This window comes from Hyperolius riggenbachi, chromosome 1 (genome assembly GCF_040937935.1).
Source record: "Hyperolius riggenbachi isolate aHypRig1 chromosome 1, aHypRig1.pri, whole genome shotgun sequence".
In the NCBI taxonomy this organism is placed as follows: Eukaryota; Metazoa; Chordata; class Amphibia; order Anura; family Hyperoliidae; genus Hyperolius; species Hyperolius riggenbachi.
In genome coordinates this window covers 348,826,035-348,970,213 of record NC_090646.1, presented here as the reverse complement: position 1 = coordinate 348,970,213, position 144,179 = coordinate 348,826,035, and the positions used below count along the sequence as shown (strand labels likewise).

At 44.8% G+C, this 144,179-nt stretch overlaps 1 protein-coding gene across 2 annotated transcripts; it reads right to left on the bottom strand.

Moving 5' to 3' along the window:
- Positions 1 to 50,361: 50,361 nt before the first annotated feature.
- On the bottom strand, positions 50,362 to 137,310 carry GNA11 (G protein subunit alpha 11). Of its 2 annotated transcripts, none has more exons than XM_068271255.1 (7): positions 136,934 to 137,310; positions 80,372 to 80,556; positions 77,590 to 77,744; positions 74,395 to 74,523; positions 60,638 to 60,767; positions 60,058 to 60,211; positions 50,362 to 50,750 (listed from the first exon to the last, which is right to left on the bottom strand). In XM_068271255.1, exons 1-7 carry the CDS (start codon positions 137,067 to 137,069, stop codon positions 50,560 to 50,562), a joined length of 1,080 nt encoding a protein of 359 aa, XP_068127356.1. In that variant the 5' UTR covers positions 137,070 to 137,310; the 3' UTR covers positions 50,362 to 50,559. The 2 variants fall into 2 exon arrangements, with proteins under 2 accessions (XP_068127356.1, XP_068127357.1); XM_068271256.1 differs by lacking the exon at positions 136,934 to 137,310 and adding an exon at positions 103,830 to 103,910.
- Positions 137,311 to 144,179: the final 6,869 nt, after the last annotated feature.

The following is a 144,179-nucleotide window of genomic DNA, read 5'->3' as shown; positions in this document are numbered from 1 at the left end:
CACATGATGGGGGTGTAGAGGCTGTGGAATAGTACTTAATGTTACACACGGATCTCTCTGAACCTCAGAGGAAATTTGTTGTTGCACTTTTGCAAATTATCTTGAGAGAGAATTATTTCTTGTTTGAGGGTCAATTCTATGTACAATACCGTGGAACGGCGATGGGGTCGAATGTGGCCCCGTCCTACGCAAATTTGTTTCTAGGCCAATATGAAGAGGCGTTTGTTTATAACAATGCCTTGTTTAACCACTTCAGGACTCAGCCTTTACCCCCCTTAAGGACCAGCGCTGATTTAGAAGATCTGTGCTGGGTGGGCTCTACAGCCCCCAGCACAGATAAAACAACAGGCAGAGCGACCAGATCGCCCCCCTTTTTCCCCACTAGGGGGATGATGTGCTGGGGGGGGTCTGATCACTCCTGCCTGCGTGTGGGTGGCGGTGGGGGCACCTCAAACCCCCCTCCACCGCAAGATTCCCCCTCTCCCTCTCCTCCCTCCCTGCCCCGGAGATCGGAGGCTGCACAGGAACAGATCTGTCCTGTGCAGCCTCTAACAGGCTCCTGCCTGTCATGTGACAGCGATCCCCGGCCGCTGATTGGCCGGGGATCACTGATCTAGTACTACTGTTAGCAGCATTGTAAAAATGTAAACAAAGCGGATTATTTCCGCTTGTGTTTACATTTAGCCTGCGAGCCGCGATCGGCGGCCCGCAGGCTATTCACGGAGCCCCCCGCCGTGAATTGACAGGAAGCAGCCGCTCGCGCGAGCGACTGTTTCCTGATTAATTAGCCTGCAGCCTGCAGCCGGCGACGCAGATGTGCATCGCTGGTCCTGCAGCTACCACTTTGCCGACGCGCGTTATGAGTGCGCGGTCGGCAAGTGGTTAAACGGTATGCGAAATGTTGGCTTAGATTTATCGATGACATTTTTTGCATGTGGGCGGGGCCGCGTTCGACCCTAGATGATTTTATAGCCGAGTTAAAGATAAAGTGTCCTTGCATTGGACTGACTGCACATGTGCCGATGGATAGCGTGTCCTTTTTGGATACTTAGGTGTACAGGTCTGGTGATAGGTTACTCACGGACCTGTACACCAAACCAACAGATCGTAATTCCATACTGGAGTATGGTAGTTTCCACCCTCCCCATGTAAAGGATAACATCCCCAAAGGGCAGATTATGAGGGTGGAGAGATTGGTGGCAGATCCAGATAAACGTTTAGTGAGAGTAGAACAGATGCAAAACAAATTTTTGCAAAGGGGTTATCCAAAAGAAGTGTGTACTAAAAGAAGAAAACAGAATAGGGGAGGTATTGGAGGACCAAGAATTCCCTTTGTTAGTACATATAATAGTCTGAGTGATAAAATAGGGATGGCCATTAAAAAACACTGGAAAATTTTGCAAACTGCATTTCCTCACATTGAAGAATTTAGACATCCACCCTTAATGTCATTCCGGCGACCACCATCTATCAAAGATAAGGTGGTACATACGTATGATCACACTAGAGTGGGAGGAGGTAGAAAGGGGACATTCCCCTGCTTAAATTGCCAAATGTGCAGTCATGTCACCAAGAGAGACTGCTTCACTCACCCTTCGACCGGAAGGAAATATTATATAGATGGTTACTATAATTGTGAATCAACCTACGTGGTCTATTTAATTAACTGCCCATGTGGGTTAGGACACGTGGGTAAGACCACTCAAGGTTTGAAAGATAAGATATCATCCCATAAAACAGCGATAAGAAATGGTGAGGAAGATCAAGCAGTCTCTTCTAATTTTAAACGATTTGGACACTCGGTGGCACAGTTAAGAGTTCAGATAATTGACCAAGTCCCCTTTAATATGAGGAGAGGGGATAGAAATAAGATGTTGTTGATTAAAGAAGCAAGGTGGATCCGCAGATTGGGTACTTTGGGGACAGGAGGGATGAATAGAGAATATGATCTGTTGCCTTGTTTATGATCAGTGGTGCTCACCGCCAGGTCGTGATCACGCTTACGCGTGGATTCACGACCATTTTGACGCATTCCGCCTCGGACACGAAAATCCGTGAATAGATTTTCAACCACGAAAATCTACTTCGGCTTCGCGTGAATGCGGACAGAAATCCGCATTCACGCTCGTGAAACCCGGGGCTGAAGTCGTGGTTTGCGGAAATGCGTCAAACTATGCGGAAGTGACACATTGCAGGCCAATCAGAGTGCCCCAGCCAGGCCCTAGCAACCAATCACAGGAGGGGAGCTATGCCCTCCCCTCCTGAATATAAAGCGGCGGCCATGATGGAAAAGCTCTGTCCTTGCTACTAGACTGTGGTGCTGAGAGGATTATCTCCAGGCCATTGTTGTTTGAGCAAGTGCATTTATTGTGTTAAAAACAAAGCGTTTTTTTTGCTAACACTGCTCTTATACTGTACACAGTTAGCTAGTCAGTGAGTGATTGCTGTAGTTAGTTGTAGTCAGTGTAGTGTAGTGGGAGTGTGGGAGTCTAGTGATTATTTAACTGTGTGTAGTGCTGTGCAGGCAGGTTCAGTGCTGCAGTGTAGTGGGAGTGGGGATTATCTGTGTGTAGAGTGCAGGCAGGCAGGTTAGTGCAGCTGCAGTGTTCACTTGTATATTCCAGTGACAGTTATACACTTGTACTATTTGCAGGCAGCCAGTCACACCGCCAGCGCCGCCACTCTCTGCCAGCGCTGTTCATTCATTCTGTCAGTGACCTTGTGCCGTGCCCAGTGCCCACTGCTCGCTCGCTCGCTGGCATATGAGCATCTCATTACACAGTGTGACATCCTTGTGTGCCCACTGCATCCTTCAGTGACCTAGTTGTATATCCAGTGCCCACTGCTGTGCCCACTGCATCCTTCAGTGACCTTGTACTGTGGCCACTGCATCCTTCAGTGACCTAGTTGTATATCCAGTGCCCACTGCTGTGCCCACTGCATCCTTCAGTGACCTTGTACTGTGCCCACTGCATCCTTCAGTGACCTAGTTGTATATCCAGTGCCCACTGCTGTGCCCACTGCATTCTTCAGTGACCTTGTACTGTGGCCACTGCATCCTTCAGTGACCTTGTACTGTGGCCACTGCATCCTTCAGTGACCTTGTACTGTGCCCACTGCATCCTTCAGTGACCTAGTTGTATATCCAGTGCCCACTGCTGTGCCCACTGCATCCTTCAGTGACCTTGTACTGTGGCCACTGCATCCTTCAGTGACCTTGTACTGTGCCCACTGCATCCTTCAGTGACCTAGTTGTATATCCAGTGCCCACTGCTGTGCCCACTGCATCCTTCAGTGACCTTGTACTGTGGCCACTGCATCCTTCAGTGACCTAGTTGTATATCCAGTGCCCACTGCTGTGCCCACTGCATCCTTCAGTGACCTTGTACTGTGGCCACTGCATCCTTCAGTGACCTTGTGCTGTGCCCACTGCATCCTTCAGTGACCTTGTACTGTGCCCACTGCATCCAGTGATTCATTACTAGCAACATGTCTGGCAGGGTTTCGCGGGGTGAGAGGAAAGGGAGTTCAATTGCCTCAGCCACTTCTGGGACTGCTCCACGTCCAGGGAGAGGACGCCCAGCTGTACGTGGTCGTGATGCAGCAGAAAAGGTGGCAGCAAAGCCTGGGCCGAGTCAGCGGACGCCATTGTCCAAATATTTTAAAGTTTCTGGTCCCCGTGTGGTGGTTGAGCAAATGGAACCTGACGTACTCATGGACATCATGACTTCCTCCCAGACCTCTACTGTGAGCACCACTCCAAGCAGTAGCAGCAGCAGCCAACATCCCACGCTTGTTGTGACATCCACCCCAGCACCCACTGGTCAGCAGCCCTCCCAGGATGAAAGCGTTCTGTCCCTCAGTCCGGCATCTGAAGAAGAGGGGTCTGTGTCTGGGGATGTAGGGACAGAAGAGGAGGCGGGGGAGTCAGAGGAAGAGCTGGATTATGATGATGCTGCTGATGATGACGTTGTGGACCCTAACTATGTGCAGCCTGCTGAGTCCGTGGAAGAATGGTCAGAGCAGGATGACGAGTCACCTCAGCCTAGGCAAGGATATCGCCATATGTCAGGCAGGGGCAGGGGCATCGGCAGCAGTGGGCGTGGAGGAAGTAGACAGGACACTGCTTCAGCCGGCACCACCACCATGCAACCCCCGGCAACTACTACCACACATTGCTCCGCTGCACCCTCTGCTAGTGGGGGCCGCAGTAAATTAAAGTCACCAGTGTGGGATTGCTTTGAGGAATGTACTGATGACAAAAGGTATGCGGTGTGCAGGTTATGCAGCAAAAGATTGAGCCGTGGGAAAAGTCTGAGCAAGATGGGTACCTCATCCCTCCAGGGCCACCTGAGAAGCCGCCACTGCCGCGAGTATGCGGACTTTAAGAGGAAGCAGGCACTGCTGGCAGGGGTTCCTGAGAGCAGAAGGCCCACCAGCGCAGCAGCATCCTCCCTCCCTCAGGGTCGTGAATCCCCCACAGCAGCAGCAGTAGTAGCACGCAAGCGCTCTTCCACCTCGGCTGCTCAGGACACAGACATTGAGGCTGGCAGCCAGTGTTCGTCTCTCTCCTCTGTCTCCCCTGCATCCCAGCGTCGTCAGACCCTGCTGAGCGACACCTTTCAGGGTCTGACCAAGCCTCTGCCTCCAAGCCACAGGCGGATCCGCAAACTAAATGGCTTGCTGGCCCGGGCCATGGCATCACAGCTGCTTCCCTACTCCCTGGTGCAGGAGGGGAGCGCCATGCGGACGCTGCTCCAATTTGGCATCCCCGAGTGGCAAGTCCCCAGTCGCCACTATTTCAGCAGGAGCGCGATCCCAGCACTCCACAAGTTTGCGGTGGAAAACGTGGCCCGTTCCTTGGACTACTCTGTGGGCAAGCGGGTCCACGTGATCATGGACTCGTGGAGTAGCAGATTTGGGACAGGTCGCTACCTGTCCTTTACGGCCCACTGGGTGACACTGATGGAAGGGAGGGAGGACAAGAGCGCATCAGCCCAGCTAGTGGTGCCACCACGCGGGATCAGGGGGGATGCAGAAGGGTCACGACACTCCCTCAGCACCCGGAAAGCAAGCCCGCCTCGGCAGCAGCAGCGCCAAGCCTCGGCACTGCCAAGCCCTTTTAAAATTGGTGACCCTGGGGAAGGAGAGGCTTACGGCCACCAACGTCCTGGCCGCCCTCAGGAAGCAGGAGCGGAGGTGGCTGACCCCCAGAGGCCTGGAAGTGGGGTATGTGGCAGCCGATAACGGGGCCAACCTGGTGGCAGCAGTGCAGCAGGGAAACCTCCAGCACATCCCCTGCTTGGCCCACGTGCTCAATCTTGTGGTGCAGCGCTTCTTGCGCACCTACCAGGGGATGAGCGAGCTGCTGCAGGATGCCCGGGCGGTGGTACGCTTTTTCCGCCTGTCAGCCACTGCCTCTGCACTCTTGTCCACCTTACAGCAGCAGTATGGAAGGCCACAACACCGGATGATCATCGACATGCCAGTTCGCTGGAATTCGACTCTGGCCATGTTGGAGCGGCTGTGTCAGCACAGGCTGGCTCTTAGGGCCTACATGCTAGACCCAAGTGTCCCCAGCAACCAGCAAGTCCCCATGATTACTGCCACTCAGTGGACACTGATGCAGCAAGTATGCCTGGTGCTGAGTCCCTTCCTGGAGGCAACCAAGATGGTCAGTGAGGAGCGGGCCTCTGTGTGCCAGTGGGTGCCCTTGGTTTGTCTACTGGAGCAGGCAATGGACAATTTAATTGAGCGTGGGGATGAAGCCCTGAGGCAGTTGGAAGAACAGGAGCAGATGGCAGCACAGTCCAGCTCAGAGGAGGGCTCACAGCAGGTAGTGGAAGAGTTGGAGGTCCCTAACCTGAATGAGGAGGAGGAGGAGGAGCAGAGTGCAGCAGGCGTTGTACGTGGATGGCGGTTTGAGGAGGACAACGACATGGCACAGGAAGAGGACAGGCATGCGTTATGGGACAATGGCGAGGACGAGGAAGATCTTGCTGGCAGGGCCCACTTGTTTCCCATGGCTGTGCACATGTTGCGCTGCCTTCGCAGGGACCCCCGGGTGATCCAGATGCGTTCAAGGGAGGACATCTGGATTACCTTGATGCTTGATCCCCGTCTGAAGGGGAAGCTGGGAGACTTAATGACGCCATCCACCACCGAGCAACGCACAAGGGAGTTGAAGGAGGCCCTTGTGCGCAGACTACTGGAAGCATTCCCCCAGCCTTCCACCCCCATTGTAACTGCTCTGCCAAGCCAGCAAGAGGTGCCTGCCATTGCCACTAGCAGCACAACAACAACCACCAGCAGCAGCAGCAGCAGCAACTGGCGCCCCGGAGACCTGAAGAGCCTAAGCAAGAGCCTGTATGCAGTGCAGCAGCCCAGAACAGAGGTGCCCGCCACAGCATCCACCACCAACCAGCACAAGCAACGACTGACCACCATGGTGTCTGACTATATGGGGTCATCCAGCGGGCTCAATGACACCGACAGCCCCGTGGACCCCTTGGAGTACTGGGTCAAGAGACTGGACATCTGGAGCGAGCTTTCCCAGTACGCCCTGGAACTCCTATCCTGCCCTCCTTCCAGTGTCCTCTCAGAGAGATGCTTTAGTGCGGCCGGTGGCGTGGTCACAGAGAAGCGCTCTCGGCTCTCCCACGCCTCTGTGGACAAACTCACCTTCCTGAAAATCAACCAGGCTTGGGTGGAAGGTGAGTTCCTGGCCCCTATTGTCGGACACAGGGGGACATGAAGTGGATGCTGCATGTGCTGTTGTTAACTATGCCTGCCTTTATAAAGACATTTACTACCTGCCTAGTGCCTACCTTGGTTAATTTTTTGGTGTTATGGTACTACTACCAGTAAGTTGCCATGGTCCTCCTTCTGAGCTGCTGAACTGACCGCCCGCTTTGTCCTCCTGACTCAGTCGCTACTACACTCTGCGTTCACACTGCCCGGGTCGCCGGGTGCATTTAATTTTTTGGCCAGCACTATGACGCTGTGCTACTTCTACTGTGCTGCTGCTGCTGAACTGACCGCCCGCTTTGTCCTCCTGACTCAGTCGCTACTACACTCTGCGTTCACACTGCCCGGGTCGCCGGGTGCATTTAATTTTTTGGCCAGCACTATGACGCTGTGCTACTACTACTGTGCTGCTGCTGCTGAACTGACCGCCCGCTTTGTCCTCCTGACTCAGTCGCTACTACACTCTGCGTTCACACTGCCCGGGTCGCCGGGTGCATTTAATTTTTTGGCCAGCACTATGACGCTGTGCTACTACTACTGTGCTGCTGCTGCTGAACTGACCGCCCGCTTTGTCCTCCTGACTCAGTCGCTACTACACTCTGCGTTCACACTGCCCGGGTCGCCGGGTGCATTAAATTTTTTGGCCAGCACTATGACGCTGTGCTGCTACTACTACCACCAGTATGTTGCCGTGGTCCTTCTGTGCTGCTGAACTGACCGCCCGCTTTGTCCTCCTGACTCAGTCGCTACTACACTCTGCGTTCACACTGCCCGGGTCGCCGGGTGCATTTAATTTTTTGGCCAGCACTATGACGCTGTGCTACTACTACTGTGCTGCTGCTGCTGAACTGACCGCCCGCTTTGTCCTCCTGACTCAGTCGCTACTACACTCTGCGTTCACACTGCCCGGGTCGCCGGGTGCATTTAATTTTTTGGCCAGCACTATGACGCTGTGCTACTACTACTGTGCTGCTGCTGCTGAACTGACCGCCCGCTTTGTCCTCCTGACTCAGTCGCTACTACACTCTGCGTTCACACTGCCCGGGTCGCCGGGTGCATTTAATTTTTTGGCCAGCACTATGACGCTGTGCTGCTACTACTACCACCAGTATGTTGCCGTGGTCCTTCTGTGCTGCTGAACTGACCGCCCGCATAGTCCTTCTCCTGACTCAGTCGCTACCACCACTGCACTCTGCGTTCACACTGCCTGTGTCCACTGACAACTCTGCTGCGATGTCATTGCTAATTGCTGCAAAAAAAAAAAAAAAAAATCACAAAAACCTCTCTGGAGCCTTTTTGCCGTCAGCCACTCATCCTCCTCCAGCGGTACCTTCGCCGCCAAGTGCCATTGGAACTCGCCTTCACCCCTTTGACTGCTTAACGCGTATATCCCTTTTTAAAACCACTTATTACCAATTAATAGCCCCATTTAAAGTGTTGATTTCACTTTAAAATCCATTTTCTCGAGAAAACTTTTTTGGGGGGAATTTTTTATGTTGAAGTTATGTTGCCCGTTATCACCTCGATAATTCATGCTATTTGGGGGACTGTAGCATGTATGGGGGCTTTGTTATTAACGTTAAAAGAAAATCCGCCTCCGGGCGTGAATCCGCGCGTGATTACGCCATTCACGGGAAAAAATCCGCGTGGTTGCGTGGACGCGGACGAAAATCCGCATGCGGCGGGGCCGAATGCAGATTTTTTTTTTGCAACCACGCGGATTTCCGAATTCGTGGATAAGGCACATCCGAGCTTCTCTGTTTATGATAATTGAATTATAGTGACTTGTATTCCTATGTTGCTGCTGTGTCTGCCAAAGAGTATTTAGAGGCTCTTATTCTAATATTGTATTTATTTGTTTAATTCTAGATGGAAGCTGGCAGCCATAAGGAGGCTTTGTGGACATCCTTTGATTTTACATTTTCCCTTGTAAGGTTGCATCTCCAGACAGCAGGTGGCGAGTGGTGAGTCTCTTCTTCCTTCAGCGGCGATATAAGTAGATTCCCTACTCTTAGCCACATTAAATTGATATGGACGCGTATATACCTTGTGGCTTGGTAGCCATGGTTACGCGTACAGCGTCGCTATGGGGATGTAGCGTATATATGCAAGCGTCATCCTAGTGACGCTTGCGGACATGCAACTTAGTTTATACGCATGATGGATAAGTGGTTGAGTCTGATTGGACGCATGGAAAGGGGAAGTGATGCATATGGATGTTGTCGACGTGAAGCTGCGGCGGGGGACGGAGACCATACACGAACCATCTGCTAAACGGAGGTTGGCAAGTAGGCAGTCTGTGAACATAGGTGGTTGCATAATACTCCCCATATTCTCTTAATGAGAGGGAGGGGATAATATAGGAGGAATAGGCTATGCTATGATGCACCAAAAGGGAGGGGTATAATTTAAATATTAGGTGAGGCTGTTCCCCATCAGGTCCACTGGATGTCCACTTCTTCCTGATTGGCTGTTGGTGTTTAAATCTGATTGGCTAGATATGGATAAAGGGGGTATATAAGTGTGTTGGTTTTAAACATGATGATATGTAATGCTGAACAGCTTGAGAAAGGTCGCATGAACGAAACAGCAGGGCTGTCGCTGCTACAGATTACTTTTACCCAATCTTTTATGGAATAAAACAGCTTTAAAGTGAACATCCGGACTAAAAATCGACTCAGCAGCACTGAAAAGGCTTTGTGTTTCTTTAACAGTTTCACAGCATCCGAACTTTGTTTCTCTTATACAAACCTCATTTTTAGCTGCACAGAAGAAAACTGCCCGGGCTTTTTTCCCCTGATGCTGTGCAAAGCATGATGGGATTTCTGATTTTGTTGTTCTCTTGCTGCTGTTTTGGTGCAATTTTTTTTTTTAGATTTTGAATTTGACATTTGAAGCCTATCGCATGCAGCTGGGAGGGGTTATCAGGACACAGGATAGTTGGAACTGTGTCTCCTGCTCCTTGTCACCTCCTTTCAACCAAAAAGATGGCTGCCCCCATGACAAAGATGGCAGCCCCCATGAATCACAAACATTTGCCTGTTCTTTTAAAACAGGGTGGGTAAGAGATTATATTACCTATTTATTCTAATTAACATAACTAATGTAACTTGATGACAGTATGTTTGTTTAGGCCGAAGTTCCCCTTTAAATACAATTTGGTGGTGCCGACTCTACTGTGGATTGTAGATAGATTAAGTAAGATGGCTCATTTTGTCCCTCTGAAAGGATTCCCCTCTGCCCAGGAGTTGGCTGATCTCTTCGTCCAGCACATTTTCCGGCTGCATGGCATTCCGGAGAATGTAGTGTCAGATCGGGGAGTCCAGTTCGTGTCAAAATTTTGGAGGGCCTTTTGCCATCAGCTGGAGGTGGACCTTTCATTTTCATCAGGCTACCACCCACAGACCAATGGCCAGACCGAGAGAATAAACCAGTCCCTTGAGCAGTTTCTCAGATGTTATGTGGCAGATGCACAGTCTGACTGGGTAAAATTTTTGCCGTTTGCAGAATTTGCACATAATCTGAAGAGTTCCTCTTCAGGATTCTCCCCGTTTCAGGTAGTCTCAGGAAGGTCTCCCAAGTTTGCCCCATTGCCTGTGTCATCTACCCCATTTCTGGCCCTGGAGGTTTGGCAAAGGGCATTGAGGGAGATTTGGGGAATGGTTAAGAGGAATCTGGGGAAAGCCTTCCAGGCTCAGAAGAAACAGGCGGATAAGAGACGGTTTGTAGAGTGGAAGTTTTCCCCAGGGGACATGGTGTGGGTATCCACTCGGCATTTGGCTTTAAAGCAACTGTCACCTAAATTGGGACCCAGATTTGTAGGACCATACCTGGTGTCCAGAAGGATTAATGACGTCACGTATGCAGTTGATCTCCCAGCTAGTATAAAAGGTGTGAGATCATTCCATGTGTCTCTGTTGAAGCCTGCAGTGCACGTGGATTCCTTCCCAACCCCCAACCCCCCCCCCCCCCCGTGATGGTAAACGACCAACCCGAGTATGAGATCGAGAAGATTTTGGATTCTCGATTGGTGCAAAATTCTGTGCAGTATCTGGTCCACTGGAAGGGGTTTGGTCTGGAGGACGGAAGTTGGGTGCCTGATTGTCGCATGCATGCTGAGGAATTGAAAAAAGAGTTTCATGACTTACAACCTGAGAAACCAGGTAGGAAGTGTCCGAGGTCCACTCCTCAGGGGGGGTACTGTAATGAATAGCGGAGATGCCGCCGCATGGGAGAGAGGCATGGCGGCAATCTCCGCGTCCCAGCCGGCGGCTGCTGCCTTGCCTAGTCCTTCTAGTGCACACTTAGAACTACGCCAGGCAACAGGTCCTTTATGCTGCTAGAAGAGGAGTCAGCTGATTATGCCGATCAGCTGACTCCAGCTATGCTCCGGATTGGCTGAGTGACTGGGGCGGCGCTGTGGAGCGCTTTTAGTATATATAGGACTCGCTTGTCACTTCCAAGTTGTCTGCTGTTGCGAACATATACGTGTGAGCGCTCAGACCTGAGTCAGATCCCACAGTGTGTTAGAACCAGCCGGAGCTGGGAATTCACACTGAGTCAGATTCCATTGATAGCTTTAAAGTACTATTGCTTGCTACTGTTTATGTATTAGACTAGTTCCCAGGTGTTGAGACCAAGGACCTCACACCTAAAACTAGGATTGATATATATACTGTTACCTGTTATGACCTCTGGCTTTCCTGACTACTCTCCTGTTCTCTGATTCGGTACTTCCACCTATCTGATTACCTGTTGCCAACATTGCCTGTACCTGGATACCAAATCAGTCTTCCGCTTCTGTACTTTGTCTGTCCGTGTGTTGCCGATCTGGCTTGTCTGACCTTTCTGGCTGTCACCTAGCCCCTGGGTGATCAGCCTTACTGTATACCTGTGACGCCTGCTCTTCAGGTGGTTATTAGCTGCTATATCAGACCTATGGTCACCAGCTCCACTGGAGACCATCGTGCAGCACAGTCAGTGGGTCTCTACCTATCCAAGGTCCAATGGCTGCAGTACAGTCTGATTCCCTGCCTCTCAGGGAATCCTTGGCTGCAGTACAGTCTGATTCCCTGCTCCTCAGGGAATCCCTAGCTGCAGAACAATCATCATCAATACTACTCCAGACAGTGATTCCTGCTCCTCCTGTATCCACTGGCTGCAGTACAGCCTGGTTTCCTGCCCCTCAGGGAATCTTTGGCTGCAGTAGTGTCTATATCTCCCGCCTCAGGGCCTCCAGGTCCGGCCTTAGGTTTCACAGCGCCCTGAGCGAAACCTGATTTTTTTGCCCCCCCCCCTTCATCCTCTTCCCACGTGCATATACACACACACACACACGCACACACACACACACCTGAGATATCTCCTAGGACAGTGGTTGTGACACATCGCGCCAAATGCTCAGATCTCCGTGACACATCACATATGTATAATAGAAAAAAAAAATACTATTAATAACCACGAATGGATGGAAAGAGTGCATTATCCTGAACACACTTAAAATGAACACTAGAACCTTTCAGGAATATTAATAAAAACTATCAGTGGGACAGTTAGCCGCCTCCCCCCCCCCATTTAGAATGATAGCACATAACTGACAATTTGCACCACGCGTTATAGCCGCAGTGCGCCCCCCCCCCCCAAAAAAAAAAATGTCCGCAGACTCAGTATAGGTAGGTAGCCTGGTATAGGTGCCCCCAGTATAGGATCTCATGTGTAGGTGCCCTCAATATAGGTTGCCAAGCATAGGTGCCCCCAATATAGGTTGCCAAGCATAGGTGCCCCCAATATAGGTTGCCAAGCATATGTGCCCCCAATATAGGTTGCCAAGCATAGGTGCCCCAAATATAGGTTGCCAAGCATAGGTGCCCCCAGTATAGGAAGTCAGTTGAAGGTCTCCATCCAGGCATAGGTGCCTCCAGCCTAGGTAGCCAGGTGTTGGAGCCCTCAGTAAAGGTAGCCAGCTACAGGTGCCCTCAGTATAGGAAATCAGGTGTAGGTGCCCTCAGTATAGGCAACCAGCTATAGGCGCCCCCTTGGAAGCTGGCGCCCTCTGCAACCGCTCCGGTCGCTCATATCAAAGGCCGCCTATGTCTATATCTCCCACCTCACGGGAGATAACTTCTCTGATTACTGTTGCACCAAACACTATATTACATTGGGTGTCCTGTGTCTAACTATACTAGCATTATTGGTGATTCTGCAGATCACACATAATCAGGTATAGCATCTGTATTATTGGTGATACTGCAGATCACCAATCAGAAAAAATCTGTGTTGCTGACACCAATTGTTACAAAAATATATTAAACCAGGTGTGTCCATGGTGCAGGGGCAGCTTGTGGAGCTTCTCCCCCTGTAAGCTCCTGAGTGCGGTAACATGTAGCAGAGATTACTGTGAGAGAGACCCATATCCCTGGCAGTCTAGTGGTCCATGGATTCCCTTCCTTCCGTCCCCCCTTGAATACTTATTCAGACCATAAGGTGCACTAACATGGTTTCCCTCTTTTTGAGGGGAAAAAAAAGTGCGCCTTAAAAGTCCCCAAAAATACAGTAATGCATTTTTACATGTTGAAAGACACAGAAAACCACATACATTGGAAATTAGCCCTTCAATCGAATCTGCTAGACTTTGGAAAATAAGTCCTTTTTAGTTCTGTTCCTCCAGGCAATGTGCCCCAAAGCTCCACATGCTGGTATCTGTTGCAATCCTTACTGGTGAGCTAGTTTAAGGCATTTGGTCTTCTTCCTTGATGCTGGGTACACACGATGCGTTTTTTCAGTCGATTTTCCGATTTGATTCTGATATTTTTTCTTATCTATTTCCATGCACTTCTATGAGAAATCGATCGAAAATAAGATCGGACATGTAGGAAATTATCTATTGAACCATGTTTCTAACACAACATTGTATGGAGTGTACCTAGCATAATAGTAAATCTTCTCTTGAAAGATCAGGGATTAAAGATCCTCTATTCCAGATCTGTCCACTTATTTTCACCAACTGATTTGCAGGACCAAAGACCAGGGACATTTTTTCATCTGTCCCAGTAACCACATTTAGATTTTATCCTAGAAAGATTTGGAAGGTTACTAAATAAGTATTTTAAGGTTTCAGGAGGCTTGGACCAGAGTCTGAATTTTCCAAGTCCCTCAGCTCCCTTTCTTGTAGGGCAGGGCTGAGGCTCTCACACATTTTTGGCACAGCCAAAATGAATTTACAAGGTTGAATCAACAGTAGTGTATAGTAGAGATGTAGCGAACGGTTCCAGGCGAACTTTGGGGGTTAAAGTTCGCCTGGATCAGGCGAACTTTTGCGGAAGTTCGATTTGCCCCATAATGCACTATGAGAGTAAACTTTGATCCTCTGCATCACAGTCAGCAGGCACATTGTAGCCATTCAGGCTACACTAAGCCCTGGAGCCCCCCCCCCCCCCTTATATAAGGCAGGCTCGCTGGCCATGACACTCACTCGTGTGCCTGCTGCAAATAGACAGACTAGGGAGAGCTGCTGCAGATTTTTTTCTCCTAGGGAAAGATTAGTTAGGCTCTTGGCTTGCTCCTGGATGATTGTTATTGCTAAAATAGCACCCCTCAGCTCTCTTTTGAGAGCTAATGTTTTCCTGATGTGTTTTTTATTTGTGTGTGTTGCTCACTGACATTATACAGCCCTATCTGTTGCAGCTGGACCTTGGTAGTTGTTATTACTGAGCCAGCCAAGCCCTGCCTAACTATCTATACTGGCACACCTACCTATGCCTACCTAACTACTGGGGCACCTACTTACTTATACGGGGACACCTACCTACCTACCTATACTAGGGGACCTACCTATGCCTAGCTAACTACTGAGGCACCTACCTACCTACCTATACTGGGACTCCTACCTATGCCTACCTACCTATGCTGGGTCTCCTACCTATGTCTAGCTAGCTACTGGGACACCTACCTATGCCTACCTACCTATACTGAGTCTCCTACCTATGCCTAGCTAACTACTGAGGCACCTACCTGTGCCTACCTACCTATACTGGGACTCCTACCTATGCCTACCTACCTATACTGGGTCTCCTACCTATGCCTAGCTAACTACTGGGACACCTACCTATGCCTACCTACCTATATTGGGTCTCCTACCTATGCCTAGCTAACTACTGCGACACCTACCTATGCCTACCTACCTATACTGGGTCTCCTACCTATGCCTAGCTACCTATACTGGGTCCCCTACCTATACCTAGCTAACTACTGAGGCACCTACCTATGCCTACCTACCTATACTGGGACTCCTACCTATGCCTACCTGCCTATACTGGGTCTCCTACCTATGCCTAGCTAACTACTGAGGCACCTACCTATACTGGGACTCCTACCTATGCCTACCTACCTATACTGGGTCTCCTTCCTATGCCTAGCTAACTACTGGGACACCTACCTACCTATACTGGGTCTCCTACCTATGCCTGCCTACCTATACTGGGACTCCTACCTATGCCTACCTACCTATACTGGGTCTCCTACTTATGCCTAGCTAACTACTGGGACACCTACCTATGCCTACCTACCTAATACTGGGTCTCCTACCTATGCCTAGCTAACTACTGGGACACCTACCTACCTATACTGGGTCTCCTACCTATGCTTACCTACCTATACTGGGTCTCCTACCTATGCCTACCTACCTATACTGGGTCTCCTACCTATGCCTACCTACCTATACTGGGTCTCCTACCTATGCCTAGCTAACTACTGGGACACCTACCTACCTATACTGGGTCTCCTACCTATGCCTAGTTAACTACTGGGGCACCTACCTACCTATACTGGGTCTCCTACCTATGCCTAGCTAACTACTGAGGCACCTACCTACCTACCTATACTGGGACTCCTACCTATGCCTACCTACCTATACTGGGTCTCCTACCTATGCCTAGCTAACTACTGGGACACCTACCTATGCCTACCTACCTATACTGGGTCTCCTACCTATGCCTAGCTAACTACTGGGACACCTACCTATGCCTACCTACCTATACTTGGTCCCCTACCTATGCCTAGCTAACTACTGAGGCACCTACCTATGCCTACCTACCTATACTGGGACTCCTACCTATGCCTAGCTAACTACTGAGGCACCTACCTATGCCTACCTACCTATACTGGGACTCCTACCTATGCCTAGCTAACTACTGAGGCACCTACCTATGCCTAACTACCTATACTGGGACTCCGACCTATGCCTACCTACCTATACTGGGACTCCTACCTATGCCTACCTACATACAAGAAGATAATAAGGTTGTTGCTTCATGGTGGACAGACCAAATTCGATCAGCTGGACAGTCACTGTTGTTCTATCAATGAGCTACCACAGCCCGGCGACCATATGGGCTGGAAAACTGCCACAGCCTGCACTCTGGCCATGGTGCGCACCAGTCCAGCACGGCCATCACTACGCAAACAGCTGTTTGCGGTGTGTTACACAGTGAGTTTGGTGTGCCAGTGTGAAGCAGAACTCTAATTACACTACCTGATTGATGTATACACATGCAAGATGTTTGAATGCACTTTAGGCCTGCAATTTAGCATTCAATGTGATTTCTGCCCTTAAAACGCTGCTTTGCGTCAAATCCAGATTTTTCCCCGGGGCTTTTGGGGTCTATCCCACTCATCCATGCCCCCCTCCAGGTGTTAGACCTCTTGAAACATGTTTTCCATCACTTTTCTGGCCAGCATAATTTTTTCTATTTTTCAAAGTTCGCATCCCCATTGAAGTCTATTGCGGTTCGCGAACTCTTCCGCGAAGGTTCGCGAACCGAAAATCGGAGGTTCGCGACATCTCTACTGTATAGTTCATCAAGCAGAAAGCGTCTCCATTTCCAATCCATCCCAAACATGGGCATGGATATGGCCCTCAAGGACGAGTTTGCCATCTGTGTTCTAGGGAATTACAGTGGGAGGAAGGATTTTGCTCATCCATTGACTTTTGGTCCCTAACCTGTACCAAGATCCTTATGATCTGCTGAAGTTAAAAACAGAAATCGCTATAGCTAATCAGAATACCTGAATGATATTAATATTCTCAACATCATGGATACCATTAAATCCATAACATAACAGGGCAGGCGTGGCATATATTTTTGGCAAAGCCATTGAGATTTTCATAAAGTAATTATCACATCTTCTAGATTTGGCAGCATGTTTAAGTGAAGAGCCTTTACTCTGGATTTTTGCCTCGATTGGAACATACCTGAAAAGACCAATTAAGGCAAGTAAAAGACCCTGGACCCAGTGACAAGAAATCATTAAGGTAAGAAAAATAAAAAAAATAAAAATGAATGAGCTTAAAGAGAATCTGTATTGTTAAAATCGCACAAAAGTAAACATACCAATGTGTTAGGGGACATCTCCTATTACCCTCTGTCACAATTTCGCCGCTCCTCGCCGCATTAAAAGTGGTTAAAAACAGTTTTAAAAAGTCTGTTTATAAACAAACAAAATGGCCACCAAAACAGGAAGTAGGTTGATGTACAGTATGTCCACACATAGAAAATACATCCATACACAAGCAGGCTGTATACAGCCTTCCTTTTGAATCTCAAGAGATCATTTGTGTGTTTCTTTCCCCCTGCAGCTATCTTCCACTGAAGTGTCAGGCTGTTTCTTCCTGCAGAGTGCAGACAGCTCTGCCTGTATGTAATTCATTAGTATGTGAAAGCCCAGCCAGCTCAGAGGAGGATTTATCCAGCTTGTAAAAGATAAGAGAGAAGCTGCCCTAATCTAAATAATAGACAGGTAGTGTGCATAGAGGGGCCTGTAGGGGGGAGATGCATCACAGAACCACAACACTGAAGAACTTGGCAGCCTTCCAGACACAGGCTGACAAGTCTGACAAGAGAGAGATAAGTTGATTTATTACAGAGATGGTGATAGTAGAACGTGCTGCAGTAAGCCAGAACACATTAGAATAGCTTTTGGAACTTGTAGGATAATAAAAAACAGGATGCAATTTTTGTTACGGAGTCTCTTTAATAGCCTGTCCAAGGCTATACGTACCTATCCTGTTGCTGCTGATGTGCTCTGTGTAAACAAGGACTTCTACAGTTCTGAATAAGATATATTAATTGTTCTATCTCATCTCGCACCAAAATAGAAACTGGCAATGGGAAACATCTACAAAGGCCTTTAATATCTGCACCAAGGCCTCTTCCATTTTAAAAATACTTCCAAAACGCTTCTTGTATTACTGTGCACCATAAACACATATGATCCACTCAGCCAGAAGTAGAAGTGAAACTTGTACCATACAAGTCCTTCCGTTAGCATTCACAGTGGTGTCTGTGTCTGAACATGTTGCTTGCACAAAGTGAAGGGGAGGTGATACTTAGAGGGGCCATAAAGGACAAAGTTCCCTGGAGTAGCAGCCAAAAGTGCCAAGCATAATACCATAACAGGTAAAATATCCTGCCCTTCTGGTATCCTTTCTGTGATTGGTTTCCTTGGGAGCAGAGCCAATGTTCTCATGTGCAAGCCGTCTTTGAAGGAAAACATGATTCATCAAACCAGGCCTCTTTTATTCCATTCCTTCATGCCACTATTCTGAAGCTCAGATGGCTATTGTAGGGGCTTTTGAGAGCTATGCTCAGGACAGGTTCAAGAATTCATGCTGCCTGAAGCAAACATTGTAAGGATACTACACTTCACTACTGCTGCTGACCCTAGTAGCCAGAGTTTGGCTATACAGTGGGCAAAATCCAGTGCCCAAATGCCCTCGTTGGCCCACATTTTTCACAGCAATCTATGGCAGCACCCTTATCAAATACCCCCAAAGCCCAATTTAACTGACATACACACATTACACACAGTGTACAGAGATACACTTATTGCACAGACACACACACAATGCATAGAGACAGAATGCATAGAGACAGAAGTTATGTACACATGCAATAACGATCGGCTGAAAATGACCGTTTCAGTTACCGATCGATATTGCTCGGGCATCTGGGGTTAAGGATCTGTCTGATTCTTAACAACCCCCAATGCCGGAGCAGTACCGATCACAATGCTATTTTCAACCCTAGGTGACTGATTTAAAGCGGATCAGAGATGAAAAACTACCTATAACAAGTAACTTGTCTATATATTTTATCTAAAGTTTGGATAGTTTACACAGCAAATCTGGCAGTTTCCAGGTTTATTTATTTCTGTGATACAATGAGAGTGGCCATGTTCTGTTTGTCATCATTACACAGGTAATCAGCAACTGCATCCCCACCCCTCAGCCTGTGAAAAAATTTACTCCCGCTTCTGAAATCTCTGGCTAGTAACCATCCTCCTCCTGCCCAGACTGAGCTCCCATAAGCCCTTGCTACATGGGTCTGAGTGCCTAGGCGTTTGAGAAGCTGTGGGCGAGGCTTGTTTAGTTTAGAGGGAATAGTTATTAAAACAAATTTTTGCCTTGAGGAATGCCCTATAAACTATATGTAAGGAACATAATTATGCAATGAATAAAAGTTCTTCTCGGATCCACTTTAAGCTGCAATATTATCCGCCAATCGTCATTCCCCCACCTCCTCCATAGAAACGGAACAGACTCAAGGCAATGGATGTGTCTGTACAGCTTCGTTCCCCCCATTGTCACCAGAGGGATAGTTTCCTGAACCAAGACAGGCTGACAATTCTCACGTGTGAACTTAGCTATACACACATTGCACACACTTCAGACGCACTCGGTGCAATTATCTCCAGCAACTTAATTAGGCCACTGTTTAAGTAACAGCCTCAACATTCAGCTCCTCTAGGTCATCGATATCCTGTCTTCATGGCAGAGGATCAGTGCGGCTCAGCTCCGCCCCCTCTCAACTGAGGCAACTCTTCTTTCAATTCCTCCCACACCCAGAACCGGATTTCTGGAGAGGCCACCAAGGCCGGGGGCCTGTATAGAACTGAAGGAAGCTACTGTACATGAACATGAATGTTAGACATGGAAGAGGAGGCTGCACAGCAAATAGGAGGGGATGCTGCACATGGAAGGGAAGCTGCAAGAAAGTTGGCCTAGGGACAGACAAAGTATAAATCCAGCCTTAACTCCACTGGCGGTATAAAAAATTCCGCCAAGAGGGAGCGCAGCAGTTTTAAAAAAAAAAAAAATTTCTAATATCATGTAGTGAGCCCAGGGCTCGCTACATGATAGCCGCTGCTCAGCGGCATCCGCCCGCTTCGATCGCCTTCGGCGATCTCCAATCAGAAAATCCCGTTCAAAGAACGGGATTTCCTGGAGGGTTTCCCCCGTTGCCATGGCGACGGGGCGGGATGACATCACCGATGTCAGGACATCATTGGGAGTTCCAAACCACCCCTCAGCGCTGCCTGGCACTGATTGGCCAGGCAGCGCACGGGGTCTGGGGGGGGGCGCACGGCGCGAGGGATAGCAGCGATCGAGCGTGGGGCGGCGGCGATCGGTGTGCTGGACGCAGCTAGCAAAGTGCTAGCTGCGTCCAGCAAAAAAAAAATTAAACAAATCGGCCCAGTAGGGCCGGAGAAAACCTCCTGCGCGGCTTACCAAGGAGGTTAACACCCAGATTGAGGCACTGTAAATTGCAAAACCATTATTTTTGCAAATACAGATGAAGTGCTCTGACTAATTCTGAAGCCAAGCACCTCATCTGCGCCCTTGTCCTGTGGATTAAAGCACTGGCAGCAGAGGATCACCAGGACAGCCAGGCAAGGTTTAAAAATAAACAAAATTTAGTTAGGACTGGTCAATGAGATGCAAATAACTCAAGTTGAAGCAGGGTTTTGTAAATTTAAGCAGCTTGAAAAACGGACCGATTAAGTCCTACCACATGGAATTTAATTGGCCCATGTTTAAAGCTGCATAATATATTTGCATAGACTTGCATCAGCCCAGAATTATTTGCATCTCCTTGACCATCAAGTTTCTCAGCAGCTTGTGCTATGGCAGGTCTTTTGTAATATAATGCTGGGGATACACGGTACGTTTCTGTACCGTGTATCGACCAGCTGATCGGGCCAGCTGATAATATTTAGCTGGCCCGATCAAGCCACTTGACTCCCGCCCGATCCCCGCCGGCGGACAATGGCAGGGGATAGAGCGCTGATTAGGAAGCGCCGGCGGGGACGAGCGGCAATCGATCCGCGCGGACATGCAGCAGGTGGTTGATCCGGCGGCTAATCGGCCGCCGAATCGACCCATGTATGCCCAGCATTAGACCAGACAGACCTTGGCTTCCCACGTGCATCACTGGGACTAATGCTGGATACAAACAGTGCGTTCCTGCACTCGATGCGCCAACCGATTCGCGTCGACTCGATTATTTCCGAGCGCATTTCGATGAGAGTTAGGTCGATTTGGCATAGTTTACATGTAAATGGACCTAACGATCCATCGAAACGCGAATCTGACATGTCGGAAATAATCGAGTCGACGTGAATCGACGGGCGCATCGAGTGCGGGAACGCACCGCGTGTATCCAGCATTAAACCTGTCAACTCATTATGCATCTATGAACCCCTGCATACCAGGAACAGTGTTATTCTCTTATCCGGTCAGTGGCTGATAAGTGAATATACATACTCATCAAGTCCCTTAGTAATTAACTGTTCTAAGAATGGAATTTTACATTTCAATCTGATGTACAACCATGACAGCACTAAACCATTATGTAATCAGCACATCCAAAATTAACCACTTAAGGACCACAGTCTTTTCGCCCCTTAAGGACCAGACCCTTTTTTTCCATTCAGACCACTGCAGCTTTCACAGTTTATTGCTCGGTCATACAACCTACCACCTAAATGAATTTTACCTCCTTTTCTTGTCACTAATACAGCTTTCTTTTGGTGCTATTTGATTGCTGCTGCGAGTTTTACTTATTATATTCATCAAAAAAGACATGAATTTTGTCAAAAAATGACTTTTTTAACTTTCTTTGCTGACATTTGTCAAATAAAGTAAAATTTCCTATACATTTGAGCGCGAAAGTTATTCTGCTACATGTCTTTGATAAAAAAAAAAAAAAAACATTCAGTGTATTGTACGGTTTAGGGCCCCTAAAATGCCAGGGCAGTATAGGAACCACACAAATGACCCCATTTTAGAAAGAAGACACCCCAAGGTATTCCGTTAGAAGTATGGTGAGTTCATAGAAGATTTTTATTTTTTTGTCACAAGTTAGCGGAAATTGATTTTAATTGTGTTTTTTCACAAAGTGTCATTTTCCGCTAACTTGTGACAAAAAATAAAATGGTCTATGAACTCACCATACTTCTAACGGAATACCTTGGGGTGTCTTCTTTCTAAAATGGGGTCATTTGTGGGGTTCCTATACTGCCCTGGCATTTTAGGGTCCCTAAACCGTGAGGAGTAGTCTTGAAACCAAATGTCGCAAAATGACCTGTGAAATCCTAAAGGTACTCATTGGACTTTGGGCCCCTTAGCGCACTTAGGGTGCAAAAAAATGCCACACATGTGGTACCGCCGTACTCAGGAGAAGTAGTATAATGTGTTTTGTGGTGTATTTTTACACATACAGATGCTGGGTGGGAGAAATAGTTCTGTAAATGGCAATTGTTTGATTTTTTTTTTTTTTTACACACAATTGTCCATTTACAGAGAGATTTCTCCCACCCAGCATGGGTATGTATAAAAATACACCCCAAAACACATTATACTACTTCTTCTGAGTACGGCGATACCACATGTGTGACACTTTTTTGCAACCTAGGTGCGCTAAGGGGCCTAATGTCCTATTCATAGGTCATTTTGAGGCATTTGGATTCTAGACTACTCCTCACGGTTTAGGGCCCCTAAAATGCCAGGGCAGTATAGGAACCCTACAAGTGACCCCATTTTAGAAAAGACACCCCAAGGTATTCTGTTAGGAGTATGGTGACTTCATAGAAGATTTTTTTTTGTCACAAGTTAGTGGAAAATGACACTTTGTGAAAAAAAAACAATACAAATCAATTTCCGCTAACTTGTGACAAAAAATAAAATCTTCTATGAACTCATCATACACCTAACAGAATACCTTGGGGTGTCTTTTCTAAAATGGGGTCACTTGTGGGGTTCCTATACTGCCCTGGCATTTTACGGGCCCAAAACCGTGAGTAGTCGGGAAACCAAATTTCTCAAAATGAGTGTTCAGGGGTATAAGCATCTGCAAATTTTGATGACAGGTGGTCTATGAGGGGGCAAATTTTGTGGAACCGGTCATAAGCAGGGTGGCCTCTTAGATGACAGGTTGTATTGGGCCTGATCTGATGGATAGGAGTGCTAGGGGGGGTGACAGGAGGTGATTGATGGGTGTCTCAGGGGGTGGTTAGAGGGGAAAATAGATACAATCAATGCACTGGGGAGGTGATTGGAAGGGGGTCTGAGGGTTTGGCCGAGTGATCAAGAGCCCACACGGGGCAAATTAGGGCCTGATCTGATGGATAGGTGTGGTGGGGGGTGACAGGTGGTGACAGGAGGTGATTGATGGGTGTCTCAAGGTGTGATTAGAGGGGGGAAATAGATGCAAGCAATGCACTGGCGAGGTGATCAGGGCTGGGGTCTAAGGGCGTTCTGAGGGTATGGGCGGGTGATTGGGTGCCCTAGGGGCAGATTAGGGTCTAATCTGATGGATATCAGTGACAGGGGCTGATTGATGGGTGATCAGTGGTTGATTAGATGGCAGAACAGATGTAAACAATGCACTTTGGAGGTGATCTGAGGGTAGGTCTGGGGCAATCTGATGGTGTAGGTGGGTGATCAGATTGCCCGCAAGGGGCAGGTTAGGGGCTGATTGATGGGTGGCAGTGACAGGGAATGATTGATGGGTGGCAGTGACAGGGGGAGATTGATGGGTGATTGACAAGTGATCATTGGGTTATTACAGGGAAGAACAGATGTAAATATTGCACTGGCGAATTGATAAGGGGGGGTCTGAGGGCAATCTGAGCGTGTAAGCGGGTGATTGGGTGCCCGCAAGGGGCAGATTAGGGTCTGATCTGATGGGTTACAGTGACAGGTGGTGATAGGGGGTGATTGATGGGTAATTAGTGGGTGTTTAGAGTAGAGAACAGATGTAAACACTGCACTTGGGAGGTGATCTGATGTCAGATCTGCGGGCGATCTATTGGTGTGGGTGGGTGATCAGATTGCCTGCAAGGGGCAGGTTAGGGGCTGATTGATGGGTGGCAGTGACAGGGGGTGATTGACAGGTGATCAGGGGGGATAGATGCATACAGTACACAGGGGGGGGGGGGGAGGTCTGGGGAGAATCTGAGGGGTGGAGGGGTGATCAGGAGGGAGCAGGGGGCAGTTTAGGGTTTAAAAAAAATAGCGTTGACAGAAAGTGACAGGGAGTGATTGATGGGTGATTAGGGGGGGTGATTGGGTGCAAACAGGGGTCTGGGGGGTGGGCAGGGGGGGTCTGAGGGGTGCTGTGGGCGATCAGAGGGAAGGGGGGGGGCAGGATCAGTGTGCTTGGTGCAGACTAGGGTGGCTGCAGCCTGCCATGGTGGTCCCTCGGACACTGGGACCACCAGGGCAGGAGGCAGCCAGTATAATAGGCTTTGTATACATTAGAAAGCCTATTATACTAAGTACATACGGAGATCCGGGTGCTAGTAGCCCGCCGGCGCTTCCGAACGGCCGGCGGGTTACAGCGCGAGGGGGGCAGAGCCAGTCACCGGCAGCTGATCGCGTCACGAATAACGTGATCACTACATAACCACGCCCGCAGCCGCCCCCGCCGATGGGCGTATTGCGGTCGTTTAGGCCCGGACTTTGCCGCCGCCCATCGGCTGGGGGCGGTCCTTAAGTGGTTAAATTTTCTGTGTCTAAACAGTTTATCTAGAAAACAGCTACTTACCACTTTCAGATCAGATGGTCAGTCAGCTACCTGAGTTTTTGTTTCCCACCACAAAAATTCAGAGGTCTTTTAAAAAAAACAAAAACTTTACTTTTGTTGAGGAAAACCGAAAAAAATGAATTCCCTTCAGCTTGGTCAAATTGAGAGAGAGTAGAGATTTCTTGGTGTACCAAGAATCACAGGACCCTTAAAAACATACACAGTATCTCTAGACATTAGTATATAATAATTCTTAAAGTCTTTTACTCACAAAGGTGAGTTGCAAGAACTTGCAACAACCATCAGGGCCTGCGAGGAGAAAAACCAACCATGCTCAGTGTTTCCAGGTACCGTAGAAGAGAAACTGGATGGTCGTACTCCTTATGGACCTCTTTATGGTTAGCTACAAAAAAAAAACTAATCTACTGAGGTGTGTATAGTGTAAACAAAGACCTAACGGAGGAGCCCATAGAAGAATTATTGTTTGTACACTAAATATAACATTTCATAGCATCCTACCCACTTTTTCAGGTCAATCTCACAGCAGTACCTCTCAGTTTTGGCCAAAAAAAAAAAAAAGGTATGAGCGCCTCAAGAAAAAATTGTCATAGTTAAGAGTCTGAACAATACATTTTCTTCTAGTAATCACTGGTGTAATTCTTCAGGAGAGTTAAGACTTATCTTTCCTTTTAGACTTATCCTACAGTTTAAAATACAATAGAGGCACCTCCGTTAGTTCTCTGTTTAAACCTTCAGCTTGGTAGTAGACATTGCAAGGACCACTGGCAAAAACTATATGCATTTCACAGTAATAAAATAAAAAAAAAAAAAAAAAATAAATATCAGCCCCGCACTGTTTTTAACCACCAAAAGCCGCAAGGTGACTCCCCCAGGACTGCCTAACGCCGAAAGCTGTCAAGTCCTGGGGGAGATTACCGGGGATTGCGCATTCCCACTTGAGTGGCAGAGCAGTGCTCAGTCAACAGTCTGCCAGCGGTGATCGCCGCTAGCAGACTGAAAAGAAACTTCTCTTTTTGTTGTACAGCGCTGCGATCTACTGCAGTGCTGTCACTTGGCTGTCCCCTGGCTGGGCTCAACATTCAATCCCTCTCATAAGCTGATGCCTATGAGAGGCGATCGCCCCGATTGGCTCTCGGGGGAGGGAATAAAAGTTTGTGGTTTTTTTTTTTTTTTTTTAAATAAAGACAAAATTGGTAAAAAAAAAAAAGCCTACAGCAGCGAACAGAGCCCACCAATAGAAATCTCTGTTGGTGGGCAGAAAAGGAGCCAAGATTCTTTTGGCTGGCTCTGCAGCAAGCTTTGTATGGCTCTGCAGAGCAATGCATTGTAAAAAATAGCCTGGTCACTAGGGGGGTGTAAGCCTGTGATCCTTAAAAGTCCAGTGAAAATAAAGTAATAAACAAAGTGCTTTATTTTTACTATAATTATGTATACATGATTTAGTCAGTGTTTGCCTATTGTAAAATATTTTAAATCCCCGATTTATATTCTGACATTTATCACATGGTGACATATTTACTGCTGGCAAGTGATGCAGCTGCTGCTTGCCGTTTTTGCAATTGGAAACAGCTATTTCCCACAATGCAACAAGGTTCAGACTGGAAACTGCCAAAAGTACGTACTCAGAATTTCTTTGTGGGAGGGGTTTCACCCCAATATCAGCCATACAGCGCCCCCTGATGGTCTGTTTGTGAAAAGGAATAGATTTCTCATGTAAAAGGGGGTATCAGCTACTGATTGGGATAAAGTTCAATTCTTGGTTGGAGCTTCTCTTAACCACTTCCCGACCGCCCACTACACAGGGGCGGCGGGGAAGTGGAGCCCTGCAGGACGGCCTCACCCACAGAGGCGGCGGTCCATTTAAGGGCATGGGCGGAGCGATCGCGTCATCCGTGACGCGATCCTCCGCCGGCGCCTGTCACCGCTCGCTCGCCGCAACATCCCGCCGGCTATACGGAAGCGCCGGCGGGATGTTAACCCCGCGATCGCCGCATACAAAGTGTATAATACACTTTGTAATGTTTACAAAGTGTATTATACATGCTGCCTCCTGCCCTGGTGGTCCCAGTGTCCGAGGGACCACCAGGGCAGGCTGCAGCCACCCTAGTCTGCACCCAAGCACACTGATTTCTCCCCCCCCTGCCCCAGATCGCCCACAGCACCCATCAGACCCCCCCCCTGCCCACCCCCCAGACCCCTGTTTGCACCCAATCACCCCCCTAATCACCCATCAATCACTCCCTGTCACTATCTGTCAACGCTATTTTTTTTTTATCCCCCCCCCCTGCTCCCTGCCCCCTCCTGATCACCCCCCACCCCTCAGATTCTCCCCAGACCCCCCCCCCCCAGACCACCCCCCCCTGTTTACTGTATGCATCTATCCCCCTGATCACCTGTCAATCACCTGTCAATCACCCGTCAATCACCCATCAATCACCCATCAATCACCCATCAATCACCCCCTGTCACTGCCACCCATCAATCAGCCCCTAACCTGCCCCTTGCGGGCAATCTGATCACCCCCCCACACCAATAGATCGCCCACAGATCCGACATCAGATCACCTCCCAAATCCATTGTTTACATCTATTCTCTCCTCTAAACACCCACTAATTACCCATCAATCACCCATCAATCACCCCCTATCACCACTTGTCACTTTTACCTATCAGATCAGACCCTAATCTGCCCCTTGCGGGCACCCAATCACCCGCCCACACGCTCAGATTGCCCTCTGACCCCCCCTTATCAATTCACCAGTGCATTAATTACATCTGTTCTTCCCTGTAATAACCCACTGATCACCTGTCAATCACCTGCCAATCACCTATCACCCATCAATCACCCCCTGTCACCCCCTGTCACTGCCACCCATCAATCAGCCCCTAACCTGCCCCTTGCGGGCAATCTGATCACCCACCCACACCATTAGATCGCCCGCAAACCCGCCGTCAGATTACCTCCCAAATGTATCGTTTACATCTGTTATCTTCTCTAAACACCCACTAATTACCCATCAATCACCCCCTATCACCACCTGTCACTGTTACCTATCAGATCAGACCCTAATCTGCCCCTTGCGGGCACCCAATCACCCGCCCACACGCTCAGATTGCCCTCAGACCCCCCCCCCCCCTTATCAATTCGCCAGTGCATTAATTACATCTGTCCTTCCCTGTAATAACCCACTGATCACCTGTCAATCACCTGCCAATCACCTATCACCCATCAATCACCCCCTGTCACTGCCACCCAACAATCAGCCCCTAACCTGCCCCTTGCGGGCAATCTGATCACCCACCCACACCAATAGATCGCCCGCAGATCCGACATCAGATCACCACCCAAGCGCAGTGTTTCCATCTATTCTCTCCTCTAAACACCCACTAATTACCCATCAATCACTCCCTATCACCACCTGTCACTGTTACCTATCAGATCAGACCCTAATCTGCCCCTTGCGGGCACCCAATCGCCCGCCTACACGCTCAGATTGCCCTCAGACCCCCCCTTATCAATTCGCCAGTGCAATATTTACATCTGTTCTCCCCTGTAATAACCCACTGATTACCTGTCAATCACCTATCAATCACCCATCAATCACCCCCTGTCACTGCCACCCATCAATCACCCCCTGTCACTGCCACCCATCAATCACCCCCTGTCACTGCCACCCATCAATCAGCCCCTAACCTGCCCCTTGCGGGCAAACTGATCACCCACCCACACCAATAGATCGCCCGCAGATCCGACATCAGATCACCACCCAAGCGCAGTGTTTCCATCTATTCTCTACCCTAAACACCCACTAATTACCCATCAATCACCCCCTGTCACTGCTACCTATCAGATTAGACCCCTATCTGCCCCTAGGGCACTCAATCACCCGCCCACACCCTCAGAATGCCCTCAGACCCCAGCCCTGATCACCTCGCCAGTGCATTGCTTGCATCCATTCCCCCCTCTAATCACACCTTGAGACACCCATCAATCACCTCCTGTCACCCCCCTAGCACACCTACCCATCAGATCAGGCCCCAATTTGCCCCGTGTGGGCTCCTGATCACTCGGCCAAACCCTCAGACCCCCTTCCGATCACCTCCCCAGTGCATGGATTGCATCTATTTTCCCCTCTAACCACCCCCTGAGACACCCATCAATCACCTCCTGTCACCCCCCTAGCACTCCTATCCATCAGATCAGGCCCAATACAACCTGTCATCTAAAAGGCCACCCTGCTTATGACCGGTTCCACAAAATTCGCCCCCTCATAGACCACCTGTCATCAAAATTTGCAGATGCTTATACCCCTGAACAGTCATTTTGAGACATTTGGTTTCCAGACTACTCACGGTTTTGGGCCTGTAAAATGCCAGGGCGGTATAGGAACCCCACAAGTGACCCCATTTTAGAAAAAAAAGACACCCCAAGGTATTATGTTAGGTGTATGACGAGTTCATAGAAGATTTAATTTTTTGTCAAAAGTTAGCGGAAATTAATTTTTATTGGTTTTTTTTCACAAAGTGTCATTTTTCACTAACTTGTGACAAAAAACAAAAAATCTTCTATGAACTCGCCATACACCTAACGGAATACCTTGGGGTGTCTTCTTTCTAAAATGGGGTCACTTGTGGGGTTCCTATACTGCCCTGGCATTTTAGGGGCCCTAAACCGCGAGGAGTAGTCTAGAAAACAAATGCTTCAAAATGACCTGTGAATAGGACGTTGGGCCCCTTAGCGCACCTAGGCTGCAAAAAAGTGTCACACATGTGGTACCGCCGTACTCAGGAAAAGTAGTATAATGTGTTTTGGGGTGTATTTTTACACATACCCATGCTGGGTGGGAGAAATTTCTATGTAAATGGACAATTGTGTGTAAAAAAAAATCAAACAATTGTCATTTACAGAGATATTTCTCCCACTTAGCATGGGTATGTGTAAAAATACACCCCAAAACGCATTATACTACTTCTCCTGAGTACAGCGGTACCACATGTGTGGCACTTTTTTACACCCTAAGTACGCTAAGGGGCCCAAAGTCCAATGAGTACCTTTAGGATTTCACAGGTCATTTTGCGACATTTGGTTTCAAGACTACTCCTCACGGTTTAGGGCCCCTAAAATGCCAGGGCAGTATAGGAACCCCACAAATGACCCCATTCTAGAAAGAAGACACCCAAAGGTATTCCGTACGGAGTATGGTGAGTTCATAGAAGATTTTATTTTTTGTCACAAGTTAGCGGAAAATGACACTTTGTGAAAAAAAACTATTAAAATCAATTTCCGCTAACTTGTGACAAAAAAATAAAAACTTCTATGAACTCACCATACTCCTAACGGAATACCTTGGGGTGTCTTCTTTCTAAAATGGGGTCATTAGTGGGGTTCCTATACTGCCCTGGCATTTTAGGGGCCCTAAACCGTGAGGAGTAGTCTTGAAACAAAAATGACCTGTGAAATCCTAAAGGTACTCATTGGACTTTGGGCCCCTTAGTGCAGTTAGGGTGCAAAAAAGTGCCACACATGTGGTATCGCCGTACTCGGGAGAAGTAGTACAATGTGTTTTGGGGTGTATTTTTACACATACCCATGCTGGGTGGGAGAAATACCTCTGTAAATGACAATCTTTTGATTTTTTTTTACACACAATTGTCCATTTACAGAGGTATTTCTCCCACCCAGCATGGGTATGTGTAAAAATACACCCCAAAACACATTGTACTACTTCTCCCGAGTATGGCGATACCACATGTGTGGCACTTTTTTGCACCCTAACTGCGCTAAAGGGCCCAAAGTCCAATGAGTACCTTTAGGATTTCACAGGTCATTTTGCGACATTTGGTTTCAAGACTACTCACGGTTTAGGGCCCCTAAAATGCCAGGGCAGTATAGGAACCCCACAAATGACCCCATTTTAGAAAGAAGACACCCCAAGGTATTCCGTTAGGAGTATGGTGAGTTCATAGAAGATTTTATTTTTTGTCAAAAGTTAGCGGAAATTGATTTTAATTGTGTTTTTTCACAAAGTGTCATTTTCCGCTAACTTGTGACAAAAAATAAAATCTTCTATGAACTCGCCATACTACTAACGGAATACCTTGGGGTGTCTTCTTTCTAAAATGGGGTCATTTGTGGGGTTCCTATACTGCCCTGGCATTTTAGGGGCCCTAAACCGTGAGGAGTAGTCTTGAAACGAAATTTCTCAAAATGACCTGTGAAATCCTAAAGGTACTCATTGGACTTTGGGCCCTTTAGCGCAGTTAGGGTGCAAAAAAGTGCCACACATGTGGTATCGCCGTACTCAGGAGAAGTAGTATAATGTGTTTTGTGGTGTATTTTTACACATACCCATGCTGAGTGGGAGAAATATCTCTGTAAATGGACAATTGTGTGTAAAAAAAATTAACAAATTGTCATTTACAGAGATATTTCTCCCACCCAGCATGGGTATGTGTAAAAATACACCCCAAAACACATTATACTACTTCTCCTGAGTACGGCAATACCACATGTGTGGCACTGTTTTTGCAGCCTAACTGCGCTAAGGGGTCCAAAGTCCAATGAGCACCTTTAGGCTTTACAGGGGTGCTTACAATTTAGCACCCCCCAAAATGTCAGGACAGTAAACACACCCCACAAATGATCCCATTTTGGAAAGTAGACCCTTCAAGGTATTCAGAGAGGGGGCATGGTGAGTCCGTGGCAGATTTCATTTTTTTTTGTCGCAAGTTAGAAGAAATGGAAACTTTTTTTTTTTTTTTTTTTCCTCACAAAGTGTCATTTTCCGCTTACTTGTGACAAAAAATAATATCTTCTATGAACTCACTATGCCTCTCAGTGAATACTTTGGGATGTCTTCTTTCCAAAATGGGGTCATTTGGGGGGTATTTATACTATCCTGGAATTCTAGCCCCTCATGAAACATGACAGGGGGTCAGAAAAGTCAGAGATGCTTGAAAATGGGAAAATTCACTTTTGGCACCATAGTTTGTAAACGCTATAACTTTTACCCAAACCAATAAATATACACTGAATGGTTTTTTTTTTATCAAAAACATGTTTGTCCACATTTTTCGCGCTGCATGTATACAGAAATTTTACTTTATTTGAAAACTGTCAGCACAGAAAGTTAAAAAAATCATTTTTTTGCCAAAATTCATGTCTTTTTTGATGAATATAATAAAAAGTAAAAATCGCAGGAGCAATCAAATAGCATCAAAAGAAAGCTTTATTAGTGACAAGAAAAGGAGCCAAAATTCATTTAGGTGGTAGGTTGTATGAGCGAGCAATAAACCGTGAAAGCTGCAGTGGTCTGAATGGAAAAAAAGTGGCCGGTCCTTAAGGGGGGTAAAGCCCTAGGTCCTCAAGTGGTTAAAGTGGTTAAAGCGCTGTACATCATTGGATCCCTGGAACAAGGTCCCATCTGTAAGTGATTTTATGCAGATTTTATACTTGTTTAGCAATAAGTCACTCTTAAAGTTACACTTAAAGGAGATTATTTCCATTTAATGTTATGAAAACCTTGGATTGGCTGTAATTCCACTTTGGAGGCGGACAAGCAGAGAGAGCAGCTGGTCCACTTGTGCCCTATAAAGACCCTGTAATTCAGGTCGAACAACATCTGGTAATATTGTTCATAGCTTTTGGTGTGGTGGTATTCCCAGAACCATGTCCTGTTGCCATTCAATTAGTTCAGTTGTGCAAGGAGTAACAATGGCTCCTACTCTGTACAGTAACTACTCTTACAATTTCTTGTAAGATGAAAAGAGCTAGGAGAGCCTATTTTCAGAGTTATAAATACATAGCTAATTGCAATGAAGAGTCTTTAATACAGGGGTGCCCAATAGGTCGATCGCGATCTACCGGTAGATCGCGACCGCCTGATCGGTAGATTGCGGCCTCTTGGCCGCGTCCCATTGAAGTTAGCAGCCAGCAGCTGTATAACACAGTTTCTGCTGCTGGCCGCTGGAGGAGAGAGCCTGGCCAATCAGCGGAGAGGAGGAGAGAGCCTGGCCAATCGGGGAGAGGAGGAGAGAGCCTGGCCAATCGGGGAGGGGAGGAGAGAGCCTGGCCAATCAGGGGAGGAGAGGCGCGCAGCCAATCAGGAAAGGAGAGGCGCGGCGCGCAGCCAATCAGGGGAGGAGAGGCGCGCAGCCAATCGGGAGGAGAGGCGCGCAGCCAATCGGGACTCGGAGAGGCGGAAAACTTCCGAGTTCCGACTCCACTCACGCTGCCCACCGGAGCCAGGCCTGAAGATCTGGACGCCACCGCGGGAAGACACCGGCCCTATACCCAGGTAACCTATACTGAAGGGACCTATACCCGGCTAACCTATACTGAAGGGGCCTATACCTGGCTAACCTATACTGAAGGGACCTATACCCAGGTAACCTATACTGAAGGGACCTATACCCGGCTAACCTATACTGAAGGGACCTATACCCAGGTAACCTATACTGAAGGCACATATACCCGGCTAACCTATACTGAAGGCACATATACCCGGCTAACCTATACTGAAGGCACATATACCCGGCTAACCTATACTGAAGGCACATATACCCGGCTAATCTATACTGAAGGCACATATACCCGGCTAATCTATACTGAAGGCACATATACCCGGCTAATCTATACTGAAGGCACATATACCCGGCTAATCTATACTGAAGGGACCTATACCCGGCTAACCTATACTGAAGGGACCTATACCTAACTACATTTCCGGGGGGGGGGGGGGGGGGGGGGGGGACCTTTGAAACATTGGTAGATCTCCTGGCCTCGGCGAATTTTAAAGTAGCTGGCGAGCCGAAAAAGTGTGGGCACCCCTGCTTTAATACAATTAAGTTACAAAGTATTGTGGAGCACCAGTCTAGGTATGTAGAAAATGAAAAGAAAGTGGAATTAACCTTTGTTGCTTAAAGCAGACCTGAACTCAGAACGTCTTCTCTGCTCTAAGGCTGGTTTCACACCAGGACGTTGCGTTTTAGGGGACGCTATGGTCGCACAACGTGCCCCTAACACAACGCCTGGTGCTCTCTGCTTTGGACGTCAGAGTGAGCCGCGTTGTGCAGCTCACTCTGGCGTCAGTGATGCCGTGATGCGTACTCTTGGACGCATGCGGCATCACGTGGTCCCGCCGGCCAATCGCCGCACAGAGCGGCCGCTCCAGGAAATAAACACTGCACGTCACTGAGTGCAGTGAATATTAATTAGCCATGTGCCTGGCCGCTCTCCGCTCCTCCCCAACGTTACTGAGCATGTGCAAACAGTCTAACGCGGCTCTGCCGCTTACAAAGTACTGCATGCAGTACATTATATTATGGCGCAGCGTTACACTGTAACGCAACGTGGGCACTGTGAACAGCCCATTGATTTTTCATTGCTGTGCGGTGGGGTGCGTTACAGGCTGCTCTAATGTGCGCCTGTAACGTCCCACTGTGAAACCAGCCTAAAAGATACAAAACAGCATAATAACCTTTAAACCTTATATACACTAAATCCACCACCATTGCAGACCTCAACATCGCACAATTTCCACCCTCAGACCATCACTTTCTCACCTTCAACCTCCTCACAGAAGGCACCTCCAAGCTACCCGCCCACCTACCCACCTGGTCGATGGCAGAGAGACCTACACAAGCTTAACCCTAGCATCCTTGCTGACCCCCTCCATGCCCTCTCCCCACCCTAACCTGTCCTAATCTCTAAGCTCAGTATTGCCAAACTCATCAGCCCTAGAGAAAGCTGCTCCACCAATATTCCGCCGCAACCGCCCCCCCCTAACCCCCAGCTCTGGCGCACTACCCATACTCGCAACCTCCAGAGGGAAACACGTGTCACTGAATGAAAACTCAACTTAACGAGGATTTCCTACAGTACAAGACTAACAAGATTCCAATCCCCAGCATCTTTTTGGCACCTTCAACTCCCTGCTTAAATCCCCCCCCCCCCCCCCACCTTCAGTAGCCTCCCTCTCTGCCACAGATTTAGCCACCCACTTCACCAACAAAATAGTCTCCATCCATCAGGAAATATCTAATCTTCAATCTTCACCTCCCACCCAACTCCTCCTCCACCCTATCCTCCCCTCACCTCCTTCACTCCTACTACCATTGAGGAAGTCAACCACCTACTGCAGACTTCCCATACCACTACCTCCCCCTTTGACCCCATCCCTTCTGATCTACTTCAGCCTCACTTCAGATTTGGCCCCAGTCCTCACTACCTTGTTTAACCTCTCCCTATTCACAGGCACCTTCCCCTCAAACTTCAAGAAGGCCACAGTACTGGTCCTCCTCAAGAAACCCTCCCGCGACACCCTATCTCCCTCCTCCCCTTTGTGAACCAGACGCTCAAGGAGTTTTGAGGCAAACGCCTGACCCAGTACCTCAATGTCAACTCACTACTAAACCCACTGCAATCTGGATTTTGGCCTGCCCACTCAACCAAAACGGCTCTCACCAAAGTGGTCAATGACCTTACCTTAGCTAAAGCTGAAGGCAAATACTCCAGTCTCCTCCTCCTTGACCCTTCAGCAGCTTTTGACACAGTAGATCATCCCCTACTCCTCCAGTCCATGGGCATTCCTGATCTCACCCTGACCTGGTTTTCATCCTACCTCTCCAACCACTCCTTCACGACCTTCAATGAGTCCTCATCCAACCCCAACCACCTCTCAGTGGGAGACCCCAAGGCTCGGTTCTTGGCCCCCTACTGTTCTCCCTATACACATCCTCCATTGGAAAGGTTATCTCCTCCATGGGTTTTAACCTGCTGGGCGGTCTGGACGAGCACAGCTCGTCCAGTACCGCCGGAGGCTGCCGCTCAGGCCCTGCTGGGCCGATTTGGCTGAAATAAAAAGCAGCACACGCAGCCGGCACTTTGCCAGCCGCGTGTGCTGCCTGATCGCCGCCGCTCTGCGGCGATTCGCCGCGAGCAGCGGCGAAAGAGGGCCCCCCTAGCCGCCTGAGCCCTGCGCAGCCGGAACAAAAAGTTCCGGCCAGCGCTAAGGGCTGGATCGGAGGCGGCTGACGTCACGACGTCGGCTGACGTCGATGACGTCACTCCGCTCGTCGCTATGGCGACGATATAAGCAAAACAAGGAAGGCCGCTCATTGCGGCCTTCCTTGTTTATTCTGGGCGCCGGAGGCGATCGGAAGATCGCCTCCGGAGCGCCCTCTAGTGGGCTTTCATGCAGCCAACTTTCAGTTGGCTGCATGAAATAGTTTTTTTTTTATTAAAAAAAAACCCTCCCGCAGCCTGCCTGGCGATCTTAATAGAACGCCAGGCAGGTTAACTATCACCTGTATGCAGATGACACCCAGATCTACCTCCACACCATTGACCTATCCACCACTACCGTGGACAAGGTCTCCTCCTGCCTATCAGCCATCTCCTCCTGGATGTCCGCTAGGTTCTTGAAACTGAATCTAGACAAAACGGAATTTATGATCTTCCCACCCCGGTCATCCCTGAACCTCCCAGATGCGCATGTCACTGTTAACCACACTACCACTACCATTTGCCCTACCTCTCAAGCCCGCTGTCTGGGTGTCAGCCAAAGTCCTGCAACTTCCACCTTCGTAACATCTGTAAGATTCGCCCTTTCCTGACCTCTGCCACCACCAAACTCCTCATCCACACCCTCATAATTTCCCGCCTTGACTACTGCAATGCCCTTCTGTCTGGTCTCCTTATGACCCGAATAGCCCCACTGCAGTCCATCATGAATGCAGCAGCCAGAGTGATCCAATCCTCCCATCGCTCAACCAGGGCGGCTCCCCTCCGTGAATCCCTCCACTGGCTTCCTATCCAATCCAGAATCAGATTCAAGATACTGTCAGACCTACAAATCTGTCCAACCTACATTTCTGATCTTACTCAGAGATACACACCTAGCCGCTCACTCCACTCCTCCAATGAACTTCGTTTGACGGTCCCCCGCATCACCCAGTCCCATGCACGCCTCCAGGACTTCTCAAGAGCTGCTCCAACACTATGGAACTCCCTACCTCCACCCATTAGGACAGCCCCCTCCAACATCTTCAAGAAGGCCCTCAAAACTCACCTTTTCACTCTGGCCTACCACCCCTCAACAATTGCTCCAAACCCACAGCTGAACTCTGGTCCCCTACCTTTCGTGTCCCTACCTCTCCCTCTAGATTGTAAGCCTTTGGGCAGGGTCCTCCTCCTTTTGTGTCCTACCTGATCATTCACCTCCATTACTGTGCACCCATGCTATGCATTTGAGTGAACCTAACTTGCCTAATCTCCATGCTCCCATCCAGTGACTGACTGAGCATTACCTTGTACTCATACTGTGCTGTGTGATCTGGTTTTCTTGTATTCCTGTACCCCTAAATATTGTCTGTAACCTAAATTAATGTCCAGCGCTGCGTAATATGTTGGCGCTTTATAAATACAATAAACAAAAACAATTCTTTGTTACAGCCGATACAAATGCTATAAAAAACACTGCACAGTTTCTACTCCCTGATTCATGGAAGCAGACATATGGTTAACATCCTGTGCTTTCAAGTGAGCTTATCTGCCATCTTTGCCATGGCAGTAATGTGACACAGGGGAGATATCAAATTACAACTTATTATACACAAATTAGGGGAAATTAAACATGCTAAACTCTTTAAACCTTACACTCTCTAAATACATACATGGTGCATTTCTCTAGGTTTTCCTTCTGTCCTGTGCAAGAGTCCAGGTCCACTTTAATTTTTTATGAAAGACCTAACAAGCAGTAAGTATGTGTATTGCATGGATACACTGTACCCCTACAGAGGAAGGAAAAAAACATTGGAATCTACTGGCCCAAGGAAGAATCAGCGCCAGCTTTGTCCTTTTTATTTTTGTCCACTGCCCATCTGTTAAAACTGCAGGGCAGTTCACCTGGTGTGATGCGAGTTGAAGTATAGTATTTTGTGCGTCTCAAAAGGTAGGTAAGAAAACTTCCAAAATGGATACCCATTTTAGAGCCGAATTAAAATTCAACAGACAGACATTGGTAGAGTATTGGTAACACTTTGGGCCTGATCTGTAAAAATGAAGGAAAAAAAAAAACAAAACAAAAAAAACTTCGCATAAAGGCAATGTATACATGAGATTTTTATGAAAGGAGAAAAGGTTTTTATAGAAATTTTTAAAATGATCCATGGTGATCACAAACCCATTTCTATGGCGAACACATCCATATTATTTATCAAGCACCATCATATTCTGTGGTGCTGTACAAAGTAAATATGTTTATGTTCATTATGCTTTGTGTGCCCTATCAACTATCCTTTAAATAAAAAGCAAATCATCATGCGTTCCTTTTACCAATATATAGGCATACTAATATAGATTTTTGGCAATATGTAGGTTTAAAAAATGTAAATATTAATGGACTAGTTAAAATGGTTAGGTCTGGCTTGTGTCTAATGCTGGGCATACACGGCTCGATACCTATCAATCGAGCCGCTGATAGCTCGATTGATAAATTCCGTCAGGTCCGATTGCCCGCCGGATCAATTCCGCGCTCGATACCGGCGGCCAGAATAGAAAAAATGAAGCGCTGATTAAGAAGCGCCCGCGGGGACGAGCGGGAATTGATCCGCGCGCACAAGCGGGGACACGTCGGCATCCATACCAGCGCACAAACGAGCAGTGTATGCCCAGCATTAGGCTTTAACAGCTCAAAAGAGATTTGTTTTGATGCTGTGCAGCAGAGATTAAACAGGACCTTTACTGTAGTAAAATGATTACAGAGACTGGCATTGTTTACTAGAGAATGAACATGGCAGACTTCTGTGCTGATGCTCTGCCTCTAGTATTTTAAGTCACGGTCTCAGGATGAGCATGCAGATCAGATGCTTTGACTCTGATTCCACTGGACGCATGCTTGTTGCAGGTGTGTGACTCAAAAGCCATAAGCTCAGCATGACAGCCAGGTAATCGGTCATGGTTTATACTGAAATGAAGATGGCAGCTTCTGTATTCCCCCCAACTTCAAGTTCCCTTTGTAAAAAAAAAAAAAAAAAAGGGCAATTTTGTACAATATTCGTTTACAGATTTATAGTAAAATCTTACCTCACCTTTGACACATTTACGTTCTTAAAGGCAACCTGAACTGAGTAAAATTATTTAAAATAAACACAAGACATAGCTGCAAAGGAATATTACATACTTACCTCACCACCAGTCCCTCTCAGAAGCTCACCATTTTCTTCTTACAGTGATCCCTTTCTGTTCTGACAATATTTTGTCAGGACTGAAATATACCAGTTGCTGTCAGTTATATATCTGCAGCTGTCAGTTACAACGGAATGTGCAAGGTAATGTCCACGTTTCCCTATGGCTCAAGTGGGTGATATTACAGTTTAACAGTGTGCTGAGCAGGAAGCTGTTATGAGGTAATGGCCATTTTCAAAATGGAGGGCAGAGAATTCCATTGATCACAGCGGACAAACAGGACGCAGGAGCAGAGAAAGATTGAGGAATACACTACATGGGAGGCAAGTATGACTTGTTTATTTGTATTTTGACTTAATTTTCAGTTCAGGTTCTCTTTAAACACATTAGTGATACCAGCAACTTTACTGCTGGCATGGGGAATCACTCTGGGATGTTGGATGTGTCACTCCCACCATATGACTGGAGTAGCAATGTCAGTTTTCTCCCAGAGTGCGCTGTGGCAGAAGGCTACATGATAAAGTCTAGGCCATCCATGTCAAACTCCGGCCCGTGGGCCAAATCTGGCCCACAGAGCCAATAAACTTGGCCCTTTAAGTGGTTTCCCCACTCTGCATTATGTGTGGCCCACTCTAGACCACCAGGGAAGCTATATTGGAGGTGAAGCCATCCAGAACTACTGAACTATTGGGAAGTCATATGGGGAGGGAGGGGGAAAGTACTTAACACTAGGGAACTGTATTGGGGAGGGAGAGGGGCCACCTTGGAACTTTTAAGGGAGGAAGGTGGTCAGTAGACATTGCGGTTGGCCCGCAACTAGGTCCCAGTGTACAATTACAGCCCACTTTGTATTGAAGTTTGACAACCGTGGTCTAGGCTAAACATCACTAGTAGAGCAGGTTACATGCCAAAATACCGCATATAGATATATCATGTGTCTGACGCTAAATACAGGATAATTAGTGGACATCCTGATTAATTTATGTTCTGCTAGGAGTCATTATGGGCCCTTTGTAAAAAAAAATTTAAATAAATAAATTACATACTTATACAGCAGTGACCTCTTTTTCAACACTTTACTGAATATATCTATATGTATATGTCTACAGCACTGCTCCTAGTTATAAAGTCTGGAAACTTTTCCTCCCATAAGATAGAAAAATTATATACTGCAAGAATGACTTCAACAGTTCACAATCCTAGAAATTAAAATTTAAAATGTAATATTTATTTTCCCCCAAAAAATTTCAGTGCTATAAACAATTATTTTAACCACCATACACGGCCTTAAAGTAAAACAGCACATAATAAAGACACAAGACAAATCATTATGGGAACAAACATATTCCAATCTCAAACAATTTATTTTAGCACAATATGAAAATCAAATTCCAGTGTGCATTTCAGCAATAAGGAAGATAGTCAGCACAAGTGTAATCAGTTTAAGAGAGGGATTGGAAGTTGCCCAGGCATATCTTGGAGCATACAGCATATACATCAAAGTGAATGAGGTCCTTTATCATTTCACTGTAATTCCTTGTGCTCCACTTCAGTACATTCAGAAAAGTGAGGAAATGCAAAAATATTAAAAAGGACATATTAGGTCTTATCAAGGATTGCATTACAAAACAGGAAAAGTAATCTGTGGTCCCGGCACATTGTATAGTTATTCTGCATACATGGTAACACCATTTTTAAAAACAAAGTGATTATTTAATGGGTACTTAAAAATTAAGAAATTACTTTGCCTTCACAGGTTACAGGAACTGGCACATACTTTCCCCCCCATTCTATATACTTACTTCAGACCTATGGCAGTTAAGTTAATGATGAAAAGATTATTGGGGGAGGCAGGGGGTAATTTACTTAACTGATCTATTAGTGAAATGCGGGTATGTGGCTGAAAACATACTGTACCTGCTGCTATACCAAGTATCCATGTTCTCCATTTGTTTAGCAAGGAGGGTTCAAGCTAATCAGCAATACATCCTGAACAATCGATCCCCCTGCTTTGGTAGAAACCACTAATACAACCCAGGGCACTGGAGTGGCCACAGAATTTAAACGTTACAGCAGCAAGTAAGTTGTTTAAGACATACAGTCACATTCTTACATGTTTATTTGTGGGCGATAACTTTATTTTAATACATATATATCTATACACACACATTTGCTTTAGTATATATATATATATATATATATATATATATATATATATATATATATATATATATATATATATATATATATATATATATATATATATATATATATATATATATATATATATATATATTTATATATATTTATTTATATTAAAAGTTTGGGTATAATGCTTTGAGAAACACCATATTGAGCAGCTGTACAGTAACAAATATGGGTAATGCTGAGAACATAGGACACAAAACTCAACCATTTTAGTCACAATAACACAAACGTAAAATTACAAAAATAAGACATTTTGGTAGAAGCGTATTGAAGTGGCATGCAGGCCAAGATCTACATTTGGGATAGGATACTGTGCACAGAAAAAAAAAGGTACCATGACTAACCAACAAACCAGTTATTCAATTTTGCAAAGAATTTTAGATAGGCATTAAAATGACACTTGTCTTTGAAGTCCTTTTCAGCATTAACCAATTGCCCCCTCAAAGTAAAAAAGTGAAAAGGAAACATTCAGAATAACTTTGTTGTGCTAGATCTAAACAGCATATGTAGCCTATAGTGTTATACAACCAAACCATATCAATAGTTTTGTATGTACGACCTCATAAATAACTGAAAGTTTCAGTATGATTTATGCACTATACAGCGGGATATAAAAATAAATAAAAATACTAGTAAAGCTATTGCACATGGTTGACAACATTGTGGCAATTAGTCGCGTTTAATGTCACAGAAACAAATTGGCATGAAATTCTCAACATAGCTCGGCAGTGGCTTGTGTCACTAGCAATTCTCTGCTGATCATTAGTAAGTATGATTCAATAGCATTCTGTGCTGGTGATCATTACTGAAAACAGACACTGCATATTTATTTCACTTTAAAAAAAAAGATATAGGATGCTCCGCGTCGATATTCAGTCGATGGCTATACTAGCAACTCTGCAGCCATCTACAAGTTATTAGTTGGAACTTAAATGTCACCCATATACCTAATGCCGTAAACCTATGAACACAGATGATTCCTAGAGGGCAACACAACTGGTACTGAGGAATCATCTGATGTCTTAACATTAAAGTGAATGGATCAATTGTTAGCTGCTGGACTTTAGCTAGGGACCAAGCAATATATCTGAGCAATTCCTCACTATTTATTTATTTATTTATTTTTTTATACTGGCAAGGGTAAACCTTGTGTGCCATATTGTCGTAGATCTTAATAAATGAAAGGCATCTAAGATTTGGAAGCCTACTACAATTTTCTAAAGGTGAACTAAACTTTCCACCTCTATTTCACCTAAGAAATTTGTGATGACTTTGTATGCATGCTGCATTCAGTAAGTTGCTGGAAAACATCCAATGTTGTAGGTCATCGACAAAGTTGATGTAAATTTTACGTTAATGTTATGCAACTGTACTTGATTTGTCCAATTCCAAACTGTTTTCACATGCATAACTTAACACAAAAACGTGCATCAGCTCAAAGGTATGACTCATTGGCCTCCATTTTAGAAAATACTGTATGCAAAATAGGTTAAAGGGGCTATATCACATAAAAAGACACTTTTGTGCTGAGGGTCTTATGAAAGTAGCCCTTCTCCATTCCCCAGCTCAAATAATAAATACTAGTCCAAGGGAAGAAACCAAGTAATCAGTTTTAGCCAGACTGCTATGGAACCAATGGTGCCCAATTCAGAGTCTAATCGTATGTTTTTTTTCCTTCTGTGTATTTGTTCTTCTGTTGGTAAAGTTCCATAAAAAAATAAAAAAAACACATACATTAGAATTAACAAGAGAGATTTAGAATATAGGAAACCATTACACAATTTTTTTTATTATTTTTTTAACTATTGTAACTACACTGCAATAGAATCAGGTTGTATGGTAACAACTGTAGGCATCCAACAAGAAAAGAAGCAACCAGCTTTCATGAGGATGGAGTGTTGTCTTACCACCAAGCAGAAGACCACAAACTATAACCACTTCGGCTTTTTCTTTAGACCTTAAACACTTATTGTGTACAGCTCTGCTTTACTCTGCCTTAAACTCCACAAAAGGTGATAAAAATGAAGGATGTGGTTGGGGCTGGGCACAGGGCGAGCATAAAATATAATATTACAAAAGCAAATTATACAATGTAAAAATAATTTTCCACTTCAGGAGCACATATAATCATTCTTGAACCAGGTCCTGGGGTACAGTTCTTGTCAGTTTTTTCAGCTGGATATGCCTAAAATGTACTAAATCCTTCAAAGAACCAGCCAGTTAGAGGTGGCTGAATGATAAATGTAAAAACCTCTATTACGTAGAGGTATACAGTGCAACAGTAATATTAACAATTCTAAAAGGATTGTCATCTTATAACAGTGTTATAAATCCTCAACATAAAATGGGGGGGGGGTAGGAGTCTTTGAAACTGATAAAGTGGCTGTTAAAGTCCACATGCTGAAAAGATAAAGATACATCACAAAAAGCCAAAAATGGCTGTGCAGCATGGCCAAATAATGATCAGGGGATATTAGTGTTACTATATAAAGATTTTCTATAATCCTGAAGAATACTAGTTTCTTCAAAGAAATACAATCTTTCATTCGGGTACAAAAATAAAAAAAAAAAAATCAAGGAATGTAAGTCTATGGAATAAGGATTTACCAAGTACTATCAATATAACAAATATTACAAAAAGCATGGGAGACTTTTTCCTTTAACAAAGTGATTGTTTATATTTTTCATGCAGCAATACGTATATATACAGTATACATCTGATTTCAAAGGTCAACACTATAACTTGAAAAGTATATAAGACAACTAAGCTAAACCAAAAGCCCTATAAAATGTGGCAACCAGGCACAGAATATCCTCATTATGGCCAAACATGGTTTGTATAGGATAAATGAGGTAAATGGCAACAAATGTTAGGATTAATAGCAGTTCATGTTCATGGCTCCATACGGTTGTAAGGATTATACTAGTTATACTATGTCTCAAAATATCTGGACTACGGCATACAATATGCTTGATACAACCACACGCTGTACATCTCCAAAGCTATTAAGACTCCAGAGACCAGCTTGAATAATTCTTGAATAAAGCTAACAAAAAGGTATCACCTTGTAGAGATATCCTCCTTTCTTCTACATTACAATTGCTAATACTACTTGAAAAACTGAAATAAATATTAGTGATTTAATACTGAGCCAATTTTCCCAGTTAGTTTTTCATAATAGATACTGAATTTACAATGGTAAGGACAGGCTTATTTTTAGACATAATCAAAACACTGAGAAAGCCAACATTCACAGAACACTGAGACACAATTTCTAGCACTGATTGTCTAACAGCAGAAGTAATCATTTTGAATGTCAATTTCCCAGGATGTATACCAAGTTCCATGTGGAAAATGGTGCATTAAAGCGGATCCGAGATGAAAAATTATCTATAACAACAAGTAACTTGTCTATATATGTTACCTAAAGTTTAGATAGTTTACACAGCATATCTATCTGCAAACAGCTGCAGCAGAATATGATTATTTCATCCTGTGATACGAGGGCAGCCATGTTCTGTTTGTCACAGGCTGCTATCAGCTATCAGGAGATGCTATCAGCTTGGCTCTGTGTAAATTCATCAAAAGCAGCGAACACCCCGATACTGCGCTCATATGGAAATGTAAAAGTCCAAGTTGGTGAGCAGAAGCACCACTAATCAGTCTACTATGGACAAGATTATGACAGTGGGAGCGCTCTTCCCATATGTGTGTAACATCAATCAAAGTCTTTAGTGTGTATGGATAAGCGCTCAGAAACTTCCCAACACATCAATAATCAATGAAGTTGCAGAAAAAAAATAGCCCCCCCACCCTTCGGGGAAAGACTCACCAGATGTTGGGGCCTTCAGGGCCCATATTCACTTCCGGGGTATTGGCCACCCCGCAGCCTCACTGGAAATCCGCCTACTGTAAGTCCGGATCTGTTTGGGCAAATAAAGTGCTCCACATAGCGTAAAAGCGTAAGGAATTTATTCAAAAGTCTAAAAGCTCCACCGGCATAGGCAGGCAAGATAAAAGATAAAGCGCCCAGCAGCCAGTCCCCTTACATGGAAAACCGCCACTAAAGCGGAATAGGGGGTGCAGGGATCAGACTATGCTTAGCTAGCGGCAAGGCGAACACCTCTGCCGCTTCGCTCACCCTCGGTGTCTAATAGGGGATCCCTGCTGGCTAATGCTGTTAAGGAAAGGGCTCCTCGCACATACAAACAGTCGCGTCCGGCTGGCGCTGTGCGTATGACGTCACTCCGTAGCTCCGCCCAACGTTTCGTTGCCTTAGCAACTCATCAGGGGTTGTTGCTAAGGCAACGAAACATTGGGCGGAGCTACGGAGCGACGTCATACGCACAGCGCCAGCCGGACGCGGCTGTTTGTATGTGCGAGAAGCCCTTTCCTTAACAGCATTAGCCAGCAGGGATCCCCTATTAGACACCGAGGGTGAGCGAAGCGGCAGAGGTGTACGCCTTGCCGCTAGCTAAGCATAGTCTGATCCCTGCACCCCCTATTCCGCTTTATTGGCGGTTTTCCATGTAAGGGGACTGGCTGCTGGGCGCTTTTTTATCTTATCTTGCCTGCCTATGCCGGTGGAGCTTTTAGACTTTTGAATAAATTCTTCACGCTTTTACGCTATGTGGAGCACTTTATTTGCCCAAACAGATCCGGACTTACAGTAGGCGGATTTCCAGTGAGGCTGCGGGGTGGCCAATACCCCGGAAGTGAATATGGGCCCTGAATACCCCAACATCTGGTGAGTCTTTCCCCGAAGGGGGGGGGGGGGCTATTTTTTTCTGCAACTTCATTGATTATTGATGTGTCAGCAAGTTTCTGAGCGTTTATCCATACACACTAAAGAGTCTGTGTAAATTCAGTCCCCTCTCCTCCTTCCCTCTGCCTCTGAAATCAATGGCTGTTAACCTCCTCCTGCCCAGACTGAGCTCCTATAACCCCTTGCTGCAGTGCCAATGCACAAAAGGAGCTGTGGGAGAGGCTTGTTTAGTTTATAGGGAATTAGAGTATTAAAACAAAAAAAAGTATTTGGCTTGAGGAATGCCCTATAAACTACATGAAAGGAAAACAATTATGTAATGAGAAAAATTTCATCTCCGATCCACTTTAAATCCCAGTTAACTGCTCATCTTATTTAAAAAGATCTCAGCTTCCTCATTTTAGGTTGAGCAGGTTGAATGAAGTCTGTAATGCGAAGGATATGGAGGTTGCAGGCCATTTTAAGACATGCAACTTGCTTGGTTTTCATTAGGAATGATCAATAAAGTTGTGAATAATTCCAAGTTGATGCAAAATATATGTTAATTTGTCAATTTTTGAAGCTTGGAAATGGACCAATGAAATTTAGCAGGGGCTGCACTTGATTACAAAGCTTACATTTACATAAAATCTGCATCAACTTGGATTAGCATATCAAGACCATCCCCTAGTCACTCTGACTCTACTAAAACTGCCAGATAATAATAATACAGAAAGGCAGTTAGTTCAAGCCCATAACTGTAGGTCTGAAAAGTGGTTTCTATACTCAAGCTATCCTAACATCACCAAAATGGTGCCATGGAACTCACTAATGCAGGAGTTGAGGCCACCATCCACTGTGCAATGCCTTGTAATCATTTCGACATTTAATCCAATTAAAAATAAATAAAAACAGGTTAAAAGCGGGGTCTATTTCAGGTCTATTTAAAGTTTTAAAACCAGCCTGAAAATAGAGCACCGGATTCCTCTCGCCCTTCCTCCCTGCAGAGTTGTGAGTGGGGCGTAATGATAGGTTTAAGTCACCCAATTGCAGCTTCAAGCTCCGGTCTCTATGGCCACAGTGTCATGTGACCCACCATCAGTACATGCTACATGAAGCGGTTGTAGTTGGTACAAAGCTGGTGTTCTAAACTAAATGTGGGTAAATTGTAAACAGCTACACTTTGACTGATTTGGTGACCAGGGAGTAATCAGTCGTTACATACTGGATGGCTAGCCTTATATGGCTGAAGGTGCAACTAACCTGCAGTAAAGTCTTATGAACGATAAGTAGAGCCTAATGCATTGCATGCAACTTTTTGCATTATGCACATCTGTCCAAGTTGAAGGCCCTAATCATTATTGCGTTTTAGCTGATCTAGTCAGATGGACACTTTCCTTTTTGTTAGCAAAACAATTGTTCTCACTGTCCAAAACATGTACTTCACTGCATTTACCAGTTACCCTTCTTCAAGAGTAAGAGCTTCTTCAAGAGTAAGACCATTGCATTTAGACCTGTAGAGTTAGCCCTCCTAAGATGAACCATGCACTTATCAATGGATTCACTTTTTCTCCAGTGTACAAATAATTAAAATGGCATGCATATACCAAGCGGTGTCACCTCTGATTTGTGATGGGACCAAATAGAGAAATCAAGTATGGAGATTATTTTTTTTCAAATTTCCATTTAGAGTTTTGGACAATCTAATCTGCAGCAGTCAATGAAAAAAACAAAAAAACAAAAAAAACATTCCTTCGCTCACCTCAAGAAGCCACTTGCACTAGTGATGATACCTCTTCGCAGATTATTTAAATTTACTTTTATCTTTTTACTTCAAGAGAAACCGAGGTGGGTTTGAAAAATCCTATTAGGACACAGAGGCATATGCTCTATACAATGAGCAGCCTCTGTGTCCTTACAGACTGTCTCCAGCAACCCCCCCCCCCAGATGGCCTGATTAAAGTACTTACGACCGATGGACAGATAGAAATAATTGCCATTCACACAGTACAACCTAGAGAAGTGCCATTATGCCTTCAATACATATAAGAACTGCATTGCAGCTGGTAAAATACCGTCCGTGTAGTGCAAAAATGCTCAATGCAGATGCCATGTCACTTAGCACAACACAGTTGAGTGCACATAATACTGCTGCTCTACACAAGCAGTAACAGTGAAAAGTGACATCTCTAGGGAATACTACACTCTTCCAATGGCATCCATAAGGCACATAACTTGCAAAAAAGTCAATATAGCCAAATATAGATATTCATCAACTTTCTACTAAAGGGTTGGTTCTAACCACATATACCAGTACTTTAACTACTTAGGCCAAAATGTCAATTGCAATACGGATCTCTGTTGCTTGCCCACATGTAATCCCTTTATCAGAAGAAAAAAGTGCAGGTCAAAAGAGACACTGAACTATTCAGCAAAGAAAAAAAAAAAAGAAAAAAAGAAATCTGCATAACACATAAGCAGAGCCAAACAATAACACTCCTGTAGATAGATTAATAATCCTTTATAATACGGAAAAACAAACACACTAGTATTCACACGTTTAAACTTACTGCACACTAGAGGGCAGCAGGAGAATAAATTCTGTACAACTAAAGTGTTCATGTAGTTTAAATACAAAGTTTCAAACTGGGAAGGTTTCAGATTCAAAATCGCCAGTGTGCTGGTGCCACTTCCAAGATGAGGTAAAAGATTAGTGTTGTCAGCAATGGAATTAGTGGTATGTAATGTTTTAGTGTTAGAAAAATCAATACAGTCAGTATATAAAAAAAATCAAAACGATTAGTTAATATGCAACAGGCCTTGGTAGTGAAATGAGAAGCTTAAAACCTAAACAATTCATCTTCCTGCAAAAATACTTTTAATTCAGTTCCCCAGTAATCTCAAATATAGGAGATTGGGTATTACATTTGAGAAAAAGCAAGTGCAGCCTATACCACATTTCCAGCCATTTTAGGATATTAGGCTTACTAGAAACTGCCTGTAGTGCCAACAGGAAGTTAGCTGCATGTGACAAATACTTATTTGCAGGTTGAGAATTTTACTGCAGAAAGCAGCTGGGATAAGCACCTGATGCGTTCAAATACACATAGCGGTATTCAAAACTTTAAATTTCTCGTTTAAATAAATTGTATATTAGTTATTGATCCTTTCAGTCATCTCAATGTTAGCGCAGCTCGTACAGTGACACTATTTTTTCCTGTGTCTGACAGTCTTAAAACCAAGTAATTCCCATGATACTTAATGGTCCAGCTATTATAAATCAGGACACTCAAAGTCATTAGGGCTTCAAGTTCAATCATATCCTGAGCAACGGAAAACAGTATGGCAATTTATTTTGCAAATGCTCAACACTAAACGGACTTTCTGCAATATAAAGTCTGGAGTACCATCAAACATTCTACACTCTAGATTGAGCTTGTCCATTTGAGCCCTTAGTGCCCAACAGCTCTCTCCTTTAAATCACAGATGAGATTATGAGCTCATACAGGGCTACATGTATAAGAGTTTGAAAAAAAGATGGTGGCCATAGCAAGCATTCAACATAATTTCTGACCCGTGTAGGCAGTGGGAAACGGAGAAGCTGACTGACTGCTACAGTAAACAAAAAGGTAGCGTTCCCCACTCACAGCTCGTGTGCCGATAACATTTGAATTTCTATCTGGACACATCGAAAATTGATGTATGGAAATCAAGAAACACGAGTGAGAATCACTGTATACAAAACTCAAGTCACAAGCCAGCCGATTGAGGGGTGACGTTTTAACGAACGCCTCTGAAGTAACTACGACTTACCCTTAAACCATACTACCTCTTGATATAATCCAATGTTTCAGAATAGAAACATAGCCGGTTTAAACAGCCAGGGGCAAACCATGGGAAAATACATTTAAAGAAAGGGAGATATGTCCAAAATAGAAAAAAATATATATAACTTTATATAAATGATATACAATATACATACACAAAACCACTTGATTCCATCCTCCCTATAATGAAATGCAGATTTTTAGCCCTGTCATTTATGCCACAGTCTGCTGAAACATGCAACGCAACTTAACAGCACTGATAAAATGGCTGCAAGACCTGAACCCCACAGGGCTCATTCACACCAGACACATTGCTCTGCATTTGGCTGCATTCTCCAGTCAAAACGCAAGGCAAAATAATGTGCATTGCTGTGTGCTGATACAAGTCTTGCAGGCTGCATTTTCCTGTGATTACCTGCCTTAATCTAGTCAATTCCTTAAAAAATGCATGACAATGCATTTTAATCCAACACAATGAATGCAACACGCCTAAACATTTAAGTTTCTGGTGTGAATGAAGTTGGAGGCAAAACGATCTTGATAATACGACTATGTAAAAAAAAAAAAAAAAAAAAAAGTGATGGTAACATGGCAATGTACACACTGAGCTCACAGCTCATAAGCCTACATCCACTTCAGCTGGGTAGGATGAAGCCACAAATTCTGTAGAAACGATTTAATATACATCAAAATTATAATATATATATATATATATATATATATATATATATATATATATATATATATATATATATATATCACATTAGTTTTATATCATATCCAAGGCAGACCTGCAGCACTTTGCTGCATTTAATTTGGCAAATAAAGAATCACCAATTTAAAAAGAAAGAATAAAATGTATCATTGAAGGCTCTTCCTCCTTTGTAACTCAAGTAGGTTACAGCATTCTCTGGTGGTCAGGGGTAGTAAGCCATGTACATGGGCTGGAGAGCTTGATCACGCTCACACCAGGTTGTACTCTTTAAGATTTAGTTGTAGGATGGTGTCTTTAACAGCAGCAAATACAAAGCGGATGTTCTCCGTGTCTGTGGCGCAGGTAAAATGTGAGTAGATTATCTTATCACTATCAGGGTTCAGATCCACAAACATTTTCAAGATGAATTCACGAGCAGTTGTCGCATCTCGCTGGGGGCCTGAAAATAATAGAAAAGTTGCAAATTAAGCAGAATAAAACTTAAAAAAAACACTAGGTAGACAAAGTAAAAAATATTTGGTCAAATGTAAGAACTGTATACACACATCTAGATTGTAAGTGTGCAACAGGAGCTATGCATGTGTAAATAAGACAGTCCAAGGTGCTAATTCATCAATGTACCCTGAAAATTTAGGGCTGTGTCTCCCCCCCCCCCCCCCCCCCAAAAAAAAACCAAAATGCAATCGCAGTGCAATTTCATCGCAGTTTTTAAGCATGCAATTTGCTGCAATTTTCTGTTTTGTCTTTGTGTCTGCCATTGCACTTTTCACTGGCTCGGCTAGGAATACATTAAGTGCTATAGAATGTGTGCTACCAATACTATATACAGTATAATCTCATTATAGTAAACTCCAAGGGTCCAGGTAAAGTGGTTTACTATATCAGAAGTTTACTATATCAGAAATTGTTTTAGAAATGGCCCAGCATGCCATGGTACATTCTCCACTGCAAACGATCAACTCTGTCTTCCCACTGGAGGTACCGTGCAAGCACTTGCGCATTTGATGAACAACAAAAGTTAAGTATGCCTTTAGGACTGCATAGCCAGGCTGAACAAATCACTGGTACAGTATCCAGGACTCTTTAAAAATTGCAGCAATCACTGAATAGAGGCAGCACTCACTTCCTGTGGGTGGCTCTGATACCTCCGTGGGCGGGACTTAACACTCTTCTCTCCACTCTCCTTACTTTTGCAGCAAGTAGGCCCGTTCTGATCTGCTCTACAAGTGAAAGCCTGTACTGCACTCCACGCACTACCAGGAGCGGTATCGCTAATAAGGGAAGACATACCCAGGAGTGCATACAATCCTGTGGAAGGACCGTGACAATACTTTTAGCAGTGATTGCAAAGTGGAAGTGGTAACATTGCTTCTTTTTTTTTTTGTTTTGTTTAGGGTCACATTATTCCTCTTTTTCCCCAGGCTGCTTATTTGTACAGTACTGTAGATCCAGCGCTGGTGCCATCATTCTTCTCTTACAATTGTCATCAGGCATCAACTCACTTGCAACCAGCCTGAAGAGAGCAGCAGACCATAGGTTTCACACTGACATATGACGCATGTGCCGTCCACTGTTTACTATATTCAGAGTCCGCGTCAAGTAGGGGCCAAAACAGGTTTACAATAACAGAAATTTTATTATATCTGAGTTTACTATATTAGGCGTTGCTCCCATAGACTTATAATGGAGATTGGCCAGGACCTGGAGAGGTAGTTTACTATAACAAGATTATACTGTAAAAATAAGTCACTGAAAAATATGAATATATTTTCCTGTGACATATAGGTTTGTAACACTCACAGTATAGTACGTTATGTATCCCCGCCCTTTCTAAAGGGACAACACATGTTGGGTTGTGTTTGGTGGTGATGTGTCTCAGTTTGAAGTGAAGAGGAGAGAATTTGATCCTACTTACAATAGCTGTTAGGATTCTCCAGTTTTCCCTAATGGGGTTTCTCCTAAGCTAAAGGTCTGTCATTTGTTTGAAATAGTTAAAAACTTAATATTGTTTAAATCTCCTCTGATAGGCAATTTAGGTATTATATATTTAGATTCAGAAATTATAGATTTGTATCTTTGTCTTTCTGACAGACATTAAGCACATCATGTTTCTTGAAAATGCAGAGTAGTGTTGGGCGAACATCTAGATGTTCGGGTCCGGGCCGAACAGGCCGAACATGGCCGCGATGTTCGGGTGTTCGACCCGAACTCCGAACATAATGGAAGTCAATGGGGACCCGAACTTTTGTGCTTTGTAAAGCCTCCTTACATGCTACATACCCCAAATTTACAGGGTATGTGCACCTTGGGAGTGGGTACAAGAGGAAATTTTTTTTTAGCAAAAAGAGCTTATAGTTTTTGAGAAAATCGATTTTAAAGTTTCAAAGGGAAAACTGTCTTTTAAATGCGGGAAATGTCTGTTTTCTTTGCACAGGTAACATGCTTTTTGTCGGCATGCAGTCATAAATGTAATACATATAAGAGGTTCCAGGAAAAGGGACCGGTAACGCTAACCCAGCAGCAGCACACGTGATGGAACAGGAGGAGGGTGGCGCAGGAGGAGAAGGCCACGCTTTGAGACACAACAACCCAGGCCTTGCATGAGGACAAGAAGCGTGCGGATAGCAATTTGCATTTTGTCGCCATGCAGTCATAAATGTAATACAGATGAGAGGTTCAATAAACAGGGACCAGAAACGCTAACCCATCACAGATGTTCATTGTTCATGTTACTTGGTTGGGGTCCGGGAGTGTTGCGTAGTCGTTTCCAATCCAGGATTGATTCATTTTAATTTGAGTCAGACGGTCTGCATTTTCTGTGGAGAGGCGGATACGCCGCCGATCTGTGACGATGCCTCCGGCAGCACTGAAACAGCGTTCCGACATAACGCTGGCTGCCGGGCAAGCCAGCACCTCTATTGCGTACATTGCCAGTTTGTGCCAGGTGTCTAGCTTCGATACCCAATAGTTGAAGGGTGCAGATGGATTGTTCAACACAGCTACGCCATCTGACATGTAGTCCTTGACCATCTTCTCCAGGCGATCGGTGTTGGAGGTGGATCTGCACGCTTGCTGTTCTGTGTGCTGCTGCATGGGTGTCAGAAAATGTTCCCACTCCAAGGACACTGCCGATACCATTCCCTTTTGGGCACTAGCTGCGGCTTGTGTTGTTTGCTGCCCTCCTGGTCGTCCTGGGTTTGCGGAAGTCAGTCTGTCGGCGTACAACTGGCTAGAGGAGGGGGAGGATGTCAATCTCCTCTCTAAAGTCTCCACAAGGGCCTGCTGGTATTCTTCCATTTTGACCTGTCTGGCTCTTTCTTCAAGCAGTTTTGGAACATTGTGTTTGTACCGTGGATCCAGAAGGGTATAAACCCAGTAATTGGTGTTGTCCAGAATGCGCACAATGCGTGGGTCGCGTTCAATGCAGTCCTAGGCCGAAGAGGTCATAGCCTAGGGTCACAAAACCTGTTTATTGGGCAATTTCAATGGTGGCGAGTCTGACGTACATAAATCGCAGCAATGGCCGTTAGCAACGTCTGAATCTCACGAAATGTCTCATGCAGGTAGAAGACATATTGTTAGACTTGGGCTCCAAAGATGGGTTCCCTACATCTCTGCAAACCAGAGTTACAGGGCTCCAAATTTGGTAAAATCCCCCATAGGCTTTCATTGGGCCTCCTATTTACAGTTCCAAAATCTCACATCTTTTCAAAGGGCAATTACTCAGCAGTGGCAAATTTTCCAATGAAAGCCTATGGGGGATTTTACCAATTTTGGACCCCTGTAACTCTGGTTTGCAGAGATGTAGGGGCCCCATCTTTGGAATCCAAGTCTAACAATATGTCTTCTACCTGCATGAGACATTTCGTGAGATTCAGACGTTGCTAACGGCCATTGCTGCGATTTATGTACGTCAGACTCGCCACCATTGAAATTGCCCAATAAACAGGTTTTGTGACCCTAGGCTATGACCTCTTCGGCCTAGGACTGCATTGAACGCGACCCACGCATTGTGCGCATTCTGGACAACACCAATTACTGGGTTTATACCCTTCTGGATGCACGGTACAAACACAATGTTCCAAAACTGCTTGAAGAAAGAGCCAGACAGGTCAAAATGGAAGAATACCAGCAGGCCCTTGTGGAGACTTTAAAGAGGAGATTGACATCCTCCCCCTCCTCTAGCCAGTTGTACGCCGACAGACTGACTTCCGCAAACCCAGTCGGAACGCTGTTTCAGTGCTGCCGGAGGCATCGTCACAGATCGGCGGCGTATCCGCCTCTCCACAGAAAATGCAGACCGTCTGACTCAAATTATAATGAATTAATCCTGGATTGGAAACGACTACGCAACACTCCCGGACCCCAACCAAGTAACATGAACAATGAACATCTGTGATGGGTTAGCGTTTCCGGTCCCTGTTTATTGAACCTCTCATCTGTATTACATTTATGACTGCATGGCGACAAAATGCAAATTGCTATCCGCACGCTTCTTGTCCTCATGCAAGGCCTGGGTTGTTGTGTCTCAAAGCGTGGCCTTCTCCTCCTGCGCCACCCTCCTCCTGTTCCATCACGTGTGCTGCTGCTGGGTTAGCGTTACCGGTCCCTTTTCCTGGAACCTCTTATATGTATTACATTTATGACTGCATGCCGACAAAAAGCATGTTACCTGTGCAAAGAAAACAGACATTTCCCGCATTTAAAAGACAGTTTTCCCTTTGAAACTTTAAAATCGATTTTCTCAAAAACTATAAGCTCTTTTTGCTAAAAATTTTTTCCTCTTGTACCCACTCCCAAGGTGCACATACCCTGTAAATTTGGGGTATGTAGCATGTAAGGAGGCTTTACAAAGCACAAAAGTTCGGGTCCCCATTGACTTCCATTATGTTCGGAGTTCGGCCATGTTCGGCCCGAACCCGAACATCTAGATGTTCGCCCAACACTACACGTGACCCGTTCGGCCAATCACAGCGCTAGCCGAACGTTCGGGTAACGTTCGGCCATGCGCTCTTAGTTCGGCCATATGGCCGAACAGTTTGGCCGAACACCATCAGGTGTTCGGCCGAACCCGAACATCACCCGAACAGGGTGATGTTCTGCAGAACCCGAACAGTGGCGAACACTGTTCGCCCAACACTAATGCAGAGTATAAAGAACATTTTTTTCTTATTTGAGAACTTCTTACTTTCAAAAGGGACCTGTCCTGGGAGACAGCAGCAGAAGACAATGTGACACATTCTACTATTATTAACGTTACTGCTGAAGTTTACAGGCAGAATACAGATTGGATGTCAATTAGGAGGGTTGGCTGTGTTACAGGCTAGGCTTTTGCATCACTATCAAGGGGAAAAAAAAACAACTAATGATCGAATGACTAGTAGTTAAAAATACAGTTAAAAAATTAAAGGTAATTTTAATTTCACTAGCACCAACCCATGCAGAACTACAGGTTTTCATTGACTATGTCCAAGTACAATCTAAATGGGGGTGTGTTGTAATCAGTGCCCATGTAACCTACCAAGCAACAAGTTTGCATTCTTTTTTTTTTAAAGTCGCTGAGGGAATATGAAACTGTGTGCATGAATTTACATTTAAGGCTGCAGGACCCATTTGGAGCCCTGATTAATTTGGTACTGCAGTGCCAGATACAGAAGGAAACAGACGAAAATAACAGTATGCAGATAATGGCTGGTTAGAAAGTACAAGAAATCTACAAAAAGAAGACTAGTGGAATTATCCACTACAATAGCTCCTTGTCTTCTCAAAATTCCCGAAGCTCAGTAGAACCCTGGGGGTGAAATGGAAAGTATGACTGTATATGGCAACATAAAAGAACTCTGGAATCTGGCAGTCATAATGAAAGCCTCATTAAAAACCATTAAATTCCTTACAGTGTGACTGGTTCTAAAGCATTACATGAACCAATCAAGAGGCCTGAAGCAGTGATACTTTCATTTCTGTCCTAGACCTTACACGGAAAAGTACAAATCCATGTAGACGAATGTAAAATGTCATCTTACATCTCTACTACGGATTTGTTCTCTTACAGAAGTTTTAGTGAATGGAGAAAAATTATAAGAAGACAGTAGTCAGGTCTTTATTACAAGAACTACACCTGAAAATTTTGCTACTGCCAATAAGGTGCGTATACATACACTATTTGCATCACCCATCAGTATAGAGCTTGATCAGATAATACTGTGGGGAGCAAGAGCAATACAGACACTTGCTCTGTATATTTGCTACTGGGTGTGTGTGTGTGTGTGTGTGTGTGTGTGTGTGTGTGTGTGTGTGTGTGTGTGTGTGTGTGTGTGTGTGTGTGTGTGTGTGTGGTGGGGGGGGGGATAAAGAGGGATGATGGTGTGACAGGCAATCAAGTGGCTTTTGGCGATTCAGCCTGGACAGCCGAGCTTTGGCTCATGTTCCCTTTAATAGAGTAAGGAAGTGTCTTAGCAAGAACCAATAAACAATATAGTTTTCAAAGGGCTAAACCGAATATTAAAGTGGCACTTTAAAAAGTAAACTAAGTGCAAGGCTGGGTAAATGGTGAACCTCCTTTAAAGTACTTGTTTAGCAACGTCTGCAGACTATACTAATATGCACAGCTGACCTGGAGAGGACTGTTTTTTTGCTTAACAAAAAAAAAGTGTTTTTCACTGTAAAACAAACCTGTACCAGGTTTTAAAAAGTGAACCAATGCAACTAGCGTAAAGCTCATAATCTTGCTCTAATATTAACAAACTTTAATAAAACTCTTGAGACAAGAATAAAAAGGCATTCACTATGCAACCATACCTAAAGCACAAAAAAAAGGAAAAAAAAAAAAGTTCTGTCAAGTCCTGCTGCATCTACACTTCTAAACAAGCATCTTTCTTGGGAAAAAAGGTTTAAGCTTTTACAAGATTACATGACACTCCCCATAGCCCAAACACTATGCGACTGCTGGCTCGACCCTCCTGCCCAAACACTTCCCATGCTGGAGAACAGTTTTCAGAGAACGGAAGGAGCCAAGTCCTAGAATGCTGCAATGACTGACCTAGCCTGTCAGTTCGGGGCATAGTGCAAAGCACTCCTGTCCTGCAGTGCCGTTTCCTCAATTAGAATCTGTGCCAGGACCCCATCTGTATGGAGTTTGTATGTTCTCGCCCATATGTGTTTGTTCCAGGAACTCCGGTTTTCTCCAACATTTTAAGAGCATAGTTAAAGGGGTTCTTCCGCGAATGAGAAAAAAAAATAAAAAGTGGTTTGTGCATAAACTATTAGACATCCTTATAAAATAGTGTAAAAAGTTTTTTTTTAAAAAAAAACGAATGGTTTCATCAATATAACATGTATTGTAAATAGTGAGGTATGAAGGACTGGGAGGCTAATCCATTTGCTAGGGGTGTTTTTTTTTTTTACTTTCTTTTCACAACCATAACTGCTGCCTACATAGTTTTCAGTGGTATAACCCACTTCTAGCAGGAATCGCCTTTATAACCCTAACTGCTGAGCTCTGCTGAATATGTGTTTACATTGCTGCTAGGCAACCAGACCAGTGCAGAGACTCATTTTGTGAAAAGAGTCATAAGCAGCTGGGAGAATCAGTCCCATCTACACCATATGATTCTTTGTCAGATTCGATTCAATTTGATTCGATTCACTGATTTGATTTGATTCAATCTGACATAACCGATTCATGATTCGATTCAATTTGAATCGAATTGAATAAAACCATGAATCAGACATGTCAGATTGAATCAAATCATATCAATGAATCGAATCAAATTGAATAGAATCTGACAAAGAATCATGTGGCATAGATGGGACTGATTCTCCCAGCTGCTTATGGCTCTTCACAAAACCAGTCTATGCACCAGGGTCTGGTTGCCTAGCAACAATGTAAACACATTTTCAGCAGCTCAGCTATTATTAGGGTTATAACGGGGATTCCTGCTAGAAGTGCGTTATACCACTAAAAACAATGTAGGCAGCAGTTATGGTTGTGAAAAGAAAGTAAAAAACAAAAACAAAAAAAACACCCCTAACAAATGGATTAGCCTCCCAGCCATCATCCATCACTATTTACAATACATGTTATATTGATGAAACCATTCATTTTTAAAAAAAACTTTTTACACTAATTTACAAGGATGTTTAATAGTTTATGCATAAACCACTTTTTATTTTTTCCTCATTCGTGAAAGAACCCTTTTAAGTTTGTTAATTGGCTCCCCATCCCCTAACTTGGTCTTAAAGTGAATGTTTACCTATTTAAAGGGGAACTGAAGAGAGAGGTATATGGAGGCTGTCATGTTTATTTCCTTTTAATCAATACCAGTTGCCTGGCAGCCCTGTTGGTCTATTTCTCTGCAGTAGTATCTGATTAAAACCAGAAACAAGCATGCAGCTAGTCTTGTCAGATCAGACTTATAAGTCTGAACCACTGAAACACCTGATCTGCTGCATGCTTGTTCAGGGGCTATGGCTAATAGTATTAGAGGCAGAGGATCAGCAGGGCTGCCAGGCAACTGGTATTGTCTAAAAGGAAATAAACATGACAGCCTCCATATACATCTCTCTTCAGTTTCCCTTTAAAAACCAAAAAGTCAGATACTCACCTAAGGAGAGGGAAGGCTCGGTCCTAATGAGCCTTCCCTCTCCTCTCCCAGTGCCCGCGCAGGATCCCCCGTGGCAGTATTCGACCAGTTCGGTCAAATACTGCCACTTCCGCATGCCGAAGGGAACTTTCGGAAGCCTTCAGGAGCACTCGGGCTCCCGAAGACGGGCCGCTCCATACTACGCATGCGCGAGCGCCCTCTATGATGCGCGAGCGCCCTCTGACGCGCGAGCGCCCTCTATGACGCGCGAGCGTAGTATGGAGCAGCCCGTCTTCGAAAGCCCACGACCTCCGATGTCCCTGCGGCGGCGGACGCGAACGGGGGAGCCAGCGCAGCACCGAGGGCACCGGGAGAGGAGAGGGAAGGCTCATTAGGACCGAGCCTTCCCTCTCATTAGGTGAGTATCTGACTTTTTGGTTTTTAAATAGGTAACCACTGGCTTTAAGGTGGCCACTAACTGTCCAATTTCTAGCGAAAAATGGTTCGAGCAATCAGAAATTCTGATCAGATTGGTTGTAAATAATCTCCATTGATGGGCGCAATCAATTACATATGATTATAAAATCAGTTGTCCGATTGGATTTTGGTCGATCCAAAATTTGGATTTTCTTGTTGATGGTGATAGATGGGAAGCAAAGATTGGTTCTTTGATGGTGTAGTGAACAATTTCCGATCGCTCTAACGATTTTTTGCTAGAAATTGGATCGTTAGTGGCCACCTTTAGACTATGATGAACATATGACTATAGTAGGAATTAGATTGCGAGTCCCTTTGCGGGACAGTTAGTCCGTGGTTCTGCTTTCCCATCTTCATCCTCACAGGGATGCCTCTCCTCCATGATTGGCACATGCTATTTTAGGCGCTGCCAGACAGGACAGGGAGACCTGGGGTGGCTTAGCAACTGGGTTGGAGCCATGGGGCAATTGTCCTTTAAAGCAAACCTGAGTTTTTTCTTCAGGACATTGGGCTGTATTCTGTTGGACTGGCTCAATTGCACAGATAACTAGTGTTTTAATACTTGCAGTACAGGACAATAGGGGGACTTCAGCCAGTTTCTTAGTAGAACTAGTACTATGTGTACTGTTTAACCTGTGTCACATAAAATATGCTTTAAGACTCATCCGGTAAAGTAACAATACTTGCCATCAAACTCAGGAAAGTAATCTACAAGGTGAGAGTACATAATCTTGTCCTCAAGGAGGTCCTTCTTATTGAGAAACAATATTACCGATGAATTCTGGAACCAGGGGTATGTGATTATAGTTCTGAAAAGAGCCTTGCTCTCCTCCATTCGGTTCTACAAAGAAGGAAGAAACACATATATAACATCTGCAAGCATTACAGATTCGTCCTGCAAGAGCAATAATTACTACCTATAAACTATACAAGGAAGAAGTGAACACAAGAGTGTTCTGTTCTACTATTGTGAGACAAAACTCAAAATAATGTAGTGCTCAGTTGTAGTTACTAAATCCCACAGCAATCAAGATGGCAAAGCTTGAACATTGACGTAGATATCTTAACTAAGGGACAAAATTACATAGAACAGACAACCTTAAAATTGTAAAATGCACCATATATATGCCAGTACAAGTGTATCTTTGATGATAAGCTACAGTACACAGTGTCTTCACAAGCAGGGTTATATTGTACAGATGAAAGATGGCAAAATACTGCAAGAAAAGAAAAATGTAATCAGAAGGAATAAAATGTGTATACAAACCTCATTATCAGACTCCACCAGAACCTGGTCATATTCACTAAGGGCTACAAGGAACATTATGGAAGTAACGTTCTCAAAGCAATGTATCCACTTCCTCCTCTCAGACCTCTGGCCTCCTACATCAACCATTCTGTTGAGATTAGGTGATAAAGTCAATAAGAAAGTTTAACTTTAAAATAGATTTCAAGGCAGGATCTAAAATACCATGTGGTAAACTCAACCAGATAAACAACATGTAATAAAATAGACAAAACAATTGAACACTGTGGTCTCTGTTGTTGGAATTTAAGAGAACTTTTGGTCAAGAAAATCATGTACATGTACTGGTATTCAACACTCCAGATTCTATTTAAAAGAAAAATATTTTTAGAAACCAGTTTTTGTGTTATTAGGCCCTCAAAGAAGCATCCATCCCTTAACTTGTTGCTAGTCTCACTAGTGTCCAGAAGTTAAGCTTTGTGAATACAAGATTGAAAAATACTTGCTGAAATCTCTCTGCATTTTCTTTCTCGAGACCCCCAGTGACTCCACTTCAGAATTATTAAAACCAATGCAAGGAAATTTGTAGCAAAACTGATGCAAAAGTGGAGAACATGCCCAGATCAGCAATGTTGATTATTTGCTCTAAGCCAGGGGTCCCCAACCCCTGGTCCGCAGCCCACTGCCGGGCCGCAGGATGTGCTGCACTGGGCGTGCACATGATCTGATTTTGCAGTGCACGGAAGCTACTTGGAAGTAGCGAGCGAGTCAATGAACTCAGCAGGCTACTAGGAAAGCAGAGCAGTTTGCAGCCATTGTTACTGCTGCCACCTGGTGTCTGTAATTTGTATTGCAGTATGCTATCTGTCTGTGTGGACACTTGGTGGCAGCAGTGAGGATGACTGACGCTCTGGTCTCCTACCAGAGTGTGGGAAGGAGGGAAGGATTAGGTGAGTGTGGGTAGGAGAGAAAGATGGAGTGTGGGGAAGAGGGAAGGGTGGTGGGGAGGGGAAAAGGCTGGAGGTTACTGTGCCAGTAGATAGGGAAACCCAGACAGTACCCCCCTCTCTTTCACACCAAATGTACCATGTACTGGTGGGTTATGCAGCAGACGCATCTTTTCCAAATTGGTGAGTGTAGTAGTTGGGTAGGGATGGTTGGTGCTGCCAGGACTCTTTATATAAGGATACTGACACCCTCCCCTATATCCGCAACATCTCTCCTCCCCCCCCCCCCAGTCAGCCGCATGCACCCCCGGTCCCTGGAAGAATCTGCCGCTAAAGCGGTCCTTAGGGCAAAAAAGGTTGGGGACCGCTGCTCTAAGCAACTGTTCCATATCTGCAAGTTTTACTCCAGCTTTGGTTGAAAATTCCTTGCACTGGTTCTGATACATCTACCCCACTGATCTGCCAGGATTTTACACAGGAGCACAACTGGGAATTGCTAAAGAGATACTCAATTTTGCATTTATTTTTTTTTAAACTGTAAAGTGTGAAGCATTATAGAGAATTACATTGAATTAAAAACTGTGTCCTGGGGGTTTTGACATTTGCTAAAAACTTCTGTGGGAAAATGAACAGCAAAAGCTATCTTGGGGCATAAAACTAAAATCTTTCACCAAACAGTATTTAAAATACAGTATATAACAGATGTGATGGATGTAATACAGCAGTGAGAGTGTTATAGCCAGCTCACTACTGTGGTATTTATTTACAAAGACTAAGCACTGGGCTAGTTGTGATGACAAAACTCAAGTATCTTTTTTTGCTCATATATCACCACATTGCTTACTTATCAAGTAAAAATGTTTGCTCATCTTGCAAAGAGCTCTTAAACCAAGCTACTTGCAACCCAAGGTTTTACTGTATTTAAACACTTAAGTGTATCTGGACGGATATATCCGTCCAGATAGACTGTGCTGCTCCTGCTGCCTGAGGCACGCGATCCCACCACCTGCCGTTAGCCCCCCGATCAATGAATGCGAATATACTTCCCATTCATCAATCTAAGTCCCCCGCAGAAAAATCGACAGTCTCATCATAGGCCACGGTCTTTCTGCAAAAAAAAGAAAAAAAGTTTCCCGTCCTCTCCAGTTCCTGGAAGCGAGATCATTCGCTTCCAGGACTTTTTGACTGTGGTCGTCTTGTGGCCAAATAGTAGACTACACCCACATACATTTTTTATTAACCACTTAAGGACTGCAGCCTTAAAACACCACAACTCCTTAAGGACCAGACACTTTTTTTCCATTCAGACCACTGCAGCTTTAACGGTTTATTGCTCGGTCATACAACCTACTATCTAAGTGAATTTTACCTCCTTATCTTGTCACTAATACAGCTTTCTTTTGGTGCCATTTGATTGCTGCTGTGATTTTTAGTTTTTATTCATCAAAAAAAAGACATGCATTTTGACAAAAAAATGATTTTTTTTACTTTGTGCTGACATTTTTCAAATAAAGTAAAATTTCTATATACATTTTTGTCTAAATGTATTGTGCTACATGTCTTTGATGAATAAATTATTATTATTATTATTTATTGTATTTATAAAGCGCCAACATATTACGCAGCGCTGCACAATAGATAAAAGGGTTAACATACAAGGTAGGACATACAGAAAACTCACAACAAAACAAGATCATGCAAATGATTTGATAATACAGTGTCATAGGTCAAAATAGAGATTGTTCTAGTCCACAAAAGGGGTGATTGTTTGCGCTGGCTGAATCGCAAAAACGCAAACCGCTAGCGATTTTACAATCGCTACGGTTTGCTTTTTAACATAGGAATCGCGGTAGGTCATTTCCACTACCGCGATTCGCTTTTTACGGGAACGCGAACGCGCGGCGGAGCGATATTTGCCGCGATTTTGCTATGCAGTGCATAGCAAAATCGCGGCCATGAACGTCGGGGAATCGCCGGTAATTGCGATTCAGCAATCGCTAGCGCTCAGCGTGAACGCTAGCGACTGCAAGTGGAAAAGGGCCCTAAGGGAGAGAGCCCTGCCAGAGGCTTACAATCTAAAGGGTGGGGGTGGAGACAATAGGTGTATCTGTTGAGAGGGTGTCTAACAGAATATATTATGGTGCTGGTGTAGGGGGGTATGCGAACATGAAAGGGTGAGTCTTGAGAGCTTGTGTGAAGATATTAAAGGTGGGGGCGAGTCTGGTGGCTGGAGGGAGAGAGTTTCAGAGAGCAGCTTATTGCGGGTGGACCTGGCATTCCAGAGGCCACAGGAAACAGGGAGTGAATGCCTAGGGGCAGGATGGATAGGAATAAGGTTATCCTGAGGGGGGTGTGGGTAGAGTGTGGAGGGGGGTGTGGGTAGAGTGTGGGGGGGGGGGGGGGGAGGGAAGGGAGGTGCATGGGGGTTGAGGGCCAAAAGGGAGTCTAAAGACAGAAGGGGAGAGGGTGTGGGGAAACAGAAGGGGGACAAGGTGTAGAAGGAGGTGGAGGTAGAGCATGTGGTGATGGGGGATAGCAAGATGGGGAGGGAGATAGCTGGGAAATGGTGGAGGGGTCAGGGAGTTAATAGGAGGGAAGGGGCACATTTTGCACTGAAGGGATAAGGTAGGATGGGGTGTGGAGAGTGGAAGCATAGACAGGGGGACAGCAGTTAGACCAAGATGAGATAAATGTCACCAATGATGTGGCTGAAGGGGTTCAGCAAAGTTGCATCAATAATCAATCTGGTAAGGTGCAGTCCATAAGAGATCAGCAGTGAAGTTGGCAGATCATCAATGATGGCAAAAAAAACAACAACTCAGCTGTGTGTGATTGGTAGATTCTATGCAGGGTGTAGAAAATCAGTAGATGAACAACAGCCCAGAGTTTTGTGCTAGTTCACTTCTGTTCCCTTCTGGCTCAATTCTGGTATAATTCGGTTTGTCTAAAGTACCCTTAAAATTATTACCCTTTAAATTTATACCCTTAAATGTATACACTGCTGACCAAGGTCATGCTGACTATATGATCTGCTAATATATCCCTGACTAGATAGATGCTAAAGGCTCATACACACGGGGTACGGCCGTCGCCGCAACCACGTGGCACGCGCGTGTTGCGGCGACGGTTCGTCCGTGTGTATGACGCGCGCGCCCCGAACCGTCGCCCGTTGGAGCTGTCGCCAGGCGATTGACATGTTCAATCGCCGGCTACAGCCGTCGCCGCAACATCGCCGGAACTGTCGCTAGCCCCGCATGTGTATGCGGGCTAGCGACAGCTACCCACACACAGTACACGGAGCATCCGGCGGGGGAGGGGGGGGGGGGGGGGTTGGAGGAACCTCGGCGACAGCTTCCGCCGCATCGCTAATCCCTCTGCTGCCGTGTGTATGCAGAGGGACTTGGCGACGAGCTGTCGCCGAACTGTCGCGCACACGCTCCCGTGTGCAGCGACAGCTACAATTGTCCCCCCGTGAGTCCTTAGCTTTACAAGCAGACTGATTGCAGCTGTGAATATACTAGACACTAGACTCTAGCCACACAGGGGCAGGGCCAGTCTAAAGATATGCAAATTGTGACTAATGAATAGAAATAGGCAAATGGTCACACAGGAAGAAGCCCCAATTATTAACACTTATAATTAAGCAGATTGATGCAGAATTTAGAATTGAAGCATACGGCCAGGAAAATTAATCCGTTGCATACCATAAATAGACACTTATTGGATTTTTTTTTGTTTGGGTAAAAGTTATAGCTTATTATCACTAAGAGGCATGGGGCCATATTCGATTGCTGAACTCGCCAGCTCTAAGCACTGGCGAGTTCTTAACTTAGGCGATGGGGGCATCGCCTAATCTAATTAGAAACTTTAGACCCCCCAGGCGGAATATATAATCGCCCAGCGAGTTCTTAACACGGTATTCAATTACCCTGTTCATGCCATGAGCGTTAGCTTAGACCTGCAAGAAGCAGGTCTAAACTAGCTAACGCACGTCGTCGCCGCAGCATCTGGGGGTCTCCTTTAATAAGGAGACCCCCAGAGCTCCCCGTCGGGTCGCCGCAAAGTTTAGAAGCCCCCATGCAGCTCCCGTCATTATAAATACCTCCGACGATCACCCGACGCCTCTCGCCGCAAAATCCGTCACGTAATTACAGTGTATCTAACACTAATTACTGTGCGCATAGGAGCCCGGGCAAAGCATCTTTGAATCTGCAGCCGGGCTCCCCATTGGTCCGCTGTCTGAGCCATTTTATTCATCTGCAAGCTACTTATCACCTTGAATAGGATATGGCCCATGGTGAGTTCATAGATTTTATTTTTTGTCACAAGTTAGCGGAAAATGACATTTTGTGACAATTTTGTTTTTAAAAAGTTTCCATTTCTGCTAACTTGTGACAAAAAAAAAAAAAAAATGAAATCTGCCATGGACTCACCATGCCCTTCTCTGAATACTTTGGGGTGTCTACTTTCCAAAATGGGGTCATTTGTGGGGCGTTTACTGTCGTGGCATTTTGGGGGGGTGCTAAATTGTAAGCACCCCTGTAAAGCCTAAAGGTGCTCATAGGACTTTGGGCCCCTTAGCGCACCTAGGCTGCAAAAAAGTGTCACACGTGGTATCGCCGTTCTCAGGAGAAATAGTATATTGTGTTTTGGGGTGTATTTTTACACATACCCATGATGGGTGGGAGAAATAACTCTGTAAATGAGACTTTTTTTTATTTTATTTTATTTATTTTTTTTACACACAATTGTCCATTTACAGAGATATTTCTCCAACCCAGCATGGGTATATGTAAAAATACACCCCAAAACACATTATACTACTTCTCCCGAGTACGGCGATACCACGTGTGACACTTTTTTGCAGTCTAGATGCACTAAGGGGCCCAAAGTCCTACGAGTACCTTTAGGATTTCACAGGTCATTTTGAGGAATTTGATTTCCAGACTACTCCTCACGGTTTAGGGCCCCTAAAATGCCAGGGCAGTATAGGAACCCCACAAGTGACCCCATTTTAGAAAGACGACACCCAAGGTATTCTATTAGGAGTATGGCGAGTTCATAGACTTATTTTTTTGGCACAAGTTAGCAGAAATTGATATTTGTTTTTTTCCACTAACTTGTGACAAAAAATAAAAACTTCTATGAACTCATCATACACCTAACGGAATACCTTGGGGTGTCTTTCTAAAATAGGGTCACTTGTGGGGTTCCTATACGGCCCTGGCATTTGAGGGGCCCAAAACCGTGAGTAGTCTGGAAACCAAATGCCTCAAAATGCCTGTTCAGGGGTATAAGCATCTGCAAATTTTGATGACAAGTGGTCTAGGAGGGGCCGAATCTTGTGGAACCGGTCATAAGCAGGGTGGCCTCTTAGATGACAGGTTGTATTGGCACTGAAGTGCAGGAAGCGCAGGATGTTCTCAAATCGTGACCTGGACATGGCAGCAGAGAACATGGGCATGTGATGTATTAGGTGCATAGACCAATAAGACCACAATACATTCTTTTTGACTAGACCCATGTTAAGGAGAAGGCCCAAAAAAATGTTAGGTTTGGAAACTTGGAATGGTTTCCACCGAAAAGGCTGGGCATGGTAGCTTCTCGGATTGGCGGTTGCGTATTGTGTGGCATAACGGTTGGTCATAGCCACAATTCAGTTGTAGAGATCCACGGTGCAGAACAGAGGAAAAAAAAAGTCTAGGGCTGATCCTAGATTATCTGTCTCCACCTGGACTCCAGACTGGGCGGTGAAAGGGGGCAGTACGGGTGCAGCGGAACCAGGGGATTGCCAATTGGGATTTGCCAGCACCTCTGGGAGACTATGGGTAGAACGGGCCACCGAAACAGTTTCTACTACCATGCTGGTGCTCGGCACTTCACCAGGGTCTACGGTAGTACTGGTGCTAGGTCTAGGATATTGCTACGCAGCTGGTGCATGCCTCACCAAGAAAAAACTCGGATCAGCGCTAGCACCACTCTGCTGCCCTTGAGTCTGATCCTGCGGTCCAGTGACATGGGGTGTGGTACGCCTGGCTCTAGCCGGGATCTCAACCTCGTCATTGCTATCGGTCAGAGAGCCACTGCTGTTCAACGGTTCAAATTCTTACCTGAATGATTCGTCGGATCTACGCGCGCGATCCCCGGCTAATCAGTCCCCCAGGTGCCGCCGATCGGCGATTCGCGGTCCTGGGGGAGCCACCTTGCCGACGCCCATAGGTGGTGGGCGGTCGGCGAGTGGTTAAATAATTACATTATATTACATTTTAAATTAGATGTTTACCTCCCACACCGAAAATTACCCCAAAAAATGTTTTAATAAAAAAAAAAAATTACTACACTTGAAAAAAAACAAAAAACAAATCTAATAATTACCTAAGGGTCTGAAATTTTTAAATATGCATGTCGAGAGTATATTATATTTTTTTAAATTATAAGCTTGTAAATGGTGATGGACGCAAATTGAAAAAAAAATGCACCTTTATTTCTAAAGAAAATATCAGCGCCATAAATTGCGACAGGGACATCATTTAAACGGTGTAATAACCGGGACAAATGGGCAAATAAAATACATGAGTTTTAATTACAGAAGCATGAATTTCAAACTAGAATGGCCAAAATCTGAGAAATAATGATTTTTTTTCCCATTTCTTTCTTAAATCTTCCTGTTCAAATGGATTTAGAAATAATTCTTAGCAAAAATATACCACCCAAAGAAAGCCTAATTAGTGGTGGAAAAACAAGATATAGATCAATTAATTGAGATAAGTAGTTATAAAGTTAATGGTGAATGAATGGGAGGTGAAAGTTGCTCGGATGCATAAGGTGAACAACACTGTAGGCTAAAGTGGTTAAACTGACAAGTGTTTGCACACTGACTATCAGGTTTGGAGGTTTAATATCACTTAAAAAGCACTTTTCCTTCAAGAGTTTTCAGAGGACATTACCCAAGTCTCACCACTTAACAATCCCTCCAAGGGGTTCAGAATCTAATGTTCATTTAACATGGTGTGTGGCTGATTTGGGGAAAGTCCAAAATGGGGTAACAGGAGCAAATTATCCTCCAGATATAATTTGTGGGATGAAACTCAGAACCAAACAGGGAGAGCTTCAAGCCTCAGAGATTGTTCCTGGTTGAAATAAGTACCTGGAACTCAAGGCCAAAATGCTAACCACTTCAACCGCTGCCATTCGACAAACCGTACTCTACGTGCCAGTACAAGGATTGCTGGCATACACAATTGCCCAAAACAATCACAATAGTTTTAAGTTACAGATTATAGCAATTGTGCAGTGCTAGTGAATGAGGAAGTAAGAAGGTACAATCAAACGGTTTTATTTATTTTATTTATTATTTAAGAGACTTGAGAGTGTGAGAGATTGAGTGCGAGTAAGAGGGACACGTATGTGTATATGGGGGAAAGAGAGAGCGAGCTCGCTTGCACGAATGTGAGAGAGTGAGCAAAAGTGACAGAACAGCTATGATAGTCCAGTTAATCAGAATGGAGAACTACTGTTTAACATCTGTAGACTATTTAGGCCTTCTGTATATTCAGAAAGCACAGATGCTTGCAGGGTCCAGGGCACAGATGGCATGCTCAACCATACTACTGCATACATGGGAATAGAGTATGCAAAAAGGGGCCAAGGAAAAAAGGATGTCCAGTGAAGCTGAAGAAAAACTTGGACACTTGAAAATTACTGGTTTTTTTCAAAATCAATATTTGAATGGGGTGCCCAAACTCCAGCCAATAGCACATATGGGTTGCCCAAATTTCCTGGATCGATCTAGGGAGATGCACAAAATTCTCATAGTTGAGAATGCCATTACGGTCACAGACCTTGCAAGCATTCATACTACATTTGTCTATATATGAACTTTTCAAGCAAACCACCTGCACAACTCCATCCAGGCAGTTTATGTAACCTGCTACACTCTTTAAATGGTGTTCTATTTTCTAGCTCATCTCTTTGTCTGGTTTTCTCTCTCCATCCCTTTTATTTCTTTCACAGTGCTCTAAATCTTTTTCATCTGCTCCTAGTTCCCAAATGATCAGCATTTTCAAAGTAGGCTAATTACTACTGCAACAGAATGATAAGAGACAAGTATGATAATTCCTGTGTCAGAATCTTGTTTGAGCCTTGTAGCAATTTTAGGTTATGTAGTTTTATCAAAATTAGTATTATTACCTAACTGTTACACAATGTATTGCATTTATAGGTCTACTTTAAATGTGATTTATAACTTGATCTTTAATAAAATGTATTAAAACAGAAAAACACAGATACCCAAACAATATAAAACTGAGGACAGCCCATGTTACATACATTGTCAATACAAACGCACACATAAAAAGTAAATGCAAAGTCGAGTGAACAATCTCTGCAAGACAACTAATTTTGGGAGATTTGAAGACACCAGCAAAAACCCAAACAAATCAATTAAAAAAGGTCTGGCTTGACTACTTCAGGCTTTTACACTTTTGTGGTGCAGTGATCCCAAGGCATGGCAGCCTTTTATGGGATCAGTATTTTAAACGACATAGCGATAGAGTGCGCAGACAGATTCATATGTATAGACTCGTCCCCATTCAGTGATGTACTCCCTGCTGGACAGTAAGTATGTCACCAGGATTCCCACCACACTCCATCGTTTACACTTACTGCGTCACCATAGACTTGAATTACTGTATAATCCGTGCGGTATGCACGACTCCTGAGGTAACACACTGATGACTTTGCTACTTCAGGCCACGTAACGCAGTGTGTGTAAAAGGGCCCTCAAACATCTATAGCCCAGAACAAATATACAGTAGTGTCTCGGCTATCTGGAACATGCAGGCATTGCCTTGAGACTTCAAGCAACCGGAGGCCTCAATGTAACACTAAACCCCTTAGCCCCATGGGGCATGCCTCTCTCATTCATGCAGAATGCAGCAGAAACCCCTTACCAGAGCTCAGATGCCGCTCCTCTTCACTTCATGCAACTGCCGGTTGCTTTACTGCATCCTCTTAACGGTTCCTGATGCATACACATGACCCAATGCAGATCAGGCGACACACATTGGAAGCATACAGAGCATGCAGCAGAGCAGCACGCAGCTGTAGAAGAGAAGACGACCAGTGCCCAGAGTTCTGATGTTCTCCTCTGTGCGCTGCTCTGCATTGATGAAAAAAAAGAGGGCGAGTGGCGCATAGCTCCATCCCCCTGGAATGAAGGACTAGATAGATATGACCAAGCCAACTACAAAGATATACTAGGAACACTGTACAACAGCATTTAGAATAAGAATTCTCACACAGAATGTTCTCTGAAGAAAAAAAAAAACGGTTTTGTACCAAATCCCCACCCACCACATCTACACCCATGCACACCTTTATCCTTCACCATGTCTACAGGCCAAGGTCTAGGAAATATCTGCCTGATTTGTGGACTTCTTAAAAGGCTTATGACTCCGTACAGCATGCAGGATTAGAGACTTTTAGAGAGTAAAATAGGAGGAAAAAATATGGGATACCATCAAAAGCTCATATACTGGGAATAAATGCAGTGTGAAAGTGAATGCGAAAAGAACACCAGCTTCTCCTCAGTTTCAGGGGTTAAAACGGCTGCAGCCAACTCTCTTAATACATACATCAATAACGGGCCTCGGCCATTCCCAATTTATCAGCACAAGGACACACCCCACGATACTACAGTGAAGTTCCTGCTTTATGCAAATTACCTCTAAGACCCCCGGGCAGACATACCACAGTTGGAGTGTTGCTTGGTATTGTGGTTTCGAGTTTGCAGCACATGTAATGTGTTTCAACAGCATCCCATTGGACCTACGTTTATTTCGTGTGCATTTTACGATTTTTGTGCATTTCTAAATCATGCTGCACCGTTGCTTTTTCCATATGTGATTCACATTTAATGTAAGTCAATAGAAATGCAGAACAATTGTATTTGTTTTGCAAAAAATTAAAGCATATTTTGAAGTTAGATACATCATGCAAATTTTTGGTATGCAAAAAAAAAAAAAAAAATTGCAATAAAACACATTAAAAATACAAAAAAAGGTAAACGGTAAAAAAGTAAAACTTGAAAAAGCGCAAAACGGGGGATCAAACGTGGAAAAACATGTAAGCGGAATCCCTATGGATAAGTGTGAATGCTGTCTAAGGAAGGGAGCACATTGATTAGTTTGCGATTTGCCATGCACAGCACAACACGCTTTGCTACATCATAGGCCTGGTCGGGAATCGCATGTCATTTACATTTGTTCGTGTTCCGGTTTCTCCCCCAGATTTTAAAATAGACAGAACATATCCGATAAAAGCTTGTCAGATAAGTTTTTGTTATGCTCCCTATTGTGTATGACCCTGGCCATACTGCACCTGTGCAGTAAGCTAAAGCAGCTCATCAAAGAAAAAAGGAGAATGTAGAACCTAACAGTGCTTCAGCATGAATCTCAGGTTTCATTCCTACTTGAGTTCCAATTTGCTGCAAGTGTTTTGAGTGCACAGAGAGTTATCAATTGTGTGTGAATTGAATGCTTTCTTTAGCACCTCCTTGCCCCTTTAAAAATCCTGGTCACAAGGCAGGGCCCTTTCTTGTGAATTTATATAACTGGACACATTTTGAAACAGTTCAGAGACTTCATGCTAAAATGTAAGGAGGTCATCAACAGAGCTAACATGACACAGCTACTTTATGACTTCTAGACAGGGCTGTGGCGTTGGTTCAAATATGATCAGATTTTATCAAACTACCGACTCCAGGTACCCAAAAATTGCGCTGAATCCACAGACCTGCTTCTAGAGCAGAGACGTTAAACACATAGCCCGAGGTCAAATGCGGCCTTTGCCATTTTATTCGCCCCTGCAGAGCTTCAATGTGCATCTTTGTAAGCAGTAAAACAATAGCAGCACACTGTCTTTCCAACGAGAGGAGCACGTTGGTAACAGTTTCTGGTTGAAACATTATCAGTCTGAGGTGGGGTGCAGAACAACCCATGAGACTCCTCAGGAAAATTACCATCGGTCCCCCTCTTGGCATCCAACCCCCTTGTGTAGTTAGCAGGTTGCCTTGTTCCCAATTTCATCTTCAAGATTTTCAGCCAAAGCCGCACTGGGGCAGGTAAATATGAAACTGCACTACTCTGCAGAAGGAAGGGGAGGAGCTGGCCTCCCAATATCACTATAGTTATGCCACTTAGTTTGAGGCTGTTCAATAAATGTTAAATCTTAATAAATACATTTTGACTGTGATTAAGACTAGGTTTTAGATTTTGGCCCCTTACATGATTAAGTTTGACACCCCTGTTCTAGAGCAACGCAGACACTTACTAGCCAAAACAATGAAAGAACTTGTTTGCATCCAAAAAAGTTACAACCCATCAAGGCATGGACTCCACAAGACCTCAGGAGCTGTTTTGTGATCTATAGCACCAAGACAAATTCTTTAGATGCCATGACTTGTGAGGTGGGGCCTACATGGAATGAACTTTTATCCACAGCAGGTCTTAGAAACTTGATAGAATAAACATTGATTCATCAATGAATCAATTCTTCTCCCACCTTCTCCCACTGAAACATGTCAAATTCAAGTGCACATCGTAGGAGCTTTCACCTTTGGGCAGAAGTCAGAAAGGGTACACAGAGTGGTCTGCGGCTAAGCCGTCAGCTGCAATGCACCTATGTGTTCTGACAACTTTCTCTGATGACAAGCTAAGTCTGTAAGCAATAGCTCTTCTGTAGAAGCAGACATTCAGGGGTAGCTACCACTTATGAACATCACAGGGATGTGACTGCAGGCTGGGCTCTTCCTTGATCCTCCTATTTGCGCTCCACACAAACATTTTTACAGCATGCATTAACCCCCTGCAGAGCCTTGTGGCAGGAAACATGGTCCACGCTGCTATTATTTTCCTTTAATAAAACAAAACAGTCTCCATAAAATTCTAGCCTGTGATCACAAGCTCATGGGCTTTATAATTCTACAATTTCCTTTGGAATATTTGATTTCCGAATGGTAAGGGAAGCTTCCCATGCCTTCGTCAACCCTACTGAACATCGGGCCGCACTCCTCTTAACCTCCTGAGCGTTACACCACTCAGGAGGTTTTGTTACTTTTTGCATGATTTTTTAATAAATGTGCCAAATGGCTATAAATCCTATAGCTAGCACTAGGCTAGCTAGAAGTCTCCGACACCCTCCGATCCCCGCCGCTCCCCCGTTTATACATTACCCAGCCTGGATCCAGCGATCAGCGCAGCCTCCCCGGACAGCTCCGGTCTTCACTATGAGGAGGATCGCAGATGACGTTGCCGACGTCATGCGCAAACACGATCCTCCCCATACAGAGAACGGAGCTGTGCCGGGAGGCTGCGCAAACGCTGGATCCAGGGGGGGTCATTTTTAAACGGGGGGATCGCAGGGGATCCAGGGGTGCCCAACACTTGTAGTAGCTAGCCTAGTGCTAGCTATAGGATTTACAGCCATTTGGCACATTTATGGGGGACTCCTGGGGCCACAGAGCGGTATGCCCGACACAGTGTCAGGCATACCGCTGAGGATAATGCACGAGTGTGGCCATGCTGCACCTGCACAAGTATGGCCGCACCTGCAAAGTAGCACATAACCACTTGTGCAGGCCCGGTCATACTCATGTAGGTTGCTGTACAGCCATGCTCCTGATTGTCCAGAGGCTTTCCATCTTAGGTGAGCATCTAGGTTTTTTTTTTTCTTAATTCTTTTTTCACCCAGGTACACTTTAAAAAGAGTTCAGTATGTATACGGTAAAAATTGTATTAAAAAAAATAAAATAAAATAAACCATGGCATTTACCTAAAGATGATATTCTCCAGGTCGAAGGGGTACTCTATAATACCCGTTGTTGGCACTCTGACACGCAAAACATCTTGCTGTGTAGGAAGGTAGCCAGGCTTAGAAATACGATCCACGTCGGTCAGATAACTAGAAGTACAAACAAATATTTCACAACTAAGATATGAATTTCATAAACATGCAAGTAAAATAAAGTCACATGAAGAATTGAACTGTACAATGTGCAGCTACAGTAGAATGCCTTATAGCAGGGGTCTCAAACTCAATTTACCTGGGGGCCGCAGGAGGCCAAGTCAGGATGAGGCTGGGCCGCATAAGGGATTTCACACAAAAAAGTCCTCAAATGTCATTATTTACAGTTTTAATTATTTCTTCTGAACATGAAGTGTCCTACCTTATAGTTCGCTTCAGTGCTCCCATTACAAGTAATCCGCCGTGTCCCCGCCGCAAAACTAGGAATGCAGAGCCCCCAAATCGCCCAGGGGGCAATCCGCCGGCATTTCCCGGAAGGGGCAGAGCTTTCAGCTTCAGCTCTGCCCCTCCTGACGTCAATCGCGGCGGTTCGCCGCCTCTGCCCGCCCCTCTCACTCTTCCTTCACAGAGAGGGTTGGGGAGAGGCGGCGATTGACATCAGGAGGGGGAAAGCTACAGCTGGAAGCTCTGCCCCTCAGCGCAGTCATGGATGTTTGCCCGGGGGATTTGGGGGCTCTGCAGCCCTCGTTTAGCAGCGGGGATGCGGCGGATTACTTGGGAGCACTGAAGCGAACTATGTTGGGGTCTAATTTTAACTAGGGCACCTGTAAATTAGTAGTAAAATGACAACCCCAATTTCCATCTTCCTCTGACTTCCTCCTGTACACTCCAGCTATAAAACACTCAATTCTACAATTTACTGTTATGACTCCAGATTCCTGTACAAGCATTTCATAGCAAAGGAGAAAGCAGCTGAACAGGATATGTTGCTTTCTGCTGCCATCTGACACACCAGTGTACAGTGCTACAGTACAAGCTTCCTACAATCCAACAAACCAAATGCTACTCCTTAGGTTATACCAATCTCTGGTGGAATGCTGGAAGGAAACAGAGGCCGATCATTGTATGCCTCTGTGCCCTAATATAATTTATCAAAACGCACCTCGGGTTCTCGTCAAATATGCTTTTATCACTATAAACATTTAAATGACTAATTATTCCAGCAAGCGCCTTAAAGAGGAACTTTACCAAAAAATAGTAGTAATAGTACCAATAATCTACATAATGTTGTTTAAAGGAACTCCGAGCTCTGAATAAAAACGAAATTGGTGACTCACCTGGGGTTTTCCACAGCGTCCATCTGTCTCTTCTCCCTGTGCCTTTCCAGAAATGGCTGCCCGGCGGCTCCCGGCGACACTGGGCCAGATTGTCGGGCTCCTCATCCTTAAACGTCACGGCTGTAGTCACCACGGTGGCCGACGTGACAGTACTGCACATGCGCGGTTTAATCGCGCATGCGCAGTACTGTCACGACGGCCACCGTGATGACGCGAGGCGGCCGGCATTGTGACGACAGCCATGACGTTTAAGGAAGAGAAGCCCGACACTTGGGCCCAGTGTCGTAGGGAGCCGCTGGGCAGCCATTTCTGGACAGGCCCAGGTAGAGCCAGATGGACGCCGTGGGACCTCCCGACCTACGGTGGGCTGCAGAAAGCCCCAGGTGAGTACCAATTTCGTTTTTACTCAGAGCTCGGAGTCTCTTTAATCCACAATAAGTACATAATCATCTTTACTACTGGCAGAGGAGAAAAACAAAAAAACTAGACAGCATATTATCTCTAACCACACCCATAAACAATTTAAAGACTCTGAAGTGCAATTTTTTTTTTTTAATTACTGAAAGGCACTTTTAGGATGCTGCCCTGTACCGCCGCTCAGAGCCCTGCCACGTGTCACGTGAAGTTATTACATTTAAAAAAAAATTCCAGGACTTCCTGAATAAAATGGCCACGACCCCTCTTCCCGTTTCCGGGTCGCAGCTCCAGCCTGGCTAATTTATCACAATGTTATGTGCCTGTCCGTGGAGAGCCCAGCGCTTCGCATCTCACATAAATAATTTAGCCAATCTCAATTTTTCAAGCCTATTCACTCCCCTGGAAAGTCCAGCGCTGCGCATCTTGCAGCTTCTCCCTCTCTGCAGCTGTATGACTCACTCGCTCTGTGCGAGGAGTCTCACAGGCACGGGGGCGTGCATCAGGGGAGGAATAATTCAGGGCTGAATGAGCAGAGGGGTGGGAAGAGGTTGTGATCGACACAGCTAGAGGCTGAGCTACTGCACACAGCTCTGCCTCCTCCTGCCCCTTCATGGCAGCAAAATCTACGACCTGGAAATTCGTACGATTTTTCCTGTAAATTTCCGGGGCATAAATAGGGTTTTTTTTAGCGGGAATGCAGCAATTCTGCTTGGATCAAGCAGATGGAGTGAACTGAAAAAGCAGGTAAAAAAAAAAAGAAAAAAGTAAGACTTCAGGGTTTCTTTAATAGGCTAAAAGGTTGTGCTATACAAATGCACACAGGGAGATACTGGTTACTTAGCAGTTGGAAGCAGACATTCTTTCCCACAATGCAACATTCTCCCCCCCCCCCCCCCCAACTATTTGAGAAAAGGTAAAGATTTTTCAAGGGAAAGGGGGGTGTCAGCTACTGATAGGGATTAACCAATTTTTGTTCCTCTTTAAAATGAACTTGTCTCAATCTTTTTGAGGAGTGCAACTCAGGCCTGAATGTAACTACCACCATATAGCTAGAGATAGTGGCAGGTGGCTATAGTAGGGCAAGCTCAGGGGGTAGGGACTGAATTTACAATTCAAAACAGAGTCCCACTCCATAAACAAATGGACACAGGTTCATTGTAAAAACCCAGTGTAAGGTGTAAGCCCCCAACATGTCCCAAAACACATCCTGAAGTGTGCCTAAAATTGTATTTAGCCTTCCATAGATACAACACAATCACAAAACACTCACAGCATTGAATGGTTTACAAAGACACCAATTAAGTCAAACAGAATTTTGAAGTTTGTAGTCCAGAGTTTTCACAGGAAACCACATCTTTATCGCTTTCTAGAAATACTTTTTCAAAAATGTTTTCTACTGTATAGCAGTTCACAAAGCACTCCTGTAGCGAGTGAAATATCTACAACAGACGAGTTAAAAGAGACTTACTATTTGGCAGAGTCTGACAGCTGGTATTCCCGTCGCCGGTCATAGCACTCTTGGATACCTGGGTCACTCCACAGGTGTTTGATTGCACTAATGTATGGCTGTTCAAAAGTACATACTTTCTCCACATCAACTTCTCTCACAATGAGTGCATTGGCCTGTAGATGAAGCAGTAACATGTTCAGTTAGTGAAAATGAGGTTTTTACTTTTCCTTCTCCCATCAGGTGATGTAAATAGAATGCCGCCACTACTACTGAGCTGCGAAATGGGTTTCAAAGCAGAAATAGCCTAGAAATATAATTAATAACAATCTGGATACTCCAAGGTCACTGATTTGCAAACCTGGTTTACACAGGACCCAGAGACCATTTTCAACCCACCAACAATGTAAATCATGGGCAGGTGATTCCTTTTTTTAAAAAGGAAAATTCCACTTTAAGAGGTTTACAACACATATTACAACTCATTTTCTGTAAATTAATATATTTAAACATTGTCCACTTTGATCTGCAGGCAGCAAAGATTTTCCAGAACTGTAAGTAAATTCAAACTACACTTCGTTTCAGCTACTGCCTTTATGAACTGTAGCAAAGCAACAGTACTTTAAAAAAAAAAAAAGTGTATCTGAGGCGATATGTGACATGACGACATAAACGTGTATGTACAGGGCAAGACATTAATAACCAAGGCTGTTCATCCTTTTTATTTTGCTGCCAGAAAGGCCTTAAGTTTTTTTCAACTGGAAAACTACAAGTGGAACTAGTCACTACATATAACAGGGGTACAGAACCTTGGCTCTGCGACTGTTAAGGAACTACAAGTCCCACAATGCTTTGCTGGAGTGATGGCAACAATAATGATTAACCACTTAAGGACCAGAGGCTTTACCTATCCCCCCTCCCCCCAGTGACCAGGCTATTTTTTTTGTGCAAATTAGGCCACTGTAGCTCACTGCAGGGCCATACAACTCAGCACACAAGTGATTTCCCCCCCCCCCTTTTCTGCCCGCCAACAGAGCATTCTGTTGGTGGGCTCTGATCGCTACTGGGCTGTTTTTTTATTTGGGTTTTTTTTTTATAATAAATTTCAGTTTGTTTGTTTTTTATCCACGGCCCTCCCTCGCCCTGCCAGTCAATCACCGCGATCGACTGTCATAGGCATTAGCCTATGATGACCGATCGCTCCTGTGCCTCCCAGGGGGACAGCCGTGTCACACAGCTGTCCCCAGTACAGCTCTGCCGTATATCGCAAGCACTGTACATTGTAAATAGACGACGGTTTGGCCGTCAAACAGTCTCCTGTCGGTGATCGCAGCTGGGAGACTGATGACGGAGCTGAGCTCCATCATTCAAGCGGAGATGCGGAGACTTCTATAGGATTTTGCAGTTTAAATTCTGCAACATTTCAATTACATGCTTGTTTTTAAGACAAAATCCTGGCTTAAAACCAGGAACTCCGCTTTTGATGGATAAGAATAAAATGCCTTGACTATTGTTAAACATAAAGGTGGAAGTGCAGAAAAACTAATTGTAAGCCAGATGTCTACCCATAGTATTATATCTGACACCCTTCCCATACATGTAAATTTAATTTGTATACATTCTGAAGAATAGCTTGAACACAAAGTGGCTCCGCTCTGTTTCACGGTTTAAAATACAGAGTGTGGTTTGTAAACTGAAAATATTGGAGCATGAATGAGAATAATAATAATAATAATAATAATAATAATAATAATAATAATCCATACTACACAAAATTCACTATATCCAATTATTTTTTTTAAAGCTTCGGTGTCACTTTAAGCCTCGCTTGTTTAACACCTGGGCATTAGGGATGAGCTCAGCTTGTCCAGTAACACCGCGGTGGATTGCTCGGGCCCTGGTGGGCCGATTTGAATAATTTTTTTGAAATACACAGCTAGCACTTTGCTAGCGCCGCGAAAGAGCCCCCTCTTCACCCCCCACAGACCCCTTGCACAGCCTGGCCAATAACCGCCAGGCTGCGCTATGGCTTGCATCAGGACTCCCTGTGACGTCTCGACGTCGATGACGTCATTCAGTTTGTCGCCATGGCGACGAGGGAAGCCCTGCAGGAAATCCGGTTCAGAACAGAATTTCCTGATGGGTATGATCGCCGGCGGCGATCGGAAGAGGTAGGGGGATGCCACAGGGAGAGGAGAATGATGTAGCTAGCGCTAGGCTAGCTACATGGAAAAAAAAAATTAGGTTAAAAAAAAACCTCCCAGGGTCATGCGCCGCATATAATCAGAACGCCAGGGAGGTTAACAAATCAATGACTATGGGCAGCACAGTTGCGCAACACTGTTCTCCCCATGTCTGTGTGTTTTCTTCATTTACAAAACTAACTAATACTGTAGAATATATCCATTTACAAGCATGCAGCTAATCCAGTCTGACTTCAGTCAGAGAACCTGATCCGCATGCTTGTTCAGGGGCTGTGGCTGAAAGTATTATAGACACAGCATAAGCAGGAGAGTCCGGCAACTGGTATTATTTTAAAAGGAAAAATCCATAGCCTTCTCAGTTTAGGTTCCCTTTAAATGTAGAGTTATAGATTAAGGGTGTGTACACACACCTACAATTTGGATTGGCCAATTTTACCGCTTCCATGTAGCATGAGAACTACAAAATCTGTTCATAATATTCAAAATCTGTTGGCCCTCATACTTCAGGGAAGTGGTAAAATGTAATGGTTGTACACCAAGCATCAAAAGAAATGGTCAGAAACTTTCTAAATGGTCTGCGCACAAAAAACACATCTTACCTTGTTCTGTTCATACTTGTAAAGAATTTTCAGTGTTTCCATGGCACGGATCATTGACTGCATGGCAGTGAAGATATTCTGAAAAACGAGCTTGGTGAAACTCTTCTTGTCTTCTTCTGAATAGCCAGAACCATGAATTATTCTCATCTGTTTAATGAAGGTGCTCTTTCCACTTTCTCCTGTACCTAAAGACCAAGCAAAACAATCTTCAGAATGGCCACAAAACTGGACATGCAATAAGCGAGAGACGATTAGGAGGTAGTGCGGCCTTCCTGAAGATACCAAGCAAATACAAATCTGTGGAGGGGCCATCGCCTGCCTCCCCACCTGGCAGCAGAGATCACACCTATCCCACTGGCGCATGTCCTGCCATGTCCGATTGTTTACTTCATGCCACAGGTTTCCTCCTCCCTGTATAGTCTTCTCTTCCTGATCATGTGACAAGCTGAAGTTAAGCACTAGAGGTCCGGCAGCATACACACCAGACCTCTAGTGTTAACAGCACAGGAAGGAAAACCATGGCATGAAATAAACCCCTAGAAAAAGGAGGACGACACGTCAGCGGGACAGTACTGCCAACACTGCGTCCGTTATCGCCATATCAAATGCTGCTAGAGAAGCTCCTGGCCAGCGGCAAATCAAGCAAAATTTTGCTTGATTGAATCTGCTATACATCGACCAATTAAAATAGCCTAGTGTATGGCCAGCTTAAAGGATACCAGATGTGAAATAACCTAGAGAAAAAGGGGGGGCATATACGGTTACCTGTGCTGTTGCCTACCGCTCCCCCCGTTCTCCTTCCTGCCCAGCAGTTTACCTAAAAACCCCTTACCCTAATGGACCAGAGCAAAGTTTCACAATTGAGCGCTCCTCTCATTCTTTAGAAAATGCCACAATGTCACCATTATAGAAAGCAAACAACCAGGGCTATTCAAAAGTGTATGTTTTGTAAGCTACCCATTTATTTTTGCAGAAACTTTCCCACGTTTGATCATAATTTTTAATTTTTTTTATTTTTTTTTAATGATGGATTGAGTTTGTACCCATTATGTGACATGCTTGCAAGCTATAAGACACAGCAAAATGTATTCTAGAACTTGTTTCAATTAAATTGAGGTAAGATATACCTCATTTACAGTCCATAGTTTGTGAGTGGGCACTCCATCCAAAAAGCCGGGTGCTTGATATAGTGGTATAGACAATACTACAAATTATCAAGGTTCACGAGAGATATCAGCACACGGATTTGCAACAAGCAGCATGCTCTTTATGGTGCTCTTGTAAACACATGCTTTAATAAAGGGGGACAGTGCATGGCCCACCAAACAATTGTCGGTATCTTGTGGAGCCACAGCACAATAAAGAGCATACATCTCATTGCAAATTGGTGTGCAGAGCTCTCTCGTGAACACCAATATCTCGCTTAATAATAAACTGGATGTACAGTAATCCATTATTTGAGGTGCGCCTATGGCTTTTTTGTACTAATTGTTCTAATTGTTACAGCATCATTATTGATTGCATAGCCTTTCCAGCACTGGGATTCACTGAACATATTCAGCAAGAGGTTGTCAAATAGGTTGTTGTGGCCACACTCCTGTCCATGTACAAGCGTGGCCATACTGCGGAGGTGCAAGTGTCCAATCCTTTCTGACCCCGGACACCATAAAGCTGCTCATCCATGCCCTCATCTCCCGCCTAGGATTACTGCAGTCTCTTCTTTCTGGCCTACCCTTGAAATGCATTGCCCCCTTTCAATCAGTTATGAACACGGCTACCAGACTCATTCATTCTTCTCAATGCTCCGCATTCACATTACCGCTCTGTAAATGCCTGCAATGGCTCCCTATCCGATTCAGGATAAGTTTCAAGATTCTATGCCTGGCCTATAAATCTGCACAAAACCTGCCCTACCTACATCATGGAGCTTGTACACAGGTAGACTCCAGGTCACCCCCTCCTGTCCTCCAATGACCTTAGCCCAACTGCCCGTGCATTTCTCACTCCCACACGCTCCTGCAGGATTTTTCAAGAGCTGTCCCCACCCTCCACCACTTTCAAGCAGACTGTCAAAACCCACCTCTCCAAGATATCCAACTGCCACACAGTAACTCTCTACTGAATACTTATTCTACAGCGCTACCTAGCGTGTCCACCTCCCCTTAGATTGTAAGCCTTTGGCAAGGTCCTCCCTTCTCTAGTGTTAAGATTGTGTGTTAAGATTGTGTGCGTCTTTCCTATGACTGTCTTGTACTTTTATTGCAGGGACTACCTAACCAGCCCAAAAATCACATGATGATGTATTTCGCATCCAGTTTGCCTTGTCCTATGTTGTATAACCTCGTTACGTCTGTCATTTTTTGTATCATTGTATATGTATTTGTCCAGCGCTGTGTGATAGGTTAGCACTTTATAAATGAAACAACAACTGAAAATGCCTGCGCAGTAGCACAAAGCCGCTTGTGCATGGCTTTGTGCTACTATGCAGGCGCTTATCAAGCCTGCACAGTACAACTGCACTCATACATGGTCGAGAGCATGGCCTCAAAGAAGAGAGGCCTGGCAAGCAGTGGCAGGGTAGAGGAGGTTCATTTGTTCAGTACAGTATTTAAAAATTTGGAGTCCCCCCAATATAAAATTGCAACTACCAAAGGCAGTTCTCAAGTGCTGGAGGTCTATGGTCCCAACCAGCTTCCACACTCTGGAGGTTAAGGTCCCAACCTCAATATCTTTAGGAGCTGCTCAGCTCACTCTGCTTAATGCCTGGTACACACAATGAGATTTTCTGGCAGATTTACTGACAGATCAATGATTTCCAACATGTCCGATCTGATTTCTGATCGATTTTCCGTTCAATTCTATGGAAATTTGAACGGAAATCAGATTGGACAGGTTGCAAATAAACAATCTGGCAGTAATTCTGCCAGAAAAGATCATCGCGGCCGCTGATTGGCCGGCGGGACCACATGATGCGGAGTGTCTCGCTCCGCATCACGTGGTCCCGCCGGCCAATCAGCGCCACTCTGGGGCCTAACGCGGCTCACTCTACCGTCCTCTCCCGCACCACCATACGTTGCGTTAGGTGCATGTTATGCGACCTTAACGTAGCACCTAACGCAATGTCTTAGTGTGTAAGTAGCCTAAAGGTCCCCCTAACTGCCTTGTATCGCCATTATTATTAAAAATGAGAAAAAACGATTTTAAAAGTCAAGATTTTTATTACCAAAAGCTTTGACACACATGGTAACTTTTGGGCCCAATGCTTTCTAAGCTAGTTATCAGATGGTAAAGTAAAGGCTTGTACAGACGTCAAATTTTTCGAAACGACCGGTCGTTTGGTTGACTGGATTTGAACGATCCACCAAGCGGATTGTTGAAATCCAATATTGTCAGCTGAACGACCGACCGTACACACGCCCGATTTGACGTCCAAACGACCGGACGTTCAAGCGTCCAAACGACCAGTCGTTTGGAAAAATCCGACGTGTGTATGTACCTTTACACATAATCTCACACATGTACTTACAATGATTACCTACTTTAAAAAAAAAAAAAAAACCTTGCTAGTAAGAAATGGTCATGTGACTGCTTTTTGTGCTTCATCACAGGTACTGTGCCTAATATCATATGGGTGGATTGCAAGGCTAGGAGGCAGCAAGGAAGCGTGGCCACATAACTACTGATAAGATGTTTAGGAGCTTTTTTTTCTTTAGCACTAAAGCAAAGCAACTAAGTGGTTATTCATAAGCTAACCATGTTAGCATTCTCACCTTGCACCACTTTTAAATACTAGTCAGGTATATACACGTTAGTTTCTCATGGTACACTGTAGTTTTCTATCACAACCCAAAACTGCCCAGGATAGGGATAGGAACAATAGACTACAAGCTCCACCGAGGAAGATGAGCTTCAGACACACACTAGGCAATCTCAGCTGACAAAAGGTGGCCACACACCATACAATTTTTTAAATATCTGTTCAATTTAAGAATCTCAATCATTTTTCTGACTAACATTTCAAAAATATGACCAATGTACCACACACACACCTACGTTCAATTTTTTCCTCATTTATAATAAAAATTGCTAGGTTGTGTATATTAATAAATTAAATATCCAACACACACACCATACAATCTTTAGTGGAAATTGAAGAGAAATATCTGGCTTTCCGGATCGATTTAAATAAAAAAAAAAAAAAAATGGGAAATCCGATCTGATTTTTAAGTCGAATGAAAAAAAAAAAAAAAAAAAGCTTTTGATTTTTTCGAGAGATACGATAGTTATCAAATTATTGTAAAATCGGATCATTTTATTGTATGGTGTGTGGCCATCTTAACTCAGTCAAAAGTCTAGCATGTGTACAGCTGTTCCATGACATTTAGCGATTTACCACCTCTAATTGCTTAATGACACCGAATGAAATCATTGGGTTTTCTTTAACCAACACCACCTGACAGAAGTAGCTGGTTTATACTCTGCCCCTTCATCCCTCCCCCACCTCTCTATTAAGCAGCGTATGTGGCTCCGCTATGGCACTCATACCCTGAACTATTGCCTTTAATGATCAATGGGCAGTTGTTTGATTGCTATGCACCTTTAGTGGATTGTGTATGCACCTTTAGTGAAGTGAATTAATGTACAGTACTAATGGAAAGTGCTACAGAAATTGTCAGTGCTATACAAGAACATAATAATAATAATAATTAATAATAATAGTGATAATAATAATAATGAAATGCGCTTTGAGTCCTATGGGAGAAAAGCGCTTTACAAATGTTATTGTATTGCTATTGTAATGAAGCATCATCATTACTTTATTACAGGGTTGAGGTGCAGAAGCCTGGAAGTCCAAAATTGTTGGAGATCCAATTTAAATATGCAAGATCATTGCTATGCAGTGTTGTATCTGACAAGGACTTTTAATAAATAGGAGCGTAACCTACACCATCAGCATACACACAGTATTCCCTCAGACACTTTTGTACTAAAAAGCCTACATCAAGTTTAGAGAGGCAAAGTGCAAAGCTTGTCAGACCTAAAATGCTCAAGATGCCAGGGATGAGAAAGATGCCTAATTTGGAGAATTTAAAAGGCATTGGCAAGTAACATAACTTGGCTGTTGGTGCTAAATTTTAATCATAGAATCAAGTATGAAAACGGCAAGGGGTTTAGTTCTTACTTGCAAAAGGCAGGCAGTATGTGAAATGTTGCAACAAACATATACATTATACTGTACTGTGCAAGTCTTTGTCCACCAAAGAGAACAAGGTTGAAAGTTATTTGAGTAATGTGTTCCTTAGTAAACATACTTAAAGGACTTACGAGGCCAAATTCTGCCCCCAAAACCTAAAAAAAGTTAACTACCTGCATGAGTTTGTATGGCACGGAGGACGCCGTCCGCGCCCTCCGTGCCGTTCCGCCTGGTCCCCTCTGCGCAATAGCCCCCCGAAAGGCTGCGACCCCACGGTCCGGGTCGGGATCTGCAGCCTGCAGAAAGATGGCCGCCGGAGCTGGCCACGGCTGCGCAGTCCGCATAGCCGTTACTGCGGCTGCGCAGCTCTAGGGCCAACCCTCCGATCCATGCTGCCTTTTACGTGGATCGGGGGGTTGGCCCTGGAGCTGCGCAGCCGCAGTAGCGGCTATGCGGACTGCGCAGCCGTGGCCAGCTCCGGCGGCCATCTTTCTGCAGGCTGCAGATCCCGACCCGGACCGTGGGGTCGCAGCCTTTCGGGGGGCTATTGCGCAGAGGGGACCAGGCAGAACGGCACGGAGGGCGCGGACGGCGTCCTCCGTGCCATACAAACTCATGCAGGTAGTTAACTTTTTTTAGGTTTTGGGGGCAGAATTTGGCCTCGCAAGTCCTTTAATGAGGTGGATTAAGACATTAACAATCGACTCACAAGACAGATATTCAAAAAACAAAACAAAAAAAAACAAAAAAGACAGATTTCCTTTTAAACAAATAATCACTGTACACATTTAGGCTCCCTGCACGCTGCAAATCCGTTTTGCGATTCAGATTTGCGATTCCAATTCTCCCTGAATGCAATGAACAGAAAAATGGAGGAAAAAAAAATGCAGCATGCAGTAACGATTAAATATCGGAATCGCATGCAGTGTGCAGAAAGTCTTAAGCTGACACAGAGTTCTCATTAAGGGCCTTTTCCCACTGCACAGCTGAATCGCAAAATCGCTAGGGTTGCTATTCGATTTGTAAATCACAATCGCTTGCTGGAGCGATTTTAAAGAGGGATAATGCAATGCAAACGAAAAATCGCAATCGCATAACAAAATTAAGGAGCATGGAGTTTGTGATTTGTGATTGCGATTGCTAATGGAAAAAGGGCCCTAGGACTGCATTCTAGAAAAGGGAAATTTAAAGGATGCTAATCATGTGGCGCTTTGTTTAGTGAAGCGCACACGCAGCACACAGAAGACGGAGGTATTGGCGTGCTTCTGAGGCACTAACTATGCGCCGGCCAGAAGCGAAGAAGGAAGGACATAGAAGGTCACCAAAGTCACCGGACACAGGCATGGATATTACAACAAAGGCGGCAGACGGAGGGATCCAGGAGGAACGGACGGTATGTACTTTTTACCCCCCACACACTGCATCTATCATTTTTACCAGAACATTTCCGTTCTTGTATCCTTTAATGCAAGATTCTCAACTTCAACAATAACTCAGATTCTAGGAGGTATAATCGAATACAGTCCATGAGTTCTTACAATCTGTATGTGGAAGAAAAGCATGAGGCCTCCATACACAAAATCATGGTTCACACTAGACCTAAATGCAGATAGTTTTCCAGAGCAGAGACAAGCAGGCATCAGGTTCTAATAAGGTCAGTTTCCACTGCTGTGATTTGCACCGTTTTCTCACATGCGATTTGGATGGAGAAACTCCGGCTGTTGAAATAAATAGGCTACCGTCCAAATTGCATACAGGGAAACAACCCCCCCCCCCCCCCCCAAAAAAAAAAAGGTATGGCATGCTGCATAATTTTGCATCATGCATGTGTTTCCATATAGCCGTGCGGGCATGCAATTTGGCAATTGGGCCTTATGGATTTCCATTTTCAATTTACCCAGTTCGGCCCCTAGTTCAGGCATCGGATAAGCCCCCCACTCTCCATCCCGGTATAGATAGCCAGGTGTGCCTCCAATATTAAGTAGCCCCATCCCCAGTTTAGGCAGCCAGCTGTGACTACAATATTAGGCAGCACTCTCTGTAGTATATGTTCCCCTCTCTCTATGCAGAGTTGTGAGCGGAGCATATTAATGAGGTTACACACCTGCTCTCCGCTTACAGCGCTAATCTCTTTTCTGCCACAAGACCAGCATCCTCTTACTGGCTACAGCGGCGTCTCGTCATATGTCCCAATGTCACATGACAAGACACCGCTGCAGTCATGGAGATGGGACAATGGTCATGCAGCTGAAGGGAGATTGGTACTGGAAGCTGAGAGCAGGTGTGTAAACTCAATATGCTCCTCTCGCAATGCTGCATAGAGAGAGGGAGAGAACAAGTAGGGAGGCAGACAGGGCTGTGGAGTCAGTACAAAAATCATCCGACTCCAACTCAGTTTATGAAACCACCGACTCAAACTCTGACTCTAGGCACCCAAAATTGTTCGACTCCACAGCCCTGGAGGCAGACAATGAATCGAGCTCTGCATCAGCCAGTCACATTAAAAAGTTAAACCACCTGAACACAGCCCATAGGTTGTACTTTGCCTCTGGCTGGTCTAAAGACTATAGTTATACCATTCTGTTTTTATTTACAAATTAAAGCGGAATATAACCCTGCATTTCAACTTTGCTCTAAAACATTATTTACAGTATATTATATGCAACCAGCATTTTTTTTTTACTAGACCAGCATTGGAAGGGTTACACGGAGTTTTAAAGTTCCTGGAGAGAACTGCAGACGCATCCGAAGCTTACATACAGGGACGTTTCTTGGCCCGTTCAGCCGGTTCTGCTGAACGGGGCGCCGATGAGAGACAGATTGGGGAGGGGGGGGGGGGGGGGGAGCCAGGCAGAAGCAGAAGGATGTGACTGCTAGGAGCCGGTGACGCGCTGATGCGGTGCAGCGAGAGGCAGGAGGAGCTGTGCGCACCAGCGCGATCACCGGCAGACGCGTTTCTCAAGGGGTGCAGGTATGTGAAGTGCTATGGGCGCCATGCCTGCACCCAACCTCTGACTCTGCAGCCTCTGTGCGCCCGCCGCCACCGCAGCCACTCAGACCTTCGATCAGGGGCGAAGTGAAGAGAGAAGGCGCATGGCACGCGGACAAAGTACCGACCGCAATTGCAGAAGTGACGTCATTAGTCACTTCCCTCATTTGAAGCGCAGACGGGTGTGTGCGTACCATGCGCCCTTTCCTCACTTCGCTGCCGATTGGAGGTCTGATTGCTTCAGCCTTCAAATGACATGAAGCCAGCATGGACGGGTGGCGGTGGGTGACGGCGGCGCTGATCTTATTAAGAAACTGAGTAGGGGCGGGGGCACCGCAACTATCAATACCTAACCTACGGGGGTCCCCGTCACTACTTAAAGGGATACTGTGGGGGGGGGGGGGGGGGGGAGTCGGGGGAAAATGAGCTGAACTTACCCGGGGCTTCTAATGGTCCCCCGCAGACATCCTGTGTTGGCGCAGCCACTCCCCAATGCTCCGGCCCCACCTCCGGTTCACTTCTGGAATTTCTGACTTTAAAGTCAGAAAACCACTGCGCCTGCGTTGCCGTGTCCTCGCTCCCGCTGTCACCAGGAGTGTACTGCGCAGACACAGACCATACTGGGCCTGCGCTGTGCACTCTTGATGACATCAGCTGGATCGAGGACCTGGCAACGCAGGCGCAGTGGTTTTCTGACTTTAAAGTCAGAAATTCCAGAAGTGAACCGGAGGTGGGGCCGGAGCATTGGGGAGTGGCTGCGCCAACACAGGATGTCTGCGGGGGACCATTAGAAGCCCTGGGTAAGTTCAGCTCATTTTCCCCCGACCCCCCTACAGTATCCCTTTTACCTACGGGTCCCTGGTACTGCCTAACCTAGGAGGTCCCTGTCACTATCAAACCTAGGGGGTCTCTGTCACTACCTGATCTTGGGGTCCCTGTCACTACCTAACCTAGCAGGTCCATGTCACTACATGATCTTGCGGTCCCTGTCACTACCTAACCTTGGGGTCCCTGTCACTACATAACCTTGGGGGGTCTCTGTCACTGCCTTACCTGTGGGTCCCTGCCACTATCTAACCTAGGGGGTCCCTGTCACTACATGACCTGGGAAGGCACCTGTCCCTACCTAAACTGGGGATCCCTGTCACAACCTAACCTTGGGGGGGCCCTGTCACTAAACCTGGGGAGACACCTATCACTGTCTAAACTGGGGTCCCTATCACTACCTAACCTGGGGGGGGGGGGGGGGGGCATATTTTTTAACTCTCGAACTGGGTGAAATTTAGCCTAGAAACTGCCCTGCTTACATAGATACATTTATGTAAACAAAATGTATCTAAGTGTGGAATGCGACTCACTCTGACTGAGAAGTAGCTGGAGGACAGCCAAAGAGTGTGTAACATTTATCACTTGTTACATTCTATTTAGTTAAATGTATTTATCTGAACTTCTGCATATCTCTCCACGGATCTTTAAACCTCTGTGTTTAACCCTTCCAATGCTGGTCTAGTAAAAAAAAATGCTGGTTGCATATAATATGCTGTAAATAATGTATTAGAGCAAAGTTGAAATGCAGGGTTATATTTCGCTTTAAAATGGGGTGCATGGTTTTCAAGTCAGTATATACAATTTAAATATATTATTACAGACTTCCACTTCAGTAACCCAAGAATAAGATCCAACTTCAAACAAAAATTATTGATCTGGCATATGGTACAGCACCACTTAAGATGCTGGCCCCAAATAAAGCATATACAGGTAGTCCCAGGTTAACGAACGAGATAGGGACCGTTCTTAACCTGAATCTGTTCTCAAGTCAGAACAGTGTGCCATCTCTGTCCCCTGTACCTCCTCTGTGTCCCCCTCTGTGTCACCTCTGCCCTTTGTACCTGCTTATACAAGTTTAAAAGCCATTTTTTATTTTTTTTTAAATCTTTTCTCAAATACCAGTCCAATTTTGAAAAAAAAAAAAAAAAAAAGTTTTGACTTGTTCCCATGGAAACACAGAATCAATGCAGTTTGTATCGGCGGGTCGTTCGTAAGTTGGGCAGCCGCAACTCAGGGACTACCTGTGAAGTATGCCAATTTAAACACATGTACAATGAAAGGGTTGAAAAGGTTTATAGCTCAGTGTGTTCAGATTCAGTAGGCTCCCTGACTAACATCTTTCCTGCACAGAACACAGTAAATATCTAGCTGGTGGTTTGATGCATGAGCATATGCACAAACACTTAATCATTTTTTGTAGCTGTTATACAGTTGCTTTGGGATATGAAAGCAAGATTTTGACACTGAATATGATTGCTATCAGGACTGTGGCATTGAGTCGAAGAGTTGCAGCAATTTTGGGCGAGTTGGAGTAATTTTTGGGTAGTTGGGAGTCGGAGGTAACAAACTGAGGAGTCTGATGATTTTTGTACCCACTCCACAGCCCTGCAAGGGCTGTAGAGTCGAAGAGTCAGAGCAATTTTGGGTACCTGGAGTCGGTGGTTTTTATAAGAAGAGGAGTCTGAGTTGGATGATTTTTGTACCAACTCGACAGCCCTGATCGCTATTAGACAACAAATGTTAACCTGAATATGATGGGGACCGAATTAAATTTTTTTCTGAAAAGAAAGAACATATTCACACATTTTGTTCAAATTTGCAAATGTATCTAGCTGTAAGATCATCAGGGCACTCATGGCGGCGGAACGTTGAGACCTGGGCTGAGGCGCAAGCTTCCAGGTCTCGGCAGGCCGCTGACGTTACTGGAGCACAGCCTGGTGCTCAGCTCCCATTGGATAGGCGCGGAGCGCACTCTCAGTACACGCTCCCCTGCTGTAGTGTGTGTGTGTGTGTGTGTGTGTGTGTGTGTGTGTGTGTGTGTGTGTGTGTGTGTGTGTGTGTGATCAGCTGACCTGCTGACACGCTGGTATGCCATTGGTTATTTTTTATTCTTTTGCTTTCTGATTGGTTAGTCCTCGTATTTAACTCAGGTGAGCGCCCCCAGTTATCACCCATGATAGCATTTAGCTTTTGGCTTGTTGCTGGGTATGTGCTCACAAACTATTTGATTCCCTGTTGCTGACTGCCTTGTATCCTGATCATGCTCTATTGGATTATCGGTTGCCGACTCTGCTTTGTATCCTGACCACGCTCTATTGGATTACCCATTGCAGACTCTGCTATTGTACCTGGACTTTGCCAGTTTGCCACCTGGATCGACCTCTGCCTGGATAAGGACTTGAATGAAAGCTGCCTGGACTGACATCTGGCTAGTACAGACCACACTATCTCTTAAAGAGACACTGAAGCGAAAAAAAAATTATGATATTATGATTTGTATGTGTAGCACAGCTAAGAAATAAAACATTAAGATCAAATACATCAGTGTAATTGTTTCCAGTACAGGAAGAGTCAAGAAACTCCAGTTATCTCTATGCAAAAAAGCCATTAATCTCTACGACTTTCAAAGTCGTGGAGAGGGCTGTCTTCTGACTTTCATTATCTCAACTGTAAGTAAACAGTTTTCTTTTTATCTGCCAGAGGAGAGGTCATTCGTTCACAGACTGCTCTGAAAGAATCATTTTGAATGCAGAGTGTTGTGTAATCTGCACATATTATAGAATGGTGCAATGTTAGAAAACACACTATATACCTGAAAATAAAAAAATATGAGAATATTTTCTTTGCTGCTAATCTTCTAGTAATTATTCATAGTACACAACCAATTCATTATATCATATTTTTTTTCGCTTCAGTGTCTCTTTAAGTCCCTGAACTGCATAACCATTCTACCTGCTTGCAGTCATCTGACTTCTCTGGATTGCCTCATCCTCCAGGCCTCAGGTGAAAATTACACATGTGAACATTGTGCCTTGTATTATTACTATTGGTTCTGTTTGGTGGATACTGTCTTTCATGCTACATCTACCTGCAGGGTTATTGTAGTTCTGTGTGAGGCTGGGCATACACGGTGACATAGTGCGGCAGAATCGAGCCAGTGGCTCGATGCCGGCGCGTCACCGCTCATCCGCACAGATCGATTCGCGCTCGTCCCCGCTGGCGCTTCCTTATCAGCGCTTCGTTTTCTGCATTGTCCGCCCGCGGGGATCAAGCGCGGTATCGATCAGCCGCGGTGATCGGACACGTCGGATAGTATCAATCGAGCCACCAGCGGTTCGATAGATAAGAACTATCGCGCCGTGTATACCCAGCATTAGGTAGGAGTTTTGTGCAGGTGTTACGGGCTGGGCTACAGGTCAGTCATATGAGCATACAGCCTGACCTATAGTCATTGACCAGACAAGCCTGACACTAGCATATGGCAACTTCCTTTGTTTTACATTTCACATGTAGAGCCACATATGCCTTTGCAGAGAATAAGGGCTAGTTCACATGTATAAAGCGCTTAACGAACATCTATTATTCCCTTTTACTCATAAACAGAGAAAGCCTTACTAGGCATTTATAAGCATGTTAAATTTGAGCCAAGGGCTGTCACCAGCTCACAAACACATAGGCTACATACACACTTGAGATAAAAGTCTTTGGAAAAGGCAAGATCACAGACCAATTTTACCCCATTCCATGTAGTATGAGAGCCATACTCTACACCAGGGGTCCCCAACCACCGGTCCGCGGCCCACTGCTAGTCCGTGGGACGTTTGCAGTTGGGCCGCGGGACTGTCCTCTTGATGCCCCTCCCCACGGCCGGCGCTGTTACCTTAGCCGGCGGCCGCTTCCTCTTATATTCCCGTCTCCTCCTGCCCGTGTAACGGAATCACAGCAGCGCGCCCCGTGGCTGGTGTGATGAGGCAGGAAGCAGGAGAGAGCGGTTCCCATAGTAAAAGCGATACACATCGCCGCTACCATGCTTCCTGCCTCATCACAGCGCCTATGCTGGGTCACTACCCACCCATACTGGGGTGCTATACTGGGGCACTATACTACCTACCCATACTGGGCACTATACTAGCTATACTGGGGCACTACCTACCCATACTGGGCACTATACTAGCTATACTGGGGCACTACCTACCCATACTGGGACTATACTAGCTATACCAGGGCACGATGCTAGCTTTACTGGGGTAACTATACTAGCCATACTTGGGCAACTAAACACCCTATACTGGGGCAACTATGCTAGCTATGCCGCCGCACCCCAGACCCCCACCTGTAACCTGCTGCGCACGACACTGTCCACTAGGACCCCCCCCCCGGAGAAAACTTGTCAGAAAGTGGTCCCTGGGCCGGAAAAGGTTGGGGACCCCTGCTCTACACAGTCTATTTTATTGAGCTGAACTCCCCATCAGATAAAAATCTTTGCAAGATGCTGCACACAAAGATGCTGTACACATTCAACATATCAGTATCTGCAAAAGATCAGTTCCTGAAAAAGATCCATTCTTGCAAAATGCATTCATAGTCTATGATATCTGCAGATCCTCATACACACCTTGTTTAACAGTCGAAAGCTCGAAAGATTTTGATCTGATGGGGAGTTTAGCTCAAAAGAATAGACTGTGTAGGTATGGCTCTCATACTACATGGAATGGGGTAAAATTAGTCTGTGATCTTGCCTTTTCCAAAAGACTTTTATCTCAAGCGTGTATGTAGCCTTATTCTTCACAAGTGTTAGCTACAGGATTAAATAGACTTCCATACATCTGTCCACGTGGGCCAAAAAAAAAAAGTTAAAGTACAAATGTGCAGTATATATAAATAAGTACAGGCTTTAATGTCTATTTCCCTCCTAGATTTCTACTAATGTGCAATACCCAAAGGGTGTAACAAAAAAAAAAAAAAAAAAAACCCATCCAGTCTGTTATCCGGTTTAAAAGAAAAGGTTGTCAGAGCTACACTGTGCCTGCTGCTGGGAGAACAACAAATAAAATGTATTGGGTTGCTGGGCACCAGCATTAGCTGAGCTCCCAGCAACAAATGCTAAATCAACAGCTCTTTAACTTGCACCAAGAGCCAAAAACATTGACTTTCAACCAGCTGTTTTAAAACTACAACAGAGAACACCTTTGTGTGCTGGCATCAGAGTTACAATCATTTATATCATTACGGTACTATACGAAAGTCCAAGCTCTCATTTTTAATGAAATAAAGTTTGAAAAGAGGGTTATCCCATTTTTAATAAAACACACAATTAGCTATGCACAAAGCTTTTTCCATTACAAATCAATTTGTGAAAAATTAGATGTAGGCAGAGGTTACTACTTGTGGTGGGTATTATGGTGGCCATACATGGTACAATAAAAACTTTCGATTATCCCATTTATTCGATCTAAATGATCGAATGAAAGTTGAACATATTTTATTTTTTCGATAAAGAAATTTGAACGTTTATCCCTTTTTTTTTGAGAAAAATCAGATCGTACATGCTGGAAAAATATTTATATTCGATCTAACGGAATAATCGAACTAAATGATCTAATCGAAAAAAAATGAAAAATTGTACCATGTATGGCCACCTTTAGTTCTGTTGTGGAGGACTACATGGAAATCTAATTACTGGTAACTGGTATAAAACTTCAGTTTGTCCTCCACAACAGGGCGACAGGAGATTTTACATATTTTCTTCACTCAGGGCAGGACCTCTGACAGAGGTGCTTGGTTCTTCTGCTAACCCTATATGCTATATACTATATGATATATACTCAGTTATTACCTGATAAAGGGGTATCAAACCTGCGAAAAGCGTTGCACTTTTGGAGTATTGTGAATGAATTGTTCACTATAAACTAACAACTTTTGGTGTCTTCTTGAAGGAGGCAAGTCCACCACTACCTCCTTTTTAAACTGTTTTCAAACCAGGGCTGTGGAGTTGGTACAAAAATCATCCAACTGACTCCTCAGTTTATGAAACTGCCGACTGACTCCAGGTACCCAAAATTGTTCAGACTCCTCAGCCCTGTTTTAAACTTTTTTTATACTACGTTGGTGCCTCTGTTATACATCCTAGAATACTGTTAGGACTGGTTTGACCCATCCAGTTAATGTGGATTAAGAAGCTAACTTTTGCGGGCACCCCATAACTGAATAAGTACACTTGTTTATCTACAAGGTTTTACCTCTGTCTAAATACTCTAAAGCTGGTATACACTGGTTGATGTGGCCAACAGAATGATCCCTCACAGATCATTATCTGATCAGTGAAGGATCTGATTGAATCCCTCCACACACTGTACACCGATTTTTCAATAGATTTCAGCATGAAATCTATTGAAAGTGTGTGTGCACTGCCTTCCTTGGTCCCCAGGTGTTCCAGCAGAGCTACTCACCTGTCTGCCAGTGCTTTCCCCATTTGTCTTCTCTCCACGGTCATTGCTGCTCCCTGTCCCTTCACTTCTGGGGAGTTGTGTGTCCAGTGACTTGATGCTAGTGGCACTGTGGCATTTACCTTATGTGACCACTAGAGGCAGCTAAGCATTGTGCCTCTAGTTTTTGTCACGTGATACAAAGCTCTCCGGGAGTGAAGCGAGAGAGAGAGAGGAGTGGCAGAGAAGACAGATCTACTTGTAAAAGACCTAGAATATTTGCAAAGGATTTCAGCTGGAGAGATTAAAATAATTAAAATTAGAAGGAAAAAAAAAAAAAAGGGCTTATTCAGCCAGTATGAGGCAAACTACTAGAGAATCACCTCTGGATATCTCATGGGAGCTTGTAAAAAGAACCCCTGGAGCTCTGTGTAAGTGGTGGAAATATCTACTAATGGTACAGTCCACTACATCAAATTTTCCTTTACAGTTGAGGGATCAGACACCATCCCCTTTTAAAGTTATTACTCTTGAAAATAAATAAAATAAAATCAACCAACAAGTCTTAAGGCCCATACACACGTCTGATTTTTGCGAACGGACGGGTCGTTTGAACGTTCCGTCGTTCAGTCGTCCGCACGCCAAATCGGGAGTGTACAGACTGTTTGTGTGATAAGACTGAGTTTGAGCGATCCGCTGGGCGGATCGCTCAAACTCCGTCTTATCACGCGAACAACAGGCTGTACACACGCCCGATTTGGCATGCGGACGACTGAACAACGGGACGTTCAAACGACCAGTCGTTCGCAAAAATCAGACGTGTGTATGGGCCTTTATCCTATAAGAGTTCAACTTCGCTAGGGAGATAGACTCCTTACCCTTGTCTGCTTACATAAGAGATCGCCGAACAGATCTCAGTCAAAACAAGATGATTTCTGTTTCATAGTTTGTTATCCAAAAGGCATAAGGGCATTTCAAATGTCAAAAGGCACCCTGTGATTTGAAGAAAAAAAGTCAGAAAAAAAAAAACCGGAAAAACGGAAACCAAAGAGTTTGAATTTGCTTAGACAGAAAATGGGCTCCCAACCTCCTGCACCTGTATCAGTGGTGATCACATGTTGGTTTGTTAAAGAGTAACTGTCAGGCTGCAAAAGCTAATTTAAACCTCTATTCTCCTGTGTTAAACAGTTTAGAAGGAAGCCAAAAAGGCAATACTGAAGTAAAAAAATCTCTCTTACTTTTAATGTGTGCTTATCAGCAAAGCTGTTAGACCCAAGCTCTCAAAAGGACGAAAGGCCGCATACCATACGGCAAAGCATTCTGGGGCTGCTTGGGTCCTCCCCTCGGCTGCTAGTGAGAAAGTACAGGCTCATGTTACAACAGCGTAGCAGTGAAAAATCTCCGGGCAGAGTACACTGCAGGAGTCAGCTATTGTTCCTAGCCACATGGCTAATCAATATTCACTGCACAGTAGTGTAATTCATTACGGATCTTTTGTGCGAGTGAATCATCAGGAAGCAGGCAGTGAATTGGACCATGCCTTGTAAGGGTTTTTTCGCCTTCCTCTGGATCAACAGGGATATGTGAGGGAGCGGGCTGGTGTTGTACTTTATACTGGTTGAACTCGATGGACGTATGTCTTTTTTCAACCAAAATAACTATGTAACTATGTAACTATGACGACACATTTGGCTTCATAGGAGACAGACAAACATGGAACCTGCCATGAGCTGTCAGGAGCATCATTCTCTGCAAATACTATATAAAAATTCTGTGAAATACAAACGTGGACAGTGAAATGCATATGTAATGTAAGTACAGCCAATCTTTAGCTACAGATATACAGGATCTTCTCAAAAAATTAGCATATTGTGATAAAGTTCATTATTTTCTGTAATGTACTGATAAACATTAGACTTTCATATATTTTAGATTCAAATACACACAACTGAAGTAGTTCAAGCCTTTTATTGTTTTAATATTGATGATTTGGGCATACAGCTCATGAAAACCCAAATTTCCTATCTCAAAAAATTAGCATATTTCATCCGACCAATAAAAGGTGTTTTTAAAACAAAAAAAGTCAACCTTCAAATAATTATGTTCAGTTATGCACTCAATACTTGGTCGGGAATCCTTTTGCAGAAATGACTGCTTCAATGCGGCGTGGCATGGAGGCAATCAGCCTGTGGCACTGCTCAGGTGTTATGGAGGCCCAGGATGCTTCAATAGCGGCCTTAAGCTCATCCAGAGTGTTGGGTCTTGCGTCTCTCAACTTTCTCTTCACAATATCCCACAGATTCTCTATGGGGTTCAGGTCAGGAGAGTTGGCAGGCCAATGGAGCACAGTAATACCATGGTCAGTAAACCATTTACCAGTGGTTTTGGCACTGTGAGCAGGTGCCAGGTCGTGCTGAATAATGAAATCATCTCCATAAAGCTTTTCACCAGATGGAAGCATGAACCCACTTTTGAACCAGAAACAGCGGCAAAAGCGCCTGACCTGGTCTACAGAGGAGCAGGACTGGGCTGTTGCTCAGTGGTCCAAAGTACTTTTTTCGGATGAAAGCAACTTTCACATGTCATTCGGAAATCAAGGTGCCAGAGTCTGGAGGAAGGCTGGGGAGAGGGAAATGCCAAAATGCCTGAAGTCCAGTGTCAAGTACCCACAGTCAGTGATGGTCTGGGGTGCCATGTCAGCTGCTGGTGTTGGTCCACTGTGTTTTATCAAGGGCAGGGTCAATGCAGCTAGCTATCAGGAGATTTTGGAGCACTTCATGCTTCCATCTGCTAAAAAGCTTTATGGAGATGAAGATTTCATTTTTCAGCACGACCTGGCACCTGCTCACAGTGCCAAAACCACTGGTAAATGGTTTACTGACCATGGTATTACTGTGCCTGCCAACTCTCCTGACCTGAACCCCATAGAGAATATGTGGGATATTGTGAAGAGAAAGTTGAGAGATGCAAAACACAACACTCTGGATGAGCTTAAGGCCGCTATCGAAGCATCCTGGGCCTCCATAACACCTGAGCAGACCAAGTATTGAGTGCATAACTGAACATAATTTGAAGGTTGACTTTTTTTTGTCTTAAAAACAATTTTTATTGGTCGGATGAAATATGCTAATTTTTTGAGATCGGAATTTTGGGTTTTCGTGTGCTGTATGCCCAAATCATCAATATTAAAACAAAAGGCTTGAACTACTTCGGTTGTGTGTATTTGAATCTAAAATATATGAAAGTCTAATGTTTATCAGTACATTACAGAAAATAATGAACTTTATCACAATATGCTAATTTTTTGAGAAGATCCTGTATGTGTTTTTTTTCTCTGAGACCCTATACCTAACAGCTCCTCTTTAAATACCAGGACATACTTTGATACAAGTTATGCGGAATCAACCAACCAATTGAGACTAGTGTTACTGGATCTGATATATAAAATGGCTCTTATGAGTTCTAACCACTAATCCACTGTAATGGGAGACCTAAACGCAAAAAAAATATGCATCTGGCTTGTGTCCATTTCAGAATGTGGTGCAAGACAAAGACTTTGCTAGAAGGAATAGATTATTTGATGGACACCATTCGTGCTTCCAAATAATTGTGAATCCTCTGAATCAAAGTCTGACAGCCCCAAAAAAAGAAAAAAAGACTCCTGTTCTAATAGGGTAGTCATGGCCTTCTGGACTTGAGTCTGAAGATCACCTTGCTCTACACAGCATTTAGAAAGTCAGTTCTGATACAGGAATTGGACTCGTAAGTCTTAGGGCTCGTTCCCACTGTTGCGACGCGATTTCGGCCGCATTCCGACGCTTGTAAAAACGCATGCGGATCAGTTTCCGCATGCGTTTTTACCCGCGATTTCGCATGCGATTTCGCATGGCAGGGTGCCATGCGAAATTAACCATGACACTGCCAGGGCTAAATAAAATTGAAAAAGGTGCGAAATCGCACGCGAAATCGCGGGTAAAAACGCATGTAACAAACGCATGCGTTTTTACTATTAAATACATTAGCGGCGATTCGCACGGATTCCCGACGCAGGCGAAATCGTTGGCTCTTTTGTGCGTTTTTTTCACGCTAAAAAAACGCACCTCAACAACGCTACAGTGGAAACAGGCCCATCCACTTGCATTACATGTGCGGATCTGCATGCGTTGGACGCATGCAGATTCGCGATAGTGGGAACGAGCCCTTAAAAAAGCCAAAAACCTCTGCTATCTTGGTGAAAATCACCAGAGCTGCTACAAATGGGTATAGAACTGAAGATGAGAAAAACAAGAAAACAGGGCTCAGAGAAATCATAATTCAGGTGAATGGAGATGTGGTAAAAAGGGAATCAGTCAGATGCAGGGTCACGAGGAAACAACCCTTCTCCAGAAAGGACAGGTTAGAGGTTAGGATGATTTAAATCATGTAAAACATCTATTTTTAGAAAACCTTAAAGAGAACCCGAAGTGAGGTTTAATTATATTAGTGGGGCACAGACAGGGCCGGCGCTGCCATAGAGGCAAAGGGGGAGATTGCCCCATGGCCCCAGAGCTTGTAGGGGCCCCCAGTGGCTACATGAGGGAAATTTTTTCAAAAAGACCTTATAGTTTTTGAGAAAATCGATTTTAAAGTTTCAAAGGAAAAAAAGTATACTTTTAAATGCGGTAAATGTCACTTTTAGTAGCAAACCTAACGGTAGTGTAATTTTACAGGCATCAAAAGAAAGAGCAATAAATTTCCTGATGGGCTTTCCTAGGGGGTCCATATGCATCCGCAGCGCTTTGGTCAGGGATTGCAATACAGCCGCAATATGGCTGTATGAAGATCCCTGGCATTTTTTCCTATTTTCCCAATTTTTTTTTATGTTTAGAGTGTGGGAATTTTTTTTTTTTTAATTATGTGGGGTCCCCCCCTCCTGAAACTTTTTAACCCCTTGTCCCCCATGCAGGCTGGGGTAGCCAGAATGTGGAGCTCCGACCGATTGGGGCTTCACACCCTGACTATACCAGCTGCAAAAAAGGTCCCTTAATGCAGATTTGTTTCGGGGTATCTGTTGGGGGGGGGGGGGGGGGCCCAGGTTTAATTTGCCCTGGGGCCCCATTGTTGCTTAAACCAGCCTTGGGCACAGAGGCTGGTTGTGCACACTATCACCAGCCTCTGTTGCCCTATGGTGTGCCCCCAGGACCCCCCCTGCGATCTGCTGTCCCCCCCCGCCGTGCTAGCGACACGCAGCGTGTCGCCAGCACGTTTCCCTATGCGTGTCTGTCAGCGCCGCTCCCCCGCCTCCTCTGTATCGGCGCTACCCGCCCGCGTCCCTTCCCTCAAATCAGCGGGAGGGAAGGGACGCGGGCGGGTAGCGCCGATACAGAGGAGGCAGGGGAGCGGCGCTAACAGACACCGCATAGGTAAACATTGTGCTGCCGACACGCTGCTTGTCGCTAGCACGGCGGAGGGGACAGCAGATCGCAGGGGGGTCCTGGGGGCACACCATAGGGCAACAGAGGCTGGTGATAGTGTGCACAACCAGCCTCTGTGACCCACTAATATAATTATATCCCACCTCGGGTTCTCTTTAATGATAAGCCTGAGCCTGACTAAATGTACCCATACACTGTACATTTTTTCCCCCCCAGTAATGGTGCCCGTACAATTTTTTCATTTTTTTCTATTAGATAATTTCTTTCAATAATTCCATTAGATCGAATATAGAAAAAAATGCCAAAATGTCCGATCGGATTTTTATTGAAAAAAAACTGGATAAACTTTTTTCTTCATCAAGAAAAACAAAAGAATTTTTAGACTTCCATTTAATTCGATCATTTTGGTCCACTAAACAGGAAAATCAAACTTTTTATTGTATAGTGCATGGGTACAGTTACACAGACATCCCCCAAAAAATTAAATCTAATCATAAATTGAAGTGATCGATATTACGATTGATATCAAGGGCTAAAATCGGTCAGAAGATTGATGCACAATGTTGGTCTTGATTTAGGCTAGTTGCACACCAGGACGTTGCGTTTAGGGGACGTTATAGGGCACATAACGTGCCCCTAACGGAACGCCTGGTGCTCTCTGGCGTGGACGTCAGAGTGAGCTGCGTTGTGCAGCTCACTCTGGCGCCCGTGATGCGTACTCTTGGATGCATGCGGCATCACGTGGTCCCGCCCGGCCAATCGCCGCACATAGCGGCCGCTCCAGGAAGTAAACCCTGCACGTCACTGAGTGCAGTGAATATTAATTAGCCATGTGCCCGGCCGCTCTCCCCTCCTCCCCAACATGACTGAGCATGTGCAAACAGTCTAACGCGGCTTAGCCGCGTAGAACGCACAGCATGCAGCACTTTGCTGCGTTACAATGTAACGCAACGTGGGCAGTGTGAACAGCCCACTTGTGTTACATTGCTGTGCGTTGGGGGAGCGTTACAGGCTGCACTAACGTGCGCCTGTAACGTCCCTGTGTGCAAGAAGCTTTAATCATAAAACGATGATATTGATCCTCATACCCATCACAAACAAAACTGAATGATAACTGAATAGTGTATGGCCAGCTTCATAAAGATAAAATGTGAAGAAAGTTTTCTTGAGTCATCTATGAGATAAAGGTAATTCGATATATTGAAATGTCTGCCACTGCAGTGTGTTTTTGGAGACAGTTTTGCCTTGTTCAGCCAGGCTTTTTTCCAGCGTACATAATAATACTTCATGTTCGCTTCTGGATTACTTCAGGACAAGCCCTTGCTTTAAGAAAATGTAGCTCGTTTTAGTTTGGTCACACCTGATTCTGGAGGTGAAGAGAAAAAGCACTAGACACCTTTCTGCTATTACTAGCATAACTACTAAATTATCCAGTGATCCTGTCAGCAGCACAATAAAAAACAACAACACAAAAATACCCAAAACATTTCATATACACCCATGCAATAAACTTCACTGGTCAACATGTTCTGAGGTGTAAAACTTTTAAAAGGAAAAACTATGCAACATTTCTTGCAATTACCAAATGTAACTCTCCAGTGGGAAACATACATATACAATGCTTATTCACAAACATTTTAATTGGGAGAAAAAAAAATATATAAAAATGTGACGCAGTTTGATCTTTTCAGCCAATTAAGGCCCCTCAACATTTGTATAAACATTTCCTGCAGAAATTTCCAACTTTCTGGAAAAGATAATGCGCAATAAAAACATAACACAACATACATAAACAAATCTTCTTGATCTTCCAGGGACCTCTCCTGCCATCAGGGCTGTGGAGTCGGTACAAAAATCCACCGACTCCGACTCCTAATTTGCATATTACAATCTTGTTGATTGAAAGTATGTAACATGAAATTCGTCTCTTAACTGCCAACGCTTAGGAATTTAAAAAAAAACAACTGAAGTGAGAGAGATATGTAGACTACCATATTTATTCCCTTAACCACCCTGGCGTTCTATTAAGATCGCCAGGGCGGCTGCGGGAGGGTTTTTTTTAAATTAAAAAAAAACTATTTCATGCAGCCAACTGAAAGTTGGCTGCATGAAAGCCCACTAGAGGGCGCTCCGGAGGCGTTCTTCCGATCGCCTCCGGCGCCCAGAATAAACAAGGAAGGCCGCAATGAGCGGCCTTCCTTGTTTTGCTTAGATCGTCGCCATAGCGACGAGCGGAGTGACGTCATGGACGTCAGCCGACGTCCTGACGTCAGCCGCCTCCGATCCAGCCCTTAGCGCTGGCCGGAACTTTTTGTTCCGGCTACGCTGGGCTCAGGCGGCTGGGGGGACCCTCTTTCGCCGCTGCTCGCGGTGAATCGCGGCAGAGCGGCGGCGATCGGGCAGCACACGCGGCTGGCAAAGTGCCGGCTGCGTGTGCTGCTCTTTATTTGAACAAAATCGGCCCAGCAGGGCCTGAGCGGCAGCCATCGGCGGTGATGGACGAGCTGAGCTCGTCCATACCGCTAAGATGGTTAAAGAGAACCTGTACTGAGTAAAAATATTTAAAATAAACACATGAGGTAACTTCAAATGAACATTACATAGTTACCTTGCCATCAGTTCCTCTCAGAAGCTCACCATTTTCTTCTGACAATAATCCCTTCCAGTTCTGACAATATTTTGTCAGATCTGAAATATATCAGTTGCTGTCAGTAAAATATCAGTTGCTGTCAGTTATAGCTGAGAGGAAAACTGATGTACCAGGTAATGTCCATGTTTCCCTATGGCTCAAGTGGGCGATGTTACAGTTTAAAGGGGAACTTCAGCCTAAACAAACATACTGTCATCAAGTTACATTAGTTATGTTAATTAGAATAGATAGGGTGGGTAAGAGATTATATTACCTGTTTTAAAAGAACAGGCAAATGTTTGTGATTCATGGGGGCAGCCATCTTTTTGGTTGAAAGGAGGTGACAGGGAGCAGGAGACACAGTTCCAACTATCCTGTGTCCTGATTACCCCTCCCGGCTGCACACGCTAGGCTTCAAATATATTCAAAATGTAAAAAAAAAAAAAAAAACCACAGTGAACAAATAGGACACAGGACAGAAGAAAGACACTGAGGAGTAGACTACATGGAAGGTAAGTATGACTTGTGTATGCTTATTTTGACTTTTAGTTCAGTTCTTCTTTAAGACTAAAACTAGTCCTTGGCAAGAGTACTTGTAAAATGTACAGACCGGAACAAAGAACATCTATCAGGCCCTAGGCAATGTGACTGTGGGTACATGTAAAAGTGATGTGCAGGTACTCTGCAGGAGAATGAGGCGATTCTTCCTCTATTACATATTCTTCATGTACAATCTGAACCAGGTTTATGGGTGATACAACACCTCTGTTCAATGTGCACAACATTCTCAGTGGATTCCCTGCAGCTCTGTGGGGAGTGCATATGTAGAGTATAGTACTACTGTGTAACAGAGTAAACCTGAGACAGATGAAATTAAAGTTTTATACATACCTGGGCCTTCCTCCAGCCCCCTTCAGGCTAATCAGTCCCTCGCTGTCCTCCTCCGCCACCTGGATCTTCTGCTAGGAGTCCAGGTTCTTGAGCCAGTCTGGCATAGTGCACATGCACACACTCCGCCGCTGGGAGCGTATTACACCTGCGCAGCACGATTGTGCAGGTGCAGAATGTTCCTGGCTGTGGGAGTGGCACGTGGCCGGACTGTGATGACTGGCTGAATTACCTGGACTCATAGTAGAAGATCAAGGTGGTGGAGGAGGACAGCGAGGGACTGATTGGCCTGAAGGGGGGCTGGAGGAAGCCCCAGGTATGTCTAAAACTTTTTTTTTTTTTCATCCATCTCAGGTACCCTTTAACCACTTGCCGACCACCCACAGCCGATGGGCGGCGGCAAAGTGGATGCCAAAAGGACCGCAATACGCCCAAGGGCACTGCGTCCTTTCGACATGCCGGGGGAGCGATCGCGTCATTGATGACGCGCACTTCCCCCGGCAACTGGCTCCACCCACCCGCGACGACAACCCGCCGGCCGTTCGGAAGCGCCGGCGGGTTGTTAACCCCACGATCGCCGCATACAAAGTGTATAATACACTTTGTAATGTATACAAAGTGTATTGTACAGGCTGCCTCCTGCCCTGGTGGTCCCAGTGTCCAAGGGACCACCAGGGCAGGCTGCAGCCACCCTAGTCTGCACCCAAACACACTAGTCTGCCCCCCCCTGCCCCCTGATCGCCCACAGCACCCTTCAGACCCCCCCCCCCCCCCTGCCCACCCCCCGGACCACTGTTTGCACCCAATCACCCATCAATCACTCCCTGTCAACATTTTTTTTTTATTCCCTAAACTGCCCCTTGGGGACTCCTGATCACCCCCCCACCCCTCAGATTCTCCCCAGACCCCCCCCCCCTTTGTACTGTATGCATCTATCCCCCCTGATCACCTGTCAATCACCCCCTGTCACTGCCACCCATCAATCACCCCCTGTCACTGCCACCCATCAATCAGCCCCTAATCTGCCCCTTGCGGGCAATCTGATCACCCACCCACACCATCAGATCGCCTGCAGACCCGCCGTCAGATCACGTCCCAAGTGCATTGTTTACATCTGTTCTCTACTCTAAACATCCACTAATTACCCATCAATCACCACCTGTCACTGCTACCCATAAGATTAGACCCCTATCTGCCCCTAGGGCACCCAATCACCCGCCCACACCCTCAGACCTTAGCCCTGATCACCTCGCCAGTGCATTGCTTGCATTTATTACCCCCACTAATTACACCTTGAGACACCCATCAATCACCTCAGATCAGGCCCTAATTTGCCCCGTGTGGGCTCCTGATCACTCGGCCAAACCTTCAGATCCTCCTCAGACCCCCTTCCGATCACCTCCCCAGTGCATTGATTGCATCTATTTTCCCCTCTAACCATCCCCTGAGACACCCATCAATCACCTACTGCCCCCCCCCCCCCTATCCATCAGATCAGGCCCAATACAACCTGTCATCTAAAAGGCCACCCTGCTTATGACCAGTTCCACAAAATACGCCCCCTCAGACCACCTATCATCAAAATTTGCAGATGCTTATACCCCTGAACAGTCATTTTGAGACATTGAGACATTTGGTTTCCAGACTACTCACGGTTTTGGGCCCGTAAAATGCCAGGGCAGTATAGGAACCCCACAAGTGACCCGTTTTTAGAAAAAAAGACACCCCAAGGTATTCTGTTAAGTGTATGACGAGTTCATAGAAGATTTTTTTTTTTTGTCACAAGTTAGCGGAAAATGACACTTTGTGGGAAAAAAATAAAAAATTAAAATCAATTTCCGCTTACTTGTGACAAAAAACAAAATCTTCTATGAATTCACCATACTCCTAACGGAATACCTTGGGGTGTCTTCTTTCTAAAATGGGGTCATTTGTGGGGTTCCTATACTGCCCTGGCATTTTAGGGGCCCTAAACCGTGAGGAGTAGTCTTGAAACCAAATGTCGCAAAATTAACTGAAATCCTAAAGGTACTCATTGGACTTTGGGCCCCTTAGCGCAGTTAGGGTGCAAAAAAGTGCCACACATGTGGTATCGCCGTACTCAGGAGAAGTAGTATAATGTGTTTTGGGGTGTATTTTTTACACATACCCATGCTGAGTGGGAGAAATCTCTGTAAATGGACAATTGTGTAAAAAAAAAAAAAAAAAAAAATTATATATATATATATAACACATTATACTACTTCACCTGAGTACGGCAATACCACGTGTGGCACTTTTTTGCAGCCTAACTGCGCTAAGGGGCCCAAAGTCCAATGAGCACCTTAAGGCTTTACAGGGGTGCTTACAATTTAGCACCCCCAAAATGCCAGGACAGTAAAAACCCCACAAATGACCCCATTTTGGAAAGTAGACACTTCAAGGTATTCAGAGAGGAGCATAGTGAGTCCGTGGCAGATTTCATTTTTTTTTTTTTTGTGTCTTTTAGTTAGAAGAAATGGAAACTTTTTTTTTTTTTTTTTTTGTCACAAAAAGTGTCATTTTCCGCTAACTTGTGACAAAAAATAAAATCTTCTATGAACGCACCATGCCTCTCAATTAATACTTTGGGATGTTTTCTTTCCAAAATGGGGTCATTTGGGGGGTATTTATACTATCCTGGAATTTAAGCACCTCATGAAACATGACAGGTGGTCAGAAAAGTCAGATGCTTCAAAATGGGAAAATTCACTTTTGGCACCATAGTTTGTAAAGGCTATAACTTTTACCCAAACCAATAAATATACACTGAATGGATTTTTTTTAATCAAAGACATGTAGCACAATAAATTTGGACAAAAATGTATACAGAAATTTTACTTTATTTGAAAAATGTCAGCACAGAAAGTAAAAAAAAAATAATCATTTTTTTGACACAATTCATGTCTTTTTTGGTGAATATAATAAAAACTAAAACTCGCAGCAGCAATCAAATAGCACCAAAAGAAAGCTGTATTAGTGACAAGAAAAGGAGGTAAAATTCATTTAGGTGGTAGGTTGTATGACCAAGCAATAAACCGTGAAAGCTGCAGTGGTCTGAATGGAGAAAAAGGCTCTGGTCCTTAGGGGTAGAAAGACTGTGGTCCTCAAGAGGTTAATTCATAGTCATCAAACCAAATTTTAACATATCAAATTATTTGATTTCATGAGCAAAGAGAGTGCATACATTTGCATAAATCAGCATCACAGAATTATTTCCGTCTCATTGACCATCTCTATTAGTGACACGGCTACACATCATTCTTACAGCATAGATGTTATTTAGTACCGTATATAAGAGATTCCTGTGTACACATCATATATACTGTACAGTCACAATCAGATATGTATATCTGACTTTAAAAATACGGGGACCGCTTTATTAAAGCAGCACAAGTAACTAATTTTGGATTGGTTTATTTCATTTTCATGGACTAAGCACAGCTATTACTGTATATATACACATTTATGACTATTATCTGAGAAAGAGAACATTTTATATTTTATATTTTAATTACAGTGTAAATTCATTAGGAGTCGGAGTCTGCATTTTTTCCTGACTCCGACTCCAGGCACCCAAAATTGCTTGGACTCCACAGCCCTGCCTGCCATGCATCCTTTCTTCTATCAGTTGGCCTAAAGCCCCCCCCCCCCCCCCCTCCTATTGGATCCATAGAGAGATGGCCTCTCCTCCACAGCCTGGATTAGCTTCTTACTGCTGCTTCACCTTTTTGGCTTGATGGTTGCAGGGCTGTGGGAGTTGGAGTTGAGTCAAAGTAACTTTGGGTACTTGGGAGTATTTTTATACTCACTCCATAGCCCTGCAAGGGCTATAGAGTTGGAGCAATTTTGGTACGAGGTTTCATAAACGGTTGTCAGATGATTTTTGTACTGACTCCACAGCCATGGAGAGAAGGAGATGCAAATACTGGCACAAGAACCAGTTTTAAGGCTCTCAGAAAGGGAGAAAAAAAAATGTGCAAAAATTCAGTATGTTCAAAGGCGGTTATACTCACCGGTCCTGTGGTCCAGCAAAGGCCTCTTCAGACATTGTCCTCTGGCAGCAGCAGTCGCGCACTGAAAAGTGTGTGCACGCCTCTTTACGGCAGTTTTAGCCGTGGCGGGAGGGAGGCAAAAACAGCACTGCGCAAAGGTCAGATTGTTTAAACTCTAGCCGCTCAGCGCTGTTCTGTCAGTGAGCAGCTGCAGTTTAGTCAGTCCTGTCACGCCAGTCAGACCTTTCATACCAGTCAGTCTAATCATCCAGTCCTTTTAACCGTTCTGCTGACTGTCAGCGCAGTTGCCCCTACCGCTAGTCCCATCTTCTACCAGGTTGATCATTAGTTTGTCCATCCCGCATCGTAGAATTTGGCCCTCCTGTTCTCGCCACTGGTGGGCAGCCATTGGGGTCGTGGCCTGGTGGGCATCAGACAGCAAAGTAGTCGATCAGCCGCTAGGTAGGGGTGATGGCCCATCATCCCTTGCAGGGTGTGCTGGTGAAGTCCCGTGCCCACTTAACTTCACGAATCAGGTGTGCCCACACCAATTACTAGTGCAGAGATCAATAGGAACTTGACACAATATATTCATTACTTCATAACTCCATTGATGATCATTTACCAAGGTTTCAAAATGACCACATTCATTAGCTGCTGATAAAAATGTAATGCATCGCTTATGTATACTGCTACAATACAGTAAATGCAGATTCCACATGACTTGGGGCTTTTAATCAGAGCTGTGGAGTCAGAAAAATTTCATAAAGTGAGGAGTCTGATGATTTTTGTATCCTCTTCATAGCCCTTCAAGAGCTCTGGGGTACCTAAAGTCAGTTTGTGGTTTAATAAACTGAGAAGTATGATTATTTTTGTACCGACTTCACAGCCCTGCTTTTAAATCGTGACTTAAAATGCCAAGTATGAATCCTACAAGTGAAGTAAAAACATGCCCGCACTTCAATATTCTAAAAATGTTATGGGATTTACTTACAACAAATCATGCTTTGAGAAACATTTCTATTGTGCTATGAAACACTACAATAATAAAAATTGGCAACCATCGTTTTAGGGCATATCTGGGTGTCGACACTGGGATACATGCCAGAAGCTAGTTAACCAATGCATCTTAGAAATACAAGAGAAAGTTAGGAATAAGATTATGGAAGTTATTAATTCAGACTTGCATTCTACTGGCAACTGCCAAATCCAGATTTCTCTGTTAAACTGCCAGATGGTAAAGCACAAACAATCAATACGGAAACTGCATTTCCACTGCTTCAGAATCCAATGCTGTGTGCTCTACCCCATTCCAGAAGACAACTAAATTGCATGTAAGAACCTCTAGCTTCTGTGCAGCGGCTCAAATTCAAAAAACAAAAAGGAGGAAAAAAAAAAAAAAGAAAAGTTTGGGCTCTGAAGTTGCGTCCAAGCTCCAGGCTTGTCATGGTGTATATCCAGCAAAGGACAAGCAACACTTTTGAACTCAAAAGGGCTTAACTCTGAATTTGTGAGCCAATGCCTTCTGCTAGGACAATCGCTGTTCTGGTACATTCACATTTCACACAGTAAAAAAAACTAAAGCTAAGTAAAACGTCACACAATGGTTTTCATAGATTAAATGTCTATCGAATTTAACATCTAATGTAATGAAATACTACAACAGAAGCCAAGGGCATTGATGATCGATTGTTGAGCACAATATTGAGTGGTACAAATTAAGCTTTAGCAGCGGCATAATTGGTATTGATCGCTAAAAAAAAAAAATTATATCAAGATGATATTGATCATATATACCTCATCTACCAGTTATTGTTTAATATGTGTGTAGCTTCTTTGGGGGCAATCCAGAAATTTGATTGCCGATCTGCCAATCCAGAAAATTGTTGGAAACGTGCCATGCTGTGTCAAAAGCAGTACAACAGTGACAAGGCTCTTTGGTATGATCCGATTTTGTTTCTCTAAGTAGATAGAAAGGTTTTTTGAATTAGAAGGTAGATCCACACATCTCACACTTAATGTACACCAATACAACCACCTGACTAAAGCTGGAGGCTAAAGTATGGTTATTTATATATAGTTGGGTACAGTCCTTTATATAGCAAAAATGACCAAAAAGCATAGTCCTTTTTCAAAGGCAATCCACCTTGCCCACATGAGTCTTTGTAACTTTATAGGAAGGACTCAAATTTCTACAAAAAAAAAAAAAAAAAAAAAAGAAAAAAAAGGAAATCCAATGCAGTTTTCCAGTGCAAAAAAACTTTTTCGTATAAACTTGATTGATACATATAGAAAAACATTAAAAACGATATCTTTAGTTCCACAAAGTTGGTCTTTGTACTATCAACACCACCAATGACTGAGACCAGTAGTAACAATACTTTGGCTTGCTTTGATATTTTTGTTGCAACCCTTGATAAATGAATGTGTTAAAAGTGGCAACGACACATGTTCGTTTCGGGCAGTTTTACTGAACAATTATGCCCTTCATCAGGCCGTAACACACAGCTCTAAAAAAATAGATAAATATTAAAATCACAATTCCATTGAAAGCCAAAAAGTCAAGCCCAAGGAAAAGAAAAGAACCACCGAGATTATCAAGTGATGGTATGCGTCTCTCACCTGGTTCAAATAAACTTATATGAACCACCATACCAAGAAAAAAAGTGTGAGGATGTAGTATAAAGTAAAAAATAAAAAAATAGAAAATAGGAAATAAAAAGGAAGAAAGTATCTCCTATATTATCCACCAAGAAACACTCCACCAGCAAGACTGAAAATGGAGAAGGTAGCAAAGAAAAGGAAGCACTGATCATAAACTCCAACAAGGGACACACCTTTTAGACTAGTAAATATCAGTCCAAGTGTCCACAGGTATAAGCCCCCTTAGAGAGGACAAAAAGGAACATCCCCAGTGATAGAAAGAACTAAAGATAGCTTGATAAGCATAGAGTTAAGAAAAATTATAATATGAGATGTAGTAGCACATACCTGCAGGGCTCAACTATAAGGCAAAAAATACCAAAAAAAAAGATATATATACACATATGGGCATCCATGCCAACCAGATGCACACCCGGGCCTAAAAAAAACAAAAAAAAAAATCAAAACATCAGCCCACTAAATATATAGTCTGCAGTGGTACCCCCATACGCAGTGCCCAGAGACCCCCAAAAAGGGTTAAGATCTAAACAAAATTCAGATGTAACCATCTAGTGCCTAAATGATGAAGTAATGACATTACTGCAAGCCACTATGATAAGCCCATGGGCTTATTATAGTGGCTTGCAGTAATGTCATTACTTCATCATTTAGGCACTAGATGGTTACATCTGAATTTTTGTGGGCCTGCTATAGTCATGCTGGATGACTGTTTAGATCTTAACCCTTTTTTTGGGGTCTCTGGGCACTGCGTATGGGGGTACCACTGCAGACTATATATTTAGTGGGCTGATGTTTAGATTTTTTATGTTTTTTAGGCCCGGGTGTGCATCTGGTTGGCACGGATGTATAATATCTATCTCTATCTATCTATCTATCTTTTTTTTGGTCTTTTTTGCCTTATAGTTGAGCCCTGCAGGTATGCGCTACTACATCTCATATTATATTTTTTCTTAACTCTATGCTTATCAAGCTATCTTTAGTTCTTTCTATCACTGGGGATGTTCCTTTTGTCCTCTCTAAGGGGGCTTATACCTGTGGACACTTGGACTGATATTTACTAGTCTAAAAGGTGTTTCCCTTGTTGGAGTTTATGATCAGTGCTTCCTTTTCTTTGCTACCTTCTCCATTTTCAGTCTTGCTGGTGGAGTGTTTCTTGGTGGATAATATAGGAGATACTTTCTTCCTTTTTATTTTCTATTTTTTTATTTTTTACTTTATACTACATCCTCACTTTTTCTTGGTATGGTGGTTCATATAAGTTTATTTGAACCAGGTGAGAGACACATACCATCACTTGATAATCTCGTGGTTCTTTTCCTTGGGCTTGAGACTTTTTGGCTTTCAATGGAATTGTGATTTTAATATTTGTTATTATCTATTTTTTAGAGCTGTGTGTTACGGCCTGATGAAGGGCATAATTGTTCAGTAAAACTGCCCGAAACGAACATGTGTCGTTGCCACTTTTAACACATTCATCTATCAAGGGTTGCAACAAAAATATCAAATCAAGCCAAAGTATTGTTACTACTGGTCTCAGTCATTGGTGGTGTTGATTGTACAAAGACCAACTTTGTGGAACTAAAGATATCGTTTTTAATGTTTTTCTATATGTATCAAAGTTTATACGAAAACGTTTTTTGCACTGGAAAACGGCATTGGATTTCCTCTTTTTTGTAGAAATTTGAGTCCTTCCTATAAAGTTACAAAGGCTAAAGTATGGTACAGACTTTCAATTATGGCTGGCCAATCACTGACCAATTTTACCACCACCATGTTTTATGAGGGTTTACCGGTCCTACACAACCTGCTCATAGCAGTACAGTATGTCTGTTGACACTCATACTACATGGAGGTGGTAAAATTGGTCAGTGATTGGCCAATCATAATTGAAAATGTGTACCAGTATTTAGTGTGGGAAAAATACCATATAGGCATACTCCTAACTAGATAATCAAAAATATAAAAAGGTGGACCCTACACCATATTGGACTATAAAGTTTCATTCACCTCCTTTAAATTATGATAAAAACATCACAAGACTCTTGCCATGATCGGCAGGCAACAGCAAATTACACAAGTTCACTGCCAAGCTCCCACACAAAATTCTTCAGGAATTAACCTAGAAAGTGTGTCAGTCAAGCTAACCCTTCCCAACTGCATATATGGAGAAGGGGGAAAGCCAATAGAAAAGACTGGGTTTCATTTTCAGTAACTAAGAGTGAATAAGCTTGCTTGCCAGCAGGAACAGCAGATGTTTCCCATTCTTGTTCTGCAGTCATAGGGGTAGTTCACCGGTCTTGTCCCTGTAGTTGTAGGTCCTACCACCATCACTGACCATATAACAATCCTAAGAAAAGCTTTAATGTGCAGGTAAAGAAGAAGGAGAAAACAAAAAAAAAAGCTCCAATATAGTTTGACAATGCATGCAACAGCACCAGTATTTTTGGGGTTTTCACCAGCCCTTTATAAAGCACAGAAAATGCAATAGTAAGTGGAGCCATCACTAATAATTGACACTCGTGGCTTCTTGTGCAGAGTCGGTGTGTGCTTTGGGATTGTCTCGGCTTAATTCTGTCTTCAATGGCTTTACCCATCTGGGAACAATTGCTATTGATGTAGCCACTTATGATTGCATTTTCTTTGCTTCATAAAGGTCTGGTTGAAGCCCGAAATGGATTGGGGCCATCACACTAATGGTCAAACTATATTAGAACATATTTTTGGAGATTATCTGATTAAACAATACTTCTGGTTGCATGTTAATGATGGACTTTAGTATCTCCTTTCTTCTTGAATACTCCCCTATATAAAACTATTGACTGAAGTGAAGGATGATCACCCCTTGGGATGTATCTTTGTTTCCACATTATTGATAAAAGCTTCAGCCTGTTAGCCAGAGCCTGTGATTGCAGGTAGAGATGGGGGATATAGCCTGTTAGGAAGGAGGTATTGGGGTAGGGAGTGAAAAACCAGGAGGCCATCCTGGAGGATTTATAGAAATACAGATAGCATTAAGTCTAACTGTAGCAATATTCCTTCTTCCTCCAAGAGGGTTTCCCCAAAAGGAGAGTCATGTGAGAGAAAAAAAAAAATGTACCTTACGGAGGGATCACAGACTAAGACCTTTTGACCAAATGATATGTCTTGGGCTGATAGGAGAGCCACTAGTAGATCCACATAATTAAGAATTAGAGGGAATGGAAAATGTTAAGGGTCACAATAAACATCACAAGATATGTCATGCCAATCACTTCAGCAACGCACAGATTCCCATTCGACCCAATCTGCACAGGAACTAGATTAACTGGCAAGCCCACAAACCCAGTTGAGACACCCACTAGGATTATGTACCATAATGCTGCAAACTTATGTAGATAACCCAGCTGCTACTAAAACCTTCACTATTTCGATTGTAAACGAATTCTCAGTACTGGTCTAAGTAACAGATGAAAATCTGCAGTCGCTTTCAAAATTTGCTGATGAAGCCACTCCGATCTTTTGCTGGATCATCCAGGAGAAATTTACATGAAACACAAAAATAAATATTTGCTTGAAACATTAATTGAAATTTTGTAACCTAAAGTTTTATAGCCTTTTAAATTTGTTTTGAAGCTTTGCATGAATTTATAAAACTAGGTTAAGCTCTTGCATTTTTTTGCAGCCGTGGCAACTGCACAAAAAGAGTAACAATAGTCACTCATTGCCTACAAATACAATAAGTGAGTGACTATTATTTGTTATTTATATAGCGCCAACATATTCCGCAGCGCTTTACAAAGCACAATAAGACGACAAGGGGAACATAGATACAACTAACAAACGTACAGCAGAGTTCCAAGCAGCACAAATATTGTTACAAGAACAGTAAACATTAGGAGGATGACCCTGCCCTTGCGAGCTTACAATCTAATGGGTAGTGGGGGACACACTAGGTAAGGGGGTGGAGGATGGATGAGGCAGTGATTCTTTGCCTCTGATTACATTGTGACAGAGAAGTAAATAAGGGCTATAGAATGTTATAAGCTGGTCTGAAAAGGTGTGTTTTAAGAGTGCGTTTGAAGATGTCCAGGTTTGGAGCATGACGTACAGGCTGTGGAAGAGAGTTCCAGATAAAGGATGATGCTCGTGTAAAGTCCTGGATGCGAGTATGAGAGGAGGAGGTGATCAGCTTAGAGGCCAGGAGAATTTCTTGGGAGGAGCAAAGGTTGCGGAAGGGACAATATCTTGAAATTAGTGAGGAGATGTATGGAGGAGACAACTCAGGGAGGGCTTTGTATGTTAGAGTCAGGAGTTTGAACTGGATCCTCTGGGTAATGGGTAACCAGTGGAGAGAACGGCACAGTGGGGCTGCATCGGAAGAGCGTGTGGAAAGGTGAATGAGGCGGGCCGCTGAATTTAGAAGGCATTGGAGAGGTGCTAGCCTGTTTTTTGGTAGGCCACAGAGCAGGATGTTGCAGTAGTCTAGGCGGGAGATGATTAAGGCATGAACAAGCATTTTGGTGGCTTCTGGTGTGAGGAAGGGACGGATACGGAATATATTTTTGAGCTGGAAATAGCAGGTGGTGGTTAATGCGGCAATGTGAGGTTTAAAGGAGAGTTTTGAGTCAAGTATAACCCCCAAGCAGCGGGCCTTAGTGGTTGAGGTTATTGGGGTGTTGTCTACCGTTATGGTTGCAATTGGTGGGGGTGTAGATCGTGACGGTGGAGAAAAAAAAATATAATTTCCGTTTTACTCATGTTGAATTTGAGGAAGCGGGACGACATGAATGCAGAAATGGCACGTAGACAGTCGGGGACTCTGGATAGTAGTGAGGACAGGTCAGGAGCTGAGATAGATTTGGGTGTCATCCGCATAGAGGTGATACTGGAAGCCAAAAGAGTTAATTAGTTGTCCCAGGCCACGGGTGTAGATTGAGAAAAGAAGTGGCCCAAGAACAGAGCCTTGAGGTACACCAACAGACAGTGGGTGTGGAGAGGAATTGGTGTTAGAGAAGGAGACAGTGTAAGAGTGTCCAGAGAGATAAGGAGATCCAGGAATGTGCTTGTCCCTTGATTCCTAAAGATGACAGTGCCTGCAGAAGCAGAGCACGATCAACCGTGTCAAAGGCAGAGGAAAGGTCAAGGAGTATTAGAATGGAGAACTTGCCTTTGGATTTAGCTACCAGTAGGTCATTAGCAACTTTCGTGAGGACAGTTTCAGTGGAATGGTGTGTGCGGAATCCAGATTGAAAGGGGTCAAGTAAGGAGTTGGTAGAGAGAAAGGCAGACAATTCTGAATGGATGTGACGTTCTAGCAGTTTAGAAGCAAAGGGGAGGAGAGAGACAGGACGGTAGTTGGATAGAGAAGTTGGATCAAGAGAGGGTTTTTTTGATTAGTGGTGTGATGATAGCTTGTTTGAATAAGGAAGGAAAAGTGCCAGTGGAGATAGACAGGTTGAATAGAATTGTTAGAGCAGGATTAAAGGAGGTGGAAAGCTGGGGGATTAGATGAGAGGGAATGGGGTCCAGGGCACAGGTAGTGAGATGCGCTTTGGAGATTAGTGAGGAAAGACACTGTTCAGTTAGTGTGGTGAAAGATGTTAGAGTAGGAAAGTGGTCTTGTGGAGCTGGGGGGAAGGCAGTTAGTGGTGGGCGAGGGTGCAGGAGGACAGAAGGAATTTATAGATGACGGTTGAGCTGGTAAAAATGGTTGCATGTTGAAGCTATTACGTATTGCATCAATCTTGCTTGTAAAGTATGATGCAAAATCGTCGGCTGACAGACATGTGGTAGGGGGAGGAGGTAGGGGACGAAGTAGGGAGTTAAAGGTGTTGAACAATTGTTTTGGGTTGTGGGACTGTGAGGAAATGAGCGAGGAGAAATAAGACTGCTTAGCAGAGGTGAGGGCATCCCTGAGCTCTTGCATAGTTTGTTTATAGTGATTGAAGTCCTCTACAGCAGTGACTACCACATAAGTATGAGCAGCATCCATATGGCAAGGCCTTGTTTCTATGGTTGGTGGTTCCTATTGGAATGTCTGTTGAGTGCATCATAACATCCAGAGGGCGGGACGTACATTTGACGCACATTGCAATAGACCAAGATGAGAAGATGTTCTGGATGCCGCTTTGGGTTTGTTTTTTTCCAACCGTTTTGCGATTGTGTCATGCAGTGTTGTGTTGAGGTGCCATCGGGTCCTGCCGATGCACCTGGATTATGCTTTGCCACTGATACTCCTCCCCCCTCCCCCATACTGCTACCAAGGATCCACTATACAATGGCAGTTCGATTTCAGACGATTAATGCCAGTTCTCCAAAGATGGCTAAACTGTGAGCTTGGTGGGGCACTTAAGCCTCCTGGCTGTAGGCCATGAGTGCCTGTTAGCCTCACTCAGATGTAACTTAAAAGGGGGGGGGGGGTGCCTTTCCAACGCCTGGGCTGAGCACTAGCAAGAACCCATCCAGTGCATGGAAAAACACTTAATAGGCAGTGAATTCCCCGCCTTAAAGCGAACCTTAAGTCAGCCAGCCACAATTGCGCACTCTATGCTGCTATAGCATATAGCATGAAGCATATAGCAGCAGAGGGCGCAATTGTGGCTGGGAACGCGAAGAATCACTCGCGTTACCAGCCTGTCGGCTCCTGACGGCGAAACTGGAAGTGGCTGCCGGCGGGGACACGGCGAGGGCACCGGACAGCTGCAGGGGGCTATTGAAACCCCCAGGTGAGTAAAAGTCTTTTTTTTTCTGACTTAACCAGTTCGGCCAGTTTCCTCGTCCAGATAGGCACTGCTGTTTTCCCTGCGTGGTGCGTGCGATCGGGCGCGCGCGCACCCGCCGCTAGCCCCCCGATCAGTGAATGGGAATATAATTCCCATTCACCGATCTAACTTCCCCGCAGTAATACCGATGCTTTCTCTCTAAAGAGCGCGGTATTTCTGCCCCCAGGAAACTTTTCCCCAGCATTTTAGTTCCTGGATGCGAGATCGTTCGCATCCAGGACTTTCACTGTGGCCATCTTTTGGCCAAATAGTAAACTGCACCGACATACATTTTTGATTAAAAAAAATATATATATATAATTTTACATTTAAAATTAGTTTCCCTCCCACACCAAAAATTACCCACATACACTTTTTTCATTAAAAGAAAAAAAAATATAGAATTAAAAAAAAAAAAAAAAAAGCAACATAAATAGTTACCCAAGGGTCTGAACTTTTTAATTATGCATGTCAAGAGAATATGTTATTATTCAGTTCGGCCTTTCTGGACGAGTTTTCTCGTCCAGAAAGGCACTGCTGCTTTCAATGCGTGGTGCGTGCGTTCGGGCGCGCGCCCGCGCACGCACCCGCCGCTAGCCCCCTGATCAGTGAATGGGAATATAATTCCCATTCACCAATCTAACTTTCCCGCAGAAATACCGACGCTTTCTCTCCAGAGAGCGTGGTATTTCTGCCCCCAGGAAACAACTCCTCTGAATTTTGGTTCCTGGATGCGAGATCGTTCGCATCCAGGACTTCTCACTGTGGCCATCTTGTGGCCAAATAGTAAACTGCACCCACATACATTTTTAATTAAAGAATTTGCTTATTTTACATGTAAAATAAGCAGTTTCCCCCCCACACCAAAAATTACCCACATACATTTTTTATTAAAAAAATAAATAAAAAAAATACAATTAAAAAAAAAAACATAAATAGTTACCCAAGGGTCTAAACTTTTTAATTATACATGTCAAGAGAGTATGTTATTCTATTATTTAAAATTATAAGCTTATAAATAGTAATGGACGCAAATTGAAAAAATGCACCTTTATTTCTAAATGAAATATCGGCACCATAAATTGTGATAGGGACATCGTTTAAATGGTGTAATTAACGGGACAGATGGGCAAATAAAATACATGGGTTTTAATTACGGTAGCGTATATTAATTTCAAACTATAATGGCCAAAAACTGAGAAATAATGAATTTTTTTCATTTCTTTCTTAAAGAGACTCCGTAACAAAAATTGCATCCTGTTTATCATCCTACAAGTTCCAAAAGCTATTCTAATGTGTTCTGGCTCACTGCAGCACTTTCTACTATAACAGTCTCTGTAATAAATCAATGCATCTTTCCCCTGTCAGACTTGTCAGCCTGTGTCTGGAAGGCTGCCAAGTTCTTCAGTGTTGTGGTTCTGTGATGAATCTCCCCCCTCCAGGCCCCTCTCTGCACACTGCCTGTGTGTTATTTAGATTATGGCAGATTCTCTCTTATCTTTTACAAGCTGGATAAATCGTCCTCTGAGCTGGCTGGGCTTTCACATACTGAGGATTACAGACAAGGGCAAAGCTGTTTGCAAGAAGAAAAGACCAGCCTGAAACTTCAGTGCATGAGAGCAGAAGGGGGAAATAAACACACAATGATCTCTTGAGATACAAAAGGAAGGGTGTATACAGCCTGCTTGTGTATGGATGTATTTTCTATGTGTGGACATGCTGTACATCAACCTACTTCCTGTTTTGGTGGCCATTTTGTTTGTTTATAAACAAACTTTTTAAAACTGTTTTTAACCACTTTTAATGCGGCGGGGAGCGGCAAAATTGTGACAGAGGGTAATAGGAGATGTCCCCTAACGCACTGGTATGTTTACTTTTGTGCGATTTTAACAATACAGATTCTCTTTAATCTTCCTGTTAAAATGGATTTAGAAAAAAATAATTCTTAGCAAAATGTAGTACCCAAAGGAAGCCTAATTAGTGGCGGAAAAACAAGATATAGATCAATTCATTGTGATAAGTAGCAATAAAGTTATAGGCGAATGAATGGGAGGTGAACGTTGCTCGGATGCATGAGATTTTCGGTACTGCGGCGCTAAACCGGTTAAGGATCACTTTAAAGCAAACCTGAACTGAAAATAAAAAGTTAAACTAAAAAACCCACACGTCATACTTTCCTCCCATGTAGTCTGCTTATCAATCTTTGTCCTCTCCTGTGACTTGTTTGTCCACTGTTATCAATGGGATTCTCCATCCTCTTAAAAATGGCAATGACCCCATAACAGCTTCTGGGTCAGTACACTGTTAAACTGTATTATCGCCCACTTCAGCCATAAGGAAACAGACATTACCTTGCACATCAGTTGTCCTTTCAGTTATAACTGACAGCAACTGATACATTTCATTTCTGACAAAATATTGTAATATCTGGGAGGAATCCTTGTTAGAAGAAAGTTGTGAGCTTTTAAAAAAGAAACGGACAGCGAGGCAAGTATGTAATATTCAATTGCAGGTACATCATGTGTTTATTTTAAATAATTTTACTTGGTTCATGTTCACTTTAACCAACTGTGGAAAACTGTCCAATTTCTTCCTTGTCCGATCCTGATCAATGATTGTTCTACCAACTTTCACCATTTGATTTTGAGAATCTTTTGAACTATTGTCACCAAGTATGCAAACATTATTACTATTATTTATACAGTGACAACATCTTCCACAGTGATGTACAGAGTATATTGTCTTGTCACTAATTGTCCCTCAGAGGGGATCACAATCTAGTCCCTACCATAGTCATGTGTGTGTGTATGTATGTACAGTGGAGGAAATAATTTGACCCCTCACTGATTTTGTAAGTTTGTCCAATGACAAAGAAATGAAGTCTCAGAACAGTATCATTTCAATGGTAGGTTTATTTTAACAGTGGCAGATAGCACATCAAAAGGAAAATCGAAAAAATAACCTTAAATAAAAGATAGCAACTGATTTGCATTTCATTGAGTGAAATAAGTTTTTGAACCCATACCAACCATAAAGAGTTCTGGCTCCCACAGAGTGGTTAGACACTTCTACTCAATTAGTCACCCTCATTAAGGACACCTGTCAACTAGTCACCTGTATAAAAGACACCTGTCCACAGAATCAATCAAGCAGACTCCAAACTCTCCAACATGGGAAAGACCAAAGAGCTGTCCAAGGATGTCAGAGACAAAATTGTAGACCTGCACAAGGCTGGAATGGGCTACAAAACCATTAGCAAGAAGCTGGGAGAGAAGGTGACAACTGTTGGTGCGATTGTTCGAAAATGGAAGGAGCACAAAATGACCATCAATCGACCTCGCTCTGGGGCTCCACGCAAGATCTCACCTCGTGGGGTGTCAATGGTTCTGAGAAAGGTGAAAAAGCATCCTAGAACTACACGGGAGGAGTTAGTGAATGACCTCAAATTAGCAGGGACCACAGTCACCAAGAAAACCATTGGAAACACATTACACCGCAATGGATTAAAATCCTGCAGGGCTCGCAAGGTCCCCCTGCTCAAGAAGGCACATGTGCAGGCCCATCTGAAGTTTGCCAATGAACACCTGAATGATTCTTTGAGTGACTGGGAGAAGGTGCTGTGGTCTGATGAGACCAAAATAGAGCTCTTTGGCATTAACTCAACTCGCTGTGTTTGGAGGAAGAAAAATGCTGCCTATGAACCCCAAAACACCGTCCCCACCATCAAGCATGGGGGTGGAAACATTTTGCTTTGGGGGTGTTTTTCTGCTAAGGGCACAGGACAACTTAATCGCATTAACGGGAAAATGGACGGAGCCATGTATCGTGAAATCCTGAACGACAACCTCCTTCCCTGTGCCAGGAAACTGAAAATGGGTCATGGATGGGTGTTCCAGCACGACAATGACCCAAAACATACAGCAAAGGCAACAAAGGAGTGGCTCAAGAAGAAGCACATTAAGGTCATGGAGTGGCCTAGTCAGTCTCCGGACCTTAATCCAATAGAAAACCTATGGAGGGAGCTCAAGCTCAGAGTTGCAAAGGGACAGCCTCGAAACCTTAGGGATTTAGAGATGATCTGCAAAGAGGAGTGGACCAACATTCCTCCTAAAATGTGTGCAAACTTGGTCATCAATTACAAGAAACATTTGACCTCTGTGCTTGCAAACAAGGGTTTTTCCACTAAGTATTAAGTCTTATTGTTAGAGGGTTCAAAAACTTATTTCACTCAATGAAATGCAAATCAGTTGCTATCTTTTATTTAAGGTTATTTTTTCGATTTTCCTTTTGATGTGCTATCTGCCACTGTTAAAATAAACCTACCATTGTAATGATACTGTTCTGAGACTTTTCATTTCTTTGTCATTGGACAAACTTACAAAATCAGTGAGGAGTCAAATAATTATTTCCTCCACTGTATGTATGTATGTATGTATGTATGTATGTATGTATGTATGTATGTATGTATGTATGTATGTATGTATGTAGAGTCGGAGCAGGGGCAATTTTGGGTACCCGGAGTCGGAGTCGTGGTTTCATTAACTGAGGAGTCAGAGTTGGAAGATTTTTGTACCGACTCCACAGGTAGGTAGGTAGGTAGGTAGGTAGGTATGTATGTATCTATCGTGTAGAGCAGGGGTGCACAATAGGTCGACTGCAATCTACAGTTAGATCGCGACCGCCTATTAGGTAGATCGCGGCCATGTAAAATTTTGCGGCCGGCAGCTGTCAGAATCTGCTGCCAGCCGCTGGCCAATCGGAAGAGGCGCAGGGGAGAGGGGCAGTACAGCGCTAGAGGAGGGCACTGCCTCGACGTCATAGCTGGGGGCGGTGCTGGGCACAATGCGTCAATGCACGCTGCCCACTTCGCTCGCTGGACTCAGGAGGCATTCGCAGCGCAGCTGATGGAGGGGAGACCAGGAGGAGCCCCAGACACCGCCGCTGGAACTGGAGGGAGGTGAGTGGCCCCTACTCCTACCTACTCCATACCTGGCTAACTATACTGAAGGTCCCTGCACCTAACTACACTATACCTGGCTAACTATACTAAAGGTCCCTGCACCTAACTACACTATACCTGGCTAACTATACTAAAGGTCCCTGCACCTAACTACACCTGGCTAACTATACTGAAGGTCCCTGTACCTAACTACACTATACCTGGGTAACTACACTGAAGGTCCCTGTACCTAACTACACTATACCTGGATAACTACACTATACCTGGCTAACTACACTATACCTGGCTAACTATAAATGAAGGCACCCACACCTACCTACACTATACCTGGCTAACTATACTGAAGGCACCCACACCTACCTACACTATACCTGGCTAACTATACTGAAGGCACCCACACCTACCTACACTATACCTGGCTAACTATACTGAAGGCACCCACACCTACCTACACTATACCTGGCTAACTATACTGAAGGCACCCACACCTAACTACCCCATACCTGGCTAACTATAATGAAGGTCCCTGCACCTAACTACACTATACCTGGCTAACTATACTGAAGGTCCCTGCACCTAACTACACTATACCTGGCTAACTATACTGAAGGTCCCTGCACCTAACTACACTATACCTGGCTAACTACACTTTACCTGGCTAACTATACTGAAGGTCCCTGCACCTAACTACACTATACCTGGCTAACTATACTGAAGGCACCCACACCTACCTACACTATACCTGGCTAACTGTACTGAAGGCACCCACACCTACCTACACTATACCTGGCTAACTATACTGAAGGCACCCACACCTACCTACACTATACCTGGCTAACTATACTGAAGGCACCCACACCTACCTACACTATACCTGGCTAACTATACTGAAGGCACCCACACCTAACTACCCCATACCTGGCTAACTATACTGAAGGTCCCTGCGCCTAACTACACTATACCTGGCTAACTACACTATACCTGGCTACCTATACTGAAGGTCCCTGCACCTAACTACACTATACCTGGCTAACTATACTGAAGGTCCCTGCACCTAACTACACTATACCTGGCTAACTATACTGAAGGCCCCTACACCTAACTACACTATACCTGGCTACCTATACTGAAGGTCCCTGCACCTAACTACACTATACCTGGCTAACTATACTGAAGGTCCCTGCACCTAACTACACCAAACATGGCTACCTATACTGAAGGTCCCTAAACCTAACTACACTATACCTGGCTACCTATACTGAAGGTCCCTGCACCTAACTACACTATACCTGGCTAACTATACTGAAGGTCCCTGCACCTAACTACACTATACCTGGCTAACTACACTATACATGGCTAACTATACTGAAGGCACCCACACCTAACTACACTATACCTGGCTAACTATACTGAAGGCCCCTACACCTAACTACACTATACCTGGCTAACTATACTGAAGGTCCCTACACCTAACTACACTATACCTGGCTAACTATACTGAAGGTCCCTACACCTAACTACACTATACCTGGCTACCTATACTGAAGGTCCCTGCACCTAACTACACTATACCTGGCTAACTATACTGAAGGTCCCTGCACCTAACTACACTATACCTGGCTAACTATAATGAAGGCACCCACACCTAACTACACTATACCTGGCTAACTACACTATACATGGCTAACTATACTGAAGGCACCCACACCTAACTATAATGGAGGCACCCACACCTAACTACACTATACCTGGCTAACTATACTGAAGGCCCCTACACCTAACTACACTATACCTGGCTACCTATAATGAAGGCACCCACACCTAACTACACTATACCTGGCTACCTATAATGAAGGCACCCACACCTAACTACACTATACCTGGCTAACTACACTATACATGGCTAACTATACTGAAGGCACCCACACCTAACTACACTATACCTGGCTAACTATACTGAAGGCACCTACACCTAACTATAATGGAGGCACCCACACCTAACTACACTATACCTGGCTAACTATACTGAAGGTCCCTGCACCTAACTACACTATACCTGGCTACCTATAATGAAGGCACCCACACCTAACTACACTATACCTGGCTAACTATACTGAAGGCACCCACACCTAACTACACTATACCTGGCTAACTATACTGAAGGCACCTACACCTAACTATAATGAAGGCACCTACACCTAACTATAATGGAGGCACCCACACCTAACTACACTATACCTGGCTAACTATACTGAAGGCCCCTACACCTAACTACACTATACCTGGCTAACTATACTGAAGGTCCCTACACCTAACTACACTATACCTGGCTACCTATACTGAAGGTCCCTGCACCTAACTACACTATACCTGGCTAACTATACTGAAGGCCCCTATACCTATCTACCTATACTGAAGACACGTATACCTGCTACCTAAATGTTGGTAGATCTCCTGGACTCTGCAAATTTTAAAGTAGCTCACGAACCGAAAAAGTGTGGGCACCCCTGGTGTAGAGTATGTATCGTTTAGGAGGTAGCCAATTAAGTTATCTGTAGGTTTTGGGATGTGGAAAGAAACCGGAATACCTGGAAGAAAACCCATTTAGGCTCAGGGAGAACATACAAACACTGTGCAGATAGTGCCCTGGCTGGGGTTCAAACCGGGGACCCAGTGCTGCAAGGAAAGAGTGCTAACCACTAAGCCACCGTGCAGCCCATCAATCCTTCACACTAGAGCTGATCAATGAGATGCAGGATTATGCAAATTTATGGAGCCTGAAAATGAACCAAATAAATTCTAACTGTAGTATTAAACTTAGTCATTTACAACATACATGCATGTTGGATTATTATGGCTCTGTACAAATTAACAAACTGACACATCATTGCATTCCAGCGGTTCTGGAGGTGTGTTTAGCTTCTAAGGGCCTGTTTCCACTACACGCAGAATGGATGCAGAAAAACTGACTCCAATGAATGCTTATGGGCCTGTTTCCACAAAACGCAATTTTTCTGATGCAGATTTTCCCATAGGCATTCATTGGAGTCAGTTTTTCTGCATCCAATCTGCGTGTAGTGGAAACCGGCCCTAAGGGTAACAATGGTTAATTTGCCTATATTCAGCAGTGATGCACTGGGAGACATCTCAAGCTCACTCCAACCTGAATGATCGCAAATTCTGTCTGTTTTAAGAAAGCAAACTTTTGTTTTTCTCAACATACATACAAAATTGCATCTTTTTGTAATGATTGTGGAATTCTCTCAGTGATCAGCGCACAGGACGTGCGCTGACACTGCGGAAATCCTCCACAAGCGTATAATTTGAGGGAACGCAGCAAAAGGTGCAACGCACCTGTAGAGGAAGATTCCTGTCGACAGGTGGAGCTGTGGAGTGCAGAGGAACAGCTCCTCTGCCCTGCCACAGACGCCAGACAGGAATTGTACGAAGGGAAGAAACGCAGGGCAAGATAGCCCTGAAAGAGAGAGATCAGAGGGTATGTGTGTCCACCAATCTAGTCGCCACCCTGCGACGATGAACACACAACCATGAAGATAAAGTGAGAAGGCAATCGCCAGAGATGGCGATTGCTAACAGCGACACAAGACCGAATAAGCACAGATGAGGAATGTATGCATGTCCACCAATCTAGCCGCCAACCCGCGACGGTGGACACACAACAGAGGAAACCAAGTGAGAACGCAATCGCAAGGGAAGTGATTGCGAATGAGGATGAGCACAGGGACAGAATGTATGTGCACCAATCTAGACGCCAATCTGCGACGGTGCACACACAACAGCAGAAACAAAGTAGGAACGCAATCGCGAGAGAGGCGATTGCCAGAGGTGACACAAGGCTAAAGCAAGACAGGGGACGAGAGTAGCAAAGGCACAGCAATACATACAATGAGAAGATAAGGAAAACAACAAACGCTAACTAAACGCGAACACCGCACTCATTCGCAACAGCGAACGCGTTTACCGCGCGGTCTCCGCGTGTTAAGCACAACAGAGACAAGCACGCCTAACTAACCCGCGCCACCCAAACATAAAACAGAACGCGAGCGCTTGCTTAACGGTTACCTCACCGAGGCTACAGCAAGCGTTCGTCTCAGACAAGACAGACAGATGAACGGGAAACAGGATAGGAAAGATCCACTGCTCTTTCCGCCAGAGCGAGTGCGATCCAAGTATCGAAACAGGGTGATGAGATAGCTGGTAGCAACCGCTGCTCCAGCTATACTCCAAGAAGCAGATCAGAAGGATCCACAGCCGCTACCGCTAGTGCGATCTGAGCAAGACAAACAGAGGAGATAGCTGGTAGCAACCGCTGCTCCAGCTATACTCCAAGACAGACAGAACGATTTCCTGACGACCACCGTTGGCGACAGGACATTCGCAACAGAGAGGCAATACAGACAAAACAGATAAGCAGGCTAACTGCACTAGAGAAGCTGCCTAGTGCAGTCCCCAGAATGACTCTAACTAAACAATCCAACAGGAAGGCTGACACTCCAGGAGTGATTTAACAAACTGTTATGACGAGCGAAGTACTGAATTACACTTTTAATCTATCATTTGATTCGCATCAAGATTTTTTTTTATTTCTTTGAAAGGGAGTTTTGTTTAATATGAATTTTATCGAATCAAAAGTACAAAATCAGTTATTAAAAAATTAAATTAAAAAAAAAAAAATATTGTATTGCGGTTATCAGAATTTAAAGGCCTATATTACAAAAATTGTAGATTTTAAAATACATGCATATACACAGATGCAGAATACATTTACGGTAGATATTAATCGGACAGCTCTAAATTGCTTCACAACAAGTTTTGAACTAGGATGAGCTAAGCTCCGTTGCACATCCACGGCGTCGTTAAAGTTACCTGCTATTTTGCATCTGCGCCTCCCACTGCCATGACACCACCGTTCGGTCCGGGGGAATAGCCAGCACAGACTAGAAGCCAGCAGGGGCATGGGGCTCCCCATTTTTTAACAATAGGATCAGCTTCCTGAATCGAGCAGAGGCATAGGAAACGTAGCGAACAAGTAGGTTTTCTACGCAAGTGGGAAAGAGCCCTAATCCACAAAAAAAAAAAAAAAAAAAAAAAAAAAGGGATTCAAACGTTTCAGGGCCAAGGAGGACTGATGGGTATAATATCGGTAGTAGTATTTCCAAACAGGGCCGGGCCGAGGCAGAGGCTGGAGAGGCTCCAGCCTCAGTGCGCAGTGTAGGAGGGGGCGCACAATTCATTCAGTTGTCATTCCCAATTGTGTTTGAAGCAGAAAGAAATAAAAAAAAAGGGGATACATGGCAGTGACTGCAAGTCAGATAACTAGAGATTAAGGTATTGGGGAGGTTGGGGGCCCTGGGGCGCCTCTTAGTCTAGTAGCAATCAGTGTGTGACGGCTGGGGCGGAGGGATGGAGGGGTGCACTTTGGTGTCTCAGCCTTGGGTGCTGAAGGACCTTGTCCCAGCTCTGTTTTCAAATTCCAACAATACTGTATAACACCAACCATGTATCTAACATTAGTAAAATATCATAAAAGACACACAAAAAAACAAAAAAAACACAATGACAAAGAAGAGTAAGCAATATTTAGGAAACCAGAAGTGAGAAAAAAGGTTAGCATTACCAGTGCCGAGTTCCTATTCACACAATCTCCTGTTCCTGCTGTTGGAACTAGATCTCTGTGTAAAGTATCTTATGAATACATTCACCAAACAAGTACGCAAATCAAGTATTCTGAATCCACGTTTGTTACAGGTATGGGATACATCCTTTTAAAGTTCACTATAATTGCCAAGCAATAAGCATTTAAAAAAAAAAAAAAAAATTATGAATAAATGTGTGCATTTTAAGTTTCCTTTTAAAATGTAGCTATTTCAAAATCCTATGAATACATTATACATACTGCCTTATGATGCAATGATCAATGAAATGTGAATTATTGCAGTTGGCATGCAAATTTAAGGCAAACATTCAGCTCGTAATGAGGCATATCACATGTCCTTACTGATATGCGATTGGCCCAATTTGAATCATAATTCTATGGAAGCTGGAATTATTCGCATCTCACAATCTCCACTTATACTTTCATGTTCTGAAAAACACGAGAGCAGGAGAGAGCACTCAGGTAACTGGATGTAAAAATCCGCCGGAAAGGACTCACCTTGTGTGGTAGCTGGTGGACCTGTACAGGAACAACCAGCATGTAAGCATTCATCCCACTAGCAGGTGACAGGGCGTGGCAGGCACGATCAGAGGTTCCCTCCAAGGGGCAATGTGGTGAGGTCAGCTAGCTCCTCCACAGTGTGCAACTAGGAACCGTGTGAGCATGTGCAGACAGACAGGTGAGCGTGGGTGCTGGGAGACTTGCACTGCTAGTGGCAAACAAATGGGCCTTGTGCCCTTCTATACTGTGTTACTGTACTTGCAGCTTGCAGATAGTCAGGCATGCCAGGGAGGTGAGGAGGAGTTGTAAATTGCTAGTGGTAGTGCATGTTAGTATGAAACAACAGCATCCATCGTTTAATGTAAAGCAATTACTCTATCCACTTGCCGATCTAACTAAAGTGGCTCCCTTGTTCCTTCAGGACAACATATGGCGTCATGTCACTAGAGGCGAGATTTGCAGGGAATGAGTGCGTTCCCGGTATTGTAAACAGCGGGGCACAGCGAACAGCCTGCCAGCCATCGATCGGAGCTGGCAGGCTGTTCTTTACATTTTTAACCGATGTAAACATTCATATAGCGCTGCGATCTTGCGCAGCGCTGTGCAAAGTAAATCCTTGTGACTTAAAAGTCCCACAGAGGGGCTTCACAATCTAATTCCTGCCATAGCCAGATGTTTATGTAAGATATATGTAGTGTGTGTAACTTAGTCTAGGGATAATAAAAAAAGTCTTTATTTAAAAAAAAAAAAAAAAAAAAAAAAAAAATACATCTTTTTACTTAATACAAAAACCCTAAAAACTGACAATCACAGCAGCAATCAAATACCGCCACAAGAAAGCTCTATTAGTGAGAAGAAAAGGGGGGTAAAATTCATTTGATTGCCAAGTTGTATGACTGAGCAATAAACCGTTACATTTGCAAAGTGCTGAATTGTAAAAAAAAAAAATGGCCTGGTCACTAGGAGAGTATAAACCTCAGGTCCTCAAGAGGTTATTCCGAGTTGCAACGCGTTTCAGGAACTCCTGCTCCTTTCATAAGGTCTTTGGCAGGATTAGTGGTCATTGGTATCAAAGCTCCGTACACAAACTAAACTCAGCAGATGCAGCTGGTCTGGTGTGTGTACAGCCGTCTTGACATGCTACTGAACGACCTGCATAATCTTGGCTGAGAGCACTGTTCCCCTCCTTAGTCCACCCGCCAAGTAAGGACATTGTCCTTCCTCTCCCTTCATAGTAAGAATGACATTTCACTGAGCCATTGTCAAGCAACACGTCCATACAGCACTTAATTCCAACATGTCACCCAACAGATAAAGTCTCAATCCCTGCAAGCGACAGCTATTTGTGTGTATGTACCAGGGCTGTAAAGTAGGAGGTTTCATAAACTGAGGCACCGGATGATTTTTGTACCAACGCCACAGGCCTGGTATGTATGCACTTTAATGAACAACTTTTTCTGGTTAGAGCTAAAAAAACTTCAGCCCATTGCCTCGTGTTGTCAGAAACTGTGCCTCTTGCTCATAGCAGCTAGTCATATTTTAGGTTTCATTTGCAAATCGGCACAGCAAAATAGCAGTTGAAAGGAGGAGAAACATTTAAAGGGAACCTTAACGCTAAAAAAAAAAAAAAAAAAAAAAAAATGTTACTTACCTGGGGCATCTACCAGCTCCCTTGCAGCCATCCTGTGCCCTCGCAGTCACTCATGGCTCCTCAGGTCCCCCGCTGCCAGCTAGTTTGTTTTTGCCGACTGGGAGTCGGCCTGCCGCCATGCGTACGTTTTTACGCATTCCCACTGGTGCAGGAAGCTATTGCAGACATCAACAAGTACATTTTTACGCGTTACGGGAGTAATGCATAACATTTTACGCATTACTTCCGTAACGCGTAAAAATGTACTTGTTGATGTCTGCAATAGCTTCATGCACCAGCGGGAATGCGTAGAAATGTACGCATGGCGGCAGGCCGACTCCCAGTCAGCAAAAAACGAAACTAGCTGGCAGCGGGGGACCAGAGGAGCCATGAGTGACTGCGAGGGCACAGGATGGCTGCAAGGGGGCTGGTAGATGCCCCAGGTAAGTAAAACTAAGAGGGGGGGGGGGGGGGAAGTCAGTGCGTCTTATGGTTCGAATATAACATTTTGAACTTGCACCAGCTTTCCCCCAACCCCCCCCCCCCCCCGGCAATACTATTACTTTCGCGTCCACCCCTGCCCCCTCCTGTAACATTTACCCGATGCAGGGCTTCTTGTGCAGCGGCTGGCAATGCACAGACAGCCTGGCCGGAAGTATGATAGAAAGCTGCCAGGGAGCCAGGTGACCCAGTCTGCCTCAAGCTGCACATCGCTTCCTGGGAACAGCGACGAGGATGGCCACAGGAGGACTCCAGTCATTTTAGAGAGGGAGCCTGGTTGTCTATAAGAAATCCAGCATGGAGCCGCATGACCCCATCTGCCTCAAAGCTGTTCCCCGCTTCCCAGCAACAGCGATGAGGACGGCCACACAAGGACTCCGAGCGTTTGGTAGAGGGAGCCTGGGTGGTCCTTATAGAGCCGTCTAGGAGCCACGTGACCGCGTCTGCCTCAAGCTGTGCCTCGCTTCCTGGCAACAGCTACGGGGAAAGTGTTTTGGGAGAGTGAGCCTGGGTGGTCTGGCTCTGCTCTGGTATTGCGGGTGCAGCAGTTTTCGATCCCCTGACAGGCTCCCAAGTGGTGTGGCAGTCCCGGAAAGCAAAAGATACACAATGGCTCACAGAACTTTGCTCCTCTGAGCACCGGGAGGTGGAAACAGGAGATTGAGCCTGGCTGGAAGGAGGACAGAGGAAGTCTGCCAGGGAGCCAGGCATGATGGGAGATGAGGAGGCGTGCAATCCCCTGCTGGCTTCTCAGATCACAGACTTCCTGTGTAGTCAGCAAACCTCAAAAGACATATTTTATTAGTTTCTGCGTAATCGCAGGAACTGCCCAGTAGGGACTGCCCATTTCTGAGCGGGTAAGTGAGAGCTTGAAGCCGACAAGAGGGTATTGCCAGCAGTAGGCTTTCTGAACGTGCATGTAGTTAGGGTTTCTCCATCTTTCCTAATGTTTAAATCCAAAAAAGAAATTGACTCCTGGCTACAAGAAAAAGTAACAAAAATATTACGATCATTCCAATTAAGGGCAGTCACAAAATGGATTAATTCATCCTTAGTGCCCTTCCAAAGCATCAAAATGTCGTCCACAACGTAGCCAGAGGGCGACATGCTCACAATAGCCACGCATGGACCTCACCACCTCCTGCTCCCAATATCCCATGTGAAGGCATGCGTAGGCAGGAGAGCACGCCGCCCCCATGGCCACTCCCCTCTTCTGTCTGTATGTGGTACCTGAAAATTCAAAAAAGTGGTTTTCTAAAATCAACCTCATACAATCTGAAATAAAATCCGACTGTCCCACATGATCACAAAAATAAATATTCAAAAAAAATGTTCTAAGGCCTCTAGGCCCTTGTCATTGGGTATAGATGTGAATAATGCCTCCACATCCAATCCCACTAGCCACCAGTCCCTTGCCACATGCACTCCCTCAATGCCAGCCAGTGCATCCCTGGTATCCATAACAAATGACGGCAGACCCTTCACAATATCTTTGATTTTCAAATCCACAAATCCAGCTAGTCTCTCAAGGAGACCACTGTTTCCTGAAATAATGGGGCGTCCCAGGGGGCACACTAAATTTTTATGGGTCTTTGGCAAAAAATAGAAAGTTGGAATGGTATACTCCTTAATTTGCAAATACTTTAATTCTCTCTCCAAAATGTGACCCTCAAGGAATCCCCACTGCAATTTACGATTAATTTTCTCAAAGCCGGGAAAGGGTTAACTCTAACCCTCTCATATGTAGAATCATCCCCCAGAAGTCGTAATGCCTCTCTTTCATAGTTTTCTTTAGACAAAACAACAACATTGCCCCCCCCCCCCCCCTTGTCACTACGTTTAATTATGATATCTGGAATAGATTGAAGTTCTTTCAGGGCCTTTCTTTCATCCTTAGTTAGATTATCTCTCCCCTTCTTCCTCCAGTCCAAACGTCTCAGATCCTCACTAACCCAACTCCATAAACATAGAAACATATTTATGTAGATACCAACTTTCGTTGAAGCAATCCTGCATCTAGCGTATCAGCATGTACATGCGCACACAGTATCATTGCGCTGTAATTGGTTTTTAACCTCACATATGTTTTGCATGACCCAGCCCCGTTTGAGGATAAGAAGGGGTGGTCATGCGGACAGTACGTCAAGTCTGAGGAAGTCTATTGGACGAAACGCGTCACGTGTCTGTGACGTCCGCTTATGGGCGGAGCTGGTCCCCCGTGCCTCCATGCTCTTCCTCTCGCTTCTCATACCGCCGTCCCCCGCAACTCTTCAGGGAGATTCTGGACTACAGGGCAACCACGCTTTAATCATCTCAGCTGGGCAGAAGCAGCCGCCGGTCTGGATGTGTCCAGTCGTGAGTTATGAAATTGAACATTAATCTATATGCTGCAACGCAATTGTTTAACTGTCCATGCCAGCGCTGATGAATGATCTTGCCCATTTTCCCTGCGGTGATTGGTTTGAGAGGTTTGACATAGGAGTATAGTGTCAGTAATGAGCATGTATATGTAATCCTTACATAGAGGCGTGCAAATATGCGGAAGCACACGGGGTTGACTTACACTGGCCATATTGCTTGGATGTCACAATTTGTCATCATCATTGAAGCCTGGACCTGAAGATTAATAAGATTGCAATCTACTCTATTGCTGTGGCTCTTTTTTGATAGGAGTGCACTTCAGAGTTTCACACTTTTTTGCAAAGCTTGGCCATATGCTGGTGATGAAACGTAGCTGGTTTTATGGGGGGTTTTTATGAGTGTTTTGTTTACTGTTTGTGTGTTTTTGATACTGATATGTACAATAAATTAATACAATTAAAGGGACTCCGAGCTCAGAGTAAAAATAAAATTTGAACTTACCCGGGGCTTTCTCCATCCCAGCCCTGGTCGGGACGTCCCACGCCGGCCTCCTGGCTCTTCTCCCGGTGGCTGTCCGCATAGCGCGGACAGGCCGGTCCCCCGGGCGACACTGGCGAGTGTCGGGCCTTCTCCTACCGTATACGTCACGAATGACGTCACACGCCGGCCGCCGCGCGTCATGACGGCGGCCGGCGTGACAGCACGGCGCATGTGCGATTAAACCGTGCATGCGCCGTGCTGTCACGCCAGCCGCCGGCGTGTGACGTCATTCATGACGTATACGGAAGGAGAAGGCCCGACACTCGCCAGTGTCGCCCGGGGGACCGGCCTGTCCGCGCTATGCGGACAGCCGCCGGGAGAAGAGCCAGGAGGCCGGCGTGAGACGTCCCGACCAGGGCTGGGATGGAGAAAGCCCCGGGTAAGTTCAAATTTTATTTTTACTCTGAGCTCGGAGTCACTTTAATCTAATCCAATTAATAACAATCAGGAATTAGTTCTGGCTCCCTTAAACCCCTTTTTTTAAATTGATTGCACTATTAATAAGGTGAGACGGAGAGATAGATTTTGAAGTTGATATCTCGTACTTTATTTGAATTGCAGGTATTATTAACCTATACTTATGTTACAATACATCGAGTAGCAGGTTATAGATAACTAGAGATAACCAATGAGATACTAATTTTTCCAGCATACACTGAATATAAAAATTGTATGGAATGTAGAACTAGGCCATCCCAAATGAACAGAAAGAGCATCTCACTGGGCCAAGCTGCATACAGTTTGCACCTCATTGACAATCTTTTTAGATAACATATGTGAGGGTGTGAAAAAACAAAATTATGATAGATATAGGAGCTGAAGAGGATCCTGCTCTATAGTGCAGGTTATAGGTCATATGATATCGTGTGCTGGGTTCTTAAATGACTACATCCAGCACACTAGTGCAGTATCCTCTTCTCCTCCTGCATCAAGTTTACATGGGTTTCTTTATTTCTGCCATCTATTGAAGTGGTAAATAGATTGCAAATAATTCTGTCTTGCATTCAACTTTCAGGCAAATTGTATGCAGCTTATAACTGGCCAGTTAATTGCATTTCTGGTGCATCTGATGGTTCTCAATCTGCATAAAATATCCAGGAAATATTCATGCCAGCCAGAATTGTTTGCAACTCATTGAACACCTTTACTTACATACTGGTACTGTTTAATGCTGGGAATACACGGTACGTTTTTGAGCCATTTAGATGGCTCGATTGATAATTTCCAACATGTCCGATCTCCCGCCCGATCGATTCCGTGCTCTATTTTGCACGGGGAACAATGGGAACAGATAAGAAAAAAAACTAATGGAAGATAAGAGAATCAGGCGCGAAATTGAGCGGGGAATCGATTGGGCGGGAGAATCGAGCCTCAAAAACATACCGTGTATTCCCAGCATAAAAGAGCATATTCTCACCAGCCACCAAAATCATTGAACTACCAACTGTATTGTGAATGTAATACATAGATGGAAATAAGATAGCACTTTCAAGAAGACTGGGTGGAACGTTTTAGTGGGAACAGCAACCTCTCAAACTTAGGTTATGGTAAACTACAGCCACACAAATCAGCCAATCATTTCTCTTTGAGCTGTAGATGGTGCTGAGATTGGAGAACTGTTCCCTATGAGGTTTCCTGCTGGGTCCCCTAAAGTAGACTAGCGCCCAACGGGTTTTGAAAGAATTTAAGGGAACTAGGTAATACAAAAGAAAAGTGGGAATAGGAAAGCAGACAATGTGGGTGTCACATAGCAGGAGCAAAGGAGAACTTGAAGGATGAGGATTATACATTTATATAGTGCCAGCATTTTTCCATGGCTCTGTACAGCAGAATACAAGGTATAAAAATAAAATATAAACAAAACAAAGAGTTCCATTTGAGTCAAACATCCAAAGGCCAGCGTGAGTGTACAGTGTAGTGTCCACTCCAATGGTCTGTTGTGTTTCTACCATAGGCAATATGGCAAACGCACCCGCTCTCCAGGAAAAATCACGGACAGCACAAGAATGCGTTCCGCTTACCACAAAATATCCAATGGATCACTTGCAGACTGACAAGTGTGAATAGGATGCATCGACTTCACATGCAGTAAAAATTGACCAAAAAAGGGGTTTTCCACTATAGTGAGAACTAAGGGTAACAAAATGCAGGACAACCTGACCAGGGGAGTCAGAATCAGTAAAGGAATGAGTGAAAAAGTCAAGCTTGGAGAAAGAATAAGCAGCACATTATATTAGTCTGCAAAACTTCCCAGCATAAATATCATGATCTTAATGTGCATATTTGCATACCCAATTTACAAAGCCCTTTTTCACTCAAAAATAAATTTGAATATTAAACACATTCCAGGATATGACGTTCATAAATATATTATTCTGGTCCTTTGTTACTATTACCACTAACCCCAAATACCCCATAAATGGACAGAAAAATGGATGCAAGGAAAACTGGAGAAAATGGAAGTTGCCCACGGGATTCTGATATAGCGGTGACATTTGACAGACGGGCATCTAGTCCATTTTCACGAACATCCTGGATCTGCCACCAATGGGACCCTTATACGTGTGAAGAAGGAACCGGTCCCCAGCCCACAGCGCCCTCCATTTACCTAGCAGCAGAAGCTTCAGCTCTCGGCGGGAGTCCTTCTTGTCCTTTTTCAGTTGCTTTTCAATCTCGGCATTAATCCTCTTGGACTCCTTCACCTCCTCACTCAGACAGCAGGCCATCATGGAGTCAAGTGTCATCCCTTCCCCCCGGCACCGTGGCCCGCACCGGGGGAATAACCCTCCCGGGGGGAGACACTCACTCACCGGCCTGGTCTCCGAACCTGCTCACAGGACGCCGAGCATCCAGCCAAAGATGCACAAGGAGGGAAGGGGCGGACACTAGAATCTCCCCTCCCTACCTTGCCGTACCCGGGATTTCCGCTTCTTCAGCCCTCGGAACCGTCACAACCTAACCTGACAGCTACAAAACAAGCTGCTACTGACTTGTCAACGAACCAATCAACAATTCTCAAACCACGCAACATCGGATTGGGCGGAACTTCGCGTACGTCAGGATTGGGTGCCTTCTTCCGTTGAAGTCGAGGTTGGGCGCAAAGCTCTATGGGTAATTGTGAGAAGGGTGGTGTACTAGAAGAGTTGCCATAGAGACCAGTACCTATAACAGGCCCAGTAGCTTATATAAACCATTATTGCATTGTATCTCTATCCCTTGCTATCTCTGCTAATACGATTATCGTCACCGCTACAGAATACGGAATACCTAGAATCACTGAGGGAGTATAAGGGAGCTAAAAGTGACCCAAAAGCCCTCTTACTAAATGCTAAATACATAGAAAGGAAATTAATCTTTACCCTCTCCGCTATAGTAACTGTAAGCTAGCTACCTAGAAAGGCACCCATATCTTGCCAGCTTCACTCTGTTCACACTAAGGGCGCTTTCAGGATTTTTTAAGCGCTGGCGATTTTGAAAATCGCACTAAAAGCGCTTGTGCAATGATTCCCTATGAGAGTGTTCACATCTGAGCGGTAGGTGATTTACCTATAATGGCAGGTATAGCATACCTCCCAACTTTTGAAGATGTGAAAGAGGGACACTTAAGCCACGCCCCCTGTGCGGCCTTAAGCCACACCCCTGCTTTTGCAAGAAGGTAACAATGGGAGTGAGTGTACGGTGGAGGGTGCCAGTGGGTGGGAGAGGGTGACACTGGGTGGAAAGGAGGGTGCTAGTGGGTGGGGGAGTAAGGTGCCACTGGGTAGGAGGAGGGTGTCAGTGGGAAGGAGGAGGGTGTCAATGGGCAGAGAGGAAAGTGACACTGAGAGGCATATCTGGGTAATACGGCGCATGCCATCAGATAATGCATCAAGCAGTCTCATGCCATCAGATAATTCATCAAGCAGTCTCATGCCATCAGATAAATCATCAAGTAGTCACATGCCATCAGATAATTCATCAAGCAGTCACATGCCATCAGATAATTCATCAAGCAGTCACATGCCATCAGATAATTCATCAAGTAGTCACATGCCATCAGATAATTCAAGCAGTCACATGCCATCAGATAATTCATCACGTAGTCGCATGCCATCAGATAATTCATCAAGCAGTCTCATGCCATCAGATAATTCATCAAGTAGTCACATACCATCAGATTATTCTGCAAGTAATCACATGCCATCAGATAATTCATCAAGCAGTCTCATGCCATCAGATAATTCATCAAGTAGTCACATACCATCAGATTATTCTGCAAGTAATCACATGCCATCAGATAATTCATCAAGCAGTCTCATGCCATCAGATAATTCATCAAGTAGTCACATGCCATCAGATAATTCATCAAGTAGTCACATGCCATCATATAATTCATCAAGTAGTCACATGCCATCAGATAATTCATCAAGCAGTCACATGCCATCAGATAATTCATCAAGTAGTCACATGCCATCATATAATTCATCAAGTAGTCACATGCCATCAGATTTATTCATCAAGTCGTCGCATGCCATCAGATAATTCATCAAGTAGTCACATGCCATCAGATAATTCATCAAGTAGTCACATGCCATCATATAATTCATCAAGTAGTCACATGCCATCAGATAATTCATCAAGCAGTCACATGCCATCAGATAATTCATCAAGTAGTCACATGCCATCAGATAATTCATCAAGTAGTCGCATGCCATCAGATAATTCATCAAGTCGTCGCATGCCATCAGATAATTCAAGTAGTCACATGCCATCAGATAATTCATCAAGTCGTCGCATGCCATCAGATAATTCATCAAGCAGTCACATGCCATCAGATAATGCATCAAGCAGTCACATGCCATCAGATAATTCAAGTAGTCACATGCCATCAGATAATTCAAGTAGTCACATGCCATCAGATAATTCATCAAGTCGTCGCATGCCATCAGATAATTCATTCAAGCACAGTAACAAAAAGAAAAGATCATCTGTATGGGCAAGGAATCAAACCAATCAGGCAAAGATAAAGCTGAACATAATCTTTATTTAATACACTAAGACAAAAAATGGATAAAAACATTTAAAATAGGGTGACACCCACTGGGAGACTCTGATACGATAATTGAATAACAATCAATCAAAACACCATGTAAAATACAAGGAGTTAAAATGTAGCACCAGACAGAAATAACAAATAGAGCAAGCTCACATCTGCCATCCAGTGTAAAAAAAAATTTTTTTGCATACACAGGAGCAAAACAATCTGAAGTAGTAATTTAATCATACAGCGAAGCGATTACAAGGCACAAAAAACCTCTTAATATAGTGATTCACAATGCTTGTATCAAGCAAGGAAAAAGAACTGCCATAAGAGCGCTGTTTGATGAGATAAGGTGCAGCCAAGAATATATATATATACAATTACCTGCTGGTGCTTCAGTATCAGTCAATTGGTCCCCCGAGTGCGCCCCTCCACGCGTATCGCGGCAACGCCGCTTTCTCAAGAGGTACCGTAGCGTCAATAGTGCGCATTAATATAGTCAGTAAAATGTCTCCGGGGGAAAGGTCAATGTCAGAAGGAGCATGCGTGGCCACGCATGCACGCACGCAGTGACGCCGCTCGTCTCACTTGGAGCAAGCAGCGCGCCTGCGTGGACTGTCAACCGGAGAACCAATGTTTATGATGATAGCAGCGATATTTGACATACATAAACAAATGAATATTTAGCTATTGCAACATTAAAATACAAGATACTGAGCCTATATAGCTTGAAACTACAAAAAAAGAGTACAAATGTATATAAATAGAAAAATATATATATAATTGAAATAGATAAATGAATAAATGATTGAAAGTCCATCTAGTGGTCAAAATGTAGAATACCAGGACAGCAATAATAATGTGCATTAAAACATGGATAATATGTGTGCATATTGCTGGCTACATATATACATAAAAAATATAATTTTAAAGCTGCTCCTAAATGCAGCAAGTGCAAAAGGTGAAGAACAATTATATTAATTCATCAAGCAGTCTCATGCCACCAGATAATTCATCAAGTAGTCACATGCCATCAGATAATTCATCAAGTAGTCACATGCTGTCAAATAAAAATGAAGCTGTAACAGTCAACCACCAGATAAATTAATTAAGTAGCCAGGTGCCTCACAATAAACAAATTACATAGACAGATGCCTCAAGATAAAACAATTTAGTAGCCAAGTCCACCCTGGATACATACATTAAACAGTCATATTCACCAAATAAAAGAATTAGATAGCTATGTCCCCATAGATATCAAGATTAGGTAGAAAAATGTGCCCTTAGATATTAGGTAGCCATAGCGGACCCCCAATTTTTGGCTGAGTGCAGGTTAGGGCAATGTGCAGGATGGGTGCAGGGGCAGGGTGCTGGTTAGGGCAGTGTGCAGGGACAGGGTGCTAGTTAGGGCAGTTCAGGCTGGGGCAGGGACAGGGTGCTGGTGGTTCGGCAGTTCAGGCTGGGGGCAGGGTGTAGGGTAGCGCAGTTCAGGTTGGGGCAGGGACAGGGTGCTGGTGGTTAGGGCAGTTGTGGCTGGGGCAGGGACAGGGTGCTGGTTAGGGCAGTTCAGGCTGGGGCAGGGTGCTGGTTAGGGTAGTTGTGGCTGGGATAATATATGGGAGAGCTGTATTGTGTCACTTTGCTGCATATTAAATTATAGTGCCAGACTATTTCCTCCTCTTGGTTTTTTTTAGTTGTGGCTGGGGCAGGGTGCCTGGGGAAGGGTGCAGGGTGCCTGGGGAAGGGAGCAGGGTGCCTGGGGAAGGGAGCAGGGTGCCTGGGGAAGGGAGCAGGGTGTCTGGGGAAGGGAGCAGGGTGCCTGGGGCAGGAGCTAGGGTGCCTGGGGCAGGATGCAGGGACTGGGTGCATGGAGCAGGGACTGGGTACCTGGAGCAGGGTGCAGGGACTGGGTGCCTGGAGCAGGGTGCAGGGACTGGGTGCCTGGAGCAGGGTGCAGGGACTGGGTGCCTGGAACAGGGTGCAGGGACTGGGTGCCTGGAACAGGGTGCAGGGACTGGGTGCCTGGAACAGGGTGCAGGGACTGGGTGCCTGGAACAGGGTGCAGGGACTGGGTGCCTGGAGCAGGGTGCAGGGACTGGGTTCCTGGAGCAGGGTGCAGGGACTGGGTGCCTGGAGCAGGGACTGGGTGCCTGGAGCAGGGTGCAGGGACTGGGTGCCTGGAGAAGGGTGCAGGGACTGGGTGCTTGGGCCAGGGGCAGGGTGCCTGGGGAAGGGTGCAGGGTGTCTGGGGAAGTGTGCCTGGTGCAGGGTGCCTGGGGCAGGGTGCAGGGGCCTGTAGCAGGGTGCCTGGGGAAGGGTGCAGGGTGCCTAGGAAAGAGTGCAGGGGCCAAGGGCAGGGTGCCTGGGGAAGGGTGCAGAGTGCCTGGGGAAGGGTGCAGGGGCAGGGTGCCCGGAGCAGGGTGCGGGCACTAGGTGCCTGGGACAGGGGCCAGGAGCAGGGTGCCTGGGGAAGGGTGCCTGGGGCAGGGGCATGGTGCCTGTAGAAGGGTGCAGGGTGCCTAGGGAACAGTGGAGGGGCCAGGGTGCCTGGGGAAGGGTGCAGGGGCCAAGGGCAGGGTGCCTGGGGCAGGGGCCAGGAGCAGGGTGCCTGTAACGATTGTGGAACTTTCTCTGTGATCAGCGCACAACGCGTGCGCTGATACGGCGGAAATCCTCCACAAGCGTATAATTGCAGGCACCCAGCAAAAGGTGCTACGCACCCGTAGAGGGAAATTCCTGTCGGCAGATGGCGCTGGGGAGTGCAGAGGAACCAATCCTCTGTACCTCCACAAATGCCAGACAGGAATTGTACGAAGCGCAGAACGCAATCGCAAGAGAGGCGATTGCGAATGAGAACGAGCAAAGGGACAGGTTGTATGTGTGTGCGCCAACCTAGTCGCCACCCCGCGACAGTGCACACACAACAGCAGATATGAAATAGGAACGCGATCGCGAGAGGTGCGATTGCCAGACGTGACACAAGGCAGATCAGAACAGAATACGAGGTTAGCAAAGGCACAGCAAATAATACAATGAGAATAACAAGGAAAATAACAAACGCCAACTGAACGCGAACACCGCACTCATTCGCAACAGTGCACGCGTTCGTGCGCGGTCTCCACGTGATAAGCACAATAGAGACAAGCACGCCTAACTAACCAAGACAAGACCGACACCACACAATCGCGCTTGCTACACGGTTGCCTTACCGCAGGCACCAGCAAGCGCACGCAAACAGACAGGCAACGAGAATCGATCAAACAGGAACCACTACTCTTACCGTCAGAGCCAGCGCGAACCAGGTATCAGAAAGATCCACTGCTCTTGCTGTCAGAGTAGTGTGATCCAAGCACACGACAAACAGAAGGAGTAACCAGCAGCGACCGCAGCCGAGGTTAGCTCCAAGATCCAGACCAGAGGAATCCACTGACACTAACGCTAGGGCAAGTGCGATTCAGACAGACAGAACAGAAGGATCCACAGCACTAGCGAAAGTGACTAGCGCGATCCAGGAAGACAGAACAGAAGGATCCACAGCACTAGCGCAGGATGCCAGTGCGATCCAGGTACAGAGTAGCAGGACAGAAGGATCCACAGCACTAGCGCAGGATGCTAGTACGATCCAGGGAGGCAGAACAGAAGGATCCACAGCACTAGCGAAAAGAGGCTAGCACGATCCAGGGAAACAGATCAGAAGGGGCTACCAGCAACAACCGCTGTTGCGGTTAGCACCCAGACATACAGAACGATTTCCTGTCGCTGGGACAGGACAATCGCAACAGACAAACAAAACAGATAAACAATCCTTAGGGCCCTTTTCCACTAGCGCGTTTGCGCTAGCTGAATCGCAAAACCGCAAACCGCTAGTGATTTTACAATCGCTACGGTTTGCTTTTCAACATAGGAATCGCGGTAGGTCATTTCCACTACCGCGATTCGTTTTTTACTTGATCGCGATCGCGCCGCGGAGCGACTTTTGCCGCGATTTTGCTATGCAGTGCATAGCATAGCAAAATCGCGGCCGCAAACGTCGGGAAAACGGCGGAATTGCGATTCAGCAATCGCTAGCGTTCAGCGCGAACGCTAGCGACTGCTAGTGGAAAAGGGCCCTAACTGTACTAGGGAAACCTGCCTAGTGCAAGTTCCAGGAATAACTCTAAGCTGATCTTCAAACAAAGAGCATGGCTGACACCCCTCCAGGAGTGTTACACAGGACTAAATCCTTATGACCAGCCAAGCATTGTGGGAAGCAGATAGTACTTATAGAGCAAGCCCACAATAAATGTGGCTAGGCAATTTGCATGATAAACGTATGCAAATTCCTCTGCAGCAAGCTGCAGAACAGACAAAAGGTCTCTCTTAAAGAGACCTGCAGAATGCAGATCTGAACAGTGGTCAAAAAGCTGCCTGCCTGCACAGGCAGCTGAGCAGATTCTCACAGTGCCTAGGGAAGAGTGCAGGGGCAGGGTGCCTGAGGAAGGGTGCAGGGACTGGGTGCCTGGGACAGGGGGCAGACACTGGGTGCCTGGGACAGGGGGCAGACACTGGGTGCCTGGGACAGGGGGCAGGCACTGGGTGCCTGGGACAGGAGCAGGGTGCCTGGGGAAGGGTGCAGGAGCCAGGGGCAGGGTCCAGGAGCAGGGTGCCTGGGGAAGGGTGCAGGGTGCCTAGAGAACAGTGCAGGGGCCAGGGTAAGGGTGCAGGGGCCAGGTGCCTGGGTAAGGGGGCAGGGTGCATGGGGCCATGGGCAGGGTACACTCTTGGTGAGGAGGAGGGTGCTAGTGGGTAGGGGGTTGTCAGGGGAGGAGGGTGCCACTTTTAGGTGGGGAGGGGG

Coding starts and splice junctions, on each gene's coding strand:
- GNA11 (XM_068271255.1), bottom strand. CDS start 137,069: ATGACACTTGACTCCATGATGGCCTGCTGTCTGAGTGAGGAGGTGAAG. Junction 77,745..80,371: donor ACAAGTATGAACAGAACAAG/GTAAGATGTGTT, acceptor CTTCATCTACAG/GCCAATGCACTCATTGTGAG. Junction 60,768..74,394: donor CTGGAGAATATCATCTTTAG/GTAAATGCCATG, acceptor TAATCTCAACAG/AATGGTTGATGTAGGAGGCC.